Source organism: Diceros bicornis, chromosome 2 (genome assembly GCF_020826845.1).
Source record: "Diceros bicornis minor isolate mBicDic1 chromosome 2, mDicBic1.mat.cur, whole genome shotgun sequence".
In the NCBI taxonomy this organism is placed as follows: Eukaryota; Metazoa; Chordata; class Mammalia; order Perissodactyla; family Rhinocerotidae; genus Diceros; species Diceros bicornis.
This window is the reverse complement of record NC_080741.1, coordinates 26,551,718-26,695,896: the sequence shown is the minus strand read 5'-3', so window position 1 is coordinate 26,695,896 and position 144,179 is coordinate 26,551,718. Positions and strand designations below refer to the sequence as shown.

Here is a 144,179-nt window from a genome sequence, read left to right as displayed (position 1 = left end):
ACTCGATGGCATTAACAAACAAAAAAATGTCCATAGCTATCTGTTGTCTGTTTTTGTTTATTTTTACACACACACACATAAATGTATATTCCTTTGTATATTCCACAGGGAATATACAAAACATGCTGTTTATGGTATCTCAAATACAGATGAGATAGTTATAGCTCAGAGATGTCAAGTTCTTTGCCCTATGTGAAATATTGGAATACAGGACTGTCAGACACCAAAACCCTATCTTAACCATTATGCTACATTATCTTCCTCCTAGCAACTTGTTTAGTAAGATGGCTCATTAAGAAAAGTTGTTCTGTGATTTAATATGTTTGGGAAATGATACATATTATAATCCCTATGCCTTTGGATAATCAGAAATAACATTTACGTTTTAAAGGTTATGAGAAATTCCATTGTGTATGAAGAACTAAAACCCTTTTGGGTTCTGTGAATTTTTTAAAGCTATGTTTAACCTTCCAAAGTAGACATACTCGCAAAATTAAATAACACCCTTAACAACTCATTCTCTCTTTGTTTACAAATAACATGCATTAGATTTAAAATTTTATATTTGTCAGCAAATGTCTTCTGTTGTTTGAATGGTACAATAAATTTAGAAGAGGAGTAGGTTGAACAAAATATAGCTTATTCACATTTGGCACTATCAGACAGTGGAGCAACAATAATAAAAGAAAAATGTAAATTTTCTTTTTTAATGTGTTTTGATAAGACCTTACAAAGGCAAGAGATTTTATCAGGTAAATTCTGGAAATAACTTATTTAGATTGTGTTTTTTCTGCCACACAAATGTGGATCAGAAATCAGAACCTTGGTGTAAGTTTTCTTCTTTTACTTTATTTATTTTTTTAAATATTGTCATTTAGACGCTTGGTAAAATCACAAAAATTGGGAGAAATCAATCAACTGCAAAAGGTCCATTTAGTTTCTGACAATATTTCTCACACTTGTGGTAAACTATGCAGAAAGAGAGATTTGATTAGCATGTACCATTAATCATTTAGGTAAAAGAACAGAGGCCTTTCATTTTCAATGAGCAGAAACAGTGCAAATGAATGCAAAATCAGTGGGTGATGAGTAGTTTACTTATCTCCTGGAATAAAGCCTGATTTGTAAAAAATATTGTGATTCCAAAAGCATTCAGTTATGATTATTGAAGTCATTTATTCTCTGTGGCACATGAATATATCATTTGTCAAAATATATAGGCTTTTTAAAATTTATCTTTTACTATTTATTTTCACTGTTCAAAGAGAACATGAAGCTTTCTGATCTACAAGCATATTCAATGGAAATTGTGGATATTTTGCCTCTCTGAAGGATCCTTCAGAGGTAATTTGCCTGCCACCAAAGATCAGAGAATATCATCAAAGTCATTGTGTGAAAGGTACAAAACCTGATCATTTAAAGGTAAAGGAAAACAAATACTATTCAACCAAAATTCTAGGTTAGACTTTGATTGGAAGGGATTAGAATACAAATGAATACAGAAGTGGAGATAGGTCAGGCAGTTCTAGAAAAATTATAAGGCATTCATTGCAAAAAAGATTTGATCTTTGTATCAGTCAGGGTCTAGTCAGGACATAGAAATCACACAGTAAATTGAATAGGGAAAGTTTAATACAAAGAATTGTTAAATGACAACAAGAGGTTAACTACTAAGGAATAAAGAGAACTCTGAAGAATTGAAGAACAAGAGACTTAAGAAACAGGCACTACCTGTAGGAGTAAGACAGAGTACTCAAAGAAGGAATACATTTGGAAGATGTTCCCCAACCCCACCAAGGTTGAGATTCAGATTTTGTTGGGAAAAGATGGCTTTAGCATACTGAGTGGCAGAGAAATTTGCTGAGATGCTGCAGGATGGGGCTGGAAGGCAGGAAACTGCCAGGTAGGGTGCTGGTGAGGGCCACTGAAAAGCTGCTTTTAGGGGCACCACTAAAAGTCTCCAGGAAATCAGCCTCTGGGGACCATTGAAATTCATTTGCAGGTGAGTGCCAGTGTGTGTCCTGCACATTAGCCAGCTGCTGCAGTGGCAGGAAGAGAGAAGCGTCTTAGAACGAGGAACTATACTCACTTCCGCCTGTAGTGTCCTTCCAGTGCCATCTACAAACACAGCTTAACATTGTTCCGGCTACAAAGAAGAAATGTCCAGCTATGGTATCACAAAGCAGACAAAAAAGGGTGGATTTGGAGTTGAAAGGAAATGAATTAAAAACTGGCACAAACTTCAGGTCTGAGAGTATATTTCCATATGTTTGTTAGAACACACATGCACACAAGTATACTCTGTAAACTCTATATGAGAGTATTTCAATCTATTAAAATTATTAGGATTGGCAATTCTAACTACAGATGAGTAAGATTATACCTGCTCAAAAACTATAATCTTATTTCTTTAGCAAATCTTCACTGAGCTAAAGATACATTTAGTCCAAGTTATCTGAGCTATATGAGCAAAAAAAAAATTTCCTAAACCAACTTCACTATTTCCTATTTCTATGACTCCAACATCCACTAAGTTGGACAAGGTAATAAACGGGGAATCATTCTTGAAAACTAGTCTCACTCAATCACAACATTAAAGCAACAAACACACACCGTCGATTCAAAAAAAACACGCTTTATATATCTCTCTAGTCATTCATTCTTTTCTGTCTCCACTAGAGCAAGACACCATTATCTTTTTCCTAGAAAATTCCAATAACTTCCCAAGTGATATTTTTAATCCAAATATCACTCTACTTCTTGCATTTTTAAAGGCATTCTAAAATTGTGAAATGTCTTACAAAATGTGTGTATAATGTATATACGTACTACAAAGAATAATAAATAAACATCATCGTATCCTCTATATGTTAGACCATTACCAACACCGCTGAAAATCTCTGAGCAAACTTATCAACCTTGTCCTCTTCCTCTCCTCCCATCCCTACCAGAAATGACCACTTTTCTGACTGTTGTGTTAATAATGAACTGTTTTAATAGTTTTCTACATGTACAGATGGTCCCCGACTTATGATTTTTCGACTTTACAATGGTGTGAAGGCAATACGCATTCAGTAGAAACTATACTTCAAATTTGAATTTTGATCTTTTCCTGGGCTAGTGATATGCAGTAGATACTCTCTTGTGACGCTGGGCAGCAGCAGCGAGCCACAACCCCCAGACAGCCATGCGATCACGAGGGTAAACAACCGATATACTTAGAACCGTTCTGTACCCAGACAACCTTTCTGTTTTTCACTTTCAGTACAGTATTTAATAAATTATCTGAGATATTCAAGACTTTATTATAAAATATGCTTTGTGTTAGATGATTTTGCCCAATTGTAGGCTAATTTAATTGTTCTGAGCACATGTAAAGTAGGCTAGGCTAAGCTTTGATGTTCAGTTGGTTGGGTGTACTAAATGAAAAATTTTTTTTTTTTGGTGAGGAAGATTAGCCCTGAGCTAACATCTGTTGCCAATCTTCCTCTTTTTGCCGAGGAAGATTGGCCCTGGGCTAACATCTGTGCCCATCTTCCTCTACTTTATATGTGGGACGCCTGCCACAGCATGGCTTGATAAGCAGTGTGTAGGTCTGTGCCCAGGATCTGAACCTGCGAACCCCAGGCCACTGAAGTCCACTTACTTAACCACTACACAAACTTAACCACTACAGCACCAGGCTGACCCCACTAAATGCATTTTTGATTTACAATATTTTCAACTTACAATGGGTATATCAGGACCTAACTCCATTGTAAGTCGAGGAAGATCTGTATATGTATCATTGAACAGTAAATTGCTGACTAGCCTTTTTAAAAACTTTATATAAATAGAATCATAGAATCATGCTCTTTTTTTTTTTTTTTAAGATTTTATTTATTTATTTTTTCCCCCCAAAGCCCCAGTAGATAGTTGTATGTCATAGCTGCACATCCTTCTAGTTGCTGTATGTGGGACTCGGCCTCAGGATGGACGGAGAAGTGGTACCTCGGTGCGCGCCCGGGATCCGAACCCGGGCCACCAGCATCGGAGCGCGTGCACTTAACCACCAAGCCACGGGGCCGGCCCAGAATCATGCTCTTTTTTTAATTAAACTTTCGTTGATAAAGTAGCTATGATTAATTTTCATTGCCATATGGTATTCTTTCTTGTGACTATTTCATGCTTTGTATATCCATTTTACTGTTGAAGACCTTTAAGTTATTTCTAGTTTTTTTCCTCCTGTTAAAAAAAAAGCGATGTTACAAATATCTTATACGTATTTCCTGGTGTCTATGTGCAATAGCTTCTGTTTGACAAATGCTGGACTAGAGAGAGAGCACACTTTCAGTCAATAGTATATAGGACTTCCTGTTGTTTTACATGCTTGCCAACACTACATATTTCAAAATTTTTCGTTTTTGCTCATCTTGTGTCTGTGACATGGTAATTTATTGTGGATTTTTCTGCATTGTTCTGATTACAGTGAGGTACACCTTCTCATGTATTTAATGGTAATTTATATTTCTTCTTTTGTGAAGAGCTTATTCATGCCTTACGCCCATTTAAAAAACTGAATTACTATATCTTCTTATTGATTTTAGTAATCATTTATAAATTCTGAAAACAAATCTTTTGTTAGTTAAATGTGTTGCAAGTCTTCTCCCATTAAATGGCTTTTCTTTATATTCTCAAAATACTGCACTTTAGTGAGCAGACATTCATAATTTTATTGTAGTCAATTTTCTCAATTTTTCTCTTTGTGTCCTTTATGCCTTTTTGTGTATTTAGGAAATCCTATATTATTCGGAGTTGAACAAAAATTATTCTACATTTTTTTTCAACGTTTCAAAAATTTACCTTTTTAAATGTGTCTTTGATTAAGCTGAAAATATTTCTTGCGTATATTATAAGAAATATATTTTAATTTTTCTTCCATATAAATAACAAATTGTTCCAACACTATTTTTTGAATATTTAACATTTTCCTACTGATTTGCATTACCAGCCACATCATAAAATGTTTCCATCTTTGAGTCTGTTTCTGGGTTCTTTCTGTCCCTTTGACCTACTCTGTGCCAATACCATGCTATTGTAATTAGTATTAAAAATCTTACCTGGTCATTCTTCTTCAGTAGTGTCTTGGCTTCTCTTAGCTCTTTGCTATTCCATAAATCTTCTGGAATCAGCTTGTCAAGTTCTTTGAAATATACTAGTGAGAATTTGCTTTGGAATTTCATCAAATCTATAGATCAATTTGAGGAAAATTGAAAATTTTACTATATTGGATTTGCCTACCCAAAATCAGTATTTTTAAAATGTCTCAGTAAAGGTACATAAATTTTACCTAAAGGTCTTGCAGCTCTTTTGTTATATTCATTCCTACAATCTTTGATTTTTGTTATGCTGTTTTAAATGGCATTTTTGAGTTTCATTTCCTGGGTTTTGGTAATATATAGATAGGCAATTGGTTTTATATTGGTTTTGTATTTAGCAAACTTGCTAAATTCTCGTAGTAATTCAAATATTTTATCTGTAGATTCATGTGGGCTTTCTATATTGACAAGTACATCATTTACAAATAATGGGAGTTTTGCTTCTTCCTTTCCAGGTGTTATAGTTGTATATTTCTTTTTTTTTTTCTTATTCTATAGGCTAATACCTCCAGTACAATGTTGAATATAAATAGTTATAGTGGGCATGGGCATCTTTGTATTTTTTTTTATTTTAGAGGAAAGATTTTAAGTTTTCAACATTGCATGTATTAGTTTTACTAATTCTTTTTGTAGATACTTTTTTAGCAGATTAAGCAAGTTTCCTTCAAACTATTTTCTTGCCTAGGAGCCCTTGTTTCTACATTACTTTTAGTTCTATGTTTCAATTTTTTTAACAAATGAAACAAATATTTTATGTTCTGCATCTGATAATTTTAATATTTGCAATACTTATTTTTTGATGCCTCAGTTTATTGTTTTTGCTAACTCTCCTTCATGTGGCTTATTTTCCCATGCATTTACTAAACTTTTTTTCGTTATGAGTTCAAGGTCCATGGAATATTGCCTGCAGTAACATTTTTCAGCCTGAGTTTAAGTGTGATTTTTCAGAGAGGAGGTGTGAATGATCCTGGTGGGCTATGGGAGAATTACAATGCAATTACAACTTGGGTTTTTTAGGTAGTATGAATTTCAGTCACATACTTGTGTTATCTCAGGGATTCTTGGGGAGAATTTTTTTGGTACCCCTAGATCCAAAGCCAAGAAAGGTAAGTATACCTCAATTGTATCCCTGGGTAGTAATTATTTTTCCCAGTTCATCCTTCAAGGATCTTTGCTTTATGAAGGGGATTCCAGTGGTTCTCTAACCTGCTTGGATAAATTCACCTGTGCATGGACCTCTAAAACTCAACTTTAGGACTCCAACGCATTGGCCCATGTCTTTCAGGCCAAATGGGGTTCTTGGTTTCATTTTCTCTTATGGGTTTATATTTATTAAATTTTTTTTGTGTGTGTGTGAGGAAGATCAGCCCTGAGCTAACATCCGTGCTAATCCTCCTCTTTTTGCTAAGGAAGACTGGCTCTGAGCTAACATCTATTGCCAATCTCCCTCCTTTTTTTTCCCCAAAGCCCCAGTCAATAGCTATACGTCATAGTTGCACATCCTTCTAGTTGCTGTATGTGGGATGCAGCCTCAGCATGGCCGGAGAAGCGGTGTGTCATGCGTGCCCCTGATCCCAACCCGGGCCGCCAGTAGCGGAGCGCGCGCACTTAACCAGTAAGCCACCGGGCTGGCCCTGGATTTGTATTTATTGTTTTCAGCATTGGAGAAAATCTCTTTCTCATAAGCTCAGGCATGCTTTAAAAAATTTAAATAAGTTATCAAGCAATTTGTTTCCCTGAACCAGGAGGGACTTGGTATGGATAACTAGTTTGTCATATAACTAGACATGAAATTCCTTCACTCAGAGCAGTTAGAGTAAGACTACGAGGATGAAAATCTGGTACACCATGTGAGTCCCCTGCTTAAAATCCCTCGATGGTTTTACGTTGTTTATGTTCTCCATGCTCTCACATAATCTGCCTTGATGGACTCTTCTGTCCTTTGATCATGGTTCCTACATACTTTCTCTCTACCAGCCACCCTGGTCTTCTCTTGGTTCCTTGATTGTGATTTGCTTTTTCCTACATCAGGGCCTTTGCATACAATATTCCTCAATGTGATTCTTCTCTCCCTTATTAATCTAAATATTCTGTATTTACCCTTCAGAGCTCAATTAAATATTACTTCAAAGAGCTTCCTTGATTTCCCTCCCAACCCTAAACTAAAACAAGACTAGGTCACTGTTGCATGACTTCATTATTCTCTTTCTTCCTTACAGCAGTTATTACAAATACAGGGAACTGAGTACTCAAATAACTCATGACTGTGTTATCTTTTTTAGAAAATAAGCTCCAGAATGGTAGAGTCTATGTTTGCTTTCTTATGCTGTATTTCTACTGCCTTAAGCAATATTTTTTAGATGATAAGCAATGAATAAATATTTTTAAATGGATGAATGAATTAAACTATTGTGCAGGAAATGCTGAGTTACAAAGTTAAACATTTTTGTCGCTGAAGATCTTCTGTACACCTCAGCATGTTGTCAAATATTACTAGTTACTAAAAATAAGATTAAATATATATAAAAGTTTTAGGTAAAATTTATAAAAATTTACTGAGACATTTTAAAAAATTACTGTTTAAAATATTTTGCATTCCATACAGAATACATATGTAGTTGAGCATGGCCCAAGGATCACTAATTTTCAAATTTAAGATAAACCAATACCATATGTCATATGAGTGAGAGAAAATAGTAATAAAGAAAAAAGAAATTGGACCAAGAATAGAATTTGAAATTTCACAATGTGCAATTGAACAATATGAAGATAGAACTTGGCCCAGTGGTTGTCTTTGGTGATATGACTATGGGGTAATACATATAATTTTATATCATATTTAATGTAATATTATAAATAATGTTAATCATATTTAATCCATCATTTAAGTTACTATTACTTAAAAAGAAATCACTCTGTCATTTCATTTTATCCAGAAAATATTACACTGTGCCTGAACCATCTTTACATATGTGTGTGTACATGTATATGTTTATATGTATTTTTTTTAACTCTAAAAAAAGGTTCTCCAATCTCTTTAGTGGATGTGTTCTATTGTCTGACATATTTTGGTCAGGAAGTATTTACGTAATTTATGAAAGTCCTTCTTGGTGCAATGGTAAAGCAATTTATCCTGATTTAGTAGAATTGGAGAATAATCCTTCAATATTAATAGTTAAAATATTTCAATATGGTATAAAGTTGTGATAAAAAGGAATTGCCTATTTTAACATCACATTTTTCTTCTTTGGGTCAGAAAAATCTCAATTTCTATAGCCCGTCTTCCTGTCTTTAGCTCGGTTTAGCACATAATTCTTGAGGACATTTTCTGTACCAGGCAGGGTGCTACTAGCTGCAGAAAAACGTATTAATAAGTTACAGTCCCTGCCTTAATTGCAACAAATAATTTCAACAGTAGATATATGAACAATGCCCGAGATTCTGAGAAAGATAACTTAGTTTCCTGTGAGGGGGGGTGGTCCTACAAATTTCATAGTCATACTAGGAAACAATTTAATTATGTTACATGGCTTTGTATGTATTGATTCAGATTCAAGTTTTTAATGGCATTCAGATCCTAAGGATATGAGTCAATTCCGTTGCTATCTTTTCCGCTTATGACTTCTTTGCAGCAGCAAGTTGACCAAAGTAAAAGGAATCCATATCTGATTCTGCCTAGTTTGGAGGATGTATTTCTGAAAATGGGAACACCACCTGAATTAGGGCTGTGTAATATTATTATAATCCGGTCACAGTGGAGCTGTGTTCTCAGAATTATTTTGTTGTCTTGCATTCTCTTTAAGACTCTAAAGTCATGACTTGCCTCCAGTACTAGTTTCTTCCAGCTCCATTCATACAATTGTTGATCAGGTTCCTGGGGTGCAGCAAAGCTTATGATGCCTTCATGATGTCAAAAGATGTCCACTTATCCCTATGTGCTGGCTGATCTTCACCATCTGTTTCCTCAACAACCGCCTTACAGCTGCTCCATGTACCATAAAACTAGCATTTTAATAACCAGCATTATATGGTCCCCTTATTTATTTGGGTCAGGTCTACTACATCAGTTGCACAGCTTTTGTCAGCCATTATAGGTTCAAAACAGTTTGAGAGAACACAAAATAAAGAGGGGTTGCAGTGGAGTAAGTGACATGTTGCAGAAAAATCTTGATTCATGACAGAATCGTAGAATGTTTTTGATTGAATGAGAAAAAAATAAAGCACTCAGAACACGTGAAAAAATACACTATAGTGAAAATAAATATCTTTATATTTAAAGAAAAGTATTAAAAGAACAAATATAATTATAACAAATCAGCATTGCATGGAGGGCAGGGTAAATGGAGTGCATATATATATTTTATTTGGATCCAGAAATGAGAGAATGACAACTTACCATGCGGTGAGTCACTTCATGCGTATTTTTTCTTTTACTTCTCACCAAATTCTGCAATGGAGACGTTATTTCCAGAGGAGCAATACTAATGATCAGAGAGATTACAAAGCGTGACTAAGGTTATGTTCTTAGCAGATAAAAAAATCAAGATTCAAACCGAGGCCTGTCCAGTCCCCAAGGGCACACTCTCTCCTGTAGCCTGCAATGCTTCCCAGTTACGAGGACTGTAAAATAAAATTATCATGGGAATCATTTAGTGTAGGCCTGGAACATTGTGAGTGCTTAACAAATGCCAGATGCCATTTGTTGTTGTTTTTATATTGTGTTACCATACAATTAGAGTTTTCTAGGGAAAGAGAAATAACCAACAAAGAGCCAGCAGGATCACCAGCACTAGTTGGTTTGTATATCCAGTGTTTCTCACAGCGTGTAGAGTATGTAGTACAGTACTTTTCAAAACACAGAGGGCATAAGAAGCATCTGGGGATTTTCTTAAAATGTAGGTTCTGATTTGGTAGGTCTCAGGAGGGCCCAGAGATACTGCATTTCTAGCAAGGTTCACAGATGATGCTGATGCTGGTGGTCCAAGGACCACACTTTGAGCAGCAAAACCTTAGACACCTGCGTAAGAGTCACCTGGTGCATTTATTTAAGATGTGATTACTGAAATAGAATACTTGAACATGAGGCTTGAGAATCTGAATTTCCCACACAATCCCCAGGTTTTTTTGCACACTAACATTTGAGAACTATTTATGTGGTCTATGGCTTAGTCATTTCTGTTATACTGTGCCATTATGAGAAAACAGAAATGTGAACTTTTGTTCTCATATGCTGGAAAGTTTTGTATTTTAATTTGTTGGAAGATTTTCCCAGACTTGTGATTCTTTTATAATGTGATTTTGAGAATCAAATATATATGTTTTAGTGGCTAGTTTGGGGTACTACAGTGTCTTCTGATTTATACTGTTTTTGCTCAGTGTTAGGAGCAAGGCTCCTGAACTTTCCCTGCTCCTTCATATTTTACCCTTTTCCTTCAGGAGATAATTCCATAAAGAGATGAATCTGAATAAACAGAGTTATTCCAGCCTTCTTCCCTGAGGTAAGCCTTCAACCTAGAGGGTTGAAGGGGATTTGGCGGTTGTGTGTGTGTGTGTGTGTGTGTGTGTGTGGTGTGTGTATTACATCTTGGGATGAGGCTGATGAAGCAGTCACCCATCGTTAGTGGGTAACGACCACGTGAAGGTCCCTGTGTACTGTCACAAAGGAAATACAAACCAGGATTACTAAGGAGGGCAGGGGAGACATACAATTCCAGAGACCCTCAAACAAAAGTCCCTGAAAGGACAGAACACAGAACAATGTTCATGAGTGCTAGGAGGTTAGTTTTGGATCTCAAAACAGGGTTCTCTGAGGAGCTGTCTTAAGTAGAAATTTGACAAAGTTTAATCCAGCTAATACTTATGAACTGAGATCTTCCATGTGTCATGTGCTGGCCAGCAGAGGAGGATAGATAAAAGGATACAATCCTTTTCCTCATGATAATTGCAATCTAACAGAAGAGGATAGCTTAACAGACAGAAATTAAATATGTATTCCTGTTAGGAAGAAAGTAAGAGTAAAGTAACTTTTTCAGATCATTTTTAAAAATTCCATTAGGAAACTTACGCCCACAAAATTTTTTAATAACGTCCAATAATTGGAAACAATTCAAATATCCAACACCTGGGGAGTGATTAAAGAAATTGTGGTCTATTCACACAATGGACCACTCCCCAGCAATAAAAAGAATGAACAAATGATACACGTAAGACATGGGTGAATCTCAAAAGCATTATGTTAAGAGAAGGAAGCCAGATATAAATCAGTGTACATTGCATGTTTCAATCTATATAAAATTCAAGAGAAGGTAAAACTAATCTACAGTGTTAGAAATTAGAACATTGATCCTTATGTTGATGAGGATTGTCTGGAAGGAACATGTAGGAACTTTCTGGGGTGACGGAAATGCTTTATGTCTTGAACAGCGTGGTAGTTAACTGAGTATATACATTTCTAAAATTCACTTAAGATTTGTACGCTTCACTACGTGTAAATGTTATCTCAAAAAATGAAAAAAGTGTGGCTAAGGCTTGTTAGAGATTGGCAAGATTGCTTTTGAATTTGAATTTATTGGCAGAATTTTTTGAACCTATTTTTTCAAATAATGGAAAATATAGCAAGAAACAGCTTATGGACCTACTTCCCTTCTTATTAGTTATTTACAAGTCACATCTTTGGTTCTTTCCTTGTCATTTCTTCCTCATAGTTATTTTAATAATTACAGGACATAATGTCTATGAAGCACTTAATATAATATGTACTTAATAATTATTAGCTAATACTATCATTGAGGTTGACAGTAATAAGGATTTCAACACCATGAATGCCTGCATTGGAAATGATTATATCACATTATATTATAATGTATAACATATGCATATATGTACACACAGCATGTATGTATATGTTTGTGTGTATATACAGAAATATATGTAAAGTTTATGAAGAGAAGAGGCAGGTGGAATTTATCATATAGAAGATCAAACAACTCATGTATGGAGATATTAAGGCAGCAAGTATAGGGGAGTGCCGTTAATTTGTAAATTAGTGAAGAAATTGAAAGACCATCCCCTGGAATTTTCATTTAATTGGAGAAGTGGGTGAAACCATTATTTCAGAGACGTAGATTAAGGCAATAGTGCGTAACTATGGTTCTTACTGTGTAAGATATTTTTATTATTGTTTTTACAGGGTGAGATCTTGTGTGTTATAGATAGCAGGATTATTGATGTCAAGGAAAGACCCATGAGGAAAAGAAGGCATTTAGAAAACAATTTGAAATTAGAAGTTTTTCTTTTTTAGTGTGGGTCTGAAAAAGAAGCTATCTTTCTGTGCAATGTAGTGGGCCAGAAATGGCCGGAGTTGATAGTAAAAAAGAAAAACCAAAAAGGAGAGAGAATGCCAAGTTTATTATCATACGGTGGTTTTGTCAACAATGGAAATGTTTAAAAGGAATGACAGTTTGGCAGAGAGGAAAATAAAGTCAACATGCCACATATTCTGTTTCACATGTTAAAAAGACATGGAGGTGCAGTGCTCTGGAGCAGGAGGAATTGAAGTCCAGGCAGAAGAGAACGGCTAGAGGCACAGATCTGTTGGAATGTGTTTTAGAGGTAAGAATACCGGATTTGTATTTGATGAATTCTTTAAATTTCAACTCAGGGAAGTAAGATTGAATAATCTACTCAGAGAAACCCCTGAGCTTCTAATGGGATTTAGAATATTTTTAATTATACTTTATCAAAGTACTCCCATAGTGTGACTTCTTCCTAGAATATTCCATCTCAGGAAATCTCAATGGAAAGAATATAGGATTTGGAGTCAGATATTCCTGAGGGCAAAGCCAAATTTAAATAATTGCTTAACCTCTTTTAACCTCAACTTCCTCATAGAAAAAATGGGGTAATAATAGCATCCTCACAAGATTTGTTTTGAGGATTAAATGAGATGAAATGTGTGAGGTGCCGGACTAGGTATCTCCCACATAGTATCTTCTCAAATTATGATAATTGCAGAATTAATATCGCTGAGAATGTGAATGTGCTTTTAGTTTCAACATGCCCATTATTCTCAGTATGTAAAACAGGACATTTAACTCTTCTCTCCTTCGGCATTGGGAGGCATTCCCTCCTTTCAATTCTAGGTCTTATCACCCTGGCAGTTATTATAAAAAAAAAATGTGCCAAATTAGACGAGAGTGGGAATGCGTGGTAAGATAGCATTCACTGCAATTTGTTAAAAGATCCATGAAATGCAATCAACACCATCTAGTGATTCTTTTGTTTTTAATGAGAGAGCTGGATCTATAATGAAGTGTTTTTCTTTCTTGGACTCTGCCTGAAAATTTTCTCTGTTAACATAACTTGAAGTGACATTGCAATTTTTGTTTCAAGAATCCCTTTCTCTTAAAATGAAAATTAGCCAAGCAAAGTAAAAGGTATGATTTCCATTAACAGAAAGAAAAAAATTCTCTGGGATTTATTTGCTTTTAGCTTCAAAACAAAATCCCACTTCCTGTCAAAATATCTTGATGAATTATGAATGTAGTAGTCCTCAAATTTATATTTGAGTCAAATGTCTGAGTTTGCTAATCTCTTCACTGTTTTCTAAAGGTTGTCTCCCTTTCTGCTGAAATAATAAATGGGTAAATAGTCATGTGTGAGATGCTTGCGTCTTTAATATGCCAACACCTTCTGTCTTAGAGGCATATTGTGCCGGATGGAATGTTTCATAAACACTATAACAGACAAATTACATTAGATACCCTGGCTAGCGCAGTGACACACAGCACCTTGATATAACTCAATTTTGTCTTTGCTTACATCTCAACTATTGTGTTTTAAATCAGCAATGGGATAGTACAAACTGTTATCTCTGAATAGAAGATAAATCTGTCCACTATGTTTATAAAGCATTCAGCCTCTACTAATTTCTTCATAGCAATATTTATACTAATAGTCAAACCTTAGAATGGCAAAGCAAGATTTTTTTTCCCACAAAACTATTCTTAAAAGGCAGTACCCACTATGGAAAACAGTATGGAGATTCCTCAGAAAAGCAAGGATAGAACTACCATATGATCCAGCTATTCCACTGTTGGGTATTTATCCAAAGAACTTGAAAACACCAATTTGCAAAGGTACATGCACCCCTGTGTTCATTGCAGCGTTATTCACAATAGCCAAGACTTGGAAGCAACCTAAGTGCCCATCAAGGGACGAATGGATAAAGAAGATGTGGTATATATACACAATGGAATACTACTCAGCCATAAGAAACGATGAAATCCAGCCATTTGTGACAACGTGGATGGACATTGAGGGTATAATGCAAAGTGAAATAAGTCAGAGGGAGAAGGTCAAATACCGTATGATTTCCTTCATTAAGTAGTAGATAATAACAACAATAAACAAACACATAGGGACAGAGATTGGATTGGTGGTTACCAGAGGGGAAGGGGGGAGGGAGGAGGGTGAAAGGGATAATTTGGTACATGTGTGTGGTGATGGGTTGTAATTAGTATTTTGGTGGTGAACATGATGTAATCTATGCAGAAATAGAAGTACAATGATGTACACCTGAAATTTTTACAATGTTATAAACCAATGTTACTGCAATAAACAAAAAATTAAAAAAAAAAAAAAGGCAGTACCTCTTTTTATGAGTATTCTAAGGATTACAAGAGGAAACAATTGAAATAAATTTGAATCCTTATTTTGGTATTTGCATTTGAACAAATGAATTAATATAGACATTTTTTAAAAGAATTTTTTTAAAAGAAATTGGTAGCTTGAATGTTGAAGAAAAAATAAATAATTCCTATCACAAACTTTTATGACTCTTTGGTACTTAAAGAAGGAATATGTTTATTTTCAATATATAAATGGGGAGAGTAACAGAACACTTGGGAAAATAGCAACTAGAGCGATAGACAGACAGACAGACAGATGGGTGGATGGATTTCTAAAAAGACAGAGCTCACCTACTCCTGGGAAATCAAGAACAGTATTTATTTTTCCAGTTGGAATAATAAAATACCTTCTTGCATAGTCTAAGTGCTTAATTTAAACAAGCATTTCTAGTTTAAAAGCTTTACTGTAGATGTTTTAGAAAGGAATTAACATCAGAAGTTGCCAGCATTTAAAGATAGAATAAAATACTTTAAAATAAAGTGATTTACTACAAAGATGGTTTTGACAGCCCCATTTTGTCACAAAAACCTTCCTATCCACTGTTGTCTGCCCTATTAACTTCCAGGGCACTTCTTTGGAGGCCTGACTCTGAACGCCAAGGATTCACAGCAGGCCCTCCCCACTTCCCATTATGGGGAGCTTCTATATGAATATGTTTCCATTCCCAAGACAAGGCGAAAATTATTTTTCTTCAGATATGGCTTCCCTTTACAATCTAGTTTATTATGCAATTTAGTAGAAACCCAGGAAAGCTTAGGAAATGCCTCATGAATTCATGGATTAAAATCATTGTCTTAATTAGATACTCTTTAATCTCATGAAGGAGACAATGAAATTTATAGCTGCATGACTAAGCGCAGAAATTGACAACTTTTTTTTCAATTAGTGCACTAAAATACAATTTCAATATGCTAGTGATGGTGAGTCAATTAAAATATAAAGCACCAGTAAACTATGTAAATCATAAATTGCATAAATCATAATCAAAATTCCTAAAGTTCTCTCCCTTTTAAAAAAATACCTTTTCAGTGAGCATACAGTTGGAAATGTGTAATCAAAGAAAAGATATTATGCAAATGAATCCAGCCAACGATTTAGCAAAGTATCTCTTTTTAAACACTTTTGATAAATCATGACTGTTCTTTCTGCTGAATTAATTAGCTATTTGAGAAAGAAAAAATACATATATGATTAAATTTTAGTTATAATTTAATATGACCACCATTTAGAACAAAGAAGCTGATCTGATTTGATTGATAGTGGATCTCTTTTTAAAATCTTTTCTATTATAAAATTAACATAAAAAATTTTTAGAAATTACTGAAACATAAAAGAAAAACACCCACAATCTTTACGGCCTAACATACATTTGTTGTACTTTTTAGTCTTATTTCCTATTTAGCTTTTTTAACATCATGCAGTCAGCCAGTTTACATGCAGATGTTTTTCTTATTTTCTGTGATACAGTCAGCATTTTGAGCTTATTAGTCTTCATAATACTCCATTTTAAGGATTGAAGAATATTCCATTCTGTGGTTTCAAACCATTCCTTTATTACCGGGACAAGCACATTTTCTTATCTGTAGATTTTATTGTAATTTGAATAGAATTACCATTTTAAAAATGGTTATAAGAAGTGGAATTGCTAGCTTGAAGCGCATGAACTTGAAATTTTTCTTACTCTTCAGTTATGCTTATTTCTTGTTAGAACTTGAACAAGAGATACTTAGTACACATTTTTAAAATACATAGGTGAATGAATACTATTATTGTTAAGGTGTTCTTTCCATTCTCAGAATATTCTCAAAAAAGCTTATAAAAACTATGGAGTCACAGGGAAGTGAATTGGACACATTCTCTTACTTACTTGTGACCCATTGAAAACCGCTGAGGTTTTCTTGGCCTCGGTTTTTCCATGTGTACAAAGTATAGTATCAGTGTCTACCTATTCAGGGTTTTTGCTTGAATATTAAACAAGAAAATGCATAAAAAGTACTTAGCAAATTGTACAATACCTAGCAAATTGTAAGTCTTGATAGTACTATCAATTACTTAAAAGTCGATGTTGATATTGATGATAATATCGACTCAGTCGTTCAATAAATAGATTAATTAAATTGCATGTTTAAAAATATTTATCTAAAAACACATGATTGTTAAATTAATATAACTCAACTAAAATGTGCTGACTAAAAGGTCTCAGTGGGCTGGGTTTTTTTCCCCCTGGAATTGGCCAGTAGTTGGGTATCGAATAAACTCCCTGGATCAGACATCTGTACACTTGATCGAATTGGCCAGGTAGTCAATCTGAATTGGCTCTCGAGACAGTATTTATCAAATAGATGTGTCTCTAAGTGACGTGTATGGCTGTAGGCATTCGCATCTCACCCTCCCACCACGACATGAGGATGTAATGTGCTCCTCTCAAGCTTTCATTTGGCAAGGAATCTCTGCCTCTGAAAGCAAGGATGTGACAGCTATCTGAGAAGGCACACAATGTAAGGGAGGAATTATACAGCTGCAAAGACAGGGCTCTGCTCTGTCATTACCATCATCATCATTTAATATTTATCACAGTGTCCACAATGTGCCTAGCGCTTTACAGGCTGCAGGCATCACTATGCCTAAAAGAGAGAAGCAGATGAAATTCAGCACATGCCAAAGATGAAACAAACACCCAGGCTCCATCAAATGTACATGCAATATTTAGAAAGATGCTACTTATTTCTGAGTCTTGAGATGGTACACACTGGTGGGAAACTTCCTCGCCTGCAATAACAGGCCTTCAAAAGGAGAAGATGCAAAGGTGAGATTTAAGAATCTTTTTAAGCAATAATCCTGATATCAAAGTAATGTTGAATGCTATTTTGAGGGTATGCTCTCTTTCTCTCTTTTTTCCAGAGATGAAATGAAGAAAGTGGATGAGATGACTTAATTTTCAAGTGCCCCATTTCAGATGTTAAATCTCTCTGAGAACTCATTCATTTCTGGGAGGTTACTGTAGAGCAATGACAAAGAGTCTGTACTAAAGCTAAGATTTATATTTTGATGTGAGTCAATACTATCAGCAATTTTTAATTTAATTGTGTATTTTTGTTCTAACAATTTATTAATGTTTTTTATTGTAAAACTAATAGGAGAAATTTTGGAAATTACAAAAAATGTATAAAGAATATAATAAAAACGAATTCCTTAAATCTACCATGTTTTAACATTTTGTGTCCTGCATTTCCATTTAGTCATTTTTCCATTTAGGGGAGACATTCCTTCTGAAACTAAATTTTCTTTTCATCATTAAAATGTAACTACTTTGTCATTAAATATTCTAACAAATGATTTCTATTATTCTTTTTAATAGCTAATTAATAAGAAATTATTTAAGATAGATAACTAGAAATTATATTTCTGGGACAAAAAGGCATGTCCATTTAAAATTTTGATGGATACCAACCAATGCTTAAAAATCTACTCCCATAAGAAATATATGAGAATTTCCATCCGTTCATGCCTTTGCCAAGCCTGGATACTGGTTAATGTTAAGGTTTGATGTTTTATTGTTTTCATGATTTGTAATTCTCTGACAAAAATTGGTTAGTTTAAGAAGCTGTCATATGTTTATTGGCCATTTTAGATTTTTATTATGTGAATATACGGTTTCATTCACCACTTAAAATTTGGCTGTCTGTTTTTTTTCTGTCTGTGCTAACTCTGTATGCTTTCTGGTGTCAAAGTAAAAGTTGCACCAGACAAAATTAAACACACAAGGAAGACGTTATTCAAGGCTATTGCAATAAGGTAGAGAGACCAGAGCTCAATATGAACTCAAGTCTGTTGTACCAAAGGGCAGAGAAGTTTTAAGTACTGAGGTGAGAGGGATAACACAGGCCACCTGTGTTTGCTAATTAGTTTTGCCCAAGGAAAAGTAAACTTTCTCATATATTCATGACAGGAGGTAGTTTTATAACTTGGAGGGAGGCTCTTACATTTCCACAGATACTGGGAGATAGGGGTGCTAGCTCCCTTGAAGATTGCATTTCAAAGACACAGCTCACAGGCCTTTGAGAAAGACATTCCTGGGTTATAAAACTGGCAAGAGGCATTTTTAAAGATTTACAGAGAGGACTCTGGGAAGACGGCAGGGTAGGAAGCACCGGGAATCTATCTCCCCACTTAGACAACAATTGCACTGGCAGAATCTATCTGTTGTTAAGTATTTTCATCATCTGGAGTCTATTGAATGCTTGCAACTTCCAGGAGAAGACTTGATTGGTAAATGGCGGTTAGTTTTGCTCAATTTCACCTCTGATCACAGTAGCAGCCACCTATCCTCCACTCCCAGTCATGGCAGACAGCTCTGTACGTGTTCTATGCACACGGCTTGTGGGGACCAGAATAGAGCAAAAGTACCTTGTCCTCAAGATATTGGGAATCTGTGCTTTGATTGCTGACTGCTACTTCTGATCCCAGAGGGGCAGACAAAAAAGCTGTGGTCATTGTTGTTGACCTCCCCTCGTTGTTGCAAGTAACTGAAGTAACTTCCTCTCTGACTGAAGTCACTTCCAGGGGATTAAAAAGGTCCAGCGCCCTTCCTCCTCCTTCATTCTCGTCTTTTTTTCACTTTCAGGAGCCAGAAATTAAGGATTAGAACATTCAAAAACAACTGCATATATGGGGAAAATTAGAAGGTGACCGTGCATGCCTAGGGAAAGGGAGTATGGTGGTTCCTCAAAAAATTAAAAATAGAGGCTGGCCCAGTGGCCTAGCAGTTAAGTTTGTGCGTTCCTTCAGCAGCCCAGGGTTACTGGTTCAGATCCCAGGTGCGGACCTACTCACCACTCATCAAGTCATGCTGAGGCGGCGTCCCACATAGAAGAGCTAGCAAGAACTACAACTAGGATATACAACTGTGTACTGGGGCTTTGGGGAGAAAAAAGAAAAACAAGGTTGGCAATCTCAGGGCCAATCTCCCTCAAAAAAAAAAAAAGTTAAAAATAGAATTATCATATGATCCAGCCATTCCACATCCAGGTATATACTCGACAGATTTGAAAACAGGTTATCAAAGAGATATTTGTTCATCCATGTTCATAGGAGCATTATTCACAAAAGCTGAAACATGGAAGCAACCCAAGTATCCATCAATGGATGAATGGATAAGCAAAATGTGGTATATACATACAATGGAGTATTATTCAGCCTTAAAAAGGAAGCACGATCTGACAAATGGTACAACACATATGAACCTAGAGGACATTACGCTAAGTGAAACAAGCCAGTCACAAAAAGACAAATACTGTATGATCCACTCACATGAGGTACTCAGAGTAGTCAAACCACAGAGACAGAAGGTGGTTGTCAGGGGCTGTGGGGAGTCAGGAATGGGAAGTTATTGTTTAATGGGTATAGAGTTTCATTTTTATAAGAGGAAAAGTTATGAAGATGGATGATGATGATGATTGCAAAACATTATGGATGTATTTAATACCACAGAATTATACACTTAAAATGATTAAGATGGTAAATTTTATGTTACGTGTATTTTACCCCAATAAAAAAAAATGAGAAAAAAAGATTTATGTATATCTCAAAGGGGCAGAGAAAGAATTTACATTTACACATTTTCTAAAGAAAATTCTCTAAGAAAAGTTAGGTCAGGGCCTAGAGTCAGGAAGAAGGTGAGGGGAACATTAAGTGAGGCTGTCTTGGTCACAGGATATCATTCCCTTGCAATATATATTGCAAATATTTTCTCCAGGTCTGCCACTTACATTTAACTTTATTTCTGTGCTTTTTCCTGTAGAAGAATTCTCATTTTTATAGAGTAATTAAAGATTTTGTGATTTGTGTTGGTTTAAGAAGTCCCTTTCTACTCTAAGTTTAAGAACATATTTTCATCTATTTTCTAATGCCTTTTAAAAATATATTAGGCTTTAATTCATTTGAACTTATTTTTAGAAACTAATATTTTTCTCCAAATTTTATAGCTAAGTATCCTAATACCATTTATTTAGCGGTCCACTCTTTCTTCTCAAAGTGTTAACGCCAGCTTTATTTTGTACCTTGCTCTGTTTATATATTTGTGAGCCCACTACTGCTCTCACTCTAGTCCACCAATCTGTTTATAATTCATACATGAGGAGAAGCCAACCAGATGAAGAACAGAGAGGAGAATGTTCTAGGCTGAGAAAATAGAAAATATAGAAGTCCTGAGGTGGGAAAGATAACATTTTTTAAAGAATGAATAGGAGCTTGGCATGTCTAGAGTGTAGTAAGTCAAGAGGAGAATGGTTCAGGATGAAATTTAAAAGATGGACAGGGCCAGATCACGCAGGACACAGGGGTTGTGGCCAGTTGGTGGTGCCTCCGGCTGGTGAAACTCATAAGGAGTGTGGGTGGACAAAACTCTGGTCACATTCCTCTGGAGAAGATTGTAGATAGATAAGGTCCATCCCTTCTCCAGGCCACCCTGAACATTTCTTGTCCTCAGATCAAACAATCAGGTCTGCAAGGGGGTATAGGAGAAGCTGTTTGGGATGGTCAGGTAGATCTCAGAAAAGTACAGTGTGGAGAAAGGGAAGTGGAAGTTCTGTCCAAATTACTTGCTCACTTAGATTGTGCAGAGACTCTTTCAGACTCAGCTGTTGAAATGAGAGTGTTCCTGCAGCTACTCTCTCATTCCAGATCTCACTGCCCACCAGCTCCCATGTCCTCCCTGCAGCCCTCTCTTTTAAATTCCCCAGTTCAACATCTTCAGATGTTCCTGAACAAAACCCACTGCTCTCCCAGAAGAAAGGAACTTCGTCGTCTTGAGCCACTTTACAAAAATATGAGCCTTAGGATTTATTTAGGTGCTAAATGATTCCACCACACAAGGATGCCTGAGGAGAAGGCAGAGTTCATCAGCATCCATCAAAGTATTACATGTGGTTTCCTAAAGTTTCCATATCCAATGCTATCAACTCTCTCTATGTTATAGTATGTTCCTTATTTCAAATAGCTTTCAATATTAATATAATTTGTTATTATTTAAGGATTTATGTTTGTATCATGGATTGCTTGTAAATATCTAAAGAACCGTATAAAAACCTCAGAGCCTTTGGTGCAATTTGGGAGGAAAAACTGGTCATATTTACTCATAGGCAAATGCTTAAAAATTTTAAGATAATGGTAATAATACTTTACACAAGTGTATCCATGCATGGTCACATACACCATCACACTTGAGTCTCACAGCATCCTTAAAGGATAGGTTCAGTTGTTCTTGTTCCCATCATACAGTTAAGAAACAAGTTCAGAAAGAAGAAAGTACTTTCTTAATGACATATGCAGGCACAGAAGGTGAATCTCAAACCCAGTTTTTCTAACTCTGTGATTGTAGCTCTTTCAAGTACACTATTATATCCTTCTATTTAATGAGCCAAGGAACAATATTGTCACCACATTCTTTACATTTTCTTAAGGGCTAACATTAGGAAAACGAACAATTAACTCACTATTACCAAAAAACGTTGTTACTTTTTAGTCATGAAGGCAGAAAGATTGTGCTAACAGAACCTTGAACTAATGAATAACCTTTTATCATGAATTATAATGTAACACCTGTAACATTTAGCTATAACAATATGTTACTTTAGTGGAGCTTTCTATGGTAATGTTAGCACACATGTGAAAATTAAGCAGAAAGAAATATTGAAAGAATCTTAATGGAAACCATTACGCAGATGACCTACACTCTCAGAATATTTATAACTAAAATAAAAATTATTCTATTTCCCCATTTAAGAAATGAAAGAAATTAATACAACTTTGGCCTGAGGTAAACTTGAGAAGCCACTTGATGGCCCAATTGGACATATTTCTGGAATCTCTATGTTCATTCACCTCCTTCTTTTCTTGTGATTCTTCGTCCCCATTTCTCCTACCTCACTTAGGGTGTTTCCATGACAGAGTCTATCCAGACACATGAGGGTTATCTGGCAATATACATTTTGGTGTGGTCTTTACTGTGTTTTGAAGATGGTATTAGCTCTTTGGGAAAAACAAACAAACAAACAGAAAACTCTTTAATCATAAGCTGAATTTCCAGGCAACTGTGTCACTTGGCCATATACGTTCTATTTTGTAGGCATTGGTTAGTATATGTAGAATAGTGATAATTCCTTTTGAGTATTGCAATTATAAGAACTGCTTGAGAGCATTGGCGATGGAAACTCATTCCCTTTGTTATAGTTAGAAGCTAGACTTTATATTCTTAATTCATAGTTGCTTCCTTCCATCCAAAACTCTTCAGAAACATGGGTCATTTGATTTTCTTATAGCAATTTAGGGAGACTAATTCTTGGCGTATAGTTAATAATGCATAGGGATACCAAATATGTATTTATGAGAGAAAAATACTCTTCCTGAGTTGAATAGATAATTTTCAACATGCAAAAACACTCTGACAAACCGAGCTGGGTAAATTGGCCATTTCAGGTCAGCTTGGCTGCCCTTGAGGTTGTATTGAATGCAGAACAATGTCATAATAACACCGCATTTCATTTCAACAATCCCCATACACTACAAAGGAAGTCTCCTAGGTGCTAAGCAAGATTAATACCAGTGAAAAAGCTGGTGTACAATAAATTCACAAATAATTTAGCCATTCCAAGTGGATTCATAATATACCTTTTAGTGTGAAAATAGCACAACACAACTAACAAATCTCAAATAAGCATGTATATATAATATATACACATACACATTAATTTAATTTATATATAAATATATAAATTAAATTAATGTGTATGTGTATATATATATATGTACATAATTTAAAAGAGAAGAAAAGAAAGTTGACTGGGGTAGCGATTTGTTTCCTCATAGCCAGGAGGGGCCATTTCTCTTTAGCAAAAGAACAGACAGATTCCCCTTGATTCTTTATGTTTTCCTGGTCTGAGCTATCATTCTGAGGTTCTTTGTTGAGCATTCAGAGCCAGGTTAGGATTCCAGATAAGCTATGGTTCCTGTTTTAATTAAGAACAAGAGGCAGCCATAGGAGTTCTTAAAAAAAATTGCAGTCCATTTTCTACATGAAGAAAATCAGGAGGCTAGGGGACAATGAGAAAGAAAATGGAAACGTGAAGGAAATGGGAAAATGCATTGGACAGTGCCATTGATTGTTACCAAAAATTAACTTGTTCTTTGTTGTGATCCTTTTCATCAGGAGAATCTCCATCAAGCACAACATGATGTTTCTGATGAATGTCCTCAAGGCAACAGGAGGAAAAATTCATTCTGTGTCACAGAAAATGCTAACCCTGAAATTGAACAGGTGCAAGCAATTCAAGTCCAAACAATAACATTTAAACAAATAATAAGAAAGACTCCAGATCAAGGAATGATATAATTAAAAGGCAGCCTCCTGAGAACTAAGAAGGTTTTGGGTTAAAAAAATCCAGTTTCAATAAAAAGAAACCTGTTGAAAAATATAATCATATTTCAAAACATTCACTTTGAGTGAAAAATACTAGTACTTTTTTTTAACACATTCAATTCAGAGTGAAATATTGAACCTGTACAGAGGATAGCAAGAACTGCTTTTGGAGGATTTTCACTATAATTGTTTTGATTGTCTTTATTACAATTACTTTCAAGATCTCAGGAGGCAGATGATTGTTATCTCCATTTTTTTCAGAGAAGGAAATTGACACAGAGGCATCCAGTGATATATAACCTAGTGGTGAAAATAGAGAGAAGCACTGGTTTTGTGAGTCCTTGTGTAGTATAAGTCCTGACAGTTGGATTTTCTCTTTTTTGGAATGCAAGTGCCTGACTTAAGCTTTGATTGCTGAGGCATCCACTTCGGAGAAGCATCCACTTCAAAAATAGCCAGCACATGACTAGATAAAGAGCCAGGCCACCTCCTGCACTGAGGCTCCTTTGCTTTAGAAACCGTGGTTGATTTTGATAACTGATCATGTGGGCCATTTGTTTCCTCTCTTTCTATGCTTTAAATTCCCACTCTTGTGTCTTAAGTTCACCAATAAAGAGTGAGCTGGTGAAAACCTAGGCCTCCACCTTTCACCCCAACAAAAGCCGAATCCCAGGACCGTGTACTCTCTCTATCTCTACCCATGACCTCACTGTGTGGCCCCAGATGTGCCATGTAATTTCCAGGTCCTGTAAAGAATAAATTTTTTTTTAAAGTTTCCTGATGGTTATTGCTGAAGAGCATCTTGCAATCATAATAAGAACCACAAGGGCTGGTTCAGCCACAACATTGGTTATTGATAGGCTAAGAGTGGCACACAACACCTTGTCAAAGATGAATTCCTATAAAACACGTATTTTCAAAGAAGCAAATGATACATAACAGTATTTTCATGAAATAGTTTCTGATTTAATACCCAAGTTTAATTTAAACAGCATATGATTTCTAAACTTTGGTCTTTAGTTTTGAGGTTTGGGATTGGCATGTTTCTGACTAATGTATGGATGTCCTTGAGTAACTGTGTCTGTAATATTTTATATTTTTTCTTTTTAGTTGTAATTTGGAAATAATTTTAGATTTCAAAAGAATTGTAAAAATAGTACAAAGAATTTCTTATACCCTTTACCTAGATTCTCTAAATGTGAACATCTTACATAACTACAGTTTGATGATCAAAATCAGGAAATTAACCCTGACGCACTATCAATACTTAAATTTACAGACCAGTTTTGCCAGCTGACCCGCGAATGTTCTTGTACTGAGCGAGGATCCAACGTAGGATGAGGGTGCATTTGGTTGCCGTGGCTTCTTATTTTTCTTTGATCTGGAAAAGTTCATTGACCTTTGTCTTTCACAACCTTGAAACTTTTTAAGAATACTGGAGAGTTAATTCATAGGATGTTTCTTAGTTTGACTTAGTCTGATGTTTTCTCGTGATGGTGTATTTTTGGTAAAAATACCACAGAAGTGATGCCGTGCCTTCTCAGTGCCTCATGCTTATCTCAGGCTCATGATGCCTGTGCGTCTTATTACTGGTGAAGTTAGGGTGGTATCCGCCAGATTTCTCAATTGTAAAGTTCCTATTTTTCCCCTCATAACTGGTGTCATATGGGGAGATACATTGAAACTATGTAAATATTTTTTTCTCATCATACTTTTGCCTAGCATCCACAGATCTTTCCTGCGTGAAACAATTTATATTTCTTTTATTTCTTCTAAATTTATTAGCTGGAATTCTGCTTTAAGGAAAGACAATCCCCTCTTCATCATTTATTCATTTTTTCAATCAATATGAAATCAAGACTTCTTGTTTTGCTCTATGGGTAACAATCCAGTACTATCATTATTGGTTTTCTTTCTCAAATGTTTTTCTGGGACAATGAATCAATCTGTTAGAAGTGGCAGAAAAATTGTGAAGGTAACTTGGTGTGAGCTGGTAAGGTCCCTTTTAGGGCTAAAGTTACATGCTGTGGATATTCCTACACGTTGGACTGTTCCTCAGGTGCAATCTGCTACCATTCCTTTCTTTGTCTGAGTTATATTCGCGAGCCCAGAGACCATTACTGCGTTTGAAAAATGTTTTTTTCTGAGCTGAAGTCTGATGATCTGCCCTCAGGCCAAATCCTGGGGCTCAGCTAGACACTTGCCTTGCTCCATTTCTGACCCTACCTCAGGCTCTCACCCAGATCACTTCACATCTCCCTTCCTTCTATGCCCTGAAAAGTCCCAAACACAAAAAGTTTTTTTAGCTTTAGGTTTCTAATGTATCAAAATAATAACATCATCATCCCCCACTCAGGTGGCCCTTCACAATGTACAGGCTGTTATTTGGGTTCTCCTTGGTGCAGATCCTGAGACCTGGATCCATTTGTAAGTGGTATATTCGGGAGGTTCAGATAACACGGGTAGAGACATGATAAAAGGAATAGAAAGCAGCCAATGGAAGGTGTGCTATTAAGCTGGCTGTGATGGTGTGCAACTCGAGCTAAATCTTTACCTGCACTCTGGAAATTGATACGAAACAGACACATCATAAACATGCAAGCTGAAGTATTAGACAACTGGAATATTTATATACTAGCTCTGAAGAACCAATGGTTGAGAGTTACTCCTGGAGGTGTTCATTTCTCAGCACTCTACCTGTTGCCTATGTGCACACACACGTGAGCACACAGGCAGTGGGCTTTTCCACAGTTCCTCTGCTAAAAAAGGCAGTGTCTATAGAGCTCCAGATACTGGGAGTTTATTGGGTATTGGCCAGAGGACACTGAAAGATACTAGAGTTATGGGTGGGGCACCGACAAGTTCCGCTATCCATGCTTTTTGCATATTTTATTTAATGCTCAAAAAGAATTGTGCCAAGAAGGTAGAATGGACATCATTTTCATCTTGTGAATTAAGTAACTGAGGTTTAGAGAACCCAAGTGACAAACTTAAGGTCATATACTATAATGTATGTACATGAAAGATAGGGCTAGACAATTGCAGAGCATAGGGGAAAAATACAGTCTTCACTTCCCTTTCCTAGAGCTCAGAGTTGCTGGTGTCAGGTAGATCCTTACAGGGAAGAGACTTTTCTCCTTAGCTTTCTAAAGTAGCGCCCGGGACCTGTGAGCCACATGAAGTCCTCAGACTTACTTCAAAGTGCAAAGTGGCAGGAACCATCCCCATTTCTCAGTGATTTACATTTTGCTGCTCAGCTCAATTGATACCACTGAGGAATGACCTATATTTCATTTCTTGCTGACTTTACCTGTAGATTAGGCAGTTTCTATTAAAGTCCTAATGTACCAAAGCAAAGGTAAATGGCTGATCAAGAGATGGGCACATACAGACCAAAGTTTCCCTAGAGTCATTCACCATGAGACATAGTCAAGCTAATGCCTTGAATCTAAAAAAGAGGAAATTCCTAAGCTAATTCAGCACTGAAAATAAAGGAAATGTTCCATATTTTTAACATAGATAAGTGCAATTACAGATCTAAGAAACAAGAATAGAATTACTGAGCAGTCAAAATGTCCTGATAAGGACATTAATTCACTCATTTATTCACTCAGCTTGTCAGTTATAGTTCATCTATTGATACCTATTATGTCCCTGACTCTGTGCTAACCACCAATGCTACAAAAATAAATGTCACTGTCCTTGCTTTTATGGAACTCACACTTTTATAAAAGTGTGGAATGCAAGGAACTTCCTTGGAAGTTGGAAACATTTATGATGCAACATGATGTGGTCTACATAGAATACAGAGTGGTAGGAAATGAAGCTGGAATGACAGATTGGGTCCAGATTGTGAAGGCCTTGAATGTGATGACAGGGATTTGGGATTATCTTAGGTAATAAGGAATCACTGGATTTTACTTTAAAGCAGTGGGATGATTCAAATAGCGGTATCAAGAAAGTGAAGAAAATTATCCCTCCCCCCAAACAATTAAGCAACCTGGTTCTTGAGTACTATTCTCCACTTCAAAGAAATGCCATGTTATTAAAGATGACCTCATGACTATATGGGTCATTTGGTCATAATTTTTGAGTAACTTTGCCCTGTTTGTTTTCTTAGAGGGCACATCCTTTGCTTACTGATATTTCATCCATGAGTCTGGCCCACCTGCAGAGAGCATTCAAAAAATCTGTGGGTAAATGTGGGCAATATTATAGGTTATAGATATTTCCATTGGTTTGTCTCACAGAAATTTTTTTAAAGGAAACTTCTGAGTATGTATTAGAAGAATAATTCCCTTATTCTCTTGGCTTAGTGCAACAATGAAAAATAGGAGATGAGAATGGCTTAGAGGAATAAAAATATCAACAACACAATTACGGAGGTTTCGTTATGTTTCAGGCACTAGGGATGCAATAGTGAGCGCCGTGGGTAGATTCATTCCCATCTTAACCTGAGAATTGGGTAGATGGTGAAGCAGAGCTGCATCATGGAAAGAGCATGAGATTTGGAGACAAAGATGTAGATGCTACATTAACATTGGGAAGAGTGCCTAACTATTCTTGGTTTTAAAACCCTGCTTATAAAATGGAGATAAGATAGTCAACTTTTTTTTTTTTTAGTGAGGAAGGTCAGCCCTGAGCTAACATCCCATGCCAATCTTCCTCTTTTTTTTGGCTGAGGAAGATTGGCCCTGAGCTAACATCTGTGCCCATCTTCCTCTACTTTATATGGGACGCTGCCACAGCATGGTTTGATCAGCAGTGCGTCAGCACGTGCCTGGGATCCGAACCTGTGAACCCCTGGCCACTGAAGCGGAGTGTGCGCACTTAACCGCTGCACCACCGGGCTGGCCCCAAGATAGTCAACTTTTATAACTCCCAATCCCCATCAATCTCTTTCCACTTACCCTGCTCTATTCAAGTATTCATCTATTCTCAAAAATTTATGACACGTTTCTATGTTTGTTGACTTTCTCCCTCATTAAAATATAATTTCCATCAGGGCAGAGATATTATCAGCCTTGGCTACTGTGGTAGGCAGAATAATAGTCTCCCAAAGATGTCCTCTTGTCCTCAAGGAACAAGATGGTTATAGTTTGAAAATGTCTCCCCACAGGTTACTATTAACTACGAAGGCAAAAATAATAACATTACAGTGGAGAAATCTGGCAGAAACTATTTAAACAAGTAACCAAAGATATCATTCACTAGTTTTGGGATAAATCAACATCGTGTGCCTCCTAATGAGAGGCGCTGAGTACACAATATCATTTCTGGGGTATTCCTGCCAAAATGTATATAACATGAATACAATAGTGAAGAAAAATCAGATAAACCCAAATTGAAGAGCATTCTAGACAATAAGTGGCCTGTACAATTTCAAAATATCAGACTGAAGAGATTTTCTGGATGTAGTCTAATGAGAAATGACAAATAAATACAATATGTGATCCTGAATTGGATCATGAACAAAGGGAAAATAGTTATAAAGGATACTATTGGGACAACTGATGAAATTCATATAGTGATTGGAAATTATATGATAATATTGAATCAATATTAAATTCCATGATTTACATAAATGTATTGTGCTAAATAAGAGAATATCCTTGTTCTTAGGAAATACACACTGAAATGTTTAGAGATAAAGGGACATACTTTACCAACTTAGTCTCAAATGGGGCAAAATATATAGAATGTGTGAATGTAGGTAAGTGACATACAAGATTTCTTTTACTAGTCTTGCAACTTTTCTGTATGTTTAAAATTATATCAAAATGTAAAGTTGTAAGCAATAGCAGTAAGTTTAGATTTTATACCTTCCAGAGAGGCTGACAATGCAGGCATTGATGAAGACATGGAAACACTGGAGGCAGTATTCAAATTGCTATAACTGCGTTGGAGAGGAAATTGGTAGTATCTAATAACTACGATGATGTTTATACTTGTGGTAGGCTGAATAACGTCCCCACAAAGATGTCCGTATCCTAATCTCTGGAACATGTTACTTTACTCGGTAAAAGGGAATTTGCGGTGTGATTAAGTTAAAGATCTTGAGATGGTGAAATAATCCTGAGTTATCAGGGTAATCAGGGTAGGCCTAGTATAATCACAAGGGTCCTTTTAACAGGGAGGCAGGAGAGTCAGAGTCAGAGAAGGAGATGTGATGACAGAAGCAGAGAGTCAGAATCAGAGAGACATTTGAAGATACTGCATTGCTGGCTTTGAAGATGGAGGAAAGGGCCATAAGCCAAGGAGTGCAGGCAGCCTCCAGAAGCTAGAAAAGGCAAGCAAATGAATTCTCTCCTAGAGCCTCTGGAGGAAGAAAGTCTCTGCTGATACCTTGATATTAGTCCAGTGAAACCCATTTCAGACTCTGATCTCTAGAACTCGAAGATGATAAATTTGTGTTGTTTAAAGCTACTGAGTTGGTGGTAATTTGTTATAGCAGCAATAGGAAACTAATACCATACCCTATGATCAGTATTTCTATTTTCTATTTCTAGGCTTTAAAGAAAGCCTCATTCATGTGGCCAAGATATCTGGGCATCATTTTTAATAGGAATATTGGGAACAATCAGATGTCCATCAGTAGGAAAACAGATAAATAGTCTAGTCATCTGAAAGAATACCAAATAAATGAATCAGAAAATATGTCAACATGGATAAATCAAAAAAATACAATGTGGAGTGAAAAGAAAAAAAAGATTTGCTCCATGAAATGGAGGTACAATATGAGACCATATATGTAAATTATTAAAACATTAAAAATAGTACGCTGTATTAAAAATATTTATATATGCAAAAATGTATGTTTAAAGTATGAGATCATGTATGAAAAGTATACATATTCAGTTAAATGTCACATCTAGAGGAAAGAGGGGGACTGAGTTGAGGAAGGAATACCCAGATGATTCAACAGAATAAACACAAAAATTGATAAGACATGATTAACAGATATGAACAGTGAGGAGAGAACAGTTAGTAAGAGTGATATTTTTCAACTCAAACAAGTGAATATTTGTTGATAACTATAAGAAAGAGTGGTAATAAAGAAGGAAGAATAGTATGTTTGGGGGAAATATAATAATTTCTGATTTCTAATCTCCAGAGTTTGAGCACTTTCTCTAAGGTATGCACAGGGGGTAATGTAAATATATTTAAGATATTACCACTGTCCTCAAGATGATTATATTCTTGACCAGGAGTAGGCAAAATTATTCTGTAAATGGTCAGATAATAAATATTGTAGACTTTGTAGGTCATATGGTCTCTGTTGCAACCACTCAACTCTGCTATTATTACATGAGAGCAACAATAAACAATACATAAATGAATAGGTGTGGCTGTGTTCTAACAAAATTTTATTTACAAATACAGGCAGCAGGCTGGATTTGGCCCACAAGCTATAATTTGCTGTTTTCTGTTAGACTAAATATTTTATATTTCTTCACGCAACAATGGCTATAGTTTTACTACCCTATTGATTGAAAAAATACAGATGTACATATAAATTTATGGCCCCCTACAACAGTTCCATTCCTCCTCAGGGGCTGAAGATTTAGTTTTGGGGAACCACTGTTATGGTGAAAATAAATTAAGTGCACAAATAATTAAAACACAAAATTGAACATACTAGAAAAGAGGTCTGAACAAAGGTCTCTGGGAACTTACCCAGGAGAATAATCAATAGAGTTTCTGGGGATGCTTAGGATGCGGCTGGATGTGTAGACGCAGGTGAAAATTACATGAGCAAAGGCATGGAGTCCAGAAAACATGTGGTGTGTGAACAAGGAAGAAGAGAACAGGGTTTGTGTTATTGTTGTTGTCTGGTGATGGCAAAGGTTATATGAAGGAGGGTTAAAATGCTCTCAGAATGCAATTTGGAAATCAGGTATTTAAGGGCCTTAAGCTCTAATTCTAATTCTGTGGCTCTGGAACCAGGAATTTCTTACTACCACATAAATCTTAGGATACTCTATTAATTTGCACCATAAGATATTTCTAAATGTTCAACTTGCTGAGAAAATGGTTGAAATTGCTTTCAGGGTGCAGCTTTTTTTTTTTAAAGATCTTTTTTCCATTATTATATTTTCACTTAGAACACTGCAGAAAAATATGTTCATAAACTCCAAGACCTTTTAAGATATCAAATGCATTTTTAAAAACTGATGAATCATAATGAAAATGACCTGAGAGATTTCTCACTCTATCTTTCTGCCAGTTCATTGTTGTTCATATTAATATACTTTGCTGTATGTTATCTACTCTGGTTTAAAAATCCACTAGGGAGGAAACTATTGAATTAATTTGCAATTTCTTCCCTTGACAAGTCATCACTGTGGTCAGATCAGTTTCTGTTATGTTGAGAGTAAATTCTTCTTTCTCTTAACTTTAGCCTATAATTCTTTGCTTTGTTCCTAAGAAAAAAAGTGATTCCTTCCTCATGTTAAAGTTTATTTGATCTTTTTGTATACTTTCCACGTGTAGCTCCATAGTTCGTCATTAAATCATATGATATTATTCAAATCCAGCAATATAAGTATTGCTTTATAAATCAGTCCTCTGGGATTCCCTCCCATAATGCATTATGTTGCACAGGAAAAGCCCAAGGACATCACCAAAGCATTGCCTGCTGTGTTTCTTCTCATTTATTGGAATTTGGTACAAGAAATGGTGTTTGGTATCTGTCTATAAATAACAAATGATTTTAACAGAAATTTAAAATAAAAAAAATAGTTACAGGGGCGGGCCAGGTGGCACAAGCGGTTAAGTGAGCGCGCTCTGCTGCGGTGGCCTGGGGTTCGCAGGTTTGGATCCCAGGCGTGCTACGACACACCACTTGGTAAGCCACGCTGCAGTGGCGTCCCATATAAAGTAGAGGAAGATGGGCACAGATGTTAGCTCAGGGCCACTCTTCCTCAAGAAAAAAAAAGGGGAGGATTGGCATCGGATGTTAGCTCAGGGCTAGTCCTTCTCACACACACACAAAAAATAAATAATAGTTACAACCAAAAAATTATGACTTTTTCAATCTAAAGGCTTATTTGGCGTTGTGTATGCGTGTGTTTGTGTGTTTGTATGTTTGTGTGTGTGTGTGTGTGAATGTGGATGAATTATTGTTTGTCCCAGGACTCTAATTAACTGGAAGAAAACAGTGTTAGCAAGAAGCAATTATTATACGTATTGTGTTTAAGTAGCCAGTGCTTTTATTTAAAAAGAACTACTGAATTTAGGACGTACTTAGGGTTTAATAGTCCTTTGCAGAAGTCAATTAAAAAACAAAATGGGAGTCTTGTAGGAAGAAAGAGAATTGTGAAGGAGAAGGTCAAACTAGGGAACAAAAAGGAGGAAGAGGGATATTTGTGATAATCTTTAGAGCACTGCTTCTCTGAGATTTGCACACTTGATTCCAACTAAATCGCCACTGTCATAACAATTCAACTGTCTCTGAGTTGAATCCCAATTTGTCCATCCTTATTCATGCCTCTGATGTTTTTATGTCTAACATATAGCATCTTTCAATATATTATCATTCTGTGGATGTCTCTTTTATTTTCTCTTTCAGGTCATCACTGATAGAATGCTACTCATGTAAAACACAACCCCATTTGTCTCATGAAAGAATCTTTGTGTTGAGTTGTTTGCCCAAGTGAAACTATGAAAAAAAAAAGTTTAGCCCAATTTGCATCAATTCTTTCAAGTCAAAATGTTTTGAAACACATACTAAGAAATTTCATGGAATCCAAATTCAAAATATAACATACTTATTCCCCTTATTATGTGTTAATTCCATCAACAGAAACAATTAAATAGTTTTGGTTTACCTGTTCTTTATAAACCCAAGCACCTTTTCATTCATGACTCTTTATGAGGTGGATATTTGGAGGATTTCAGTATTTTCAGTATTAGAATTTTTTTCTAATATTTAATTCATAATTAAAAATAAGAAGTTAGCAAACATTGAAATTTCTATTCTAAGCAATTTAAGTAAACGTTCATTATCAACTTTAAGAAAAACATATTAATGGAGATGTAACAGCCAACATCATTTATTTCATTTTGAAGTACTCAAATAGTTGACGTGAACCATGCTATAACTTTACACTTTGTCTCTGTCCATTTTTGTAAGCATCATTCTATGAACTATATGGGCATAAGAAACTCTGTGCTGCGTTCCAAATTTGGGGAAACTGAGGTTAGAGCAATTATGATTTTTCGCTTACATTCATATTTCTACAGATGTACATAATAGATGCACAGCAAATTTTGTTGTCTTTTCCTATCTCTGTATGGCTTTTAATAAAATATGTTTTGTAAAACTGCTTATGTCTTTATTATACATGTTTACTATGAGAGACCATTAGGAAAAAAAAATCCCTACACAGTATCTGAAACTCCAGATACTACCAAGTATCAATATGTTTTTCTTATATGGAGCAATCCCATTTATAATTGCATCAAAAAGAAAACAATACTTAGGAATAAATTTAACCAAGATTGATGGTTGCCAAAGGGGAGGAGGGGGGCAAAATGGGTGAAGAGGGTCAAAAGGTACAAACTTTCAGCTATAAAATAAATGTCGTGGGGATGTAATGTACAGCATGGTGACTATAGTTAATAATACTGCATTGCATATTCGAAAGTTGCCAAGAAAGTATATCTTAAAAGTCCTCATCATATGAAAACAAAAGAAAAATATTTTTGTAACTATGTATGATGAAGGATGTTGACTAGACGTATGTTGTGATTATTTGGCAATGTATACAAATATAGATCATTATGTTGTACATCTGAAACTAATATAATGTTATATATCAATTATATCTCAATAAAACAAACAAAGATTAAATGGAGGAAGACCCACAGAGAGCTAAAGGACCAAATGAACTTTTGCCCAGGGAAGAGAGACAGCATCACTAAATTTTTAAGTATTATTTATATAATTTTGTTACAAAGGTAACACATATGTTAAATCAATAGACAAATATGTATTGAGGATCTATGATATAAAAGACTGTGTGATAGGCATTGTGGGATAGTCCATGTGGTAGACAGAATTCTGAGATGGCCCTCATGATTCCTGCCTGCTGGGGTAGATGCCTCACGTAGTCCCTTTCCCTGAATGTGAGCAGAATATGTAGATATGAGGATATATCAGTCCAGGGATTGTGCAAGTGTAATGATGCTACTAATCAGTTGACTTTGAGTTAATCAAAGTTAACTCACTAGGTCAATAGGAAAGGAGTAGATGAACAGAGAGAAATAGAAAGAAAATGACAGAAGGAATGTTCCTATTCTCATAGAGGTAGCACAAGGTATTTCAAACCTAGGAAATGGAAAGGGAGATAAAAGGGCAGCTGATTGAGAAGAAAACAGGTTGGTCTTCACTTGGGCTCCCAAGGGGCTTTGGAAACATCAGCAGCAGGTTTACTTTAGGAATTTTCTGAGAGTGATTCTAGAGGTAGAACAAATGTCTGCGCACTTTAATATTGATTAAAAAGCTCATTTAGTCCTGCCTTGTCCACTTTGCCATCTTCACCTGACTCCTCCATAGCCAATAGAATAAACAGGTATGTGTTGCTACTTGGCCCTGTCCCTACCATACCATGCTTGGTTTTACTTCCGTACCTTTGCAAACACTCTTTTAGCTCATGGTTAGTCTTCCCCAGCCAGTCTCATCTGCCTCTTAGTCTGTATTTACAAGGAGCTTTCAGTGAACGGAGTGAATATCTCTGTCATAGCATTGATCCCATTGTTTTGTGATTATCTATTACCTTATCTGTCTCCCTCACTCTACTATGGCCTCTTTGAGTTTATGTAACAGGTCTTTAGTCTCTGTACCTTTAGCTTATCAAACATCTGACACATATTAAGGGAATAAGATCTGCTTTTATGAGTGAATTGGCGTGGCCAAACATCCACTTTTAAAAATAGTACAAATCAGGGGCTGGCCCCGTGGTGTAGCGGTTAAGTGCACGCACTCCGCTGCTGGTGGCCCAGGTTCGGATCCAGGGGGCGCACCGATGCACCACTTGTCAGGCCATGCTGTGGCGGCGTCCCACATAACGTAGAGGAAGATGGGCATGGATGTTAGCCCAAGGCCAGTCTTTGTCAGCAAAAAGAGGAGGATTGGCATGGATGTTAGCTCAGGGCTGATCTTCCTCACAAAAAAAAACAAAAAACAAAAAACAAAGAGCACGAATCATTCCACAGTGTCTCCTTCCCTAGAGTTAAAAGACACAGATATTTTACAAAGACTAAAGAAGTAGGTGGGGCAATCCAACAGAGGTCTTGGGAATAAGGGAGTCAGAACTGTATAGAAGGGTCATAATTGGAAATAGGGTCAACTCGCTGTGACTAAAGAAAATCAGAATAGAGAAAAATGTTGCAAAGTCTACAGTAAAAGATTTGCCAAAAATGCTGCAAAGAAATTTTTTTTTTCTAATTTTTTACAGTTTCTCTAGTATATGAAGTGTCAGGCATAAAGTACTATGAATGGCACATGGAAATTTCAGCAGATATTTCTATTGAAATGAAATCCTGCTGTTAGAAAAGGCTCTATTTTGAAATATGACAATGTCTTCTGATCTCTTTTCCCTTGTTCTTCATTATGGAGTACATTTTCAGGATAATAGGACGTGTCTCTTTTAGTAGCACATCTGTTCCTGCTCCATTGTCTTCACTTGAAATCATCATTTCCTCTTTGGGAATGTACTATTGGCGGCAAGTAGAGATGATTATGATGTGATAAACAGAAACGATGACTTCAGGTGGGTAATAATAGTTAAGAAACCCAGGTTTTTGCTTTCAAGTAAATTCCTCTGCTGATTAAAATGAGGAAGAAGGAAACCAAAGTATGTGCAATGTCTGAGCAGAATGGCCTCAGAATTGAAAGGCTTCTCTTGGTCAGATCATCTCTGGTTTAAGGTTATCTGTTCCTTATGGTTTATGTCACAAGTCTTGTGGCTAAATACATTTGTTATTGTCACATATACGTATAATGTGTGTGTATTATTATACTATAATAATATAATATATGTTATATATAATCACATATAATATATATTTATATATATGAAATGACTTCCAGTTTATTATAGAGAATATAAGGAGTAGAAACTTTCTTTGGAACAGACTCGGATTGAATCCTGGCTGCAACACTGTTTTGTGACTTTGGGCATATTACTTAACCACTTTGAGCCTCAGTGCCTGCTTCAGTAAAACGTCAGATGAAAACATCAGCTTCTTTGTTCTGCAAACTTTACATAATATTTTTAAAATGTATTTTAAAATGCATTTCTGACCCATGAAAGTGTTCAATCTATGGCAGTTATTATTATTCTGTGAAAAATCATCCCCAAACCTCCTGCGACAGCTCTGTGTCTTTAGTTTCTGGTTTCTAGGGTTTAGTGTTGTCTTTGCCAGTGTTTGTCTCAGGTCTCTCAGTTCTGATGGCAGATTTTTCCTTTCAGCCTGGGTAATCCAGCCTCCATTTTCCTATCTGCTTATTCTTGTCTGCCCAAACATTGGATTCCACCTAATTTAGTTTCTAAAAAATAGCATTTTAAATGTTTGAAAAACTGATAGACTCTTCTTAAGTAAAAATGTTTATGGAACCCTAATTTTGACTAACTTTCTAAATATATATTATGAATATATAAATATTTAACAAATATCACTTAATATTTATTATTATGTTTCTTAAATATACATGCACATAAAATTAGGTATAGATTCTTTGTGCTTAAAGCTATTTATAATTATAAATAACTACAAAAATTAATAAATTAATGATAAAAATTCTACCAAATTAAAAAAAGGAAATATAAACATTATCCTGACTTTTAACACCCATACATTAATTTTGCCAATTGATTTTTAAATCTTAGGAAAATGGAATTATAAGATGTGTACTCTTTTACACCTGGTTTCCTTTGCCAAATATTATGTTTGTGAGATCTAGCCATTTGTCACTAGGATGAATGAATTCTGACCATTCTGTCTTCTCTCATTGTTATTAGTTCACAGTTGTTAATATCACAGAAAGGGATCTGTTATTGAGCATTGTGGTGGATGTTGTAATGTACCATGAACATTCTGCTTCAGGAGTGAAGGACTTACTCTCCCAGCTGCTGGCAGTGCTGTGAATAGAAAGCCCTAGCTGACAGCCCCCATGGGGATTGTTTAGCTGAGGAAAGCTGCACTTCCCCTAATTGGAGTGGTCTGTATTCAATGACCGACACGGAGCTTTCCCCTCATCCTAACTCAGCACAACACTGAAGGATTATTGGAGCTCCAGATCTCCCTGTGGCATAAGCTGAGGCCTCCATTGAGAATATGTTGCAGCCCAATTTCTTCTTCTGCACAATCCTGCTTCCTTCCCTTTCCTTCCAAGAGTATTCCCTATTCAGCCTCCTGCATGCCAATCTGACCCTTAGAGTTAGCTTCCTTCAGCTTCCAAGCTGCCATAGTCATGGTCAGGTAACCTGGGACAGTGAGAAAAAGGTTTTGCTCTTTTGGTTTCCAAGCACTTCGATGCTTCCGTGCCACCTGGTTACCTAGAGTAATTGGCCTATGTTAAATGAAGAGCAGTCATCCTTCAAAAAGGTAAGTAGAGTGTTGAGCTGACTGATCGCAAATATTGACAGAAATTCACTCTAGGCAGAGGTAGAGGAGGCAGGAACCCATGATAGTTTTTCTTCCTGGAAAGGGGAAAAAGTATACTTACTTGTATTCACTTTTGGTAGACATGGACTCACCTACTTACAGCTTTAATGTTACCCCCTTATTCTGGACTGAATTGTGTCCTCCCAAATCCATATGTTGAAGCTGTCAAAGATAAACATGGCAGACATTAGTTAAAGTGATGAAAACAGATTTTACTCAGTAACTACTGAGAGCAGGGAAGAGAGCTGAGCGCCAATGGAATTTGTGGAGAGGTGACTGGGTGCTTTAAAGGAAGAAGGAGGGAGAGGGAGAGCCAGGGCTCAGTAGAGTCAGAGAAGTGAAAAATTACAAACAGTTGGCCAGTGTAAATGAATGGTCAGCTGTGTTTGCAAGCTGGCGAGTATCGAAGTTAGGATTCTGTCCTCCCACAAAGACTGGAAGACATTGACTCTGTCCTTCCTGATGATTACCTTCCAAAGGAATGGCTCTCAGGTCCTTGAGAAAGACACATATTGTAAGAGCTACATATTCACAATTATAAGCACTTCTTAGTAAATGCTCTAAGAAAGAGAGGTCAGGGGTCTATCCTCCAGTGTTGCCTAGAACAAACAGTATATTCTCCAGACAGTGTTTTCTCAGGCAGGCATTTTAATGGGGGCTCTGGGGTCATCCCGGAGACATGGCTCCTGCCACTAGAAGCCATGCTAGAGTTTGGTCAAGTCTCTGAGTGCAAGGGTTTGGACAGAGCTGTTATGTGCTGAAAGTTCTGCAGTTTTCAAAGCACTGACACTTGACTATATTTGGAGATAATGGCTTTAGGAGGTAATTAAGGTAAAATGAGGTCATCTGGGTGGGCCCTTAATCCAATAGAGTTAGCATCCTTGTAAGAAGAGGAAGAGACTCCAGAGATCTCTCTCTCCACAAGCACAAAGCCTTTTCCAAGCCAGAAAGAGAGTCCTCACCAGAAACTGAGTCAGCTGGTACCTTGATCTTGGACTTCCAGCCTCCAGAACTGTGAAAAAATAAATTTCTGTTGTTTAAGCCACCCAGTCTGTGGTATTTTGGTATAGCAGCTCTAGCAGACTAATATACCTCTGTACACACAACATTTGAAATCATTTTAGATATCAGTTTTAATATACTGTGATAATACATTTGCATGAGTATATACACAGATATGTTTTTATCTAGAAACCACAAAAATAGTTTTTTTTTTTAAATTAAGGATGTTTACTAGATATGCTAATTTCAGTCTCCCTCTGGGACTAAAAATTTGTTTATAGTTAAGCAGCATTTATACTAACTTCAAAAACTAAAGGCATTGCCAAAAGATGAAATGCGAATCGCTTTTAATACCACCTAGTGGACCGAATTAGAATGTTTTTCATGACAAAATATTGCTGTATTTGGATGCATTAACCCCTCAAATATAATTGATTAAAAGTATGCAGAAACTAAAAGAATGAATGTAAGGTATCCACAATAGTGCCTGGAACACAGTAGACATCCAATCAACGGTAGTTTTCTTCCTCCACCCCCACTGTTTATCATATTGCTACACAAATACACATGTACACACACACATCTCTTTGCCTTTTGAGGCTTTCATTATCCTTGACCATAATTGCATAGAACTGTTTTATTTTATGTTTAATACAATAATTTACAAACAGAAGTGATATGTCTCATCATCTGATAGATATTATCAAATGATTAACAAACTGAAATAATGATATATCAACATCATTATTATAAAAAGTGTAGATCTGAGCATGATAATCTATAATAGAAAATGATAGTCCCACTTTATATTTTTTATTAAAATCCTGAATATATTTCCTAATCCAGGATAGTGTACAAAATTATATCAAATGAAGAACTGGGATTTACTGCTCTAGTTATTTGTGATCATGCTTGCCAACAGACTGTTTGTTCTTTAGAAAGTCTTTGTAAATTTCCATCACTTTTTATCAGTATCTAGACTCACCATTTCTACAATTTTGAAAGGAAAGTGACCAAGACTACATTAATTGATCCTCGGTGTTTTTCCTGATTTAAAAGCATTATATATATGAGATAAATGTTAGCATAAAATAATACAGAAAAGTTAGCTTACAGTGTGTGTTTGAATTGGCCTGTACAGCAATGAGCAATGGGTGGAAAATAAGACTAAAAACAATATTCCAATTGTACAATAAAATGATATATTTAGTCTGTGAAGACTCCTTCAGGAAGAAGGTTGCATTGTTTTGCTACATCCAGAAATAATTTAGGAAACAAAAAAATGAATGATTTCCCTTGGGATGACGTCTGACACAAATGCATAGATCACCCAAAACCCACACGATTTTACTGAATAATGTGTCATGATTCTTCTTTCTTTGAGCTTCTTGTATGTCACAGAGCTTCAGCCCTTCAGTACTTATGGGACTTAAGCATCTATCTCAATAGTTTCTGTCAATTTCTACTTAAATTTAGTTAGAGTCTCTCTTAGTCAGTTCTGGCTGCTATAACAAAATACCATAGACTGGGTAGCTTATAAACAACAAATTTATTTCTCACAATTCTGGGCTCTGAGATCAAGGTGCTAGCATGGTTGGGTTCTGGTGAGGGCACTCTTTTGGGTTGTAGACTGCCTTCTTCTCACTGCGCCCTCATGCGGCAGAAGGGGTGAGGGAACACTCTGGGTCTATTTTATAAGGACACTAATTCCATTCATGAGGACTCTGTGCGGTCATGACCTAATCACCTCTCAAGGGGCTCACCTCCAAATACCATCACATTGGAAATTAGGTTTCAACATATGACTTTTGGGAAGACACAATCATTCAGTCTATAGCAGAGTCCATATCAAATGGACATTTAAAAAATTTTTTTCCTCTGGTCAGTGAAAAACACTTCAAAAAGATACTTTTAGATAAACATGGTTGTTTAAGCAAAGTTAGGCACACCCTGTAATAGAATTAAATATAAAATCTGGCTAAGAGATCAAGAAGAGCCCGCTGTTGCTTGATGATCCCAAACGCAGTAGGAATTCATTCCCACCACCCCTACTGTCAGTTCCTACCAAACAAAGAAGCAGCTCATTTTATTGAGTTACATTTTGGAAATCTAATTAGACCATTTTACTAGTGGGAAAGATGATCGTACATTACAAGGTCATGCACATAGACATGGATGTAATTCTTTCCTCCGTATTCTCCCTCCATTCTCTGGTCCCCTAGATGCCAAAGCAGGAAGCTATTCTAGGGCCTGCTCTGAGAGAAGTTAGGGATCGCTCTGGAGCTCAGATTTTGCCTCTTCTGTTTATGCTGCACTATCAGTTAAGACAGTCTAGGCTGTCCTTGAAATATTTCTGTTTCTCACAGAATACTGTGGCTTGGTAATCAATCAGCCTCTGAAAGCTGGCTTATGGCAGAATTGAGACACAAGAGGAGGGAAATACTCTTGGAGGCTTTGGGTTAGCTCACAAATTCCACCTCACTTTTCCAGAATGCTTTGCATTGCAGTTGTGGGCACAAGCCCAGTAAACAATAAAATCAGCCTTTAATTTCCACTTGTAATTTTTTTTTGTTTACAAATTTCCCTTGGGATCTTCAAAGGCAGGCATGGACATGTTTTGGGCAGTATTTAGCAACCTGGGTCTCCCGATAACAGTAGAATATTAATATTATTAATACTTGAGCATTACTTTAGATTTGATTAAATATAAATGTGGTGTTCATATATATATTATATATATAATATATATGTATATATGTGTGTGTGTGTGTGTGTGTGTATGTATATATACTGCTCCTAGCACTAATTTTAGAAACATTTGTCATAGACTAGAGATGGAAATTTCTACATTGATATTTAGAAATAGTACTGCTTTCTCTATAATTCTACTTTGGAATATCCGTTAATGATATTACGGAATAAAAACTAGGCCTGGACAACTGGGCTCTCATTTGAAATTTGTTGGTGACTTATTGGATGACTCAACGTTTCCATCTGTAAAATGGAACAGATCTTGCTCAGATACTTCATGGGGTTGCAGTATCATTCATTGAATCATTCATTCACTCAATAACTGTATTTATTGAGTGTGTATTATGCGACATGATTATTTTAAACTAGTGGTTCCGTAATAAAATGTATAAAAAGACTCTGCTTGCAGAGGGTATAAATATTTGTGAAGGCATTTTGACAGATGTTCAGTTCTACTTAAATATAAATATCATGATTTTAAATGTTATGGCCTGGCCGTAAGGAAGTACACACTCTGACTCAGAAACCACACATCTAGGGATATTTTCTCAAGGACATTTTGAAGAAGGACAAGGTAAACGCACAACTACTTCTTGAACTCCTATTGTATTCTAGCCAGTGCTGTCCAATAAAATATTCTTTACCTGTACTGTTGAATATGGTAACCACTAGTCACATGGGGCTATTGAACACTTGAAATGTAGTGTGCAACTGAGGAACTAAATTTTTAATTTTATTTCATTTTAATTAATTTAAACTTAAATTTAAGTAGTTGTATATGGCTAGTGACTACCATCTTGTACTGCACAGTATAATCCATATTAAGCAATTTATAGGAAGTATCTTATTTAATTATTATTAACTTTAATTAAATAATAAAAATATACTTAATATACTTAATAATTAATTAACTTTACAATCTTACTATTAATTTTATTCTACAGAGGTGAAAACTGTAGTTCAGGGAAGTTAAATAACTTGCCAAGGTCACCTACTCCATAAGTGGTAGAACTGAAATTTCAGGCCAGGTAGGATTACGCTCTTGCTCGTGATCGGCTAGGTGGCTTCCTCCTATGCTATACCGACTTCCAATCGTAGGAAAATTGTTACATATACTTGGGGCCAGTGACAGATGAAAACTATGAAGCTATTAAGTGAAAATTATTAAAATAATGTAGAAAAAGGGAAAAAATTTATGACAAATGAAAATAGCAGAATGCAAAAGAATATAAACTTTAGAATTATAATTGTGTAAAAATATGAACAAGTTAATAGCAATATGTGAATTTGGACGCAGACTCCTTTTTTAGTGATAAAAGTATGGATACATTTTAAGTGTCTTTACTGTTGTTAACTTTTACTAGTTTTAATTTTGTTTTTGTTGGTCCTTTTATGCTGAACAAGTATCAACACTGGGGTATGTGGAGACAAGTGGTGATATTTGTTTGACTATCCTTCAAATTAGGAACATCATAGGATTGACTAGGAGTTTGCAAACACTGGTGCAAGGCTATCCTATAGCTCTTTCTATTTTCCTTGCTGACAAATCCTCAAATTTCTTCAAAAGGAAAACTGCATTCAACCCCATGTAATTAAACATGCTTTATTCAAGCCAGTTATGACTGTCTCATTCTTCTTTATCATATTCTCACTTTCCTAGCCGCCTCTGTACCCAGAGATGGCCATATTATCTGATTTTAGCTAATTGGACATAAAAAAAGATTACTTGGGAAATCAAAAAAAGATTTTACTTCTTAATAAAAGGGATGCCCCTTTTCTATTCCCTTTCTCCCTTTCTGTTTGGAATGTGCTGTGGTGATGTCCTGCTTCCTTGGAGCTGCAGCTGCCATTTTGTGCCCATGAGGGAAGGACTAGAGAAGAACAAAAAGACTCACATCCCTGATATAATTGAGATTCTGTTAAAAAAAAAAGAGAGATACACCTCCATAATTTGTATGTAATTTTTCTTTTTTAAGTCACTTTTTGTTGAGTGTTCTGTTACCTGCAGCTTAAAACTTTCCTAATAGATCCAAAGTCCTTGCCTCATAAGCTGTGCTTTCCATTGTATGGAAGATACATGAAGTCAGGAGGCTGAGAATTAGCTTACCTCTGTGGTAGGGGCTTTCCATAAATCTCCATAAAAGATAGAGTCTCCATATAAACCATCAGACCACAGCTGAAAAGACTTGCTAACCAGCACAGTTAAAATCTATAAAGCAGCAAGGACCTAAAAGATCCACGAATTTCTATTTTTAAATTCTGTTTCTCTAACATGAATATATTAAAGTTGCTGAAATCTTTCTACAGATGATGTTTGGGCTAGCATTTCTGTAAGTGGAAGAGATTATCTTTTGCTTACAATTTGTCACTTCTAACTGACTGTAGATCACAGCAGTTTAGAAGCTTAACCCTTTTAAGTTAGGCTTTCTTCCAGCATTACAAAAATCCTTTCAGCAGGCTGATAAAAATAGCAGCAGCAAAGCAATTAGGTGTAATCCCAAACATCTGCAGTCCAAGCCAGACCAATAAATGCTTTCTCCCATTTTAGTTACACACAACTCAAAATTCTCATTTAAGGTCCTGACAAAGTGAAAAGAATAGAAGTTCCCTCAAATAATACACATTGAAATTCAACTCTAAATCCTCCCATCCAATTCTCATGGCAAATATTGGCCATAAATGTCAGTGAAACTTAGTGCAATAAACTTATTTTGTGTCTGGATTTATAGGCACAAAATAACCAAAAATTGGATTTCAGTTCAATTTAAGACACATTTCACAAATGCCTACTAGTCCTAAGTGCTCTCAAAAGTTGGACGTAAAGATAGGCCCTCAACTATCCCACAGTCTAGAGGCAGGTTGCAATCTTTTTTCTCTGCTACCACACACACTGTTTTATCATGGATTCATTATATCATAGACATTACCATTTGAAGAAATCTATCGTAAGACATATTCTCATTGGAAATGAGTCTCTAAACAGTCAGTTAATTTCTGAGGTACTATTAAATAAACAGTCCATAGGAATTTGGTTAACTTCCAAGGCATAAAGTGGAGAATTTTCTGACCTGAGTCAGTGGAATACAATCTAAATTAACAGCAATAATAATGATGAGGCAGCTTAGGTTTTATTATATCCTACGATGTATTGGAATTTTACAAATATCTATAATGTCATTTTCTTTGGCTAAATATCCACATAATCTTATCCCTCTGCCCATTCAAACAAACAGTTTTTGATTGTCAGCTAACTTTCTGCTTACAAAAGTTAAACAAGTAGAGGCTGGCCCCATGGCATAGCGGTTAAGTTTGTGTGCTCTGCTTTGGTGGCCTGGGTTTGCAGATTTGCATCCTGGGCGCAGGCCTACACTACTCATCAGCCATGCTGTAGTGGCAATCCACATACAAATAGAGGAAGACTAGCACAGATGTTACCTCAGGATGAATTGTCCTCAGAAAAAAAAAAAAAAAAAGTTAAGCAAGTAAATTATCTTTGGGGCACTAATTGTGTTTTGTGAGATTTTTGAGGCTCTTCCTTGAGCTAGTTATAAAGAAACCCACACAGGTGCACGCTCTCTCTGTCCTCGCCACCAAAAAAAGGAAGAAGCTACAAGTTCTCTATTTCATAAAGGTCAATAATGACTCCCAAGTGACAGTTCTGTGTCTCTGGGAAACAGGTGCCAAAAGGGAAATAGAAGTGCAAGAGAGTGATTGGAGGTAATTCCTGTGAGAAAGAGAAAGAAAGCAAAAGTAGGCAGAGAAAGACTTCTCATCATGATGCTGGTCTCACACCTGTAAAGGAAGAGGAAGGAAGCAGGATTGGGTAGGAAGACCCTCATGCTGCAGTGGAGCTCTGAGAAAGTCTCAGCCAGCCCACCATGTAGTTTCAGTGCAAAGATTGCCCATAATGGAGAGCCAAAATGACCAGAAATGGGGAGCCCTTGAGTCCCCACCATGATCAGTCGCTGGCTAGAGACTGCCTAGAAAGTGTGTGGCCGACTTGAAAGCTGAGACAGACCTTAAAGTGCTGGGGTTTCAGCTAGTGCACTCCTTGCAGCGGATTCTCTTTTGAAAGGAGACAAAAGCAGCTCACCTCCATGGCTGTAATAATGAATTGGTAATAACTTTTTTGTTTTGTTTTGTTTTGTGAGGATGATCAGCCCTGAGCTAACATCCATGCCAATCCTCTTCTTTTTGCTGTGGAAGAACGGCCCTGAGCTAACACCTATTGCCAATCCTCATCCTTTTTTCCCCTTTTTCTCCCCAAAACCCCAGTAGATAGCTGTATGTCATAGTTGCACATCCTTCTAGTTGCTGTATGTGGGATACCGCCTCAGCATGGCCCGACAAGGGGTGCTTTGTTGCCCGCCTGGGATCCAAACCCGGGCCGCCAGTAGCGGAGCACGCACACTTAACCGCTAAACCACGGGGCCGGCCCCATAATAATGAATTTGTAATAATTTTTAACAGTTTTTCTTTAGATACTTGGCAGTTTTCCAATAGAGCTCTGTCCACATAATTTCATTTAGTGCAATATATTTCATTCAATGCAATTATCCAAATGATACCTTAATGAACTGGTACCACTGCTTTTTAGGACCACCTTCTATCACAATGAGCACCATGGAGAGATCTATCTGTCATTAACCAGCTGAGGCTGCCATTTTATTTCTGGAATACATTTGGGAATCAAAAATCTTACATACAAAATATAGAGCTGAGTTCCGACCATGTAACTCCAGACCTGAAGTGGAACCAGAGGGTCGAACAATATCGATGGGACATGGTGACATTGTTTACTTTTTCCCAATCTTTCTTTTGGATCTTTCATTCTCCATGTTGGTTCGAGGTTCTGCCAGTCACTTCACTAGGTTGGACATCATTCAAACTCTAAGGCCTGAGATGAGATGGAGGGTTGGATGTGGAACAGCCCAAAAATATAAAATTTCCTCTATACTGGGTCACAGGACCGTTTTTTAGATAGTATTCACCAAGTTTTATCTGCTCACTATAAGAATTATTCTTTTTATGATTGTCTTTATCTATTTGGTACTATCTTACTATAAAATTGAGTTGTTACATCTTTAATTTTTTTGATTACCTTCACTTTTAAATCAATCAATAGACTAAGAAAAAATTCAATTTCTTTTAATACAAACCTAAGCAGAAATGAACAAACTTGAAATTACAAACTAAACTTATAAATAGTAGGCTATAACCATATTTAAATTTAGTATTCAATACCACGTGATACTAAAATAATAATTAAATATCTATTTGAAAAGGCAGCTAATATTATGCCATTGAGTAGAAATAATAAAGATTATCAATTTTTATTATCTTAAGAAGTGAGATGTCAATAACTGTAGCCAAAAATAAAATATCTTCTGTAGGTTTGATAATTTTATAAAAAGTATATGCATGATGTCAGAAATAGTATTACAATGACCTCATTGGACAGGCTGCATTCTCATTGGGAGACTCGACTAGAGAAGAATCTACTTCCAAGCCCACGCAGATTGTTGGCAGAATTGATTTCCACCCAGTTGTAGGACTGAGGACCCCAGCTTTTTGCTGCCTGTCAGGGGGAGGTTGCCCTTAGGTCCCAGAGTACATCTGAAGTTCCTAATGGCTGCCTACAGTTCTTTGCTACATGGTCTTCTCTAACATGGCTGCTTATTTTATCAAGCCTGCAAGGAGAATCTCTAGCTCCCATTTGCTAGCAAAACTGAATCTTATATAACATAATGTCATCACAGGAGTGATACCCTATCACCTTTGCCACATAACCTAAATTAATTATAGGAGTGACATGCCATATTCAGTTGGTTAGAAGCAAGTCACCTCTGAATTTTTCAAAAATTGTTTATTTAATATTTTCAAACTTGATGTAGTTAATACGTGTTATGAATTATAGCAATTAATTGAACACTCATGAACCCACCACTAACTTGACAACTAAAATATTACCAAATACCAGTGAAAATCCAGTGTGCAACTATTGCCTAACGCTACCGCTACCCTTCTACATTACCCCAGAGGTAATCTCTATCTTAACTTTTATGTTTGTCATTCCATAATTTATTTAAGTAGTTTTACCCCATGTGTATTTCTAAATAGCATATTGTTTATGTTTACTTGTTTTTGACCTTTAGAAAAATTGTATCATACGCTATCATACCATATACTATATATATGGTATGATACAATTTTTGTGTATTTCTGTATATATATTGTTTAAATTGATTTTTTCAGGCAAACATTCCAAGCATTTTCAATTCTGGCTCTGTAACTTAGGCTGGGAGAAAATCTCGCTCATGAGCATCAAGAGTTGAACAAGAACGTTCACAGCAGAATTGTCTTGAACAGCAAAAAACAAAACAAAGCACGTGTGCATGCACGCAAACTCAAAACACAAAACAAACAAAAAACGACTGGAAGAGACTCAAGTGTCTGTTTTTCTCTTTCCTTTATTTTTAGCTTTGCTATTTCCTGTTTGGATTTCCATTTTTTTTTCCTTAAAATTCATGACATTATATCATGTTATATTAACATGAGTTTAGGCATAGTAATACAGATTTCAAAACATGTCAGATTTCATATGAATGATTGATAGATATATAAGATACAGGATCAGGAACAAATGAGAGAATTGGTTAAAGGTAATAAAGGTATAGTGGAAAAGTGAGACTTGGAATAAGAATTTATGGGCGAGCAGTCACAGCCAGGGGATTTGAGGAAGTCCCCTGAGTCTCATTTTCCTCATCTGGAATATGGGGATAAGGTATAAATAATAACATTCATGCCTGATTCCACAGAGTTAGTTTGAGAATCAAATACATTGCCATATGTGAATGAGCCCTTAAACTCTTGAGTTCTGTATTAAATATGTAAAATTGCTTTCTCTTTGAAGAAATGTACAGTAAGAAAAGAAGTGTTCTGATATTAAATTAGCAGAAGCAAAGAACACCAATGGGAAACACCAGCCCCGGAAATTTAAGTTAGAGATATTATTGTTCCAACAAGTTGGAGAGAACATTTCAAGTTATGAGACTGCAGCTAACAATCCACTAGACTGGGATTGCAAAACAGGGAAGGAAAAGTAATTTCTGGCTGAATGATAGGATAATAAATTCACTCATGTTTGGAAAATAGGCCACAGTCAGAGATATGTTACTTCACTTCAGAAAGCACACAGAGGGTAAGGCCAAATTAGCAAGCTTTTTGTTATACCAATTGTGGAAATGGAGCAGAGATTGAATAAAGGATTGAAAGATATAAAAGATGTAAATATCTCTCACAAGGGTGTTGTGATATTGGAGAAGAAATGAGGGATGCTAGTTATTTAGCCTTGCTATGTGCTTGCTCTTGCTAAGCACTTCCTCCCAGGAATCCATTCATTAAAGTGATTAACAGTTGTTGTTGCAATAAACAAATTTCTAGATTTCAGTGATTTAACACAGTCCTGTGCAGGTTAGGATATCTTCCTCCACCTTTCAGTTACACTGTATAAACCAGATGCACTTCAAACTGCATGGCAATGTAAGAAAGGGTTAGACGCATCAACTAGACCTTGTGTGTTATTATAGAAGTGACGCACATTAGTTCTGCTCACAGTCTATTGGCTGTATCTAATCATACAGACCCAACCTAATTGCAAACGTGTCTGGGAAATGAGTAGAGTGCATACAAATATTTGGTGATTGTAGGTCATATTTCTAGAATCAGTATATCCCTTTGTTCCTTTCTTCAAATACAGTACATATACTCAAACTCTCCCACAGAGAGACAACAAGAAGTCCCACACAGACACCGCATCCTCAACATCTAGAGTCCCTGGGTGTGGATCAGTAGTTTTTCCATCAGAATGGGTATAGAACATCACCTTCTTGAGATTGCTGAATAACAAGGCCAGTTATCTTACTCTCCACACCAATGCCGAAATAGGATAACTACAATACACTCTTTTTTTGGAAGGAGAAGAATGGGAGACATACAGTAGTTGCTGGAACATAACAAGTCTAAATCCCACTAGGAAAATATTATAAGGAACCCTACTCTGGGGATTGGGGAGGTAGTCCCTTGATTAGGTCCTGACTCTTCTCTCTTAAAAGTTATCTATTTTCCCTTGGCTCTGTCCTCTTCCTCATCCATTTTTTTCCTTAGCCATAATCTGCTCTGGGCTTTGTGGAGTATGACCATTTTGGGTTGTACAACCATCTCGGCTCACTTTCTGCTCTCAGGAGGTTAGAGTCCCACGGGCCTTTTTAAAAATCTTAAACAGCCAAAAGGAACCTGGGAAATCTAGGGGAGCACATGGATATTTGTTAAACAAATGCCTCAGGTACAAAGAATTTATGAACTAGGATAGAATGTGGAAAATGCAGTCAAATATCTATAATATAAAGTGTAACTAAACAAAGTATCCTGGGCATTCAAAGAAAGAGGGGAAATCAATCCAAATGGAAATATTGAGCTTAGTAGATTGGTCTGTAATACCACAACCTGCCCTCCTATCTCTTGCCTCCTTCCACAAATTGTGCACCAGAACTACCCTAATTGCAGTTTCTCATAGTTACTGCTCATTGCTATTTTGTCTCTTTCTGTGATTTTGCATAGGTTACTTCTTCTGCTTAGACTTTTCTCTTCCATTGACCACCTGACTAATTCCTACTCATCCTGCAAAACTCATCTCAAGTGAAAACTCCTCAATGAAGCCCATTTCTGATTGACCAAGAAAGATCTAACTATTCCCTCCTTTGTTCCTCTGTAGGATTTTGATGAGTGGTGTAGGTCCGCACCAGGGATCTGAACCCGTGAACCAGGGCTGCCAAAGCTGAGTGTGCCGAACTTAACCACTAAGCCATGGGGCCAGCCCCTCTCCATACCTTTTTAGCTGAACATAGTTGCTTCCTGTTTTTCCTTTATAAATAACATACCAATATGTGCTTGGGATCCCCTAGTGCAGCTAATCACAAATCTCATCAAATTCTATTAATTCATAAATGGGATACTGACCCATTCCTTATTTTCTCACTAGTGTCACCTGACAGGAGTTTTCTTCAGTGTTACTAAAGTCCTCTAAAAGAATTGAGAACGTACTTGTCCCCAAGAATAAGCCATGTTACCTGTTTCATCTGCTGCATATAAACCACATCAAAACTAAATGGCTAAAACAACCATTTTGTTATTTCTCATGATTCTATATGTTGACCAAGGTTAGCTGGGTAGTTCCTCTCTGTGTGATGTAAGCTAGGGCTACATCATCTGGGGACTGGTTTGGGCTGGAACATCCAAAATGGCTTCCTCCCATGCCTGGTAGATGATGCTGTCTTTTGGCTGGGATCTCAACTGAGACTGTTGAACTGAACTCACACTTGTGGTCTCTCCATGTGACTTTGGCTTCTGAGCAGCAGACGGAATTTGAGAGGGAATACCTAGCAGTGATTGTTCCAAAAGTGAGTAAACAGAAGCTGCTAGATATTTTAAAGGCTCAACTTCCAACTGGCACAGTGTGATTTTTTTACCACATTCTATTAAGTAGTCACATAGCAAAAATAAATAAATAAACCCAAGGGAAGGGCGTATTAACACCCTTTCTTCATGGGGCTGTGACAAAGATTTGATAGTCATCTCCAATGCATCATATGTCCAGTCACCAGTTATTTTGGCTGTCACGAGAAAATATTAAATTCTCTTAATTTCATTTGACTTCAAAATTCTGAGATGTACTGTAAAAATATCTTCTTGTTGAGTTTTTTCTTGCCAAGTGTAACATAATGTCAGACATTCAGCATAACTGCCCCAAATAAAATTAAACTTAAGTAAATCTTGGGAGAGAAAATTCTATAACGTGTGTTCTCCTGGCAAATATGCTCTATATAATCTTGTATATATGCTCTACATATGCTTCACTGTTTTCTCTTCCCTGTTTCATCACTTCCTGCTTGCTTTTGTTTCTGTGTCAAAGGTTTAAGCATGTCCACTGGTCATTACCTGAATACATAGCAAGAAAATGTGGGAGGATCAGTGATCCCAATGTCTATAGCTGGGCTCCACAAGTTGACTGAGATGATGGCAGACTTGGCAGTTTTGCTCTGCAGTTTCTCCATATCATGTCATGTCTAGAGCACAGTAGACGGGTAAGAGAGAAGAGAGTTCAGATATACATGTTCACACGAAGTGTTAGAAGGATAAACACACAAACTACCTTCAGGAAGGAGAGAGAGTGTTTAATGAGTGGTCTTTGTGAATCACCGTGTTCTAGAGTCCACAAAATGGTGCCCATGTTTCTCCACCTAAAAACATCAACATTTGAAGCTTTTGGCCTCTTTAAAAATATAAACTTAGTCGGGTTCATAGGGCTTTGTAGCTCAGAGAGCTCATAATGGACACTCCAGTTTTTCCATCTCAAGAAGTCCTGCTTCACGTTCAGCTGAAGTTAATAACAGAAACCCTTGCACTCAAGACTAAGATAGACCTGAGAAATTCTGTCATTGCCCAGAGTTCACACATCACAGGTATTACTGGAGGTTAACACTCATTATCCACTTCTAAACTCTAAGGAGTGAATCCGTACTTTTCAAAGGAGCCTTTTTCAATGGAGAAAGGCGATATAAGATGAAGAGCTATGTTAAAAATGTGCAGCCTGCACCAACCCTACATCTCCCCATCTCAGACAATTCACTGGCAACTACTGTCAAATTCTATTTGCAAAGGATGTTCTCCAGGCCTCAAATGCCCTTAATTAGACAGAAAGAAAGCTCAATCAAAGTCTATACTAAAGAATTTAATACAGAATAATTTCTTCTACTCATAAGACTTTAATCACTACCCACATGTCTAGGAAAAACATTGTTGAGCTTCAGATGCATACTCACATAGTTACCAGAAATTTTCCCACTTGGATGCCCCACAAGCAACTCAAAATTCAGGACGTCTAAGAATGAATTTACTATCTTCCCACAAAAGTTTCTCTCACAATTAATGGTACCACTATTCATCTCACCACTCAAAACAGAAACTGAGGCATTTTATCTTATATTTAGTCCTCAGATTTTGGGGATTCTATCAGATAAATATAACTCAAGTCTAGAATTTCCTACAATGTGTTTTGTGAAACACTAGCTCCACAAAATGCTTCAGTGAAAAGAAAAATTCTTTTACATACAGAAAATCCTGTTACTTGATTCTCCAGATAAGAGTTTACACTGCATTTTAGCAAATCAGAGTTTACTTATTTTGACTTAATTTAGTGTTTTTCCAAATTAGTATTTGATCCCCCAATTTTTCTATTTACTACCTGCTAAAATCCTTCAAAGCCAACATCCTATGGAGCATGCTTAAGGAAACGGTGCTCTAACACATCTCTTGCCGCTGACTTTATTTTCCCATCACCATTTACCCACCTTAACATTAAAGCCTTATAACTAATCTTACATCCATTCTTCTCCCCTGCTATGTATTGTAAAATATAAATCTGATTCTGTTACTTTTCTGCTTTGCCCCATTCTATGTCCTCATAGTATTTGTAGGATTGTACCAATTAGGAAAATTTAGCTGCAAGTAACAGACTCCCAATTTGTAGTACCTCAAGCAACACAGATAAGAATTTTATCATATAGCAAGTTCAGGGGTAGAGAGTTTCAAGGCTGGTTAAATCAGTAAAACAAGAATATTATCAAGGATTTGTGTATTTCCAACTTTCTGCTTTGCTCTGCAAGGATACAGGAGGGAAAAGTTAGAGGTGCAGGATTCATTGCTCCAGGCATCACAATATTACACAACAAGAATCAAAGTCAGTATCTCCTGACTTTTCCTTCGTGTTAGGGGAAAAAAACTTCCCCATAAGCCCTATAGAAAATTTCTTCTCACAAAATATTGTTCAGTACAGAATCAAATTCCCTGTTATGGCTTCAAGGGAGGGTGGGAAAGGGGAGTTCTGATACTTTCAGCTTTAATAGTTGAAGGTAGTCTTGCAAGCATGGTAAAAGGATCATGGAGTGTTGCTGTTGGGTGGGAAACAATTAGAGTTATTCTTGACATTTGAGACCACTCAAAAGCTGAACTCAGCCTATCTTTCTAGTATTATTACTGGTCATTCTGACATTACAACACGTATTCTAGTATCTACATCATTTTCCATAATATTCCTTTTACTAAAATTCCCTCTTCACAACTTCATGCTCAGGTTTTAAGGTATAGGTTAAACAGAATAAACTTGGACACCTCAACCACCAATAGAGTTAATTACTTCCCTGTGAATTAAATTTGGGTGGGGGGAGAATTTGACTCGTGTATGGTATTTATTTTTTTATGGCTTTATTGAGGTATAATTAATAGATAAAATACCACAAACTTAATGTATACAATTTGATGTGTTTAGACATATACATGTAACTCTGATACCATCGCCATAATTAAGATAATAAACATATCCATCACCTCCAAAAGTTTCCTTGTGTCTCCTCACTTTTTTTTTGCGATAAGAACACTTATGATGAGATCTACCCTCTTAACAAATTTTTAGGTGCACAGTACAATATCGTTAACTATAAGCACTATGTTTTACAGTCGATCTCTAGAACTTATTCATCTTGTATAACTGTAACTTTACACCCATTGAAAAACAACTTCCCATTTTCCCCTACCCTATTCATTGGCAAACACCATTCTATTTTCCGCTTCTACAAGTTTGACAATTTTAGATACATCATGTAAGTGGAATCATGCAATATTTGTCCTACTGTGACTGAGTTGCTTCACTTAGCATGTTTTCCAGGTCAATACATATTGTTGAAAGTGGTGAGATTTCCTTCTTTATTTTTTTTTTTTTGGTGAGCAAGTTTAGCCCTGAGCTATCATCTATTGCCAATCCTCCTCTTTTTGCTGAGGAAGATTGGCCCTGGGCTACACCCGTGCCCATCTTCCTCTACTTTATGTGGGACACCACCACAGCATGGCTTCATAAGCTGTGTGTAAAGTCCATGCCCTCAATCCAAACCTGCGAACCCCAGGCCTCCGAAGCAGAGCGTGAACTTCACCGCCATGCAACCGGGCCACCCCCAAGATTTCCTTCATTTTAAAGGCTGAATAATATTGCATTGTATGTATATACCACATTTTCTTTATCCACTTGCCTGTCAATAGATATTTGGGTTGTTTCCATACTTGGCTATTGTAAATAATGCTGTAATGTAATGAACATGGAAGCGCAGATATCGCTTTGAGATCCTGTTTTCATTATTTTTGGATATATACCTGCAAGTGGAATTACTGGATTATAGTAGTTCTATTTTTAATTTTTTGAGAAACTTTCATACTGTTTTCCACAGTGGCTGCGCCATTTTGTATTTCCACCAACAGTGTACAAGTGTTGCGATTTCTCCACAACTTTGCCAACATTTGTTATCTTTTCAGTTTTTTTGATAATAGCCATTATAATAGGTTTAAGGTGATATTTCATTGTGGTTTTCATTTGAATTTCCCTGATGATTAGTGATTTTGAGCATGTTTTCATATACCTGTTGGCCATTTTTATGTCTTCTCTGGAATAATGTCTATTGAGGTCCTTCGTTCATTTTTCAGTCTGGTTATTTATTTAATTTATTCATTCATTCATTCATTTATTTATTGCTACTGAGTTGTAGAAGTTACTTTATATTTTTGAAATTAACCTCTTTTCAGATATATGGTTTACAAATATTTTCTCCATTCCCATAGGTTGCCTTTTCACTTTGTTGACTTCTTTACTGTGCAGAAGCTTTTTAGTTTGATGTAGTCAGAATTGACTATTTTTGCTTTTGTTGCCTGTGCTTTTAGTGTCATATTCATGAAATCACTGCCAGGACCAAAGTCATGAAGCTTTCTCCATATGTTTACTTCTAGGAGTTTTACAGTTTTAGGTCTTACATTTAAGTCTTTACTCTATTTTGAGTTGCTTTTTTTGTATGGTGTAAGATAAGGGTCCAACTTCATTCTTTTGCACGTGGATATCCAGTTTTCCCAGTACCATTTGTTGAAGAGACTGTCCTTTCTCCATGGTGTATTCTTGATGCCCTTGTTGAAAATCAACTGACCATATATGTATGAGTTTATTTCTGAGCTCTCTATTCTGTTCCATTGGTCTATACATCTGTCTTTATGGAAGTACCATACTGTTTTAATTACTGTAGCTTTGCAATATATTTTAAAATCAGGAAGTATGATGATTCTAGCTTTGTTCCTCTTTCTCAAGATTCTGGATCTTTCGTTATACCATATGAATTCTAGGATTGTTTCTTCCTATTTATATAAAAAATATCATTTTGATGGGAATAACATTGGATCTGTAGATCAATTTGGGTAGTATGGACATTTTAGCAGTATTAAGTCTACCAATCCATAAACATGGGTGGAATGACTTTCCATTTATTTGTGTCTTTAATTTCTTTCATCAATGTATTGCAGTTTTCATTGTACAAGTTTTTCACTTCCTTGGGTAAATTCCTAAATAGTAAAAGAAATTTTTGATGCCGTAGTAAATGAGATTGTATTCTTAATTTCTTTTTCAGATTGTTGCTAGTGTATAGAAACATAACTGGTTTTTGTATGTTGATTTTGTATCCTGCAACTTTACTAAATTCATTAGTTAGTTCTAACAGTTTTTTGTAGAGTCTTTAAGATTTTCTGTATATAAGATCATGTCATCTGCAAATAGAGACAATTTTACTTCTTTCTTTCTGATTAGGGTGACTTTATTTCTCTTTATTGCCTAGTTAGACTGGCAACGACTTCCAATACTGTGTTGAATAGAGGTGGTGAGAGTGGGCATCCTTGTCTTGTTCCTGATCTTACAGGAAATCTTTTCAGTTTTTACCACTGAATATACTGTTAACAATGGGATTGTCATATATGGTCTTTATTACGTTGAGGTACATTTTTTCGATACATCTTTTATTGAGCATTTTTATCATGATAGGGTGTCAAATTTTGTAAAATGCTTTTACTGCATCCATTGAGATGATTATTATTTTTACCCTTCATTCTGTTAGTGTGGTGTATCACATTGATTGATTTGCAAATGTTCAGCCATCCTTGCATCCCACAGATGAAGCCCACTTGATCATGGTGTGTAATCCTTTTAATGTACTGTTAAATTTGGTTTGCTAGTATTTTGGCGAGGATTTTTACATCTCTGTTCATCAGGGATATTGGCCTGTAATTTTTATTTTTTTTCCTTTTACTTTCTTTGTCTGGCTTTAGCATCATGGTGATGCTAGCCTCATTGAATGGGTTTGACAGTGTTTCCTCCTCTTCAATTTTTTGGAAGAATTTGAGAAAGATTGGCATTAATTCTTTTTTAAATATTGGTAGAATTCTCCACTGAGGCCATCTGATCCTGGACTTTTCTTTGTTGGGAGATTTCTGATTCTGATCCAATCTCTTTGTTTTGATTCTGTTCAAGTTTTCTATTTCTTCCTGATTAAGTTTTGTTAGGTTGTATGTTTCTAAGAATTTCTCCATTTTTTCTAGCTTATCCTATTTGTTAGTGCACAATTGTTTATAGTAGTCTCTTATGATGGGTTTTATTTCTGTGGCATCAGTTGTATTGTCTCCTCTTTCATTTCTAATTATATTCATTTGAGTCTTCTCTCTTATTTTCTTACTTAGGTTAGCAAACAATATTTCAATTTGTTTATCTTTTCAAAAAACGAACTCAATTTTGTTGATTTTTTTTCTTTTATTCTTATAGTCTCTATTTCATTTGTTTCTACTCTCGTATTATTTCCTTCCTTTTGCTACCTTTATGCTTAGTTTGTTCTTTTTTTCCTAGTTCTTTAAAATGCAGAGTTAGGTTGTTTATTTGTGATCATCCTTTTTAATGTAGTCATTTATTACTATAAACTTTCCTCTTTGTATTGCTTTTTCCTGCATCTCATAAGTTTTAGTGTGTTATTTTTTCATTTTCATTTGTCTCAAAATATTCTCTGATTTCCCTTTTGATTACTATTTGTCCCATTTCTTGTTCAGGAATGTTTTTTAATTTCCACGTATTTGTGAATTTTCTGATTTTCTTCCTATCACTAACTTCTAGTTTCATGCCATTGTTGTCATTAAAGATACTTAATATGACTTCATACTTCTTAAATTTGTTAAGACTTATTTTGTGGCTTAACATGTGATCTATCATGGAGAATGTTCTGTGTGTACTTGAGAAGAATGTGTATTCTGCTGTTGTTGAGTGGAATATTGTATCTATGTCTGTTAGGTCCATGTTGTTTACAGTGTTATTCAAGTTCACTATTTCCTTATTGATTTTCTGTCTGGATGGTCTATGCATTGTTGAAAGTGGGGTATTCAAGTTTCCTATTTTTATTGTATTACTGTCCATTCTTCCTTCAATTCTGTTAATATATGCTTTATTTATTTAAGTGCTTTGATGCTGGGAGCATCTATATTTATAATTGTTGTATCTTTCTGATGAATTTATCCTTTTATCATTATTTATTGTCCTTTCTTTGTCTCTTGTGACTGTTTTTGACTTAAAATCTATTTTATCTAAGTGCAGCCTCTTGTGCTCTCTTTTGTTTACTATTTGCCTGCAATATCTTTTTCCATCCCTTCACTTTCAGCCCACGTGTGCCGTTAAATCTAAAATGAGTTGTTTGTAGATCACATATAGTTGAATATTTTCTTTTTAATCTAGTCATCCACTTTATGTCTTTTGACTGGGGAATATAATCCATGTACTTTAAAGTAATTATTGGTAGGGAAGGACTTACTATTTTCATTTTGTTAATTGTTTTCTGTCATGTAATTTTTTTTCCTCTTTTACTCTCTTGCTGTCTTCCTTTGTGTTTCACTGTTTGTAGTGTACTTTTCCTTTCTTTCTTTTTTCTTTTGTGTATCTTCTAAAGGTATTTTGTGTATGTATGGTTACCATGAGGCTTACATAAAACATTTTATAATTATAACAGCCTATTTCAAGCTGATAACAACTTCAATCACATCTATACTTTTCCTTCTCCCCTCACACATTTTATGTTATTGGTGTCACAATTTACATCTTTTTATATTATGTGTCACTAACAGATTTTTGTAGTTATGGTTATTCTTAATACTCTCTTCTTTTAACTTTTATACTAAAATTAAGAGTGATTTACACACCACTGTTACAGTAATACAGTATTCTGCACTTGTATTTACTTTTATAAAGTGAGTTTTCTATTTTCATATGCTTCATGTTGCTGTTTAGGGTCCCTTCATTTCAACTTGAAGAGCTCCCTTTAACATTTGTCGCAAGGCAATTCTGGTGGCGAAGAACTCCCTCAGCTTTTGTTTGTCTGGGAACATCTTTCTCTCTCCTTCACTTTTAAAAGACAGATTTGCCATGTATAAAATTTTTGATTAGCAATATTTTTTCTTTCAGCTATTTGAATATATCTTCCCATTCCCTTCTGGCCTGCAACGTTTCTGCTGAGAAATCCACTGACGGTCTTTTGGGGGCTCCCTTGTATGTGATGAGTCACTTCTCTTGCTGCTTTCAAAATTCTCTGTCTTTTGGTTTTCAAATCTTGATTATAATGTGCCTCAGTGTAAACTTCTTTTGAACCATTCTGTTTGGAGTCTTTTGGGCTTCTTGAATTTGGATGTCTTTTTCCCTCCACAAATTTAGGAAGTTTTTGGACATTATTTATCTAATAAGCTTTCTGCCCCTTTCTCTTTCTTCTCCTTCTGAGATTCCCATAATGCATATACTGCTTATTTTGATGATATTTCATAAATCTCTTAAGCTTTCTTCACTCTTTTTCTTTTTATTCCTCTGACTGAATAATTTCAAATGACTCATCTTTGAGTTCTCTGATTCTTTCTCCTGTTTGATCAACTGTGCTATTGAAGCTCTCTGTTGAATTTTTCAGTTCAGTTGTATTCTTCAGCTCCAGAAGTTCTTTTTGGCTTTTTATGTTTTCTATCTCTTTGTTGTTATTCTCATTTTGTACATGTGTCGTTTTCCTGATTTCATTGAGTCGACTATCTCTGTTCTGTTGTAGCTCACTGAGCTTCTTTAAGACAATTATTTTGAATTCTTTGTCAGGCAATTCATAGATTTCTTTAGTGTTTGCTACTTTTTGTTCCTTTGATAGTGTTATATTTCCCTAATTTGTTGTGTCTCTTGTAGCATTGCATGGGTGTCTGTACATTTTAAGAAGCAGCCACTTTTTCCAGTCTTTATAGACTGGCCTCGGCAGAGAAACACCTTCACCAATCTGCCCAGTAGGAGATTCTGAGAGTATCTCAAAACTTTTTTATGGATGTACATATTCTTCTCCTACTGGGGTGGAAGTCTCAGGGTTGTGTGCATTTTCCCAGTCCCATAGAGCCGTGGCAGGTGCTGAGAGTCATCTGCCCCTTTCCCTAAAGCAGTGCACCAAAATGCTGGGACACTGGGTACAAGCTCACTTCCCTCCCTCCCTTCCTCCTTTCTGAAGAAGAAAACTCGGGATTGTGCATGTTGTCCCAATCCCACTGAACTGTGCCAGGTACTAAGAGCTGCCCTCCTGTTTTCCCTAGGGGGGTACACTGAGATGCTGGTACGTTGAGTGTAAGCTCTACTTCTCTCCCTCCCTCCTGAAGAATAAGTCTCAGAATTGTGTGCCATCTCTCAATCCTGCAGACCCAAACTGGCTGCTGAGACCCTCACCATCTGCTGAGAGTCACTCATCCATTTTGTTGTTTTAGCTGCTCTAAGGCATTTCAACTATGCTGGATTTCTCAGCACTCTGGGTGAGGTGAGACAAGAGTGTATCTGTCAGGCAGTGCCCTGAAAGGCTGGGGTCATTGAATGCACCCTTGCTCTCTCTTCTCCTCATGGAAGAAATCACCAAGGAGATCTTTCTCGGCTGAGCTGTGCTGATTTGGAGGAAAGAGAGACATGGATAAAGTGAAGCTGTTCCTTTGACCCCTTTCAATGCAATTGTTCTTGCTCCTGTGCTTTCCTGGGGTGCTACAATTTCTTAACTAGATTTTTGGGGTTCTTATAAAGGCATTATGCTCTATATATGGTTATTAAATTAGTGTTTCTGTGGAAGGATGAGGACTGGGACTTCCTATTCCACCATCTTGTAGCAGAATCTCCCCAAATTACATATTTTATATTTCTGTGCCTCATTCATATTTTCATTTTAAACTCTTAGCCCCACATCAAGTATATACTATGTGGCTAATAATTACTTGTCGAATAAGTGATCTAAATTCAATTTTAACAAATATCTACCTCTCTTGTGTTCAGCATCTTGGTAGTTGTGAAGGCAGTGCAAAGGAAAATAAACAGTCTCCACTATGTAATGTAGTAGTTTATAATTTAATAGTGCAGTTTGATAGAAACACCTCTGATAGGCAAAACATAAATATATAAATGTGGCAATAAAAATGAATAAAATGCTCTGGATGGGGCTGTGGAAAAAAATATTCCTGCTTGGGTGGGTAGGTTGGTTGCTCGGTGGAACTACTGGCAGATCTGTAAAAATATCTCAGTGTTTTGACGAGTGGATATTTCAGGAAAGGACATTCTAGTAAGATATAGAGATATAGATAGATTATATATATATATAATCTATATATATATTAACAAGGACCCTCAAGTGGAGCAATATATGTTATTTGGGAGAATAATGTTTAATTGAGTGGTATTGAGGTGTTGGAGACGGATAGGAAAAAGGAAGAGAATGGATTATGGCAAGGGATAAGCCCAGAAAACTTATCTTACTGACAAGACATTCTACATAGCTCTATAGTAGAGAATCTCTAACAGCTAAGTGAATTATTTAGACTTGCTTCTCCATCTGAGCCTTACAAAGATGACTCTTGACCCCAAACCCACACAAGATGTGTGGGGAAATAGCATAATAAGATGATAAGATCAGGGTCTTAATTATGTTCTCTTGAAGCTGTATTTAAATTTTACAAGGAAGAGTAAATGGGTGAGGGCTGGGAGCAGAGCACAGGTGGCAGAAAGACCAGCTCATTTTTGAAAATGTCTAAATAATTTAATTAGTATTTGGAGTGGAAAGGGACAATGGGAAAAGAATTGTGGTAAACTCTGGTTCTACAAAAATCAGAACCATGTATTTATAAAAGAGTTTCTTCTTTATGCTTTCTTTCCCTGTGTTCTTTGCATTTATATTTAGATATTTTTGTTTTTATGTTTATCAATGGATGTCAGTGTAGGGGTGCTTTTGATACAACATTGGACAATGCAATCAAAGGCCTTTAAAGTCACTTGCTTTGTAGAACAAGGTTTATTCCTGGTTTCAGTGGGAGTTATATTCACCATCACAAACAGGGTAGAGCCTAACAAGTCCTTCTAAAATCCTACATGAATTTCCGTGTAAATAAAATGCAGTTTCAAAGAACTTATTTCTTTACATTTGCTAAAGCAGGTACCCGTATTCCTGAGCATATCGCTCACAGCTATTTTATAGTGGGAGGTAAAACCAAAAGAGAAAAACAGTGTTATTTACACTCTTTTGATTCATGGGGAAAATTGCTTCTCTTTGGAGCTTAAGAAGGATAATCTCCGGTTATTGAAAAATGCTGTGCAATGAGCACACACATACACACTCATACAGAAATGAAGAGATGCATTTTAATTCATCCATAGGTTTCACTGCAAGACATTTCATAAAACCTGGGTCAAATTCACCAATGTGGATGCCTTAGTTATTTCTGCTAGATAAAATCAAGTCAAACTGTCATTTTGCATTATAAACAGACAATCGAAGATGCACAATTTAACATCTGCATGCATAGTAAGCAGTTGGGCCAGTACAAACAGTTGTTGTGATGTGGACAAATGAGTTTGAATCCACACACATTCTTCATGCATTATTCAGATGACTTCATTTGTAAATTGGGGTCTTTATTAAAAAAAGAAAGAAAATAGTTTGATGGAGTCCAGGTATTTTAAGTTAGAATGTTCCTCAAAATGAAGCAGATTTGTTAATAAAATGTAACATAATGGAAATTTGGACATAGGGAACACCTGGCACACAATTTTGGCAAATAATTAGATAATTGAATACCTATGACAGCTAGTTAATTGTCATAATTAGTGGATAATTTATTTGAGACATAATCTTATTCACGCCTTTCTTAGGTACAAATGGACGTGTTGCCAGATGTGCATGAAATATACTTTCAGTTCTGCTTTTACAGTGGGATTTGACTTCCATTAGTCTACCTGGGCAAGATGTCACCCTTTAACTGGTGGCTTTCAGAAAACAGTGATTTGGAGACAGCTTTCGAAGAGAGGCCTTTACGAGAGAATCATGTTTAGTTAACTACAACAGAGTTGGTGGTAAAGTGGATGAATAATTGCACTCAATGTATTATGAAACGAAAGCTACTTATTCATAATCATTTAAAGCTTTCCAAAGCAGATTTTTTAGACCTCATCACATATTAAGAAATTGGAACAGAGTACTTAAAATTGGAGGGTACAAGAGATATAGTTACACATGTAAACATTCTTTCATTGTCTTGTCAGTAAGATTTTAATGTCTGCATCCTTTAGACACAGACCAACTTATTGCAGGTCTCTATGCTGCTCTCCTGGCAATCTCTGAATTTGAGGGAAAGTAAGTACATCTTTAGCCCCGTTACTGATCTATTGCATGGAGAATAGTTGTCATAAAGAATCGCCTAGGTTTGCAGCAGAATTTGCGTGAGTCATAAAAAAATTTTTGTTGAGTTAAGCCATTGAAATTTTGGATTGTTTGTTACTGTAGCACAACATAGCTTATCCTACCTTATACACAACTTTTTGATCCCTCAGAAATTCTGTATACATTTACCTACTTCCTACGAGATAGTGCTCCTAAGAAAGGACCTGAATCTCTAAAACTTTTTTGTACTTTCATGTGGAAACATCAGTAAACAATCAACAACTAAACCAAAAATAATGAATGACCAGTTTTTTCATTGGCCAAAAATGAATTATATGTTCAACCCTAACTGGGAAATGTGGCTTTTAGCTTGATGAATTTCCTAACCCAACAAAGCTACAGTTTATTTTATTAATAAGAAGGGGATAATGATCCTGGAAAAATGATTTCCATCTCCGCCACAATTCCTAATCGTATTGATAGAAATGGGAAAAACTAGATTCAAGGAACGTGATTAATTTTTTCAAGTGCTAGAACCAGAATTTGAATCCAGGTCTCTACATCTCTAGTATTTCACTGCTGATTTCTCAGTTTGGGATCCTCCACAAGATTTATGATTAAAAGAGATCAGCATTTATGACAGAGAAGGCTTGGTGTCCACCGAAGATTTATGCCCTATTTCCATTTAGGAGAGCTGGTGCTAAGAAGCATAGATCAGCCAGGCAATACGTTTCTCACACTGTTTTACATTTAGTGTGAGTGTGTGACTAGCTCTTGCCAGTGGAGTATAATTAAAAATGATGTGTGTTGCTTATAGATTGAGGCAGCTAGGGAATGTACGTACCTTCTTTATCCTTGCTCCTTGACTTTTGAATGGCAGTGCTTAAAAGAACTATCTTGGAAACTATATGTTCAAGAAGGCAGGGCCTTAGTCTGCTTGGCACCTGAATGACTTTGTGGATTGGAAGTACCGCCACCTTTTCCCCGGGGCCCTTGCTGAAAAGGAGCCTGTATTTGGCCTAATATCTGAAAGAGAAGTAAATTTGGGGTTTAGCAACTGAAATTTTGGAGTTTATCTATTATAGAGGCTAGTAGACTAATAAAATAATAAATAAAAGGAACTAAATGACTTCTGTGGAAATCAGGCATCAATAAGGAAAATGGGATTCTTTTGGAAGAGGAAACATTCTTTGCTCTCAAGATACGTGATTTACTGCTCCTATCCTAAGGCTGGTTCTTGTGGAGATGGGAAAGATCTTACTGAAAAGAGGAAGAAGAAGATCAGAATAAGTGAGGAGCTAAGAAAGCACAAAGAATCGTTAAAAGAAGCTTACAATCCAATTCATTAATTATGCACAGATTATGAGAACAAAAGTTAACTAGCAGAGCTTCAATGGTAAATCTGCAAGCAGACATATTTCCCAGAGTCCATTTAAAGTCTAGAAATATTTCAAATTTTATTTAACAAAGAGTCAAAATAGACAATCAGAGGTTCCAATTGCTCTCAGACTGTACTGTCCAATCATTTAGCTATTGAGCACTCAAAATTTTGGTTCAAATTGAGATGTGCTGTAAGTCTAAAATATACAAGAAATATCAAAGACTTAATACAAAAAAAAGGAAAATATCTCATTAATAATTTCTATATTGAGTAAAAGTTCAAATTATATTTTGGACATACTGGGTTTGTTAAAAAAGAGACAACAGGCCCCAAATTGAGTCACTTGTGCTAAGCCCACATCACCAAACCAAGACTTAATACCTAACTTAACTATAGTTTCAACCTCTCCCAAGAATGGTATCATAAACCAGTCAATCTAGAATTACCTGGTCAACACTAGTGAGCTAATTTGCCAGATAGACCCCTGCCATCCCCCAAAGGAAGGTGATCTTGCCACAAACAATCCACTCTTTCCTAGCAACTTCCTTGTCCCACCCTCTGCAGCTTGTAAAAGTCTTCCATTTTGTACAGCTTTTTGGAGCTCATTTCTATTTGCTAGCTGGAATGCTGCCTGATTCATGAATCATTGAATAAATCGACTAAGATCTTTAAAATTTACACAGTTGAATTTTGGTTTTTGGTGACAGCAACAGGATCTGAAGGAAACTTCTGATGGCTTCATGAACAACAAGAAATATAGACGTGGTACCTGCAAACCCTTGGAGTTCTCTGTCTTTCTTGCTGTTTCTGAGGGTTGTAGGTAAGTTTCTCTCAGTTCTGAGCTCTGCTATTTTTGCATTGGGCTCCTGATATAATTGACTTTCCAGGCTATGGCTTAGCAGGTCAGCTTGAACTGGAAGACAGTTCCACTCAGAACTGGAGTCCCTAGCCCTTGGTTAAGTCTGCAGTCCTCATTTGATGTGGTCTGCTGGTTCAGTCTGTAATTCCACATTGGGAGCTGCTGGTGGTGTGCACTTAAGGTCTGTTCTCTTTTTTTGTCCAGTCTGTAGTAACATCTGTTTGGTTACTGCTGGTGCGTTAATGTGCACATGCTAGTTTGTCTTGTTTTGTGTAGGTAAATGCTGTTGCTAATGGAAATTTCAGAAGGCAAAAAGCCACAAAATTGGTGGGCACAGGTCGAGCACTTCAAAGCTATTAGAGTGCTCACCGCCTAGCTCCCTTTTGTCACAAGTTCCACCACACACAAAATGATTCACAGTTGTGGCCCTATGTTCAGCCTTTTTCAGCATCTCCTGAGATCCAAATAGCCAATATTTATTTGCCTTTGCTTGGAACAATCAACAATATACCTGCACAATTATGACTCTAGGGTTCAATTAGGCCCTTTCTTATTTCTCCCAAGTGCTCCACCAAGATTTATGTACCCTCCAGTTCCTCAGGAAATTAACCCTTTTACAGTATGTAGACGACTTCTTGCTATGCTTAGTTACCAAAGAGGTATCCATAAAGTATTCCATTTATTTGCTGCAACAGTTAGCTGAAAAACAACATAAAGTCTCTAAGGAAAAATTACAATTATCGCTAGACACTCTTCGTTATGTACATCATAATCTAAGTCCTGAAGGAATCCTGCTATCTCCAAAAAGAATTAAGCTAATCCAAGGATTCCTTAGGCCCACAATTAAGCAACAGCTTCTTGGATTCCTAGGCCTAGCTAGCTATTGTAGACTGTGGGTTTCTAATTTTTCTCTATTGGCTTCCCTACTCTAAGAACGTACTAAAATTTCAGTCTCTGAACCCCTTCCTTGGGAAGATAAACATAAGCAGGCCTTTATAAGACTAAAACAAGCACTGCAAGAACCACCTGCCCTAGGGCTACCTAACTATTCAAAACCTTTCCCCTTATTTGTACATGAAAGAGATAACCAAGCCCTGGGAACACTCGTGCAAGAACATGGCAATAAACACAGGCCTATTGCCTATTATAGCATATACGTTGATTGTGCCTATCCCACTGCCTGAAGGCTACAGCTGCAGCTGCAAAGTTAGTAGAAGCCTCAGCGGATTTAACCCTAGGAAGTGACATTTATTTACAGACTCCACACACTGTCCAAAGTCTTCTTAAATTCTCAATTGACTCAACATTTCTCTGCAAGCAGACTAACCTCCTATGAGACCCTTCTGGTTTGACCATGTAATATGCATCTTAAACATTGCAACATGCTTAATCCTGCTACATTACTATCCCTGCCTGACAAAGGTGAGCCCCACTACCATGAGGTAATAAAGTCTCATTTCATGATACGGTGTCCTGATTTACAAGACACTCCTTTGACTAATCCTGATCTAATTTTGTTTGTTGATGGGTCATACTGTAAAATTGAAAAAGGGAATTTCCAAGCTGGTTATGCTGTTACTACCCAATATGAACCACTTGAGAGGGGAATCCCCCACGAGCTAAATCAGCCCAACAAGCAGAGCTCCATGCCTTTACCAGAGCATGCCTGTTATCAAAAGGACAAATGGTTAATATTTATACTGATAGCCAGTATGCCTTTGGGGCCATCCATGATTTGAGAATTTTATAGAAACAAATGGAATTTCTTGCATCCACTGGGACCTCAATCAAAAATGGACAAGTAGGTCCAGCCCCTTGGCGTAGCAGTTAAAGTTCGACATGCTCTGCTTCAGCGGCCCAGGTTTGTGGATTTGGATCCTGGGCGCAGACCTACACCACTTGTCAGCCATGCTATGGCAGTGACCCACATACAAAAGTAGAGGAGGATTGGCACGGATGTTAGTACAGGGCTAATCTTCCTCAAGTAAAAAAAGACAAAGATCGGCAACAGAAGTAAGTTCAGGGCAAATCTTCTTCAGAAAAAAAAAAAATGGACAAGTTAATGAGCTTCTTACTGCTATTCTCTTACCTTCTGAAATTGCTGTCATCAAAATCACGCTGAAAAGACTGAACTTGAGTATCAGGAGAATGCCCTAGTTAATTTTATGCAAAGGCAACAGCAACAGAATCTATAAAGGTTTTGGCACATGTGGATGAAATCCACTCTGCTTCTGCAAAAAATGACCCCTTGCTGCCATACTTTTGCCATCCTCATGTCCTTGCAACATGGCAACAGTCTGTTCCTGAATCAGTGAAATTAAAAGGGGCAAACAATGGCTGTAAATTCAATGAATAGTTGGGGCTATGGGAAACCCAAGATGGCTGCTTGGTTCTTCCTGGCTCCCTGACTGACTCCATTTTTCAGTTATTACATTGCTTCATCCACTATGGTGCAATTAAGATGACTCAAATTATGAAGAAATACTGATGAGGAGACTTCTATAAAATTGCAGAAACCGTTTACCACCAATGTCTGACCTGTCAGGTCCATAATCCTGGAGAAAATATTTTTGTTTCCAGAGGCCTCAAACCTTCTCCCTCTGGACCCTTTGAGCACCTGCATTGGACTTCATTCAACTGCCACTTAGTGTGGGTTACCAATATGTTCTTGTTATTGTATGTTCTTGTTATGTTTTCTGGGTGGGTTGAAGCCTTCTCCTGCTGCAAGGCTAATGCCCTCACAGTGACAAAGAAATTGTTAGAAAATGTGTTTCCACTTGGGGTATACCTTCTACAATCTCCAGTGATCGAGGCACCCACATCACTGAGCAAATAATACAAGCTTTAATGAAAATCTTGCAAACTTCTTGGAATTATCACTGTCCCTATCACCTGCAATCATCAGGCCAAGTTGATAGAACTAATGAGATTCTCAAACTTAAAATCTCTAAACTTGCTGAAACTACTGGACTCCCTTGGCCTAAGGTATTGCCTTTGGTCTTGCTGACTGTTCACAGTACCCCCTTTGGGAAACATAAAGTCACTCCACATGAGATAGTCATTGGTAGACCGATGTCTGTTGGTATACAACATTCTGCTGATCATTTGTTATCTCACACTAATATGCCCAGCTATTGTAAGTCTTGAATGTCTTATGCTAAAGCTTACCATCAACAGGTTAAAGATGCTTTTCTTTAAAGCATCCCAATTCATCCCAATTTTGAATTGGATCCCAATTCAAAAGATCTCGGTGGTCACAGTCTGGAACCTGGTGAGTGGGTATTCTGGAAACACCATCAGGAGAAGACAACTCTTGAACCCCATTGGAAGGGATCTTGCCAAGTGCTCCAGACCACTGGCACTGCTGTGAAACTAGAAGGCATTGAGCCTTGGGTACACATCCCACAACTGAAGAAGTCTCCACCTGACATCCGGTCCTGTGCAGATGCTAGAGACCTCTGAATCAAATTGTCAAGGAAGAGAAGTAGCTGACGTTGATGTAGACTGCTTCCACCCAAGACGCCAGATCAAGAGTTCATACTTTAACTAAACATGAAACCCTCTAACTAAACATGAAATCCTCTGTTCTTCTCTTTCTTTCCTTTACTCTGGCATTGGCCTGGAAAGATAACGCCGTCATCCATATCTCCCAGGACATTTCCAAGGGGATTTGTCATCAAAAACTCTGTTGTGTCCATGATTCTAGAGACCCCCTCGTCCTCCCTGTGGCTAATTTTTCTTCTATTCCCAATGTCACCATAAACTACAATTGATTCACGCCCCCCTTAGAAGTCACTTACAGAGTCTGACTTTTATGGCCAGAACATCTAGTGCGACCTTAGCAGGAGTGGTTTGTGCCTCAACAGGATTTACCTTTGTCTGTGGTGGTGATCACTCTCCTTGGGCCTGTGAATGCCTAGATGGCTAGTGCATAATTGAGCAATGCCTCCTAGATTATCTAATGTGCCCCTAACTGTTCACAAACAAACTGAGATACTTCATTGGTCAACTCCCCTGAATTTATATCGTCGAGTTAGAAAGGACCTACCAGGATGCTTTCATGATTTAGGATTTGCTTCCTTTGGCAGGTCCCTACTTCTCTGGTTAGGAGCGAGTACAAATGAGGCTATGATCAGGAATCTCTTCTTAACTCTTGAAAATATTGCAGAGTCTGCTACAAAAGTGATAGCTGCCCAACAAAAATCCTTAGACTCTCTAGCCAGGGTTGTTCTCGATAATAGGATAACCTTTGATTTTCTTTCAGCCGAACAAAGAGGTGTCTGTGCTGTGGCCAATACCACCTGCTGCACCTGGATTAATACTTCTGGGGAAGTTGAAACTCAGCTACATAAGATCACCGAACAAGCCACTTGGCTTATGAAAGTGACTCCTTCCATGAGGTCTTTCTTTGAATTATTTGATTTGGATTCGTTTGGGTGTTAGGCTCCAAAGTGCACTCCAGACACTGAGAATTATCTTGCTTATAATAATCATAGTAGTTTCACTGATGTGCTGTATTCTCTCAAAGGCTTTAAATGCATGTTTGCAGCCACTAACAACCAAGCAAATGATCTCCCTAAGACTGGAACGTCAGAAAAGGAACAAAGAGAATGATCAACCTAAAAAATGTGAACCTGAAGTCATGACCTGTGACTATCACAGAAATTCAGCAAAAAAATGTCATGACCTGTGAATACCACACAGAGGACAGCAAAAACTGTGAGAACTTCAGAGTGGTAGCTGGGAGTGGCACTGATCCCTTAAATTTTGGTCACATTTCTCAGGCAGAGAGTCTGATGAAAAGAGAGAAATTGTCAATAAAAGAGACAATGGGACCAAAATGGGGTCACTTGTGCTAAGCCTATGTCACCAGACCAGGACTTAATATCTAACTTACTTACAGTTTCCATCTTTCCCAGGAGTGGTATCATAAACCAGTCAATCTGGAATTACATGGTCAGCACTAGTGAGGGGATCTGCCTGATAGACTCCTGCCACCCCGCCAGGGGAAGATGACCTTGCCACAAACAATCCACTCTTTGCTAGTAACTTCCTTTTCTTACCCCCTTCTCTTTATAAAAGGCTTTCATTTTGTACAGCTCTTTGGAGGCTGCCCAATTCAAAAATCATCAAATAAAGCCAACATGATCTTTAAAATTTACTCAGTTGAATTTTTGTTTTTAACAGGTTAAATAAAATATAATAAAATTAGTTTTACCTATTTCTTTTAATTTTTTAAAATGTGGCTACTAGAAAATTTAAATTACATAGGGGGTTCACATTACATTCCTATTGAACAATGCTGTGCTAAAAGATATACAGTAAGTTTTATTTTTTCCTCCAAATTCAGGGCTGGGGGAAGATATGTAATGACAAACACTTATCCAGAGAAGCAACTTTGTCAAGAAAGTATAAAAGGAAATGAGAGGTTAAGTTGGTTCAATAGAATTTTAAATGTGTTACTTATGAAATCAATGTACAAATGAATAAAGAGTGCCTTCCCCAACCTGTGCTTCAACGACCCTTGAAGAAAAAGCAAACAAGACAATCAGACCAGAAAAAAAAAAGAAACAACAGAACAGTTTGTGATATTCTGTCACCAACATCCTATGAGACTTATATACAGACTTTAAAATCACTATGCCTCAGTTTCCTGGTATTTAAAATAGGGGTGATTACATTTGCTTTCTTTACATAATTCTGACAGTCAAATGGGAAAACATGCATTAAAGCACTTTAGGAAAGTATATAAGTGCTCTACTCCTGTGACAAAAAAAATACCTGCAAATTAGGGGATTTAATATCTGCACAGAGAAAATATTATAGCTCTTTCTAAATAACGTTTGCACCTGCAGGTAGTACATTTGAATGATTTCATGTACATTTAAGAAGTTTCTTTTCCTTCTAAATCATATTAAGGATTCAATTAGGCTTTCATCTTAAAATAGAAATGTAATTACTGCTTCTATCATAAAATAACATTTAAAAAAATGTGACAACATACACTTTTTAGCTTCAAAATTTTTCTATGTCCCTTCACTCTCATTCTGTATAACTAACCAGTGTAATATAGAACCAGTCTCAGGAGCCAGGTTACTTACATTTCATGTAAACCTGACATTTTAAAACTTATAGGATAGAGTGCCACATTTCATGAAAAAATTTTATACGCATGAATTTTTGAGTTGGAAACATGCAGTCATTAAAAGCACACCTAAGGTCTTAGAGAATATATTCCATAAGTCTTTGGGGGAAGAATCTATGTATCTTCAAGGCTTGCTTCAGACTCTTGGTTGCAATCATATATCTACTTTTGTAATTTGTTTTAATTATATCCTTAGTCATGTTGACATTATATATTTTCATTTAATGTAGACAATTTTATTTCTGCTTGTCACATTTTTGTTTCCTGTGTCATTCTTTGCAAAAGCTTATTAAAACTATTGTATATGTGTGAACATGTCATTTTCCCCATGTACTCTCTAAAATTGCAAATCATTTTTTAGAAATTTTAACCTTTGCTAACTGTGTAGGTTAAACTGGCATTTTATTGAGACTTTGAGTTGCATTCTTTTAGCTACCAGAGGATCTAAACCTATTGCCTTGAGCTAATTGGCCACTTACAACTTTTCTTTTGTTTCTTATCTAAGTCTATTTTAATATGTAATGTGTCTATCATTTTATTATTGATTTTAAATAACTTTCATGTTAAAGATATCAATTTTTTTCCATCACATAGGTTTCAAATACTTTTCCAAGTATGTCCCATTTTGTAACTTATTTTAATTATGTCCTTGAACATATTGGAGTTATACTTTGTTGATGCTAAATGCACCATCATTTAATTGAACAATGCATATTTCCCCCATTGGCTTTGTCTGTCAGTCTACACAATGCAGTGGTACAAAGAGGGCCCTGGTGCTAAAATTCTCGAGTTCAAATCCCATCCCTAATGTCCATGTGCTGTATGATCTTATGTATGTTGCTTAACTCATTCTGGCTTTAATTTTCTAATTTAAAAAGCAAGGATATTGCTGATACCTCCATAGCAGGAGGTGGTAATACAGGTAAAACTAAGATAGCGTCTTACACACAGTAAGTACCCATTAAATGGTAGCTATCATTATGATAATACACTGAATTCTCATGAACCCATGGATCAGTTTTTCATCTCTCCATTCTGTTGCATAAATATAGCTGAGATTTAAAGCCATGGGTGTGGCTCATTGGAGAAAAGCGAAGGAAAACTACCAGCCTATCCTTTTCTCCATAACGAGAATTTGTGACTCTGTTTTACAGCAATGATGCAATGTTTTATGTATATGGATAAATAATGGGAACTCCTTGAGGTTGGGGACTGGATTTTCCATTCTGTATCCCAAAAACCTAGCAGAATATTAGAGCGAAGGCATTATAATAGAACACATTATTGAGAACCAGTTTCATTTTTGAGGATTGGCATTGTACCGGCAGATCCATGAAGAAAATGTTTTTTTAATTCTGCTTTTCTTTAGGTTCTAAAAGAGAAGAATTGATTGGTACATTTTGGATATATCTGAGTACTTTTCATTGTCTGAGAGAAGTATTCTCAGTGGGATATACATTTCCATTTGTGTTAAGTTTGAACTTCATGTAGAGCTTCCAAAACAGAGAGCAATTATTCTCAAAAAATTGGATGGCCATTCAATTAAGTCTTAACAGGAGTATGGTGCCTTGCCATTGTATGCGACTGATGCCCATTTATCACCCACAATATCTTCCAAGTACTTTTTGTACAAAGTACTAAGCAGCTGTGCACAATGGGAAAAGCTTGCGCTCTGGAATCAGATAAGCCTGCAATTGATTTTCAGCTCAGCCGTTTACTAACTGTGTGATTTTGGCAATACTTATATTTTCTCAACTTTAGTTTTTATATAAAAAGAGGAATCAAGATACCTACCTTACTGGATTGAAATGAAGATTAAAGATAATGCATGGCGAGAATGTGGTATGCAGTGGATGCTAAATGAATGTTAATATTAATATAAGATCAAAATTTTCATACATTCTTTTCCATCAGTTGTTTCCAGGAAAGTAATGGGTTACTATGTGAGAGAATAAGCTAATAGTTTTCAGCTCCCAAATACATCACTAAGGCCAGTGATTTGAGATGAAGAGAATGAGATTTTTTAGTTAATCAGTTCTGGATTAAATTTCTTCTATGGCACTGATTTTGGACAAGTTATTTAAACTTTCTAAGTGTCATCTTTCCCATTAGAAAAATATGAATACTAGAAATATCTCATAAAGTTGTTTTGAGGTCTAAAATGACATTATTTGTAAGGTGTTTTGCATAGTACATGCTCAAGATCTTCCGAACCTACTGTTCATGTGATGCAAAAATGCTCCCAACAACAATCATAACAGGAAGTTATTTATCCTGTTAAGGACCTTCAGTCATCACAAACTTGAATTTCTTAGAGATAACCTGACATCATATTTAATATCAGCAATAGATCTTGAGTTAGTCTGCTAGGTTTGTCTCCTCAGCAAATTAATTCACCATCTGTTTCTCTGTCTCTCAGTTTTCTCATCTGTAAAACGGGAGTGAGTAATGGTACCAACCAGTTTCAGGTATTAAAAAGATTAAATCCAATAACACATTTAATCCCCTAGCACATTACCCATTACATAAGTGTTCGATAAAGATATAATTATTTTAAGTTGGAGACTGAGTTATTAAAACCTCCTTTTATATGTCTACCTGAGCTCTATATCAATATAATTTAAAAAAAATCATTCATGGTGACTTCAGTGAAAATGGCAGATTAAAGACCTTTGCAAGTCTGTCCCTCCGCAAAATCAATAAAAATAAAACTGGAAGAAATGGTCAGAATCAACTTTTTAAAAATTCTTCAAATTAATCACAGGCATGCAGCAACCTGGGGAACATTTAATCAAGAAAAATGCCTATCACTAAGAAGCGCAAGCTCTGTAGTGTTTTAACTTACTCTAGTCCATCTCCCATTCCCCAGATCAGTGGAAGATTTGAAAATAACAACTTGTGTTGCCAGTACTATAGGGAAAAGAATGGATCTCATTCCCAAAGAACTACCACTATTTGATCTGTCTGATGGTTACTTGCAAGACCCCACTCTAAAAGTTTGTCTTTATTTGAGCTCACACAGACTCACCTAGTGCTAAACACTTCTCCCTGGTGGGTGGAATAAGGCAGAGGGGAACCTGGTCAAGTGTTTTAACATTGTGGCTACCTGAGGTGATGGATGAGTTGAGGCAAAAAATAGACTGATCAAAGCTTAGAAAAAAAAGCTAAGAGATAAGGTATCTGTAGGGGCTTGCAAAAGCTCTTTCTTATTCCTGGGAATGTCGAAAGCCATGTGCATTCCCAGAGCTCTGCACAGTGGTGTATTTGCTCAGGAAAGAACTGAGAAGGCCCTCTCGCCTCCTTGAGGTGCTGAAAACAGAAAGCAAAGGCTAAGGCAAAGTTGTAAACTGCCTGCCTCAGTGTTAAAGGCATGTCCCAACACACACGTAGCTCTGCAGCAAAGACTTTGAGAATTACTGGTTCCAAGAATTTAAAAAAATATCTATTAAATCATCAGCTGACGGACAAGCAGACTGAGTGAAGACTTCGGTAGCCATATATGACAAAGATACAGACTACAGACTTTAATTTGTTTAGAAAAGTCACTAAACAAATAAGAACAACTATAATAAACAATAACTATGACAACCCTGAGGAAGGGGGAGGATCTACTTTCCAGAGTTGCCACATTATATTATTTGAAATATCTAGTTTTCAATAAAAAATTATGAGATATGCAAAAAAATAAAAAAGTATGGCCCATTCCCAGAAAAATAATCAAAATAGAAACTGTCTCCAAGAAAGCACAGATATTGGACTTAGACAAAGTCTTTAGATCAGCTATTTTAAATATGTTCAAAAAGCTAAAGGAAATCATGTCTAAATAACTAAAGACAATATGAGAATATAAAGATATAGAAATTATAAAGGGGAACCAAATAGAAATTATGGGGCTGAAAAGTATTAATCAGATATATGGAGCTGAAATAAAAAATTCACTAGAGCATTTCAACATCAAATTTGAGCAGGCAGAAGAAAGAACCAGTGAACTTGAAGACAGGTCAGTTGAGGAACAAAAAGAAAAAAGAAGTAAGAAAAATCAACCAAGCCTCAGAGACCTGTAGGACATCATAAAACATAGAAGCATATGCATATGGAAGTCTCAGCAGGAGAGGTGAGAGAAAGGGAAGAGAATATTTGAAGAAATAACAATCAAAATTTTCCCAAATTTGTTGAAAGTTATGAACTCCACGTCGAAGAAGCATAACACTTCCAAGTAGGATAAACTCAAAGATACACACTAAAACACATCATAATCAAATTGCTAAATTCAAAGAGAGAATCTTGAAAGCAACAAAAAAGAAGTGACTCATTACATACAAGGGATCCTCAATGAGAATAACAGCTGATTTCACATAAGAAACCATGAAGGCTAGAAGGCAGTGGGGTGATTCAAAGTGCTGAAATAAACTGTCAACTGAGAATTCTATTTCTGGCAAAACTATCCTTCAAAAATGTAGGTGAAATTAAGAAATTCCCAGATAAATAAAAACTAATATTTTTGTCACTAGTAGACTTGCCTTACAAGAAATTCTGAAGGAAGTCCGTCAGGCTGAAATGAATGACAATAGACGGTAACTTGAATCCACATGAGGAAATAAAGAGCATTGGTAAAGATAATCACATAGGTAAATATGTATAAATTTACCAGTTTAAATTTGGACAGAATAAATGTATTTTTTTATTTTTAACTCCTGTTCTTTTTGTTTTGTTTTTTACTATCTAATTTAAAAGACAATGGAATAATGTGATATTTATCAATCTAAGTTGATGGACACATCATGTATAAAGATAGAATTTATGACAATAACAGTATAAAGGAGGGAGGGAAATGAAACTATATGGAAGCATGTTTTTGTATGTTGTTGAAATTATAGAATGCAGTGAAAGCAGTGCTTAGAGGGAAACCTATAACTTTAAATACCTACCTTAGGAAAAAAAAAGATTAGAGTAAATCACCTAAATTTTCACTTAAGAGACTAAAAAAAGAAGAGCAAACTAAATTGAAAGCAAGAAGAAAGAAAGAAAATAATAGAAATGAGAGTGGGAAAAAATCATGCAACTTGGTGAAGAAAAAATTTTAAATGGCATGTTTATTTTTGGCACAGTGTGGACAAGCAAGTGGTTGGTTGAAAATGATTTAATCTTTCACTTTTCACCTGTCGTTTTTGGCACTGTTCAGAGACATCCATAATAAATGTAAAGCAATAGGATTAAATGGGTCATGAAAGACAACAAAAGTCTTGCCTTTTTTTCCTAGTTGGAATATGTTTTGTCTCTAAATACGTATGATTTGTATTTTAGACTTAAGAACATCTGTATCATAGCCTTGGATAAATGGTTTATGATAGATATATACCTGGGATAGTTCCCTTGTACAAGATCAGAGTAATAATATTAGCAAGGTTACTTCATTCAAATTATTTAAAATAATTTCATTCAAAGTAACTGCTACTATAATATTTTCATAGATATTATGTAAATTCTAAATTCACGCTAATGTATTATAAAGTTTCTTTCATGTGTACAGTATTTTTCACTTAAGTACTCATAACTGCATTTCACTAAAAGATATCACACAATTGGACTTCTGCAAAGTACTCTAACTGCTATAAGCCTCACCACAACTGCAGAGAACAAATATGCCATCACTTTATTCTTTAATTAATCATTCAAATTCCCCTTGACTTACTAGAAGGAATCTCACCAGTACCCATCAAGGCTTATTTTCCCTTGACCTTTAATTGTCCAGGAATTCTAGGGGCTAATCCGGTCCAAAGGTAGGTCAGCTATCTCCTGACATCAAGAATAGAAGGATCTGGAGATTGGTGAAGGTACTATTGCTGTTATTGTTGGAGCAGAATCCTATAAAGTTCTTTGGAAACTTGTCCAGAGGATAATACCAGTCCCATACGCCTCCTAATGTGGTGCAACTCGTGGGCTCCAAATTATAGCTGTTTTAGTTCAGAGTCACATATACAGCTAGTATTCCCCAAAGCAAATTTCTTGCCAAGTATTTGGATTTAGAGACACTAGCAGAATCACACACAGCGAAACCTATACTTGCCCTTAGTAACTCAGGTGACTCAAGCTTAGATTTCTTGCCTCCCTAAGATGAAGTTATTCCAGGAACCTTATTAAACATGCCTCTATCAATCTTGGTTGGAGCTCTGTAGTTCACTAAGTAAATCTCCCTAACACTGAAATGAAAAACTTATCCTTGATAGCTCTCAAGTTCTTGGATTACACATTTCTAGAAGGTAGAGAGTAGCACTTGGGCCAATACCATACTTTTTAATAAAAGATCTGGTGATTACAATATTTTTTACACAGTGCCTGCCAAGGCAAGAATTTTAAATAAAAGGATTCTTATATAGTAAATGAAAGAAAGGGAAGGTAGTGTTCGTTTGCTTCCAAGCAGAAACTAGGATTCATGGGCAAAATCCTTCTTCTCCTCCTTCCTTAGCAATTTTACATACCAGAGACCACAGGAGCTGTGGCCTTGCTCAAGTCACAAAAGGGTCCACCAAGAGCTAATCACACATCAGGCTATTTAAAAGCTCCTAAACAAGAAGCTCTGTTCAAGATAAACTGAAATCTCAATCTGCAGATGTAAGAAACTCTGATACTTTAAAAGACTTCTGTTAAGAGAAACCCTTTATTAAAAATTCTTGCCATGGCAAGTGCAGTCTACCCTCTAGAAATACATAATCCAAGAAACTTGAGAGCCATAAAGAATATATTTTTTATTGATGAGTCTTCAACATGCCTCTCACTCTTTTTTTCTTCCAAATTTATTCATTCAAAGTAAACGAGTTTAGACTAAACTATATATCCAGGGATATGAAGATGAACTGGATTTATCCACAAGAAATTCATATTTCAGTAGACATGTCAACAAATGACTAGAAAACTATGTATATGTGTTTTAATGGAACTATGAACAGAGTGCTAAGGAAACACAGAATGTTTCTGACTGCTTGCAAGAAAGCATCAGAACAGAAATAGAACTTGAGCTGCTGAGTTGCTTTTAAGCTAGGTCTGACCCTGGCCAGACTCCACACTTGCCATTCTACTAAGTAGCAGGACTGACTTGCTTGATCATGTGTGGTTTAGCACTGTCCCCTTCCTCCCATACATCTCCCCCCTGAAAGCTAGAGGCTTTGCAGAAGAGAATAACTTTTTCAAATAAAGGAAGATAGTTTTTCAAATATGTTAAAATCTACAGATATCCTCCGAATATCCACTTGAAAGTGACATTGAATGATTCCTCAGGTGAAGATGAGGCAGAAAGGTATTCCAGGAAGAGGTAAATATATATATGTCTTTAAAAAATATACAGAAATGCCTTAAAGGGGGTAGCTCGTTCAGGAATAGATAAAATAATTCCACTGCGTTTGTTAATAGAGAGCCCACCAGTGCTCACTATAGAAGGAGGAGGAAAGAGTTAAGGGTGGAGGACTGGAGTTAAAAAATAAGTCTAGAAAGATAGGTTGTGAGGTCCTTCTGTGTGTAGATAACAGGAGCCAAAAAAAAAAAAAAGGTTTTATTCAAGGGAGATATAGAGTCGAGTTTGATTTTTAAAAAGATAATTTTCTAAGCAGTGTGAGAATATGGGAGTTGACTAAAATGGGAGAGAAAGATCAATTAGGACAGTGTTACAATGAGAAAAGGAAAAAGAGGGATATTGATCAGATAGTAGTATTTAACCTAAAAGGCAACTGGATTTGAAATTGGACAACATAGGATTTAGTGACTGATTCAATAATACGGGAAGATGAAGGGAGAGTCTATTTTGGACAGGTAGGTGGATAGTGATTCTATAATCTAGTACACAAGAGGAAATTGAAAATATGAATTTTGAGCTTTATGTAAAAGTTAGAACTAGAGATGCAAACATAAGTAGTCACCAGTATAAACACAGTAGCCACAGTCACGGCTGTTTAAGAGAAAACAGAAGGGGAGTTTGGAGTGAGATGAACAGAAGGCCCAGAATGAAACCTGGAGAACAACATTTAACTAGTGACAGAGATAGAAAATCCAAAAAAGGAAATTGAAGATATCTAGTTAGAGACCTAAGAAAACAAAATTTCCCTTTAAAATGGGATTAAATCCAACCGTTTGGTGGCTGAAAAGCATTTAAATGAGTAATAATGATTGAGATGACTGAAAATAATTGAAACCAAATGGGATTAAGTCTCATTGATTAAGTCATTCTACAACATTTATTATATGCTTACCACATGCCAGGCACTTACTAAGATTGGGAATAAAATTATGCACAAGGAAAGCATATTTCCCTTTTCTATAGAGTTTACATAAAAGAAGGAATATGTGTCTGTGAGAAAATAATGAATTCAAGTGTGGATAGTCTTAAATTGAGAGAAACATAAAAAGATCTCCATAAAAATATAAAAAGACTAGACAAGAAAATAGAGGCTTCTTGAGAGACAAATAGAAGAGGAGGAAAGAATGATGAAAAATTAAAGAAAACTAAGAATACAGAAATAGAAGAACCAGGAGAACGTCATCTCTAAAACATGAGGGGATAAAGTCTTATATGAAATATTGTGGTAACGAAAACTGTCAGTGGGATTTGCTAAAGTGGAGGTTATTGGTAACTTTAAAGAGAGTATTTATGATAGAGAGGAGGCCAAAATGCAGATTATATTGAGTTGAAAGAGAAAATGGAAACATAGCAATTGGATACAAGCATTTATTTCTACACTTTCCTGAATTGATATTAAAAAAGCATAAACCCACTAGGAGTAGGAGAATATGGGAGAACGATAGCACCAACAGTCTGGTATCTGGAAAGCATTTAAATGAGTAATAATGGCTGAGATGATTGAAAAGAATTGAAACGAAAGCTGATGGTTGCAGAGAAGGCCAAAAAGCTGACCTAGTCTCTAGATTTGATCACTATTTTACAGAAAATGCAGGAGATAGATGGATATGTTGAATGTCACCATAGAGATATCCCCCAAAAAATAAAGAATGTGGATAATTCTGCAAGAAAATTGGTCCTTTTTCTTCAAAAACATCAAGAAATATCAAGAAATAAAATGGATGTAAAAGACACTGTTATAGATTAAAAGAGAACTAACTGATGTGTGTAGGATTTGCCTAGTTTCAGATTTGAACAAACTAGCTGTATAACTCCCTTATGAGACAATTTAGGAAATTTGAGCATTGACTAGGGATTTTATGATATTATTTTTTTATTTTGTAGATATAAAATTGGTACTGTGTTTATGTTTCAACAAAGTGTGTCTTTCAGAGTAACATACTGAAGTATTTCTGAAGGATACATGAGTGAGTTAGTGATTTCCTTTAAAGTAATCCAGTGGTGGTGGTTGTGGGGTTGGGAGAGTTTGGGGGATACAGATTGGCTATATGTTGGTAAGTTAAATCTGATGATTTAGGGAAGAGATTTTGATATTTTTCTCTCTACTCTTGTGATTGTTTGAAATATTCATAATAAGAGATTTTAAGAAAGAATCAAGTAAAGTTATCTAAATCATACTGATACTAAATGAGAGATAATGAAGAATTAAATGAATTATTCTTCTTTCTTCAAAAAGGTTGCTCTAAATACATTGGAAAAGTTTATCATTGGAAGGAATATAAAACAATGCCAAAATGTAGGTTTACTGATTTATTCATTCATATAATATTTACTGAGGCCTAGTCAATGTGCTTGGTAGGAAGAAAACATAAAAGACAATATTTATGACAAAGTACACAGTCCAGAGAAATATATTCTTTTAAAAGATATTGTAATTAAGAAAGGTAAGAAATCACTGAGTATTAAACATTAAGAAATGTCAATGTAGCACTTAGAACTGTCCTATCCAATACTGTAGCCACTAGCCACATGTGACTGTTCAATATTTGAATGTGGCTAGTGAGACTGGGAACTTAACCTTTAATTTAATTTAATATAAATTTATTTACATTTAAAACCTTAAGAAGTGTAAAATCTTTTTTTTTTTTTTGGTTAGGAAGATTGGCTCTGAGCTAACATCTGTTGCCAATCCTCCTTTTTTTGCTGAGGAAGATTAGCCCTGAGCTAACAACCATGCCCATATTCCTCTACTTTATCTGTGGGAGGGTGCCACACATGGCTTGTTGAGCCGTGTGTATATCTGTGTCTGGGATCTGAACCTGCGAACCCCGGGCCATGGAAGTGGAGCATGCAAACTTAACCATTGCACCACTGGGCTGGCCCTTAAGCAGTGTAAAATATTTTTGTGTGACACAACTTTATTATTTTGGTAGAGCTACATTTCACTTTAACTGTTGGATCGTGTAGGATGTTATTGTTATATTATAGTGCACATGTTAGGAACATTCATCATTTCTAGTATTATACATAAACCTATCATCAGTCTAGGCGATGTCTATAGATTGATTTAGTTTGAATGACTTTTTTCTATGAACCAATGTAACATTGCAAAGTGTTTATTTGAATATTTTATGCAGACGGCAAGAATATTTTATGCAGACAGCAGCGATACCTGTATAAATTGTAACTGGCAATTAAATTAAAATGTTTATTATTATTTTAATTATAATTAATTTATTTCTTAAATAAAAATATAAATATGACAATTAAAATTAGCTGCAGCAGAGCAAAATAAAAAAGTTACTTGATTCATTGTTCACAATAGCCAAGAGATGGAAGCAACCCAAGTGTCCATCAATGGCTGAAAGGATAAAGATGTGGTGTATGTGTATATATATATATATACACACACACACACACACAGACACACACACACACAATGGAATACTAGTCAGCCATAAAAAAGACAAAATCATGCCATTTGTGACAACATGGATGGACTTTGAGGGTATTATGCTAAGTGAAATAAGTCAGACAGAGAAAGACAAATACCACATGATTTCACTCATGTGTGTAACATAAATAAACAAACACATAGATAAGGAGAACAGATTGGTAGTTACCAGAGGTGATGGGGGTAGAGGGTGGGTGAAAGGGGTAAAGGAATACATATGTATGGTGATGGATAAAAACTAATCTATCAGTAGTGAACATGATGCAGTCTATATAGAAACTGAAATACAATAATGTACACCTGAAATGTACACAATGTTGTAAGCCAATATGACCTCAATAAAATAAAAAATAAGAGAATAAATAAAATAAATTAGAAAATAAAAAAGTTGCTTGATTTGCAGAAACAGTCTTAGGGATAATAAAGAGAACAATGTTAAGTGGACATAATAAATATGATGAGAAATTTTATGTTAATAGCCAAAAAAGAACTGAAGAAATTAATCATCTAAAATAAATACTACATGTCCAAAAAATTTATAAATTATTTTTAACAAGATCTAAGAGTGTATTATTGGACAGCTGTAAAACAGCTAAGATTCTTACACACACCCAAAAAACCATTTTTAGATCAAGAGATGGTAAAATAAATTATTTCAGATATAAAAATTCAGTGAGTCACAAGGAAAAGATTTTAATTTTTAAAAATTGAAAGATCTTTAGTTAAGCCAGCAAACAATTTCCCATAGTATACCTTTCCAAAAATATCAAAGATCAGTTGATTCAAAATTTGAAAAATTTCCAGTAGTTTTTTTGCTTTAGATGAGTCATGTAATATAAAACACACTACCTAATTAAATATTTGGGTGTGTTTTGTCTCAATGGTCTTTCAAATTTATGAGGCAATGTTGTCAATTTGCAGTCTAAAATAGCAACCTCAGGGCATACATGCCTTTGAATACTTTACAGCTTTCAAAGAAAGATTTCAGCTGGATAAGAAAAAAAAAAACTTTTATCATTATAAATAGTACTCTATATTAAGTCAAAAATCCTGATTTATTGAGATTTCAAAACAAGAGATTGAGATTCCCTTATTGCTTCATTCCACTGTATGATACATGTTGAAAATATTTATGCTTCAGTTTTTGAAGTAGACTATGACAAGTGTCATAAATATGTGAATCATAGCCAGTTTTGGGAATTTTTCAAAGAAATAGAAGGCAGTATACTTAATGATCTTAAGTTCTTTGCCAACGCTCATTGGTTGAGCAATAGAATAGTTTTAAAAAGATTTACTGTACTGTTAACTCAAATTCAAACTTTTCTTGAAAGAAAGGAAGTGCTCGTCAAATGTTCAAAAGTCAAAGATAAAAATGGCAATATAAATTAGGATTGTTCTCTACTGCATATGAACAAACTAAATTTAAACCTTCAAAGAAAGAAGAGTTTATCTGTGAGCTGATTAGAGAGGTTCTAGAATATATTTTGAAATTAAGACTTTTTAAAATATAAATCAATAATATTGATTTTACACATTTTTTCTAATATGAATCAATACGCAGAATGGACTGTGCTAATGTAAATTAGCTGTGAAACTACAGAAGAAAATTTTTTTTTTTTTTTGGTGAGGATGATCAGCCCTGAGCTAACATCTGTTTCCAATCTTCCTCTTTTTGCATGAGGAAGATTGTCACTGAGCTAACATCCATGCCAGTCCTCCTCCACTTTGTATATGGAATGCCGCCACAGCATGGCTTGATGAGCAGTGCATAGGTCCATGCCAGGAGATCCAAACCTGTGAACCATGGGCCGTGGGAAGCAGAGCATGCAAACTTAACCACTATGCCACAAGGCAGGCCCCAAGAAAAATTTTAAAAGGCTTTGTTCATATTGTCAGATTTAGAATTGCCCCTCAATTTTGGAGTGCCTCTTTGCATTCAATGTTAATAATCCTCAATTGACACAAGAGTTGTGAATTTACTTAACTTGGACAGTTAAAGTCCCAACACTGATATGTTTTTGCTTCAAAGTCAAATCAACTTTCCTATAAAGGATGAACAAGTTTTATCAAGGCAGATGTCAATATTTAAGGAAAATTATATTTTGGCGTTCAGTTCAATTATTGGAAAACTTATTTATGTTGAGAATGACTTAAGTATATAAATCTAATCTTTCAACTACAAATGTTATGAAATCTAAATAGAGATCAAGCATATCCAGTGAAAATTTAGCATCTAAATTGAGATTTGCTAGAGGTTTAAATACCCACCAGATTTTAAAGACTTTGTATAAAAAATAAGATTAAATATCTCAATAATTTTTATACTCATTACATCTTGAAATTATATTACTTTAGATTTATTTGGTTAAATAAAATATACTAGTCATATTAATTATAAATGTTTATTTTTACTTTGTTAGTGTAGATATTAGAAAATGTTAAAGTAAATATATGGCTCACACTATATTTTTAGTAGATGGTTCAGATCCAGGAAATGTATATAGTTAGATCACATATAGAAAGAAAAAAACACCAATATTTAATATCTGGTACCAAAAATTAGCTGAAAACCATCTATGCTTAAAAGAATACTTTCATATGAGCAGAGCTGAAAGGAAAATAAGAAATAGGAAAAAGCTAAATTGTTCTAGATAGGAAATAAATAGGAATTTAGAAGAGGGATAAAGAGCAGAGAAGAGAAGGGAAAGAAAAGAGAGAGGGCAGGCTTGAGACTAAGCTGGCAGAAATTTTAAAGAGACATTTTAAGAAACAAACTAATAATAAATATTTTGTTGTCTTCAATATGGATGGATAACATGAACACACACGCCCAGCATTACAAAAGAAAATCTTCCATAAATTCTACAATCCACATTAATGCTTTGTGTGAGTGATGACTTTGGGAGAAATCAAAGAAGATTGACTGTTTTGCAACTAGATTTCAGCAATGGTAAACAAGGTGCCATAAGTGAGATAGGAGATGGTTCTTTCCCTAATTCAGTGGATGCCACAGATAGGAGCAAGAATTAACTAGGAAAAATACAAGCCACTCAGAATGCATAGAGGAAACAAAAAGAATGTGGAGCTTCTAGCACACGTAGTCTATATTCACAAAATTTTGTTTGCATCAAGAAAAACACAACTCAGTTGACTTCTGTTTCTAGCTAATTGTTTAGTTAGAATGAGTTAGCTAGCTAACTCACTAACTAGCTAGCTAACTCATTCCTAGCTAATTATTTTTTTCCATTTAAGAATTTCCACTCATTCTGATGTTGACTTTAGTTACCAATATTTTTACTTACCATTGCCTTCTTTAAGCAAAAGCAGAAAGTATTCCAAAAAGTATTTTCCCTGGAAACCAACTCCAGCAAAAAAGTTGATTGAGAAGTTTGTAAAAAATCGATGAGATTAGAATTACTTACTATAGTAGAGATTGTTAGTTTTCCCACAAAATCTGTTCTTCCTTGTCTCTCATAGTAATAGTATCCCCCATTTTAAGCAAGCACATGGTCATTCATCATAATGAGTGCATTTCTCATCCTCCCTTGGAGCCAGCTATGGGTACCACTAAGTTTTGACCAATGGGATGTGAGCAGAAGTGATGTGTGTACTTTCTAGGGCATGCTTTCCCCTCCTCCTTGTGTCCTTCTCAAGGAGCTATAATATGGGTTATAAGTAGTAGTGGATTACAGCAGCACCTGGAGACAGAAGAGCAGGAACTAGATCTGGGTCCCAACACTATGAAAGATCTAATCTACCTCTGAGCCACTAATACACATATTGTTACATTTTTTAAAAATTGTTTAATCATTTAAGCCGTTAGTATTTTGATTCTCTGTTAGAAGAGCTAATCTTATCCTGCCATTACTAATAGGCCTGAATTTCAGAAACAAGCATAACATTTTGTTGACTAACACATATATCCACAATCTTTTTAGAAATTTCATATACTCAAATTTGTACATTTATGTTAGGAATACAAATTGGATGGTAGGAACAACCAGAAATAAGGCACTTATCCTAATACGGCTGGCAAGATAAGTATACTGATGACTGAAGCTTTTACAAGACAGTCTGCAAGGCTCTCTCCAAGAGAGTTGGATCAATTTGCCTAGTGTTTCCTACCTGAGTAGAAATTTTCTCTTGTGCAATTCACCTTCTAATATTTGCTTTCATCTGCACTTGTAGTTCTGATAACTACCCCAATCAGCACTTGATGTCTTCCATTAAAACACTCTATAATCACCCTAATTTCACCCAAGGACACTTTCCCTCACCTAAAGCCTCTCAAGTGAGAGGCTGTCCCAGGCTTTTAGTTTCTTGATATCCTGGCTTCCTATCAGCGCTACACTAAGAGTTGAAAGCATGCAGAGGTTTATTATTTTACATACGTATGAACATTTGAAAATTAATTATCAATTAACTTGTAACTATGCTTGCTAAGGGAAGAAAAGTAATTCTTTATCACTACTGAAAAAACATGTCATAGATGTGATGCTCAAGAAGTAACTATCCTGCAGTTAGGAGGACTTGCATCAATATACTATAAGGAGAAAGAAGAGAGAGGAAGGACAAGCCCAGGGAGGTGTCAACCAGAATTTAATCTTCACTCACTTACTCATTCATCCATTTATTCATTCATAAATATTAGTGAACGCCTAAAATGTGCAATGAATTGCACTATGGTCTCAATGTTTGTGTTTCCCCAAAATTCATATGTTGAAGTCCTAACGCCCAATGTGATAGTATTAGGAGATGAGACCTTTGGGATGTGCTTAGGTTATGAGGGTGGAGCCCTCATGAATGGGATTAGTACTCCTATAAAAGAGAATCCAAAGAGCTCACTAGCCCCTTCCACCATGTGAGGACACAGCTAAAACCTGGTAGTCTGCAGCCCGGAAGAGGGCCTCCACCAGAATACAACTATGCTGGCACTCTAATCTTGGACTTCCAGCTTCAGAAACTGTGAGAAATAAATTTCTGTTGTTTATAAGCTACCAGTCTCTGGTACTTCGTTGTAGCAACCTAAACAGACTAAGACAAACTGTTTAAATTCTTGAGAAACAGCAGTGAAAGGTCTATGAAAAGAAATGAATGATTTTATGAGAGCCTATCCAGTGACACTGATCAGGTCTGAAGAGTCATAAAAGGTTTTCTAGAGGGATCAGTGTTTGAGCTGAGCTCTGAAGCAGGTAGTAATTAGGAAAAGGTGGAAAGGAAGAACATTTCAGACAGAAGGAAAGCATGTGTAAAAGCCTCAAGCCAGAAAGGGCATAAAGCTTTTAAGGAACTCAAGCTGACTTCCATGGCTAGAATTAGGAGAACTGGGGGGAGGTTACCACCAGAGGAAGTCTGTGAAGTAGGCAAAGGCCAGATCATGGCAGGCCTTGGAGGCCATATTGATGATTTAGTATTTACTCTAAAGACAATAACAATTATTTAAATGTTTTAGCATGGTGATGATGGTATGTGTGTATTCACAAGGTGACATAATTATATTTTTGTGTTTTAGCTTGGCTGCAGGGTAGCAGAGAGGAGAGAAGATAAAAAGATCAGTTAAGGGCCACCCCGTGGTTTAACGGTTAAGTGCGCACACTCAGCTGCTGGCGGCCTGGGTTTGGATCCTGAGCGCGCACCGACGCACCACTTCTCCAGCCATGCTGAGGCCGTGTCCCACATACAGCAACTAGAAGGATGTGCAACTATGACATAGAACTATCTACTGGGGCTTTGGGGAAAAAAAGGAGGAGGATTGGCAATAGATGTTAGCTCTGAGATGGTCTTCCTCAGCAAAAAGAGGAGGATTAGCATGGATGTTAGCTCAGGGCTGATCTTCCTCACCAAAAAAAAAAAAAAAAAAAAAAAAGATCAGTTAAGGACATTTTCCAGCAGAGAAATGATAGAAATGTGGGCATGGATATTGATAGTATAGGTGGAGTAAAATGAAGAGATTCCGTTTATTCAGAAGTAACACAATTTTAGTTATGGTAGATCATAGAGAAAGAGATGTCGTAGATAACTCTCAAGTCCCTAGCTTGCATAATCAGATATAAAATATGGTCATTCACTAAGACAGAGCACACTGGAGGAGGTGTGGCTTTAATAGGAAGATAATGAATTAAACTTTGAATAAATTGAGTCTGAAATTCCAGTAGGACACTCTAGTGGTTATAGTTACAAAGGCAGAAATATATACAGGTCTAAACTGTTAAGAGAGGTCTAGGTGAGAGAGAGAGAGAGAGAGAGAAATAGAGAGAGAAACAGAGAAAGAGGAAGAGAGAGAACACTCCATGTGTAGATGGTAAGTGAAGCCATTCATTTATTCATCTCACAAATACGTATTGAGAACATACTATGGGCCAGAAACTGTTCTAATCACTGGGGATATATCAGTAAACAAAAAAGACAAAGATTCCTACCCTCATTAGCTTACATTCTATTGTTGACACATAATAAACATAATTGATAGGTAAATTATATATGTTAGAATGTGTTAAATATAATGAAGGATAAAAAGCATGGAAATTAAGATTCAGAGTAATGAGAGTGGGCACTGTAATATTAAATAAGATGGTCAGGGTGGGAATAATTGAAAAGGTGATGCTTGAGCAAAGACCTGAAATAAGTGAAGGTGTGATTCATGTTTGTATCCAGAGGGTGAGTATCCCAGAGGGAGAACCCAGTGCAAAGATCCTAAGGGAGGAGGACACCAGGAGGCTCAAGGAGCATAAAAGAAGTCACTGTAGCTGTTGCAAAATAAATGGGAACGGGAGTTATAGCAAAAGGCAGAAAACAGAGGAAGCAGTGGGATACAGCGCATAGGGTCCCGTAGGCCATTGTAAGTGTATTAGCTTTTACTCTGAGTGAAGTAGGCAGTCAATGAAGGACTTGAGTAGAAGATTGATATGATCTGATTTATATTTTTAAAAGTAAACTCTGGAAGTTGTTTTGAGAGTATATAATAGATAGAGTGACCACCCATCCCAGTTTTCCTGGGACTGAGGTGTGTCCTGAGACACATGACTTTCAGTGCTAAAAGCAGGAAATCCTGGGAAAACTAGGCTGGTCGCTCAACTTTACAGTAGATGAGAAGATCAAAAGTAAAAGTATGATTTCACTTATATACGGAATCTAAAATAAAACAAATGAACAAACCAAACCAAACCCATAGGTACAGAGAACAGATGGGTAGTTGCCAGAGGGGTGGGGTTTGGGGATGGGCAAAATGGGTGAAGGGGATCAAGAAGTACAAACTTCCATTACAAAATAAATAAGTCGTAGGGATGTAATGTACAGCATGGTGGCTATGGTCAGTACTGTTGTATTATAAATTTGAAAGATGCTAAGAAAGTAAATCTTGAAAGTCCCCATCACACACGCTCAAAAAAACTGTAACTTTGTATGGTGACAGATGATAACTAGACTTATTGTGGTGATCATTTACGAATGTATACAAATGTCGAATCACTATGTTGTACACCTGGAACTAATATAATGTTGTATGTCAATTATACTTCAACTAAAAAAATAAAAGAGTAGAAGTAGGAAACAAGTTCAGAGGCTATTGCAATAACCTTCTCAAGTAATCATGGTGCTGAGGACCAAGGTGGTAGCCATGGAGATGGCAAGAAGTGATCATGTTACAGATTTATTCTGAAGTTAGAGACAACTAGATTGTTGACAGGTTGGATAGTGTGGTGTGAGAAGAGTCAAGAATTACTCCAACTGAGAAGATTGAGGCCAGAAGTGGGGAGTGACACCAGCATCATGGCATTAAGACGTTCCACCTTTTTGTCCTTCTCTTTTAAAGATGAATTAAATATCCATCCACAAACAAAAGCACATTTGTGTGAGTTGTGAGATCCAACACCATATGCCAGGGGCCTGGAAGGAGTCTTGCCCACCTATGCATCCAATAATAGGCAGATACACCTCTGGGCTGCAGAACCAGAAGAGCCAGTGAACCTGCCCCAACGTCTCTCACCAAAGCGTTGGAAAAACCTGGAGAGGGTTGACTGGGTAGATAACCATGGACGAGAGAGAATTTGCAGAAGTCCAGCCTTCCCAAGGGGAGATTCCAGCACATTACTGGAGCAAAAAAAAAAAAGTTTATTCACAGTGGAGATGGTAAGAGGAACTTTCCCAGTGCCACACGGTCTCTCAAGGCAACACTGGATGGGGCTGAATTATCCCAAGGCTGAGCATCTTTTCATGTACCTGTTGGCCATTTGGATGTCTTCTTTGGAAAAATGTCAATTTAGATCATCTGCCCACTTTTTAAATCATATTATTTTTTGTTATTGAGTTGTGAGTTGTTTATATATTTTGGATATTAACCCCTTTTCCAATATACGGTTTGCAAATATTTTCTCCCATTCCATAGGTTGCCTCTTTGTTTTTTTGACTGTTTCTTTTTCCGTGTAGAAGCTTTTTAGTTTGATATAGTCCTACTTGTTTATTTTTGCTTTTGTTGCTTGTGCTTTTGATGTCATATCCAAAAAAATCATTGCCCAGATCAATGTCAAGGAGCTTCTTCCGTATGTTTTCTTCTAGGAGTTTTACGGTATCAGGCTTTATGTTTAAGTCTTTAGTCCATTTAGTGTTAATTTTTATGAGTGGTGTAAGATAAGGATGCAATTTCATTTTTCTGCATGTAGTTGTTCAGTTTTCCCAAGACCATTTGTTGAAGAAACTATGTTTTCCCCATTGAGTGTTCAAAATATATAAGGAACTCATACAACTCAATAACAAAAAAAACAAACAACGTGATTAAAATACGGACAGAGGAACTAAATAGAAATTTTTCCAAAGAAGATATCCTAGTGGTCAACAGGTGCATGCAAAGGTGCTTAGCATCACTAATCAGAAGGGAAATGCAAATCAAAACCACAGTAGATATCACCTCACACCTGTTAGAATGGCTATCATCAAGAAAACAAGAGATATGTGTTGACAAGCATGTGAAGATAAGTGAACACTTGTACACTATTCGTGGAAATGTAAATTGGTTCAGCTACTAGGGAAGAGAGTAGGGAGGTTTCTGATAAAATTAGAAATAGAGCTACCATATTTCCAACAATCCCACTTAGAGGCATATATCCAAAGGAAATGAAAGCAGGATATTGCCAAGATACTTGCATTCCCATGTTTATTGCAGCATTATTCACAATAGCCAAGATATGGAAACAACCTAAGTGTCCATCAATGGATGCATGGATATATAGATATATACACACACACAATGGAATATTATTCAGCTGTGAGAAAGTAGGATATATTGCCATTTGTGATAACATGGATAGATCTCCAAGTGAGATAAGTCAGTCAGAGTAAGACAAATACTGTAAGATATCAATTTTATGTGAGTCTAAAAAAGCTGAACTCATTAAAAATAGAGAATATAATGGTGGTTAAGAGGTTAGGGGATGGGAGAATTGGGGAGATGTGGTTTAAGGGTACAAACTTGGAACTAGTAGGTAAATAAGTACTGCAGATCTAATGCATAGCATAGTGATTATAAACAACCATACTGTATTACAAACTTCAAAGTTTCTAAGAGACTAAATCTATGTGTTCCCACCACAAAAAAGAAATAATTATGTGACTTTATAGAGGTGTTAGCCAACTCTATAGGGGTAACTAGATTGCAATATATAAATATATAAAATCAACACGTTGTACATCTTAAGTTTACACAATGTCATATGCCAATTATATCTCAATAAAAATAAATTTAAAAAGTGATTGAATTGCCATTAGCTGAGATGAGAAAAGCTATGGACTGAGGTGAATTTTAGCAGGAAAGATTCATTTGGGCCATGTTGAGCTTGAAATGTGCGTTAGGCAACCAAGTGAAGATATTCATCAGGCAGTTAGATATATACGGGGTAGTGGGGTAAGGTGTCAGCTTGAAATCTACTTTGAGCAGATATAGACAAGGAAATTGTGTTTAAAGCCGTAAGATTAGATGAAATCATCAAGGGATTGATGAGGAGAGAAGAGGTCCAAAGGCTGGGTGAAATTGCATAGTCATAAAGTGTATGGAATGTAGGGATTCTAACACATAAATGTCTAGCATTTTAAAAGGGAAGATGATGTGGGAAGTAAAACTTGAAAGGGGTGAGTTAACGACATAGGAGGAAAGTTAGGAGAGGAACAGAGGCCAAGGGAGAAATTAAAAAGATGATTCACTCCAATAATCCAAGAAAAAGACTGATTGTTCTTTGGTCATAGTGCAAGATATGAAAAATAGTTTCCAGAGCTGATTTTAAGTTCATCTCAATTGGTCAGTGATGATCTGCATGGCTACTGGCTCTGGTAACCATACATTTAAAAGTCAGTCAATCAGCAACAGCTTCCTTCCAATAAACCAATCTTCCAAAGCTGAAGTTTAACCTATCCCTAAATATGCTCACTTCTGAAAATCTGTCAATCTTTACACTCGAAACCTCCCCAGACTCTACTGATTGTTAAAAAATGACCGTGCTCTTCAAATACAGTTCTCCCTTACTTAGCACACAACACTTTCAGCTTTCTGTTTCAGATAAACAGCAGAAGTCTCTTCCTTCAAAAATGTTTCAAAAAGGAGGGAGTGATCAGAAGTGTTCAATATGACTGAGAAGTTAAAGGAGATAAGGACTAACAGTGATCACTAGATTTATCAACATGGAGATTATTGGTAACTTTGTAGAATCATTTCAGTTCAGTGCTTAGTGAACCAGACTACAGTAGTTTGAGTAGTGAGTGGGAGTTGATGAAAATGGAAGCAGTGAAGAGAGAACATTGGTTTTTTTTTTTTTTAAATAGACTTTTTACTTTAGAATGGTTTTAGATTTACAGCAAAATTGCAAAGATAGCACAGAGAGTTCCCATGTACTCCACAACCAGTTTCTCCTATTGTTAACATCTTATATTAGACAACACTTTTTTTTTCAGATATTTCACTCTAAACAGAAGAGACAATGGGTAGCTATGATTAAATAGCTAGAGAGGAAACTGAGGTTAAAGAGTTTTTGCTGTTTGAATAATCATTGGTGCCTTTCACTGTTTTTGTTTATTAGATTGTCTAAGATGAGACAGACCTGATGTTTATATGATGATCAGAATAATCCTGAAGACAGAGAATGAAGGAAGCTTTAAGAGGTGACTTCCCAGAGAGTTTATAATTGACATTATTTATGGTTTTAGACAAAATTGTTGTGCTTTAGTTTCATTTGGTTTAATGCACACCACACTTTTGAGAATATTCTAGAGAAGCTCTAATGTGCCTATCCCATTCTAAAAAATGGATGTCGGTATTATAGCTGAAGTTATTATTTCCAGCTTATGTCTACTATGGCTCTGATAGTACCTCTGGCTGTTGATATAATCTCACTTCAAATCTTTTATTTCATCTCTAAATGCTATAATTTGACTGATAAGCTCCTGTCGCTCCCCATCAAAAGGTGACAGAACTTGAAGCTGAGGGACTTGACAACTTTCTCTGATGGCATTATGTCAGGTCATTTTACTATAGCACATTAGGAGGGGACAAAGTGAAATTCACTATTTATTGTCAAACTAAATGGTGACCAGGACACTTTGGCTTCTTCTAAAGATGGGAAATGCACCATTCAGTAATATTTGTGATTACAAATAAGTGAAATGAATGGATGTATTAAAGAATGCAATTTAAACCAATATGACACTTTAAGAAATTTCCTCAAAGAGATTTAAGAGTTGAAAGTGAAGCTTTTAAGAGAGAAGTACCTGAGATGAGGAATGAACATTTCTGATGCAACAGGGTACATCAGAGAAAGTTCAGACAAATCTAGGAAGGTAGTTCATAGTCCAATCTTCCAAGAACAGTTGTCAAGGACAAAGGCAGAATGGTAAGCAGAACTACTTCCTCTTCCTTCCCGCCTTACGCCATTTCTTTCAACTTGGGTGCTAGGAGCATTCTCTCCTCTAAATTGATGGTCCAAATGCATATTTTCACTTCCTTTCTTTAAAATCAAAGTTTATATAGAACACAGCAAGGTTTCCTAAAATATCAGAAACATAGTATTAGAAAAGCCACACTTAGGTAGATCAGGAAGCCTCGCATTGTAATAAACAGCTTGTAAAGTACATGAAATTGGGACCAAACAACCTGACGATGTCCTTATTTTCTGCTTCACTGCTCTTCTTTGATCAGAACTCCTTTCCACGTGCCTTGCCTCTTTTCTTACTCACCTTGTACTTGTATTGCTGAACGCTGACGAGGTCTGACTTGGGTCAGCTCCAGCCCCTCATTTTCAGGTGATCTGCCTGGGCACTAAATGCTGGCTGAAATTGCAAGAAAATTTGGTAGGCTAAACGTCACCCCCACAGATAGGGAAAAAAGATACTACTCACGGGTACAGAGTCGTTCTGCAAACCCTCTCAGTTGGAATGAGTGTAACTGAAATACTCAGAGGATAGGAATATAATCTGAGAATGACAAACACTTGAGTTAGACATCATGGCTTCTGTCTTTCACCATTGGAGTAAACTAAATTTAGAGAATAGCGTTTATACCCCAGAAAAAGGCTTGTGCCAACCGTTGGTTTAAAAAAGCTAGGTAAGAGCATTGCATGGAATCCTGCCAAGTCTGTTCCACGTGATTCCACTTTAGGAGCACAAATCATTCTATGTGGAGGAAAAAAAAATCTCATGACACATGAAGCATGGAAATATTATTCATTATTATTCATGCAATTCCAAATACTCCAAGGACATCTGTACACTGGGGATATTTTCTCAGATTGCATTCCCACAGGATAGTCTCTCTATCCTGGGAGAGCCCTGGAGCAGTAGTCCACAGGACATGGATGCTGTGGTTGGCTCCTCCACTTAGCAAACACGTAAATCTGTGCAAGGTACACAATCTTAGATCCTAATCTGGGATGAAACATTAGAGAGGTAAATTATTTTTATCTCCATTGTATTGAAAAGGAAGCGAAATCCCACAGAGATTATAATTTGCTGAAGGCTACACAGGGAAGAAGTCACTGGAAAGAGTCTGGAAATTTCTGTTTCTTTTTCTTTAAAATGGGGATAATCTTTGCTTCACTGGCTTCAAAAAGTGTCATGGAGGAGGGACATATGTGATAATGTCTGTGAAATATAAAGCATTATGCAAAAGTAAGGGTTTTTTACATGCAGAGATCTGGGTAGTTTTGGAAGGGGGAACGTCTGTACCAAGAAAAAGCATAAAATCTATCATTCGTCCAGCTTCTCTACCCCGTGCTCCCCATCCCAAATTGCTCTGGCCTAGAGAGAGTTGCCCTTTGAAGGTTACGCCCCCCTTCTTACAGGAAGCCCACAACCAATGATTAGTTAATATGGGGTATAAAGGCCTGACCCTCACCCTAATGTGTAGGAAAACTCTGAACAGCTATCCTAGCCATTTTTATCCATGCGATTGGCTAAAAATTTTATTGAGATTGCATCACAGCCCAACCTTTCCTTCTGCCCAATCCTGCTTCCTTCCTTTTTGTTCTAGGAGTACTGATTTCAAGAGCATTTCCTAATTAACTTCACATACACAAACCTGTACCTCAGAGGGCATGTCCTGGGGAAACTGACCTGTGACACCAATATCTTTTTCGAAGACGATGAGTGTGTTTTATAAATGTTGCTTTGGTTGAGGTGCTGGTTTGGCATGTGAATGAAACTAGTTTTACTCCCCCACCATTGCAATTGCTTCTTATAAGGGAGCTGTGCACTCAAGGACAGTGATCAAATGAGTAAGTAGGCAAGCACCCTCTGATAAATTGGAGAATGTGGCTTACTCCAGAAAGTCTCAGTGGGACCTCTTATGTACTTCTCCCACCCAAGTCTAGGGTCACAAAGTCTGACAAGCACACTGAAGCCTGGATTACCTGACTTGTCCCACGCTCAGAGTGCACCCAGAAATCTATTGCATTTTAATGCTGTGAAGGTACCCAGAAAACAGGGTTTACTGTTCTCTCTTTCTATGATGGCCATTTTGAGAAAGAAGAAACTAAAACTAAGGAGAGTTAGTCAAATTATACAAGGGCCTCCCCTTTTAATAAATAGCAGAGATGAAGCATGACTGAAGCTCTGTTTAAAATTCTTGCTGGGTATTTTACTAAATATTCATGATGAGATCATGGTGTTTGAGGGCAGTAGCCTAACGTAGGTGCAAGAAAGTGATCCCTCATGGTACAATCTGTGAGTGACATCATAGACCAGTTGAATGAGGAGAACTGGCTTTGAGAAAAAGGAGATTCTGGAGGAAGTAGGTTTATCATGGACTATTCAAAAAGGAGAAGAGGAGAATTGATACTTTAAAAAGAATGAAAAAGTGCTACCCCCACTACTGTCTCACCCCAGTGATCCCCTAAGCACCAGAGTGGAAGAAGAATTAAAGGAGAAAAAGAAAAAAACTCATTCAGAAATAAATAAAAGAATCCCTTGTACCTTGCTGAAGCAGAGGTGAAAGGACTCAGAAAAAGCAAAATGACTAGTGTCCCCAGAACTGCATTTCTCTTCAATCTGAGCTTGTGGTAGAAAGAGCTAGCTTTCTAGCTGCTACCAATTGTTCACACAATGCTTAAGCATGGCATTTATCCATGTATCTTCAGTGAGCTGTGCCACATCAGTATGCAGTCAAAGTCCAATACAAGGTCAGCTATGATAATGAATTGTTTTGCATAACGATGTTGCATGTCCATGCCCCCCATGATAGGACAACATATCACTGCTTTGTTAATCTGACTGCAAAGATTTTGTCAGACTCTGCCAGGTGTGGAGAGCTGCTTCCTGAGCCCTCAGCCCCAAGCCCTGATTAATCATATCCTGAGCAGGAGACATGAATTTCTTATGACAGCTTACAAACTCAAATGGCCAGCCAATTGTCCTTATATAGTAACACTGGCCTAGAGGTTCTAGATCTTTCAGTGTTTCAAGGAAATCCGTATTGCCTGTAGCCCACAGGCTGGATGCCACGTGTTGACCAAACAAAATACTTCTGCATGCAGGATCCAACCCATAGGTTACTTTTACCTTATAATATACATAGTATTTGACTGTTGATCAAATGCTTTACTACTGTTTATATCATTACAGTCTTGGAAGAAAGGTAAGACAAATACCATTCCCATTTTATAGGTGAGGAAACTGCAATTTACAGACTCATGTCTTTTCAGCAACCTTCCTTCTATGTTAAATACACTTTGTTTCTCTTTCAATGTTTTCTTTCTCCTGGTGACTGCTTCTGCTCTTTTGACCACTGCCCAATTATGATATTCTGCTCTGCTCAAGTTAGTGGTGTCAATCTGTTACATGGTTCTAGACTTAGTGTTTAGCTTCACCTTACATTTTATTCTTAAAATATCAAATCGTCTGTGTTTTGTCTTCTAGGCCAGTTCACTACTGCTCAAGCCTAGCATAGCGGATGCCCAACTAAAAATAATATAGTGTGGCACATGGTTTATTACACTACTCAGTATTTAAGTCAATGCCAACAGAAAAGTGAAGTTTGAATGTGGACTAGACAACTCACTATTAGACAATTAAGTCTGGAAAACCTCAACAAAATATTAGCAAATTGAATACAACGATACATTAAAAGGATCAAATACCACAATCAAGTGGGATTAATCTCAGGGATACAAGGATGATTCAACAACAACAAATCAATCAATGTAATACGCTTCATTAACAAAATGAATAAAAATCACATGATCATCTCAATAGATGCAGAGAAAGCATTCCACAAGATTCAGCATTTACTTATGATAAAAACTCTGAATAAAATGTGTATAGAAGGAAAGTACTTCAACATAATAAAGGCCATATATGACAAACCCACAGCTAACATCATGTTCAATGGTGAAAAACTGAAAGCTATCCCTAAAAGAACAGGAACAAGACAAGGATGACCATTTTGTCACTCTTATTCAACATAGTATTGGAAGTCCTAGCCAGAGCAATTAGGCAAGAAAAAGAAATAAAAGGGATCCGAATTGGAAAGGAAGAAGTAAAACTATCACTATTTGCAGATGATGTGATTCTTCATATAGAAAACCCTAAAGAATCCACAAAAAAACTATTAGAAACAATTAACAAATGTTAATTATGAAGTTGCAGAGTACAAAATCAACATAACAAGAATCAGTTGCATTTCTATACACTAACAACAAAATAGCAGAAAGAGAAATCAAGAATACAATCCCATTTATGTTCTCAAAAAAAAGAATAAAAAACCTAGGAATAACTTTAACCAAGGAGGTGAAAGACCTGTACGCTGAAAACTGTAAAACATTATTAAAAGAAATCAAAGAAGACACAAAGAAATGGAAAGATATTCCATGTTCATGGATTGGAAGAATTGGCATAGTTAAAATGTCTATACTATCTAAAGCAATTGAGAGATTCAATGCAATCCCTATCAAAGTCCCAATGACATTTTTCATGGAAATAGAACAAAGAATCCTAAAATTTATATGAATCAAAAGACTCCAAATAGACAAAACAATCCTGAGGGGGTGGAAAAAAAAACACCAAGCTGGAGGCATCACACTCCTTGATTTCAAAGCATACTACGAAGCTGTAGTAATCAAAACAGCATGGTACTGGTACAGATGCACAGATCAGTGGAACAGAATTGAGAGGCCAGAAATAAACCCACACATTTATGGACAGTTAATTTTTGACAGAGAAGCCAAGAACATACAATAGAGCAAGGAAAGTCTTTTCAATTAATGGTGCTAGGAAAACTGGACAGCTGCATGCAAAATAATGAAAGTAGATCACTATCTTATACCATACACAAAAACTAACTCAAAATGGATTAAAGACTTGAAAGTAACACCCCAAACTATAAAAACCTAGAAGAAAACATAGTCAGTATGCTCTTTGATATAGGTCTTAGCAGTATCTTTTTGAATACGCCTTTTCAGACAAGGGAAACCAAAGCAAAAACAAACAAATGGGACTACATCTAACTAAAAAGTTTCTGCATGGCAAAAGAAACCATCAACAAAACGAAAAGACAATCTACCAAACTGGGAAAAGATATTTGCAAATCATGTATTTGATAAGGGGTTAATAACCAAAATATATAAAGAACTCATGTAACTCAACAACAAAAAAAAGAAACAACATAATTAAAAAATAGGCAAAGCATCTGAACAGATATTTTTCCAAAGAAGATATACAGATGGCAAACAGGCACATGAAAAGATGTTCAACATCACTAATTATTTGGGAAATGCAAATCAAAACCACAACAAACTATCACTTCATGTCTGTCCGAATGGCCATTATTAAAAAGACAAGAAATAACAAGTGTTGGAAAAAAGGGAACACTTGTACACTGATGGTGGGAATGTAAACTTGTTCGGCCACTATGGAAGACAGTATGGAGATTCCTCAAAAAATTAAAAATGAAACTATCATATGATCCGGTTATTCTACTTCTGGGTATCTATCCAAAGAACACAAAAATGCTAATTTGAAAAGACATATGCTAGCCTATGTTCTTATTCACAATATTCACAGCATTATTCACAATAGCCAAGACTTGGAAAAAACCTAAGGGCTCATCCATAGATGAATGGATAAAGAAGATGTGGTATATATATATACAATGGAATACTACTCAGCCATAAAAAATAAAATCTTGCCATTTGCAATGTGGACGGACCTTGAAGTATTACGCTAAGTGAAATAAGTCAGAATGAGAAAGCCAAATACAGTATGATTTCACTTTTTATGTGGAAGATAAAACAACAACAACAAACACATAGATACAGAGAGTAGATTGGTGGTTAGCAGGGGGGATAGGGGTAGCAGGAGGGTGAAAGGGGTAAAGGGGCACACTCACATGGTGACAGATGGCAACTAGATTTTTGGTGGTAGACACGATGTAGTCTATACAGAAGTTGAAATATAATGATGTACACCCGAAGTTTTATATAATGTTATAAACCAATGTTACCTCAAGAAAATAAATAAACAAATAAATAAATAAACCTGGAAGAGGGGAGTAGAATTTACATATACTTTGACTCATCACATGTTTGTTTTCCTTTCCAGTTCTGATAAGCAGCCACATTCTCCTAAAAATAAAAGCTGCTCTAGCATCTCTGAGATGGGAAACAGTGAACATTGCTGTTAGAGAAGGAAAGAATTAAGTGCCTGTTTTATACCTCACTCTGTGGATGGAACTTTATAGATGTTGTTTCATGGAGTACCGAAAGCAACAGGAAGTACTATAATTAGACGTGATATATGATAAACAGCAATGATATAGAAGTGATTCATAATAATTTGTCAGTCACCTATGCTTTGAAAACTGGAAGCTAGGAACTTAGAACACTCCAATAGATGGCAAAGGTCAGCCACAGGAAGAGACAGATGTTTCCAGTTAGCCATGGTATTAATAAAAATACCTACCATTTTGCTTAGCTCCTACATTGTGCTAGACCCTCTGCTAATAACTATGAAGATGATATAAATAACACCTACAACAGCCCTCCAGGGTAGATTTTAGAATTTCAGCGTATTATAGTTGACACCATTGAGACCTAGAAAGAGCACACAATTAGAATGTAGTGAATCCAGGATTTAAGCAAGGCCGAATAAAAAGGCTCACGTATAGCATAGAGGCTCCAAGGATGATAACATCTACTATTCGGGTCATGTGTCTTCAAAAGGAACTGAACTAGGCAAATAGTTCATAGGGAGCCCTTATAAAAGCCCAGGGCAAACATAGGTTTGAGATAAGTACAGATGTTTCAGGTAAACAGAGAGAAGAAGCAAAGGGTTGTGTCCCTGCTAAGGCATGGCCACCAAGCCAATCTATAGCTATGTTGAGAATGATGAACCTATCTCTATGGCCTCTATTTCCTCCATGTTTTTATATTTTCTCTATTCTTTCAGGGGAGGGATTAGTTTTCTTTAGTTTAGTTTTGTTTTAGTTCCCCTCTTTTCCTTCCCCTAAAACATTCCTTTTGAAAAACTACAAGTTTATCTTCGCTGAACAAAAAGATTTATCCCCATTCTGCCCAGGGAGTGTAGTGAGCCCAAAGAACAGACAAGGTAGAGACAGCATCAGTCCCAGAAGGAGATATGGCGGCTCACAGGAAGACAGGAGCTGAAGAGGTGAAATTAGAGACAGCTGTGATCATCTGAGACCTTCCCTCCTACAATTTCAATCTCTCTCCTTCATTCATTATCCTTACAAAATTTCATTTTCACTCCCATGTTTACTCAAGGAATATCTACCTAACCTCTCCAATTGCTTAGATTCAGGAGTTCAGAGGACAGGGCAGAACTGAATCATCTTTTCCCTACTATATTTTAAAAAGGTCCCATTTTATGTTTTATTATGTATCCAAAAAATGTTCAGGGAAAAGACAAGCTTTCAATAAACTGTAATTTATTCCTAAAAGACAACTCTGGACTTTCCTTGTCTTAAATCAAAGGAGCCTACAACCTAAAACTCAAACGAACATACACACCCACAGGAACTTAAGAGCAACAAAAATACAGAGATTTTACCCCAGGCTCCCCACTGCTCAGAAATTAACAGTTTCAAACAGCAGGGGATCAGCATTTTTTTCAGGCTGGCTCTGTGTTCTACCAGTGGGTATGGAAAGAACATATGGCTTTACTTCAGCAGTTTTCTCGGCCAGAGAATTATTGCTTCCTTCTCTTTGTGAATTTGCTGAGTCCCCAGGAAGAGCAGCTGAAAAAAAAAATCAATGCAGGGTGGTTTTAGAGGAAATGCTTCCAAGGATTCTGATGTTATCATCTCATCAAGGGAGGGAGGGCAGGGGATGTGATATCATCACTCTTTCTCGACATAGAAATGAAATATCATGATATCTGCTCTCTTCCCTGAGATGACAATGAGAGGTTCAAGACAGAATTTGACACATCTTCCCATTAGCAGTAACTATTGTCATTGAGAAAGACTTTCTCCAGTTGCTTCCCCAAATGACTCAAACAAAATGGATAACTGTTGCGAAGTCAAGGGTTCATAAGGTGAAAAATACAATGTAGAGTCCCCCTGACTTAGGAAGCTCCTTAATTCACCTTTTCCTTCCTTAAACAAATATTTGGGGGGCAATTAATATGCAATCAGCACTATGCTACATATTAGGATTCAAGTGTGAATAATAATAAACAATAAAGATAATAATAATATTAATAATGGCAATTCATATTTATTAAGTGCTTAGTGGCATTCAGTTCGCCAGAAACTATGCCTGAAATTCACATATATTTTCTCATTAAATTGTCTCCCAAAGAAGCTCTATGATGCAGATATAATTATTATCTTATTTCACAAATGAAAAAATTGAAGCTTAGAATAAGTAAATATCTTGCCAAAGGTACCAAAGGTAGAAAACAATGAAATCAGCATTCAAAGCTAAGTCAATGGACTCTAGAAAACACAGACTTGATCACTTTACTATTTTACGTGGAGGTTTTCAAGAGATTTGGCACATCAGATAGAGTTCTGGATACTGTATTTTGTTAAGAAGGAAGACTTGATGGGGAACAGTCATCTTTAACTTGAAAATACTACTAAATATGATCACGTACTAACTCACCTTCTCTTTAGTTCTATTATAAATAGAGGAAGTTGGGATCACTTGCTCACTGCGAATAGTTAGTGTAACCTCTAGTTACAGAAAAGATGAATTATAGGCCCAAAGAATACCAGATTTGCAGCAGAATTAGAGGCTGTCACATTGCTAGTATTCAAATTACTATTTTTAGTATAGAACAAATATATTTATTTATATTTAGTATAGTTTAAAGATATGTGTTTATTTCAAATAAAAATTTATTTGTAACCATATTTCTAAAAAAAGACACTTAATAATGGAATAATTTTCAGCCACAAAAAGGGATGAAGCACAGATACATGTTACAACATGCAAAAACATCATGCTAAGTGAAAGAAGCCAGTCACAAAAGACCACATATTATGTGATTCCATTCATATTAAATTTCCGAAAGAAGGAAATCTGTTGAGACACAAAGTAGATTAGTGGTTGCCTAGATGGGGTGGAAGGTGGGATGTTAGGAGTGATAGCTATAGGACGTGAGTTTCTTTTTGAGGTGACAAAAATATTCTAAAATTAACTGTGGTAACGTTTCCACATATCTGTGAGTATCCTAAAAAACAAGGAATTGTGCACTTAAATGGGTGACTTGTATTGTATGTGAACCATATCTCAACAAAGCTGTTTTTAAAAAAGAAAGGCAGGAGTAGGAAGTATGGAGCCTCAACCCTATCACCTCTACTCTCAGTGAGATGCCTAAGTCAATTCCACACAGCTTAAATTTTCAAAAAAAAGAAAAAAAATATACTCACAACACTATTTTAAGCCATTTTATGAATGACAAAATAGAACCCACTGCTAAAGTTAATGAGTTAGAGCAGAATAAACACTTGACTTCTCTTCCTCATTCACTCTAGCCCCAAAGAAGATCATTGATGAGTCAGTCAAGTCAAATTAGCAATTAACGTTAGACCATGTTAGACTAAGGTTTGGAGCTTTTCTTTTGATGATGAAAGGGATTATAGTTTGGAGCCCACAAAAAGTGTCCTCTTTATCCACTCTTCTCTCCAGTCATTCAGAACAGGAAAACAGGCTTGGAATTGTCTCCACCCGGAAGATAACCCTCTTCTAGAAAGACCTGAAATAAATCAATTTACCCCTTTCAAAGACCTAAGGAAAAGTGTTCTCTCTCCCCATTTTCTTGGCTTGGTATTTCATGGAATTATCTTCCTCTTCACTGAAGTGGTATTATATCATGTTATCTCCTCTCCCTTCTCAAAGCCTTCTAAAGATGGAACTACGTCAATTTCTTTTAGTAGCCTATTTCAATGTTTTGTGTCTAAGATGACTAAGATAGCCTTTATAATGCTCAGTCGAAATCATCCCTGTTGCTGTTAAGCCAAGTTGCTGTCTTTTTGTCATCCCCAGAAATAGAGAAACGCATCTTGCCTGCACTTAGAGATCTTTATTTTCTATACTTCAAGTTAGCATGAAAGAGAAAAATAGAATCTTGCTAATATGCCATGCAGCTTCCAACCTCCAATTGCATTCTTTTTTTTTCTAATTTATTTAAACTAAGAAAAAAAAAAAAGCCATTCTAATGAAAACATGAGCTGAAAAAAAAAGATTTTGGTACACTGAAAAATAGAACTTCCACTTAACCTAATGTCAGAATTTGGGCTGCATCACCATTACTTTAACTCTAATAAACCATTGGGGTGTTTGGAGGGTTGCTTCATGTAAAATCAAGGTTTCATCTCTTGAAATAATTATTGTTGTATAAAGGAGGGATGATAATGAGATACTTCTTGCTTTCACTACTGTCCATATTTGACCCAAGTCTGCATCAATAAGAACATTAGGTAGTTGCTGCTCTTCTCTGGAGTGTTGATTTTTGGAAAGAGGAGAACCTACTTGCAGGTGTAGAGAGCTATTGAACCTGTAGGAAGCTGTTTGAGTCCAGTCCTTCCAGATGGAAGAAGGGGGTTACACTTTCTCAGACAACTGGCTCTCACAAAATGAGAAGAGCTCCGAGATTCTATTCAGAATACTTTTTCATTGCCCACACTCTGCAAGGTGTAGTCATACCTTCTCTTCCTTTTTAGATTGGGTTTTCTGGGGAAAGTGATGTCTGTAAAATGGCAGTATAAGAATTCCTAGTGCCATTCCCTCCCAAACTTATCAATGTGAACAACTATCTGCACACAAAAATACCATCACAAGAACTAAGGATTCCAGGTAAGAGATTATAGCACCTGAGTGAAGCAAAGAAATAAGAAAAGACAAATTGAAGACAATAGGAAAGATAGATTCACATTACCTCCATCACCCCTCCACCAAACCTGAGCAGCCCAGTATGGAGACACTCTCCCCATGAGAGAAAGAGAGTGCAGTGAGTGCCCAATTTTGCCATGGACCCTCCACGGGCGCCCCAGCACTAGGCCAACTTCTGTGGCCTTAGGTAGCTCACATTGGACTCTTGTGAACCCAGGCCCCTAGCTCACTCAGCTGCTTGCCAGCTACAGTGGCCCCAGGTGGCTCCCATGTCTTCCGGAGACTTCTGCAACACCAGGCTCCTGGTGGGCCACCATGAACCCAGTCCCCTGGCCCATCCTGGTATATTCCAGCTCCCAAAGCTCCAGGTAGTTCCTGTGACAGCAGGCTACCAGTAGACTCCAGCAAATCCAGGCTCCCAGCCCATCCTAGCACCAGCCAGCTCCTGCAGCTCTGAGTGGTTCCAGCAGCACCAGGCTTAAATCAGCCCCTGCAAAACCCAGGCTCCCAGCTGGGTCTAGTACCAGGATGACTATTGTGGGCCCAGGCTTTTGACCCACTCCAGCTGGTTGTTATCAGCTTAAAATAGACTGTTATATCTACGAGATATTTTATGAAAGAGTCCTGGTAACCACAAAGCAAAAACCTATAATAGATACTTAAAAGATAAAGAGAAAGGAATCAAAGGATACCACTATGGAAAATCATCAGTTCACAAAGAAAGACAGCAAAAGAAGAAGAAAGGAACAATGGAACTACAAAACAGCCAGAAAATAACTAATAAGATGGCATTAGTAAGTCCTTATCTATCAATAATTACTTTAAATGTGATTGGAATAAATTTTCCAATCAAAAATCATAGAGTGGAGTGACGTCAGCATCATGGCGGAGTGAGCTTTCCCATGAACTCTTCCCCCAACTAGATACAACAAAAGGAACAGTCACAGACCAACAATGGAATCCCAGACAGTGAAAAGCTACAGCAGAAAGATCCACACTGCCGCACATCTGAGAGCAGAACGTGCTGGGCCCCCGGAGGAAGTGGGGAGAGGTAAGGAGAACTCCTCTCCCTCCCCATCAGATCAGCGATCCTGGTCCAGGCGGCTCCCAGAGAGGGAGGAGGGGCGGCCCTCAGGGGGGAAACCGTAGCTCTTCAGACTCTCTCAGCCAGTGGGAAACTCCCGCACAGAGGACTCAGAAGAGCCACAGGGCTACCATCAACATCTCAGTGACCCAGAGAGCAGATAAAGAGGGGCAAACGAGAAGCCTCCCACGTCAGAGAACCAGAGGGCAAAACAGAGAGCTCCCCCGTCCCGGCCAACCAGACCCTGCAGCTCAACCGACCAGACCAGACCTAGCGATCCACGGCAGACCAGACCAAGAGATCCGCGACAGACCAGACCAAGCGATCTGCGGCAGACCTGATCAAATGACTGGACCTGTGGATCGCAGCATGAAAAACAAAAAACAAAAAACAAAACTGCAGATCGCAGCAGAAAAACTGGGGCAGAGCGCAGGGGGCTTAGACTACACAGCCCTTTACCACCAGACAGTGGTGGCAGGTGGAAATTGCAACCAGAGATTTCCAGGATGAGGAAAAACAAAACCAACACAGGAACCACAATGCAAAAATATATGAAATCACCAGACCAGAAACAAAATGACAAGCACCCAGAAATCAACCCTGAAAACACAGAAATCCATAATCTAAATGACAGAGATTTCAAAATAGCTATCATAAAAACACTCAACGAAATACAAGACAACACAGACAAACAATTCAATGAGATTAGGAGTTTCTTCACAAAAGAGATTGAAATCATAAAGAAAAACTAATCAGTGCTGATGGAGATGAAGAACACAATGGAGGAGATAAAGGAGAATCTGGAATCTTTAAAGAACAGAGCTGACAATATGGAGGAAAGAATTAGCACTTTAAAGGATAGGAATACAGATATACTCCAGATGGAAGAGGAGAGAGAACTAAGACGAAAAAGAAATGAAGAAAGACTCCGAGAAATATCTGACTCTATTAGAAAATGTAACGTAAGAATTATAGGTATTCCTGAGGGAGAAGAGAGGGAAAGAGGAACAGAGAGCCTATTCAAGGAAATAATAGCAGAGAATTTCCCAAATCTGGGGAAGGAGCAGGAAATACCAGTAAGCGAAGCCAACAGGACACCTATATATATTAACAGACAAAGGCCTTCACCACGACACCTAGTGGTAAGGCTAGCCAGGATCAATGACAAAGAAACAATATTAAGGGCAGCTAGACAAAAGCAAAAAATAACGTACAAAGGAACTCCCATCAGGCTCTCAGCAGATTTCTCAACAGAAACTTTACAGGCTAGAAGAGACTGGAATGATATATTCAAAATACTGAAAGACAAAAACTTTCAGCCAAGAATACTCTATCCAGCAAAAATATCCTTCAAATATGATGGAGAAATAGTAACTCTCCCAGATAAACAAAAGCTAAGGGAGTTCATGGCCATGAGACCCCCACTACAAGAAATACTCAAGAAGGCCCTCAGGCCTGAAAAAAAGAAGAGAAAGGGAATACAAAGCTTGGAGCAAGGAGAAAAGTAGGTAGACAAACTCAGAAAAATAGTAGATCTTTACCAGAATAGGTTAGCAACCACTTAAATACTAAACTCAAAGATCAAAGGAAGAAACTCACCAAAAATAAATTTAACCTCATCACTGTAAACACACAGCCACAACACAAGATAGAATAAGGTATAACAAGAACAACTTAGAAGGGGAAGAGGAAAGTGATTGAATTGACTTAGTATAAGGAAATAGGAGGCCATCAGATAATGGACTATCTCATACACAAGATTTTTTGCCCAAACCTCAAGGTAACCACTAAACAAATAATCAAAACAAAACCACATATGATAAACAAAGAGAAAACTAGAAGAGTCGTAAGACAGAACAACCAAACTGAATTGGCAGTCCAAAACAAATGGGACAAGAAACAAAGGAAATACAAAAGAACTGGAAAATAAGTGACAAAACAGCAACATTAAGCCCTCATATATCAATAATTACCCTAAATGTAAATGGATTGAACTCTCCAATCAAAAGATACAGAGTGGCAGGATGGATTAAAAAGCAAGACCCAACAATATGCTGCCATCAGGAAACACATCTTAGCACTAAAGACAAGCACAGGCTCAGAGTGAAAGGATGGAAGATAATACTCCAAGGTAATGGCAAACAAAAGAAAGCAGGTGTTGCCATACTCATATCAGACAAAGTAGACTTCAAGATAAAACAGGTGAAGAAAGACAAAGAAGGGAATTATATAATGATAAAAGGGACACTCCATCAAGAAGACATATCACTTATAAATATATATGCACCCAACATAGGAGCACCAATGTACATAAAGCAACTATTAACAAACCTAAAAGGAGACATCAACAACAACACAATAATAGTAGGGGATCTTAACACCCCACTTACAACAATGGATAGATCATCTAGAGAAAAAGTCAATACAGAAATAGTAGACTTAAATGAAAAACTGGACGAGATGGACCTAGTAGACATATACAGAGCACTCCATCCAAAAACAGCTGACTACACATTCTTCTCAAGCACGCATGGAACATTCTCTAGGATAGACCATATGTTGGGAAACAAAGCAAGCCTCAATAAATTTAAGAAGATTAAAATCATAACAAGCATCTTTTCAGACCATAAGGCTATGAAACTGGAAATGAACCATGAAAAAAAAAACTGGGAAAGTGACAAAAATGTGGAGATTAAACAACATGCTACTGAACAACCAATGGATCATTGATGAAATTAAAGGAGAAATCAAAAACTATCTGGAAGCAAACGAAAATGATAATATGCCATATCAAACCATATGGGATGCAGCAAAAGCGGTCCTGAGAGGGAAACTCATAGCGATACTAGCCCACCTTAACAAACAAGAAAAAGCCCAAATGGGCAACCTTAAATTACACCTAACAGAACTAGAAAAAGAAGAACAAACAAAGCCCAAAGCCAGCAGAAGGAGAGAAATAATAAAAATCAGAGCAGAAATAAATGAAATTGAGACCAAAAAAACAGTAGAAAGGATTAATGAAACAAAGAGTTGGTTCTTCGAGAAGATAAACAAAGTCGACAAACCCTTAGCCAGGCTTACTAAGAAAAAAAGAGAAAAGGCTCAAGTAAATAAAATTAGAAATGAGAGAGGAGAAATTACAATGGATACCACGGAAATACAGAGGATTATAAGAGAATACTATGAGAAATTATATGCCAACAAATTGGACAATCTAGAAGAAATGGATAAATTCTTAGACTTATACAACCTCCCAAAATTGAACCAAGAAGAAATGGAGAATCTGAATAGACCAATAACAAGTAAAGAGATTGAAATAGTAATCAAAAACCTCCCAAAAAATAAAAGTCCAGGACCAGATGGCTTCTCCGGTGAATTTTACCAAACATTCAAAGAAGATTTAATACCCATCCTTCTCAAACTATTCCAAAAAATAGAGGAAGATGTAACACTTCCTAAATCATTCTACGAGGCCAACATCACCCTGATACCAAAACCAGACAAAGACAACACAAAGAAAGAAAATTACAGGCCAATATCACTGATGAACATTGATGCAAAAATCCTCAACAAAATATTGGCAAACCGAATACAACAATATATTAAAAAGATCATACACCATGATCAAGTGGGATTTATACCAAGGACACAGGGATGGTTCAACATCTGCAAATCAATCAACGTGATACATCACATCAACAAAACAAAGAATAAAAACCACATGATCATCTCAATAGACGCAGAGAAGGCATTTGACACGATACAACATTCATTTATGATAAAAACTCTCAATAAAATGGGAATAGAAGGAACGTACTTCAACATAATAAAGGCCATATATGACAAACCCACAGCCAACATCATACTCAATGGGGAAAGACTGAAAGCCATTCCTCTGAGAACAGGAACGAGGCAGGGCTGCCCACTCTCACCACTCCTGTTCAACATAGTACTGGAGGTTTTGGCCAGAGCAATTAGGCAAGAAAAAGGAATAAAAGGAATCCAAATAGGTAACGAAGAAGTGAAACTCTCACTATTCGCAGATGACATGATTGTATATATAGAAAACCCTAAAGAATCTGTTGGAAAACTATTAGAAACAATCAACAACTACAGCAAAGTTGCAGGGTACAAAATCAATCTACAAAAATCAGTTGCATTTCTGTATGCTAATAATGAACTAACAGAAAGAGAGCTCAAAAAGATAATACCACTTACAATTGCATCAAAAAGAATAAAATACCTAGGAACAAATCTTACCAAGGAAGTGAAGGACCTATACAATGAGAACTACAAGACATTATTGAAAGAAATCCATGATGACATAAAGAAATGGAAAGATATCCTATGCATGTGGATTGGAAGAATAAACATAGTTAAAATGTCTATATTATCTAAAGCAATCTACAGATTCAATGCAATCCCAATCAGAATCCCAATGACATTCTTCACAGAAATAGAAAAAAGAATACTAAAATTTATATGGGGCAACAAAAGACCCCGAATAGCTAAAGAAATCCTAAGAAAAAAGAACAAAGCTGGAGGCATCACAATCCCTGACTTCAAAACATACTACAAAGCAATAGTAATCAAAACAGCATGGTACTGGTACAAAAACAGGCACACAGATCAATGGAACAGAATTGAAAGCCCAGAAATAAAACCACACATATACGAACAGCTAATTTTCAACAAAGGTGCTAAGAATATGCAGTGGAGAAAGGAAAGTCTCTTCAATAAATGGTGTTGGGAAAAGTGGACAGCCACATGCAAAAGAATGAAAGTGGACCATGTGCTATCGCCATTCACAAAAATTAACTCAAAATGGATCAAAGACCTGAAGGTGAGACCTGAAACTATAAAACTCATAGAAGAAAATATAGGCAACACACTATTTGACATTGGTTTTAAAGGAATCTTTTCAGATGACATGCCTACCCAGACTAGGGAAACTAAAGAAAAAATAAGCAAGTGGGACTTTATCAAATTAAAGAGCTTCTACAAGACAAATGAAACCAGAATCAAGATGAACAGACAACCCACCAGCTGGGAGAGAATATTTGCAAAACATACATCTGACAAGGGGTTGATCTCCATAATACATAAAGAACTCACACAACTGAATAACAAAAAAACAAAAAACCCGATCAAAAAATGGGCAGAGGAAATGAAGAGACACTTCTCCAAGGAAGATATACAGATGGCCAATAGGCAGATGAAAAGATGCTCAACATCACTAATCATCAGGGAAATGCAAATCAAAACAACACTAAGATATCACCTCACGCCCGTTAGAATGGCTATAATCACCAAGACAAAAAACAACAAATGTTGGAGAGGATGTGGAGAAACAGGAACCCTCATACACAGCTGGTGGGAATGCAAATTGGTGCAGCCTCTATGGAAAACGGTATGGAGATTCCTCAAAGAATTAAAAATAGAGATGCCCTATGATCCAGCCATCCCACTACTGGGAATCTATCCAACGCACCTGAAATCAACAATCCAAAGAGGCTTATGCACCCCTATGTTCATTGCAGCATTATTCACCATAGCCAAGAAGTGGAAGCAACCTAAGTGTCCTTTGACTGACGATTGGATTAAGAAATCATGGTATATATATACAATGGAATACTACTCAGCCATAAAAAAAGACAAAATCGTCCCATTTGCAACAACATGGATGGGCCTGGAGCGTATTATGTTAAGTGAAATAAGCCAGAAAGAGAAAGACAAACACTGTATGATTTCACTCATATGTGGAATATAAACCAACACATGGACAGAGAAAACTGGACTGTGGTTACCAGGGGCAGTGGGGGTGGGGGGTGGGCACAAGGGGTGAAGGGAGTCATATATATGGTGATGGACAAACAAAAATGTACAACCCAAAATTTCACAATGTTAGAAACCATTAAAACATCAATAAAAAAAAATGTAGAATAAAAAAAAAAGTATAGAGTGGCTGAATGGATTAAAAAACAATACCCAATTATATACTGTCAACAAGAGACTCACTTCAGCTTTCAGGGCACACACAGACTGAAAGTGAAGGGATAGAAAAAGATATTCTGTGCAAACGGAAACTTAAAAAAAGCATGAGTAGCCATACTTATATCAAACGAAATAGAAGTAAAAAACTGCCACCAGAGTCAAAGAAGGTCATTAATTTAATGATTTGTATATGTTGAGCTATCCTTGCATCCCAGGAATAAATCTCACTTGATGATGGTGTATGATCCTTTTAAAGTGCTGTTCAATTTGGTTTACCAGTATTTAGTTGAGAATTTTTGCATCTATAATCATTAGGCCACATTAATAGATTGAAGATAAAAATCATATTGTAATCTCAATGGATGCAGAGAAAACATTTAACAAAAGTCAACATTCTTTCGTGATGAAAATGCTCAGCAATTTGGGTACAGAAGGAACATACCTCAACATATAAAGGCCATATATAACAAATCCACAGCTAACTTCATATTCAATGGTGAAAAGTTGAAAACTTTTCAGGAACAAGACAAGAATACTCACTCTTACTGCTCTTATTCAATGTAGTACTAGTAGTCTTAGCTAGAGCAGTCAGGCAAGATAAAGAAATAAAAGGCATCAGAATTAGAAAGGAAGAAGTAAAATTGTCTGTTTTCAGGTGATATGATCTTTTACATAGAAAATTCTGAAGACTCCACCAAAAAACTATTAGAACTAATAAATGAATTCAGTAAAGTTGCAGGATACAAAACCAACAAACAAAAATCAGTTCTGTACACTAACAATGATCTGAAAAAGAAATGAAGAAAATCCCATTTATAATAACATAAAATATAATAAAATATTTAAGAATAAATTTAACCAAGGAGGTGAAAGATCTATACACTGAAAATAACAAGACATTGACAAAAGAAATTTAAGAAGACGCAAATAATGGGAAGAATCTTGTGTTCATGGATCAGAAGAATTAATATTTTTAGTGTCCATACTACTCAAAGTGATCTACAGATTCAATGCAATCTCTATCAAAATTCCAGTGTCATTTTTCACAGAAATAGAACAAACAATCCTAAAATTCTTATGGAACACAAAAGAACCTGAATAGCCAAAGCAATCATAAAAAAGAAAAACAAAGCTGGAAGCATTACAATTCCTGATTTTAAACTTTATTACAAAGTTATAGTAATCAAAACAGTACGGTACTGACGTAAAAACCAACACTTAGATCAATGGAATGTAATTCAGAGCCTAGAAATAAACGCACACATATACGATCAATTAATATTTGATAAGGGTGCCAAGAATTCTCAATGTGCAGAAGATAGTCTCTTCAATAAATGGAAGTGGGAAAACTGAATATTCACATGCAAAAGAATGAAATTAGATCCCTGTCTTACACCACTCACAAAAATTAACTCAAAATGGATTAAAATAAATATAAGGCCTAATACCATAAAACTCCTAGAAGAAACATAGGGAAGAAGCTCCTTGACATTGGTCTGGGCAATGACTTTTTGGATATGATATCAAAAACAGAAGCAACAAAAGCAAAAATTGGCAAGTGGCACTATATCAAACTAAAAAGCTTCTGTACAGCAAAAGAAACAATCAGCAAAATGAAAAATCAACATATGGAATGGAGTAAATAATTGCAAAGCACATATCTGATAAGGGGCTAAGATCCAAAATATATAAGGAACTCATACAACTCAATAGCAAAAAACCAAACAATCTGATTAAAAAATCCTCAGAAAACTTGAAAAGACATTTTTCCAAAGAAGACATTCAAATGGTCAACAGGCACATGAAAAGATGCTCAACATCACTAACCGTAAGAGAAATCATAAAAGAAAATCAAAACCACAATGAGGGCCAGCCCCGGTGGCCTAGTGGTTAAGTTCAGCACGCTCCGCCTCAGCGGCCCAGGTTTGGTTCCTGGGTGCAGACCTACACCACTCATTAGTGACCATGTGGCGGCAGCCCACACACAAAATAGGGGAAGACTGGCAACAGATGTTAGCTCAGGGTGACTCTTCCTCTTCCTCAGCAAAAAAAGAGGAAGACTGGCATCAGATGTTAGCTTAGTGCAAATCTTCCTTAGTGAAAACCAAAACCAAAACCAAAACCAAAACAAAAGAAACACAATATGTCACCTCAGGCCTGTTAGAATGGCTATTATCAAAAAGACAAGCGATAACAAATGTTGGAGAGGATGTGGAGAAAAGCGAACCTTGTGCACTGTTGGAGGGAATATAAACTGGTACAGCCATTATAGAAAACAATATAGAGTCTCCTCAGAAAATTAAAAATGGAACCACTATATGATCCAGCAATCCCACTTCTGGGTATATATCCGAAGTAAATGAAATCACTATCTCCAAGAGATATATGCACTGCCATGTTCATTGCAGCATTATTCACATTAGCCAAGATATAGAAACCACCTAAGTGTCCATTGAAGGATGAATAAATAAAGAAAATGTGGCTTACGTGAGCACACACACACACACACACACACACACACACACACACACACAGAGGAATACTATTCAGCCATAAAAAAGAAGGAAATCCTGCCTTTGTGACAACATGGACGAACTTTGAGGGCATTATGCTATATGAAATAAGTCAGATAGAGAAAAGACACATATTGTATATTCTCACTTATATGTGGAATCTGAAAAAGCTCAACTCAGAAAAAGAAAGTAGAATAGTGGCTGTCAGGGGATAGAGAGTGGGGCAAATAGGGAGCTGTTAGTCAAAGGGTACAAACTTCCAGATATAAGATGAATAAGTTCTGGGGATCTAATGTACAGCGTGGTGACTATAATTAAAAATAAAGTATTATATACTTGAAAGTTGCTAAGAGAGTAGATCTTACATGTTATTACTACAAAGAAAGTTATAATTATGTGAAGGAATGGAGGTGTTAACTAACTTTATTGTGGTAATCATTTTACAATATATATGTATCAAATCATCACATTGTATACCTTAAACTTACATATGTTATGTGTCAATAATATCTCCATAAAGCTGGAAAAATAAATAAATAAATAGAGCTTTGTTTCCTTATCAATTTACAGAAGTTCTTAAATATTTAGATCTAAGTAATTATTTGCCTCATCTATATCTTTTCATTGTTATACTTGCAACCTTTCTGTGTGTTTTACATGTGCCTCTTCTTTAAAGCATAAACCTTGACTTTTTTTGTCTTTACTTTCATATCCAACCTACCAGCAATTCCTGTAAATCCCCTTCATAAATATTCTTTGACTCAATCCAGTTGCTTCCATATCCATTGCTACCATACTTGTCCACTTTACTCTCTTGTCTCATCTGGACCACTCTGTGTGGACAGGTCTTCCCTATCCAAATATGCTCTCTTCCAATGCAGTCTCCACTCCCAAGCACACCTGAGATTTTTTAAATGTAAATCTGGTCACGTCACTCCTTAACTTAAAAACTCTTTAATTACTGCTCTCTAATATGATCTCCAAATCTTAGCATGGATTACAGGACCCTTCATGATCTGTATTCCCCTCATTAATCTTGATGCTTCAGCCATTCTTTAGTTCTGTTCCTCAAATATGCCATACTCCTTCTTACCTCTGAGCTTTCACACGTGCTGTTTCCTATGTCTCTGATATTTTTGCCTAACATGTGCTAATTCTTTGCACCTTAACTTAAAATTCACTTATTCAACGAGACCTCAACTGCCCCCATCCATAAACACACATGTCCCAGATAAAGTTAACTATAACAAGCTCCAAAAATTTGCCAATAAATCTCACTTTTGTTAATACTTTTATTTTGGTGCTTTATAAAATGTAAATATATACTGTTTAAATATATACACAAATATATATATAAATAATAATTGATAAATAATGTATAACCACATTCTCAATATAAAAAAGTAAACCAATCACAAATACACAGAGTAAAAATGTAATGATTTCTTACATAATTATTCTATTTGTCTTTTCCCAAATCCCATTTCTTGTCACAGAGATTATGACAGTAATTGGTTTGGTGTAGAGCCTCGTAGACTTTCTTTTATATGCATTTAAATATAGAAAGTTTTGCTGTTCTTCTTTATTCCATTTTCATTAAAAACATCATGTTATACCTATTACTTGATGATTTTTTTTTTTCCACTGGAAAATATGTCCTGAAAACCCTGTCTTTTAAATTGAATATATCATCATTTACTTACCTGGTCACCTACTGAAAAACATTTGAGTGATTTTTTTAATTTGAATTATTAGAAGTAAAGCCTCAGTGAGTTTTCCTATACAAATGTTATTTTGCAGAAGTACTAATATTTCTATAACATATATCTTAAAAATGGCATTGCTAGGGTTAAAATATATGCACATTTTTATTGTTATTTTTTGCTTTTTCCGATTATTCTTAGATATTTTTAGACTTTATCTCTTCCATTGAACTTTAGAATCAATTTTTCAGCTCCACGAAGAAGCTGTGCATAATATGATTGAGAATATCACACAGAAGAATTCATTAAAAACGGTATGCTAGAAGAATGACATTGAAAGACATTTAGCATATATATTATTATATTTAAATAAGTATATAATAAAACTTTTTAAAGTATGGTCCCCATTGGGAGACAAATAAATCTATTTACATAGACAGTCCCAGAACGAATATATTAATACATTACTAGTGATTATCACTGGTTGATAGGAACACTGATGATTATTTCCTTATATTTTTAACTGACTCTTCTACATTTTACATAATGAATATTATGACATATAATATACAAAGTTATTTCTTCTCAAAATATAAAATGAAAGTCTGTTAACATGCATATCTCTAGAAGAAGGAATGTATCTGAAAAACTCTTCAATTGAAGCAAAGAAATTAGCTTAAGTACAGAGTCTATTTGCTTCTAGAAGAGTGGATGAGGGCTGCCTAATTTTATCATCCAATTTTCATGTAAATAAAATCCTCTTCTCATTGCCTGAAGATATTATGTTTGATGGTAGTAAACAAGAAAAGATGAAGTGTGATTTCAATAAAAAAATTTATTTCAACAGAAAACCCTAATATCATACTACATATAAATGTGTTGGCTGGTCTCACTTTAAATTTATGACCTCAGACCTCACGCAGGCCCTCAGGGCTGCCTAGCAATCGTCCTCCGTTTGCCCACTCAATTCACTCTCCCTTCTTTGCAGTTCTTGCTTCTCATTTCACTGAGGAAATTGCAATCAGGATACAGTTTCCATATCCTCATATTTCTTCCAAGCTTACAAACTTGCCTCTATTTGTCTTCATATACTCCACCTTCCTTTCTGTTAGAATGGATGGATTGTCACTAATCCTAAAGTCAGTCCATCCACTTGTGCCCTGGAGCCTACACCCAGCCTGTACTCCAGCAATTATACCTTCTCCTTTATCCACTTCCATTGCCGAATGCTATGAATACACAAAGCATAAACATCCTGTAAATAGGGAATGTTTAATTATATTTACATTTTATTCTAGATACATATATTTTGAGTATTTATGGTGAAAATTGAAAACAAAAGCAGCACTTGTCCTCTTGGGGATCAATGAATTTGCAAGTGTAACGTACAAGGAGGCAATAGCCTCATTCTCCTACTCCCTTGGACCTTGTCTATTGACGAGACCTCAACTTCAAGCATTGCGCTTTCTTATCTCTTATATTTCCTACTCAATCCTTCCAGTAACACAAATCCAATTGATTTTTAAACCCACAAGAATTTCTAATCCATTGGTTCTATAAATTTTCACTGCCTATCACCCCCATCAATTCCTCGTCCCTTTGCCCGGCAAGCCTTTCTTTGCTACATTATTCCAATAAGCGTTCAAACATGAAGTACTATCTCCTACGTTAAAAAAAGAAGTTATTTCTTTGCCTGACATCACCATCCAGTTACTGCCCAATTTCTTTGATATTTTCTTTAGAACATCTCAAAAGGAAATTTTTTTGGTCTTTTTTCCAATATTTTTCTTCCAATTCTCTCTTGAATGCTCTCTGACAAAGTTTTCATTCCTACTTTTCCACTAAAACCATTTCTGTCAAGTCATCAAGGACTTTGTTACCAAAGTCCACGTTACCGAATTCAACAGTCAGTTATCAGTCCTCTTCTAATTCAGTTTCTCAACAGCATTTGACACAGGCAAACATGCCCTCTTTTTTCTTACTTTTGGTGAGGAAGATTAGCCCTGAGCTAACATCTGTTACCAATCCTCCTATTTTGCTGAGAAAGATTGGCCCTGGGCTAACATCCGTGCCCATCTTCCTCTACTTTATATGTGGGATGCCTGCCACAGCATGCCTTGGTAAGCAGTGCATAGTCCGTGCCTGGGATCCGAACCTGTGAACCCTGGGGCACCAAAGCGGAGCACGCGAACTTAACCACTATGCCACTGGGCCAGCCCCCAAACATGCCTCTTTTGAAATATGCTTCACCTGTCCTGTGGGATCCCATAGTCTCCTGGCTTTTCCTCTTCTCAGTTTACAATATGGATCTTCCTTCACTTTTTTCAATCTAAACATTGCAATGCCCCAGGGCTCAATCTTTAATTACTTTCTTGATGAGATCTTGACCAGTTCTATGGTCAGGGATTCTATGGTCTAAATTAGACCAGTTCTACGGTCTAAATTGCATCTACACACTAATAACTTCAAAAATATGTTTAATTCCAACTTCTCTGAACTACAGACTCACGAGTCCTACTACCTAGTGAACAGCTTCACTCAGATTTCAAATAAACATCTCAAATTTAACTTGTCCCATACTGACATCTTGCATACTCCCCCAATTTTTCCTCATCTGTGTTCTCTAGCTCAGTCAATATACCAACAGTCTCTAGGGGTGCTTAGGCCAAAAACTTGGATTCTTTCTTTCACATTCTACACCCAATCCATTAGAACGTAAGTTGGCTTTATCTTCAAAGTATATCCCATCTCCAAAATTTATCCACCACTTCCACAATAACCACTCCATAATTTCTCACCCCAGCTATGCAATGACCTCTGAATTCTCTCTTCTCTTACTCTATACTCACTATGGTCCATTCTCCATGGCACTACTGGAATGGCAATGTAAAATATAAATTAGAGCATGTTACGTCTCTCCCTCGAACCCTCCAATGCTTTCTCTTCTCACTTAGAATAAAACTCAAAGTCTTTACCATGGCCTATAAGCCTGCTCAGCTTTCTCTCCAACATGATTTTCTGACGTTCTCCCCCTTACTCACCGTGCTCCATCCCTACTGGCCTACTTGGGGCTAATTCCATGAACACACTAAGCATGTGATATCTTGAGGCCTTGGAGAACATCAAATCCTCCAGCTACTTTTTTCCAGCATCACCTCCTAACTTTATTTAGTTTTCTTCTCAAATGTTATCTCCCTAGAAAGGCTCTTCCTAACAATTGTATATAAACAGCAAACTCCCTAAACTCTGCCTATTCTCTTTTCTTAAACTTATTTTATGATTTTCCATTGCGTTTGTTAGTACTAACCTTATATTATATATTTGCTCACTTATTTTCCATATCTCACTAGATTGTAAAGCCCATCAGGAGAGGAACTTTGGTTAACGGCTGTATTCCTAATGTCTAGATCAGTGCCTGGCAGGTAGTAGGCATTCAATAAATATTTGTTGGGTAAGTGAATGAAATAAATAATGGTTCATGTGTCACCTACTTTCTTAATTACCAATACCTTAAATTCACTAACTTCATTGCTGGCTCATGTCTTTAAGCCTAGACATTTCACCCAAGAATTAGAAACCCATGTTAACAAGGTATCTAGAATCACAAGGACACTTTTCATATAGAGATCATCACAAGAATTGAGAAAATATATTAATGTGTGAGAAATAAATGGCTTCCCAGGAGCCCACTCTGCTCAGAGCTTTTGGCTGGCAGTATAAAGCCTCTGGTCTTTTCAGATGGTTGTCTTTCCCTAAGGCTCCTAGTCCCTTGGCAGACTGTGGTTATAATTTTGTTTGAACAAAATCCCAGGACATGGGATGCTGAATTCTATTCCCAGCTCTGCTAATTACTAACTGTGTGACTTTAGCCATGTGGCTCCACCTTTTCTGGGCTTCAGATTTCTCACCTGTAAAACCGAGGCAATTATACTGACATTGCTTCCCAGGGATATTATGAGGAACAGTTAATGATAATAATCATTAAAGAATTATCTCTGTCTTCACTGGGTATTAATTAAGTGTCAGTGTGCACAGAACTCAACTCTATAAGAAGCAGAGTGGATGGATAACAAAGACTGTATCAGACACTATCTTCTGCCTAAAGGAATACCTGTTAGAAAATATAAGAAGAAAGCAATAGCATTATGCTGAAAAAAGAATTGCTCTTTATATGGCTTCTATTTCCCGTCATCTTTTCTCTTTACCCAAAACTTGACTCTCAGCTATGAAAGGATAGGAGAAAGAGGTTATTGTGGCATCATTTCACAGATTTTCAGGGCCTTGAAGGACTCCAACAGTTCTCTACTTCTAGCTCAACACTTTCACTTTAGAGATAAAGTAATTGACAACCAGAGAGATTTGAGAGTTCTCCAAGTTCACCAGGCTGGGTCTCTAATCGCCTAATCTCCAATTTATTGTGCTCGCTGATACACTAGGCTGCTCTTTATTGTCCCAAAGAATAGTATGGTGGCCAGATCTATTGCAGGCAGCGTGAATGGCCAACTCTCTTTTGATGAGAAGCCCAGTAATTTTAGGCTGTTAACTTATAGGTAGTTTTGGCTCTAAGGATGAATTCTGATAGAAGATGATGAATAGAAATTAACATTTTTTTGAACCCCCTACCACTTTCTATCTAAAAATTCTATTAGACTCTTTATATCTACTATTTTAGTTCATCTTTATGATAACCATAAAAGAGAGGTATTATCATAATTATTTAATAAAAAATAATGTTTTAATACTTGTTTAATAGCTAAATATCTAGAAGTTTATGTAACTTGCCTAAAATGATACACTTAAGTATATATACTTAAACTTAAGTAATAAAGTTAAGATTTGAATCTAGATTTATCTAGTTCCCAAATTCTTTTTTTTACTACTACATGATATAGGGGGAAATCTGTGCTTCAGTGGAAACCTATGCATTATCTATAGCAAGGGCCAGCACATTTTTCCTTAAAGGGCCCAATGGTAAATATTTTAGGTTTACAGGCCATAAGGTTACATCTATTCAACTCTGCCATTTAGTATGATACACAATACATAAACAAGTGGGCATAGTTGTGTTCCAATAAACCTTTATTTACAAAAACAGATGGCTTGCCCTCAGCTGTAGTTTGTCAGCTCCTAGCCTAGAGCTTATCCTTGAGATATCTGATTCAGACTCTATGGGAGCTACATTACAACCAGCATGGGTGGTTGTAGATAACTGATAGCAATGCAAAATAATTTATGTCTAGAGACATGCAAATTCTGCTTGTCAGAAGTTCAATTGACTTTCCTCTCCCATTCTGGAAGAAGCTAGTTTAGCCTTCCATTCACACATTCATTTCAGTAGTCCTGATCTGCAATATGCTGGTTCTTTGGATTCTCCTTTGAAATGGTTTGACATCTGCTATTTCCCTTATTTCCTTAATGAATTAAATAACATTTTTAACACATGTTCAATATATACATGGCTGAGAGTCATTTTATTACCTTTTTTGAAAATTATTCTTTAACAACAGTATAGAAAAATCATTAATATACTCCCTCAACTACATCCTATCTTGTAAAAATGTGACTTCATTTTTTTTTCTTCTTAGCTTGAAGAGAAATAATAGTATAAATGTTTCTGGGCAACTGCAGAGACTCAGAGAGATCCTCTGTGCCTGACACTCTCCATTGGCTGCAAGGTGCCATTATTTTCTCTTCTCTTATGCAACATGAAGGTTGGCTCATATCAATCATGTCAGTGCATGACATAACAGAGAACATCAACACAATTTACTCATCTTTTACGATACAAAGTTGATAGGAAGAAAGGAAGTTGCCACTGTGATAAAGTGGTCTTCTCCACAGATTTGACAGAGGTATTCTCCATTTTATGCTTAGCTGGTGCGCTGAAGACAAAGCACATTGATTCTGGGAATAAAACATATTTCTTCACACTTACCATGCACAGGTTTTTCTCTCAGCTCCCTCCTGAGCTGGATCATTTAGTAGTGGAATCACCAGGGCTGGCAAATGACAGCTATGTGTCAGCAAATCTTAGAACCTTAAGGATGAGAAGAAACCTTAAGGGTCATCTCTTTCATGAAAAGAACTAAAAAACAATAGTAATATCACAACAATAATAAGAGTTAACATCTACTCATCATTTGTTTGTGCCAGGCAGTGTTTAAAATGTGTTCTATGTAGAATGTCCAGGATAGAACACCTGTTGTCTTGACATAATTATTAATAATCTCCTCTTCAATCTCAAAGGTAACTCGATTTGGATGATAAATTATATGATTACCTCATTTATGTATGGTAGCTGATTTGATCTTCACACAATTTTATGAAGTAAATATGATGATGATAAACACACAAAAGTAATGTGCCTATATGCATGAAGCTAGTAAAGTAGAGAAGTTGTGATTTGAGCTTTGGGAGTCTGACCATGCATTAACTCTATGCTGTTTTTCCATTTGCATGTCTATCACATCTGAAACAGTACTGCCAAGTGGTTGTCCAATGAAAGTAAACCCACCACCTGTGATAAGAGCCAATTCCATCTTTGGATAATTCTCTTCAAAGTTCCCTTGCTTATTAGGCTGTAATCTATTCTCCTATAGTTTCAGAAACCTGGACAAAAAATAATTAGAACTAAATTATAAAAGGCCTTTTTATTCCATGGCAAGAAGTTCATATTGTATTTGAGCCTGAAAGCAAGAGGAGAGGCAAGCAAGTTGCCTTTTTTGGGGATGTTAAGGTCAGAGGACATTGGTTGTGAATTATGCAGGAAGAGAAGGAGAGTTCCACTAATCCTGAGGACAATCATTAGCTTTTTTCTCTCTTTCACAGCAATTTATATCATTATATTTGATTTTACTCTTAGAGCTAAAGTTTACAGAAAATGTGGATGAACAGCTATTTAGTAGCATGACTGTTGTGTTCACAGTTGTATGGATTTTGTCTTCACTAATACACAGGCACCATTTAGCAGAATAGGAGGTAGACATGAATTGTCTCCTGAACTTGACCAGCAAGCAGAAGTTTGGATTATCATGATGATAATGAAAACTCTAAAAAAAAACGTGTTATTTCTCCCCCTTTTCAGAGGTTTATGTGGCAGATCTGTCAGATTCATCACATTAGACACTAGGTTTTGAAGATACTTTTGTTTTAGTCAGGTTTAGCCAATTACAGAAAACCATGATGTTGAGATTTGAACAACAGAAGATACACACAGTATGAACATGTGCAGGAAATGGGAAAACTCATTGACCAATAGGGGAGTTTTTTGGAAATATCTGAAAAAGCTGTAGCTTTTTGTGATGAAACTAAAGGAAATATGTGCGAGGAGATCCAAGTTCTCACTTTCAAAAACATTTCCCAGATGCATTTTCCTTTCTTTTTCCTGGGGTTTGTGATCAGATTATCCTGCTCTAAAGTAACCAAACATCCAATCAAGTATATTTATTTTTAAGAGCATTACATTAAATTCACTGTTTTTCATCTAAGAATGGGAGAATTTTGATTGCCAACTTTAGAACCCTCCTAAAAATAATAGCTTCGGAGTTTAGTGTAGCATGGAAGCTTTCAAACTTCATGTTCCATTTGCCTGTGGCAACTTTGACCTCTCTCGTCCAGCCTGCCATTTAAATTTCTACTTTATTCCCCTCATAGCCTTGAAAACAAATCAACAACTACTTTTAAATAAGAATCTTTATAGTTTAAATATCACAGTCTCTAATTTGGTTACAGAAACATTTTACCTTTAATTAAGTTTGTTTCAAAAATCCATGTTTTCAATCAAAGAGAAAATGTGCTGTGAAGTTAAAAAATGATTCACCTTTGGAGAAGGTGGTGTGTTTAGAATGTTTCCTAGAGATTTTGTGGAACTTGGAACAATAACTTGTTCCATTTTAGAGGAGCTGTTTTAGCCTATTTGGGCTGCTCTAGCTGAATACCACGGACTAGGTGGCTTATAAGCAACAGAAATTTATGTTTCATATTTCTGGAAGTCCAAGATCAAGGTGTTGGCAGATTTGGTCTCTGATGAGGACCTGCTTACTGGTTCACAGGCTGCCGTCTTCTCACTGTGTCCTCATATGATGAAGCGGAGAACTTTGGTCTCTTCAGCCCCTTTAAAAGGGCACTGATCCCATTCATGAGGGTTCCTCCCTCATGCCTTAATCACCTTCCTAAGGCCCCACCTCCAAAAACTGTCACACTGGGGGTTAGGACTTCAACATACAAATTTTGGAGGGACACAAAAATTCAGTCTACTGCAGGAGCAATTTGCTTCTGTACATTCTAAATATCAGTGCCACCACTTTGCCCAACTCCAAGGAGCACTATTCTCATTGTATTCTATGCACTCCAGGAGATACAATATAATGTTACCCCCTTGGACTTAGCAACTCCATGTAAAAATTTTGATGACCTTGGCTATGATCAAAATTGCCAAGGTCATCAGAGAAGAACAACATGTGGTAAAATTATTAAAGGGATCAATTACAAGGAAATGCACATCTCAAATTAGAGCATAACGATTAAGCTCATGGTTTGATATAACTGGAAATCTAATTATCTAATTTTTTTGGATTCTGAAGTTGAGTCATCTTGGCAAAAAAATGATTTTAATACAGCAAAATTGAATAAAATCCTTGCTGTTAAAGAATCAAATTGATTCCGAAACCTAAAGAAAAACATACCACTAACTTTGTTTAAAAACTTCATAAATTATGGCACTATCCTCTCGATTTTCTAGCATTTAATTATTTTCTTGCTCACCAGTCCACATGGCCTAGTAGAACTGAGCTAATATTCAAAATAGACTACTTCACGATTCCAGGTTATTGCCGAATAAGTCAACTTTTCCTTTTACATTCTTGGAGGCTTCATGATTACAAATGACTGTCATTTATAGCTTAGCAACCGGTGTCATCTATCAGAAACACCTGGCAGTTGTATCTGGAGTTTGAATGGGATGACTGCTCTAAAGCAGGTGTTTACCAGAACAGGGCAATAAGTAGTACTGCAGTTAGGGATGTCAAGGGTATATTTAAAACCCAGTGCATGTCTAGTGCCAATTAAAATACACTGATCTAACCAAAAGCCCATAGCAAATTGATCTCACAATGTTCAAATAAATAAATTTGACAGAACTTGGCCATGAAATAGATGTCTATTTTAGCCTAGGAGCATGCTCACAACCACTTCAGGGCTAGTAGGTGTTGAAAGAAATGTTATTAAGGAGCAGAACTCCAGATGGCCCCAGGAACGGGGTTTGTTTTATTATTATAAACACAATGAAAGGCTGACAAGCTCTATGAATGACAGACAAAAATAACAAGCAATAAATAAAATGCTAAGACTGATGCCTCATGAGAAGAGGCTGAGTGGCTCTAAGCAAATACGGCATATAGCAAGGAAAGAATCTTCCTGGAGAAAGAGGAATAAAAATATCACCAGTGAAGGCCCAGGGAGAAAAGGGAGATAAGTTGTTTTCTCTGTATGTCATTTATGCTCTCTGCTGTCCCCAAGATAAGCATGTGTAACTTACTATTATTATTATTTTAATTTTGGATTATGAAACACTTCAAGCATATGCAAAACTATATAAAATGGTAAAATGAACCTTCCTGTACCACCAACCAGCTGTTATCAATTCATGGGCAAACTTGTTTCATTCTAATTCCCACCCACTTTCCACATCTCCTTTTATAATCAAATATCAAATATGATATAATTTCATCTGTAAAAATAGTTATGTCTCTAAAATATGAGAGCTCTTTTTTTAACATAGCCACATTATCATAAGAACATCTAAAAATTTAACAATAGTTTCTTAGTATCATCAAATATGCAGATAGTTCAAGTTTTCAGGTGCACCATAAATATCAAAGATCTTTTATTTTATGTTTATATTTTGTTTCTTTGAACCAGGATCTAAATAAAGTTTACATAGTACAACTGTTTGATATTTTTAAGTCTCTTTCTTTCTCTCTAGGTTCTCTCTCTCTCTCTCTTTTTTCTTGAGATGTATTTGTTCAAGAAATGTGGTCCTATAGAATTGCCATGGTTTAATTTTTGCTGACTGTGTCCTCATGGTGTTTAACTTGGTCTGCTGTGCTCTGCATGTCCTATAACTCGATAGCTGGATTTAGAATCTCACCAAATTCAAGATTGCTTTGGTTTTGGTTTGATTTTTGGCATTGTTACCTGAGAAATAATGTTGAGTTCTTTCATCAAATGTCTAGTTGCCTCTCATTTTGTGATATCAGCAGCTTTTGATCCTCAGGGCCTAGGTCCATTAAGTCCTTAAAGATTGCAAAATGGCATATAAAGTGCATATACGTTGGCATACACATTGCAAAATTGCAATATCCTATTTCTATTATTTCTTTTTCATTTATTAGCTGGAATAGTTTTTTAAAGAGACACTTACCCTCTTTACCCTATTTGTTTACCCCACGGTGCAGTTCATATTGAAAAAGAAGAATATATGTGTGATTCTTTACCTTTATTTAACAGTCTTATAAATAATGAGCTGATTAATTATCATTCTTCAATGGTGATCAAACTTTTTTGAATGATTTTAAAATCATGGATTAAATGTTCTTGGAGTTCTAAATCTCTTGTAGTTATCTTTTTTATTGCTTTACAAATTATCTCCCTTTTGGCCATGAGAGCCTCTTCAAATTTGTCTTTTGAAGTCTTTCGACCCCACTCTGGTGGTCATTGATAATTTCCTTGCTGTTAGATCTGTAAAGTTGTTCCAGCCACATATATTTATTGCCCCCGTTCTGAACTCAGCAATTTCTCCAAATCCCCTGGTTCCTCTTGGTGTGACCACAATATGAGAATTAAGTGTACTCATTGCTTCTGAATTATTTGTTGTTTTTAGTCCTCTTAGTTGGGTAGACCAAGAAATATTTTTTGTAATATGATAAGTAATGGCATCATGCGGATACTTTAAAGGCAAAGTCAGGATTTCAAAATTTTTACATAACTTCTCTCTTACATTTTCATCTACTCTCTTCAATGGTGAAAAATTCCGGTTGTCAAGGACACTGGAGATGTTAGAATTAAAACATCCCATAATTACTCATTAATTTTATCCCACATTACCCACAGTGAAACAAAATTATAGTACTGACAACTACCACTAATAATATGGTTACTAAAAATTTTATAAATTTTTATTTTTCATTTCTTCTTGTAATTCAATGTACCGCATTAGTATTATCAAATTAATGTGTTCCACATGAGTTCGAACAATCTCTTTCTATGCCTCCAAGTACATGTTGATTTACTCCAGTTAATATTTGTAATTTTAGAAATTAATAAATATGTAATATTATTTAACTTTTACATAAAACATTTGCATATTTCCAAGTCAAATCCACAAAATTAGTCACATTTAAAGAAGTGTAAACTCTATCTCTATTCTCTCCCTTATAGGTTAATTAATTAATTAATTATTTTATGGTTTACCCTTCCATCATTATTTAGGAAAAGTAAATACCTATACAATATGACCTTTAGAGAGAGGATAGCATATCATTTTAATATATGGTTTATTTTAGGGAAGTTTGCATTTCTGTTCCTATGTTTCCTTTAGTATTAATACCATTTTATGATATCCTTTCAGAATCATTTTCTATTGGCGCTTTACTAAGAAGACTGAAATTAGCTAATAAACTTTTATTCCCTTACTCCAACCTCTCCCATAGGATGTAACTTGAAGTAATATTATTTTACCTCCAGGTAATAACTGGTATTTTATATTTTGACATACTCTTCCCATTGTCCTCCTATTTTTTAAAATAATTGAGCTGTGTCTTTTGTCAGAGCATACAACTATGATATACTATAATTTCTCCCTTATAAGCATAATTTATTCTTAGTTCTAAATGCAATGTACTTATATACTCGTAGTCTTTTAATCTATATCTTCCCAATTACTTTGGTAATCAAAGCTCATTCTGTAGCAGATTCCTGAGGAAGGTTTCGTGGGAAAAAAATTCTCCAGGATCTTATATTTTGATAACTGTTAATGCTGCTTTTATTTTGAAAATCAGTTTAGCAAGATATACTATTCTTGATTCACATAGTCTTTCCTTGAATATGTTTCCTTAGGCAAGCATTGCCATCTGACATAAAGGGTTGCTATTAGAAAGTTCTGATGACACAATGATCTTTCCCTTATGAGTAATTTGCTCTTTTTGTTTAGAAGTCTAGAGAGTATTTTTAAAGTTTATTGTTATATTTTACTAGACCAAGTCTCAGTGTTGGCCATGCTAGTGACTTTTCAATTTCTTAAATATTTATTATTAATATTTGTGTTTGATTTTTCTCCATTGGGAATTCCTACTATACATATGTTGGATCTTTCTTGAATATCTTCTACATTTATCATTTTCCTTCAAATCCTATCTGAGATGTGTCATTTCTTTTTCACTTTGAATGTTCTTCCTCTTAAACTTTGATTTATCTTGAGGAATTACCTGTTGTTTTAATTCTTTTATGTTTTTTATAGTTTAATATTAATTTTTGAAATACATTTCTTTTATTCCAATTCTTTCTTAATTTCTGTAATTTCATTTCAGATTTTTTCTTAATTGTAATTTATGTTGTTCTCTCATGTCTTCTGTTATTTTCTTAGTCTATTCCAGGCCACTTTGAAATAGTGGGTTGTAATTTCTTCTGTTTCACATGCTACTTTTTTGTCTATAGGTTTGTTATGTGGTATCCTTCCCACCACATTATTCCTTGTAATGCCTTTGTATGGGATTCAAACACAAGATTTTTCTATTCCTAATTTTTATGTAATTTTAATTTTCCTGAACTTTAAGAAGGAGGGTTGGATTAGGAGAGTTTTTCAGCTTCATACTGTAGAGTACCAGCTTCTCTTGTTTTTGTGAAGAGGTCAAAAATATGGTCTCATACTTGTGGAGATCTCCAGGCACTGGTTCCCTTCCCCACTTCTGTTTGGGCCTTCTCTTTGCTTTGTCCTGTCCAATTTAATATAGATCCAAATCTCAGTAGTGTCTTCTTTTTTTTTCTTTGAGGAAGATTGGCCCTGCGCTAACATCTGTTGCCAATTTTCCTCTTTTTCTTTTTTTCTCCTCAAAGCCCTGGTACCTAGTTGTATATCATAGTTATAGAGTTGTAGCTCTTCTATATGGGACGCCACCTCTGCATGGCTTGATGAGAGCGGTGTAGGTCCATGCCCAGGAGCCAAACAGGCAAACACAGGGCTGCCGAAGCGTAACGTATGAACTTAACTGCTACGCCCCTGTGGTCACCTGATTTTTGACAAAGGTGATTGTTTGTAATGCAGTAGTCAGTCATGTGAAAATACATTTTTTTATTGATGTTTTAATACTTTATAACATTGTGAAATTTTGGGTTGTACATTTTTGTTGTCCATTACCATATATATGTCTCCCTTCACCCCTTGTGCCCACCCCCTACCCCCATTGCCCCTGGTAACCACAATACAGTTTTCTCTGTCCATGTGTTGGCTTATATTCCACATATAAGTGAGATCATACGGTGTTTGTCTTTCTCCTTCTGGCTTATTTCACTTAACATAATACCCTCTAGGCCCATTCATGTTGTCGCAAATGGGACAATTTTGTCTTTTTCATGGCTGAGTAGTATTCTGTTGTATATATATACCACATCTTCTTGATCCAATCGTCAGTCGAGGGACACTTATGTTGCTTCCATTCTTGGCTATAGTGAACAATGCTGCAATGAACATAGGGGTGAATAAGCCTCTTTGGATTGTTGATTTCAGGTTCATTGGATAGATTCCCAGTAGTGGGATGGCTGGATCATAGAGCATTTCTATGTTTAATTCTTTGAGGACTCTCCATACCGTTTTCCTTGGAGGCTGCACCAGTTTGCATTCCCACCAGCTGTGTATGAAGGTTCCTGTTTCTCCACATCCTCTCAAACATTTGTTGTTTTTTGTCTGGGTGCTTATAGCCATTCTAATGGGCACGAGGTGATATCTTCATGTTGTTTTGATTTGCATTTCCCTGATGATTAGTGATGTTGAACATCTTTTCATGTGCCTATTGGCCATCTGTATATCTTCTTTGGAGAAGTGTCTCTTCATTTCCTCTGCCCACTTTTTGACCAGGTTGTTTGTTTTTTGTTGTTCAGTTGTGTGAGTTCTTTATACATTATGGAGATTAACCCCTTGTCAGATGTATGTTTTGCAAATATTCTCTCCCAGCTGGTGGGTTGTCTGTTCATCTTGATTCTGGTTTCGTTTGTCTTGTAGAAGCTCTTTAATTTGATAAAGTCCCACTTGCTTATTTTTTCTTTAGTTTCCCTAGTATGGGTGGGCATGTCATCAGAAAAGATTCCCTTCCGACCAATGTCAAATAGTGTGTTGCCTATGTTTTCTTCTATGAGTTTTATAGTTTCAGGTCTCACCTTCAGGTCTTTGATCCATTTTGAGTTAATTCTTGTGAATGGCAACAGCAGATGGTCCACTTTCATTCTTTTGCATGTGGCTGTCCAGTTTTCCCAACACCATTTATTGAAGAGACTTTCCTTTCTCCATTGTATGTTCGTAGCTCCTTTGTCTAAAATTAGCTGTCTGTATATGTGTGGTTTTATTTCTGGGCTTTCAATTCCGTTCCTTTGATCTGTGTGTCTGTTTTTGTACCAGTACCATGCTGTTTTGATTACCATTGCTTTGTAGTATGTTTTGAAGTCAGGGATTGTGATGCCTCCAGCTTTGTTCTTTTTTCTTAGGATTGCTTTAGCTATTTGGGGTCTTTTGTTGCCCATATGAATTTTAGCATTCATTTTTCTATTTCCATGAAGAATGTCATTGAGATTCTGATTGGGATTGCGTTGAATCTGTAGATTGCTTTAGATAATATAGACATTTTAACTATGTTTCTTCTTCCAATCCATGTGCATGGGATGTCTTTCCGTTTCTTTATGTCATCATCGATTTCTTTCAATAATGTCTTGTAGTTCTCATTGTATAGGTCTTTCACCTCCTTGGTAAGTTTTATTCCTGGATATTTTATTCTTTTTGATGCAATTGTGAATGGTATTATCTTTTTGAGCTCTCTTTCTGTTAGTTCATTATTAGCATACAGAAATGCAACTGATTTTTGTAGATTGATTTTGTACCCTGCAACTTTGCTGTAGCTGTTGATTATTTCTAATTGTTTTCCAATGGATTCTTTAGGGTTTTATATATATAAAGTCAGGTCATCTGCAAATAGTGAGAGTTTCACTTCTTCATTGCCTATTTGGATTCCTTTTATTCCCTTTTCTTGCCTAATTGCTCTGGCCAAAACCTCCAGATGTTGAATAAGAGTGGTGAGAGTGGGCAGCCCTGCCTTGTTCCTGTTCTTAGAGGAATGGCTTTCAGTCTTTCCCCGTTGGGTATGATGTTGACTTTTGGTTTGTCATAAATAGCCTTTCTTATATTGAGGTACTTTCCTTTTATACCCATTTTGTTGAGAGTTTTTAATCATAAATGGATGTTGTATCTTGTCTAATTCCTTCTTTGTGTCTATTGAGAGGACCATGTAGTTTTTATTCTTTGTTTTGTTGATGTGGTGTATCACGTTGATTGACTTGCAGGTGTTGAACCATCCCTGTGTCCCTGGTATAAATCCCACTTGATCATGGTGTATGATCTTTTTAAGGTATTGCTGTATTCGGTTTGCCAATTTTGTTGAGGATTTTTACATCTATGTTCATCAGCAATATTGGCCTGTAATTTTCCTTCTTTGTATTGTCTTTGTCTGACTTTGGTATTGGGGTGATGTTGGCTTTGTAGAATGAGTTAGGAAGTATTCCCGCTTCCGCTATTTTTTGGAATAGTTTGAGAAGGATGGGTATTAAATCTTCTTTGAATGTTTGGTAAAATTCGCTGGAGAAGCCATCTGGTCCTGGACTTTTATTTTTTGGGAGGTTTTTGATTACTATTTCAATCTCTTTACTTGTGATTGGTCTATTCAGATTCCCCATTTCCTCTTGGCTCAGTTTTGGGAGGTTGTATGAGTCTAAGAATTTACCCATTTCTTCTAGATTGTCCATTTGTTGGCATATAATTTCTCATAGTATTCTCTTATAATCCTTTGTATTTCCATGGTATCCATTGTAATTTCTCCTCTTTCATTTCTAATTTTATTTACTTGAGCCTTTTCTCCTTTTTTCTTAGTAAGTCTGGCTAAGGGTTTGTCAATTTTGTTTATCTTCTCAAAGAACCAACTCTTTGTTTCATTAATCTTTTCTACTGTTTTTTGGTCTCAATTTCATTTATTTCTTCTTTGGTTTTTATTATTTCTCTCCTTCTGCTGACTTTGGGCTTTGTTTGTTCTTCTTTTTCTAGTTATGTTAGGAGTAATTTAAGGTTGCTTATTTGGGCTTTGTCTTGTTTGTTAACGTGGGCTTGTATCACTATGAGTTTCCCTCTCGGGACCACTTTTGCAGCATCCCATATGATTTGGTATGTCATATTTTCATTTTCATTTGTTTCCAGATAGTTTTTGACTTCTCTTTTAATTTCATCAATGATCCACTGGTTGTTCTGTAGCATGTTGTTTAATCTCCACATTTTTGTCACTTTCCCAGGTTATTTTGTGGTTGATTTCCAGTTTCATAGCATTATGGTCTGAAAAGATGCTTGTTATGATTTCAATCTTCTCAAATTTATTGGAGCTTGCCTTGTTTCCCAACATATGGTCTATCATTGAGAATGTTCCATGCATGCTTGAGAAAAATGTGTAGTCAGCTATTTTTGGATGGCGTGCTCTGTATATGTCTACCAGGTCCATCTCGTCCAGTTTTTCATTTTAGTCCACCCTTTCTTTATTGACCTTTTGTCTGGATGATCTATCCATTGATGTAAGTGGGGTATTAAGATCCCCTACTATTGTTGTGCTGTTGTTAATATCTCCTTTGAGGTTTGTTAATAGTTGCTTTATGTACTTTGGTGTTCCTATGTTGGGTGCATACATATTTATAATTGATAGGTTTTCTTGGTGGAGTGTCCCTTTTATCATTATATACTTCTCTTCTTTGTCTCTCTTAACCTGTTTTATCTTGAAGTCTACTTTGTCTGATATGAGTATGGCAACACCTGCTTTCTTTTGTTTGCCATTACCTTGGAGTATTGTCTTCCATCCTTTCACTCTGAGCCTGTGCTTGTCTTTAGAGCTGAGATGTGTTTCCTGGAGGCAGCATATTGTTGGGTCTTGCTTTTTAATCCATCCTGCCACTCTGTATCTTTTGATTGGAGAGTTCAATCCATTTACATTTAGGGTAATTATTGATATATGAGGGCTTAATTTTGCGGTTTTGTCATTTATTTTCCAGTTCTTTTGCATTTCCTTTGTTTCTTGTCCCATTTGTTTCGGACTGCCAATTCAGTTTGGTTGTTCTGTCTTATGAATCTTCTAATTTTCTCTTTGTTTATCATATGTGATTTTGTTTTGATTTTTTGTTTAGTGGTTACCTTGAGGTTTGTATAAAAAATCTTGTGTATGAGATAGTCCATTATCTGATGGCCTCTTATTTCCTTATACTAAGTCAACTCAATCTCTTTCCTCTTCTGCTACTAAGTCGTACTTGTTATACCTTATTCTATCTTGTGCTGTGGATGTGTGTTTACAGTGATGAGGTTATATTTATTTTTGGTGAATTCTTTGCTTTGATCTTTGATTTTGGTATTTAAGTGGTTACTAACCTATTCTGGTAAAGATCTACTATTTTTCTGATTTTGTCTACCTATTTTTCTCCTTGCTCCAAGCTTTGTATTCCCTTTATCCTCTTTTTTTTTTCTGATTTTGTCTACCTATTTTTCTCCTTGCTCCAAGCTTTGTATTCCCTTTATCCTGTTTTTTTTTCAGGCCTGAAGGCCTTTGTGTGTATTTCTTGTAGTGGGGGTCTCGTGGCCATGAACTCCCTTAGCTTTTGTTTATTTGGGAAAGTTACTATTTCTCCATCATATTTGAAGGATATTTTTGCTGGATAGAGTATTTTTGGCTGAAAGTTTTTGTCTTTCAGTATTTTGAATATATCATTCCAGTCTCTGCTAGCCTGTAAAGTTTCTGTTGAGAAATCTGCTGAGATCCTGATGGGAGTTCCTCTGTACATTATTTTTTGTTTTTGTCTAGCTGCCCTTGATATTGTTTCTTTGTCATTGACTTTTGCCATCCTTACCACTAGATATCGTGGAGTGGGCCTTTGCCTGTTGACTTATTTAGGTGACCTGTTGGCTTCACTTACTGGTATTTCCTGCTCCTTTTCCAAATTTGGGAAGTTCTTAGCTCTTACTTCCTTGAATAGGCTCTCTGTTCCTCTTTCTTCCTCTTCTCCCTCAGGAATATCTATCATTCTTATGTTACATTTCCTAATAGAGTCAGATATTTCTTGGAGACATTCTTCATTTCTTTTTAGTCTTACTTGTCTCTCCTCTTCCATCTGGAGCATATCTGTATTCCTATCCTCTATAATGCTAATTTTTTCCTCCATATTGTCAGCTCTGTTCTTTAAAGGTTCCAGATTCTCCTTTATCTCCTCCATTGTGTTCTTCATCTCCATCAGTACTGATTGGTTTTTCATTATGATTTCAATCTCTTTTGTGAAGAAACTCCTAATCTCATTGAAGTGTTTGTCTGTGTTATCTCGTATTTCATTGAGTTTTTTTATGATAGCTATTTTGAAATCTCTGTCGTTTAGTTTATGGATTTCTGTGTCTTCAGGGTTGGTTTCTGGGTGCTTGTCATTTTCCTTCTGGTCTGGTGATTTCATGTATCTTTGCATTGTGGTTCTTGTATTCGCTTTGTTTTTCCTCATCCTGGAAATATCTGGTTGCAATTTCCACCCGCCACCACTGTGTGGGCATTAAGGGCTGTGTAATCTGAGCCCCCTATGCTCTGCCCCAGCTGCTCGCTGCGATTGGCCAGCCACTTGGTCTTGTCTGGTCAGCTGAGCTGCACTGTCCGGCATCCGGGGGGGGAGGCTCTCTCTTTTGCTTTCTGGGTCCCTGGCATGGGGGGCTTCTTGCTTGCCCCTCATTATCCACTCTCCTGGGGTGCTCAGATGTTGATGGTACCCCTGTAGCAGTTCTGAGTTCTCTGTGTGGGAGTTTCCCACTGGCTGAGAGAGCCTGAAGAGCTACAGTTGCCCCACAGAGGGCCAACCCTCCGCCCTCTCTGGGAGCCATGCAGACCAGTATCACTGATCTGATGGGGAGGGACAGGAGTTCTCCTTACCTCTCCTCACTTCCTGCAGGGGCCCAGCACTTTCCACTCTCAGATGTGCGGCAGTGTGGATCTTTCTGATCTTCCTTTTCACTGTCTAGGAGTCCATTATTGGTCTGTGACTGGTTCCTTTTGTTGTATCTTATTGGGGGAAGTGACCCTGACATCACTCCCCAAAAATACATTTTTTGACTTATTCACACCAAAAAAAAAAAATCAGTTCTAGATGGATCAAACCTTAAATGTGACCTGTAAAACAATAAACCATTTGGAGAAATACAGAAGAAAATCTTTATTCCCTGAGTGTGGGCAAAGATTTCTTAACAGGGCCCCAAAAGTGTTATCTATATTAAAAAATGAAATAAAATAAATGGCTACATTATAAGAAAGAACTTATATTTATCAAAAGACACTAATAGAATGAAAAGGCAACACATGAAATTGGAGAATATATTCACTATTACATTTAACAAAAGACCCATACTCAAAATAAAGAACTCTTACAAATCAATAAGAAAAAGTCTGACAACACAATAGATAATGGGCACTGAAACACTATATCCATTAAACAACAACTCCCTATTCCTTCCTTCTCTCTCCCCTGGCAACCGCCATTCTACTTTCTATCTCATTGAATTTGGCTACTCTAGGTAAATTATGTAAGCAGAATCATACAGTATTTGTCTTTTTGTGATTGCCTTATTTCACTTAGCATAATGTCCTCAAGGTTCTTCTATAATGTAGCATGTGTCAGAATTTCCTTCCTTTTTAAGGCTGAATAATATTCCATTATATGTGTATACCACATTTTGTTTATCCATTCATTCATCGATGGACACTTGGATTGCTTCCATCTTTTGGCTATTGTGAACAATGTTGCTATGAACATATATACATCTCTTCAAGATCCTGCTTCCAATTCTTTTGGGTATATACCCAGAAGTGGGATTGCTGGATCATATGGTAATTCTATTTTGAATTTTGGGGGGAACCATCATACTGTTTTCCATAGAGTTTGCACATTTTCATTTCCACCAACAATTGGAACAAGGGTTTCAATTACTCCACATCCTTGCCAACACTTGTTGTTTTCTGTTTTTTGATAGTAGCCATCCCAGTGGTATGCGATGGTACCTCATTGTGGTTTTGATTTAAATTTCCCTAATGATTAGTGATGTTCAGTATCTTCTCATGTGCTTATTGGACACTTGTATATCCTCTTTGGAGAAATAGCTATTCAAGTCCTTTGCCAATTTTTAAATGGCGTTGTTTTTTGTGGATGTTGGCACAAAACATTTTTAAGAGAAATTAAAGAAAACAAATATCAATCAATAAATAAAGCACTATGTTCATATATTGAAAGATAACATTTTAAAGATGTATACTCTCCAGAAACTGATCTTTAGATTCAATGTAATCTCAATAAAAATGTCAGCAATTTTTTTGTGGCTATTTACTAGCTAGTTCTTAAATCCGTATGGAAGTTGCTATAAACTGAATGTCTATGATCTCCCCCAAATTCATATGTTGAAACCTAATTCCTAATGCGATGGTATTTGGAGCTAGGGCCTTAAGGAGGGGATTAGGTCATGAGGGTAGAACCTTCATGTGTGGGATTAGTGCCCTTAGAAAAGATGCCCCAGAGAGCTCCCTTGCAAATTCTAGCATGTGAGGACACAAGGAGAAGATGGCTGTCCAGGAAGTGGATCCTCACTAGATGTTGAATCCGCTGGTGCCTTGATCTTGGACTTCCCAGCCTCCAGAATTGTGAGAAATCAATTTCTGTTGTTTATAAGCCACTCAGTCTATGGTAGTTTGCTATAGCAGCCCAAAGAGACTAAGACAGAAGAGAAAGGTACCAAGGATATCCAAGGTAATTTTAAAGAAAAACAAAGCTGAAGACCTTACACCACCACATACCAAGACTATAACATACAACTATAGGTATTAAGAATGTGACTTACTTGTGAAGGGGTAGACAAAGAGATCAAGGCAACAGAATAGAATCCAGAAACAGAACCACCTGATTTATAAACAAGGTGATATGGTAATGCCTTGAATTAAGTAGGGTCTTTTCAATAAATAGTGGTAGATCAATGGGAGCACTTCACCCCCAATCTTAGAGTAAACATAACAAACAATTCTAGATTGACAGTAGTTATCAATGTGAAAGGTAAAACAATAGCACTTTCAGAAACAAATGTTTTTTAAACTAGACTCTTAAAGCCCTATCTTTAGAGGAAAAACTAAGTCTGACTACCTTAAAGTAGTAATTTTGTTCATCCAAAGTTACCATTTCACAGGGTGAATAATGAAGCTACAATGTTAGAGATAATATTTATTACACCTATATCCAACAAATGATTCATATTTTTAATATATAAATAACTACTATAACTCAATAACAAAAGGCAAAACAACCCAACAAAAATGGGCAGAATACTTGAACAGCCATTTCACAAAAGATAAAATTCAAATATCCAATAAACATACAGAAAGTGCTCAACATCATTAGACATCAGGGAATGGCAATTAAAAAGAACAATGAGATACCTCTACACACCCACTAGAATGAACAAACGGAAAAGAAACAAACAATACTGTTGATAAGGATGTGGAGCGACCAGGACTCATACACTAATGATGTGAGTAGAAATTGATATAACCACTTTGGAAAACTCTCTGGTAATATCTGTAAAAAATTAACAAACTCATACTATATGACTCCGATTACACCACCAGGTTTGAATCTATTAAACATGTATATATAAAAATACACGTTCACTAAAGGTCATCTACCAGTATTTTTATTGCAACACTATTCGTAATATGTTAAAGCCACACAAAGGTACATCTGCAGTAGAACAGATAAACAAATCATGCAGCAAATTTGTAGGAGTTTATCACAGCAAATGAGTTATTTCAGGCAACAGGATCAACAGTTCATGTGAGTTAACAGTAAATGATGTGGAGGCTGAGTTATGGGAGATGAAGATAGAGGTAGGCAGGGGTTGGGCTGAAAGGCCAGTTAATTCAAACTTGACAATGAAAGCAGTTTGTCGGAGAGCCCCATTTCAGGGGCTGCGTATCTAGGAGCTAGGAGAGAAAGGGACTGGGAAACACAAAAGCTCATAGAAACAACAGGTGCTACTTACTGGGTGTTCATATGCTAGAAACTGTCACTGAATCGTCTAAACTCTATGAGGCAATGCGAATGAACAACTATAGCTACACACAAATCCACCTGTAAATCTCACAAATGGTGCTGGGAAACAAACAATAAACAAAAACATGCTATTTTATTCTACTTAGATTCCTTAGAAACTTATTCTGTAGAGATAGAAATCTGAGTAATTGCTACACTTGGAGAGGACAGTAACTAACGGGTGAGTTGTGGAGGCTTCTGTCTGTTTTTGAGGTGTTGGCTACACAAGCATGTTCAATTTATTATGTGATTGAGCTCTACACTCTTACAATCTGTTCCCTGCTCTTCACATATGTTACACTGAAATAAAAAGCATTAAAAAACACGTAAATTAAAAACCACATGATATCCATGAGATTGGCAAAAATTATAAAACCAGATAATGTTCAGTGTTTGCAAGGATAAGGGTCTGTGAGAACTTTTATGTTCCGTGGCAGAGGGGATTGCAAACTTGTGCTGCCTGTCTAGAGTGAACTGTGGCAGTAGTTAACGAAAATTAAGGATGTGTGGACTATTTTATCCAGTAATCTTGGTCCTAGGTATATACTCCAGAAAAATACCATGCTTGTTACAAAGGAATATGCATGAGGTTGTTCATAACAGCTGTGTTTGTGGTAGGAAGTGTTGGCAACCTACTTGTCTGTCAATAAAGGAATGGGTAAGTAAAATGTGGTGAACGTACAAGAAGGTACACTAGACAGCAGTCAGAAGTAATAAACTAAATTAACACACACCAAAATGTAACGGTCTTAAAAATATGTCAACTGAAAGAGAGAGAGAGAGACAGAGAAAAGAAAGAAAGCTGGAGAGCTATTTCACAATATTTTCCCTCAAAAATATCCACATCATAATCCTCGAAACCATAATGTAAATATATTACCTTACATGGCAAACGGAGCTTTGCAAATACGATTAAGTTAAGAATCTTGATATTGGGAGATTATCCTGAACTATCTGGGTGGGACAAGGTAAAAGAAGAAGGCCCTTAAAAGCAGAGCAAGAAAGCAAAAGCAGAAGTCAGAGTGATGCTGTGTGAGGAGGAATCCACTCACCTTTGCTGGCTTTGAAGATGAAGGAAGGGGGCCACGAGCCAAGGAATATGGACAGCCTCTAAAACCTGGAAAAGGCAAGAAAACCAGTTCTTTTCTTGCCCCTAGAGCCTCCAGAATAGAACACAGCCCTGAAAACACCTTTAGTTTAGTCCAGCAAGACCTGCATCTGACTTCTAACCTACAAAAATGTAAGATAATAAATTGGTATTGTTTTATGTCACCAAGTCTGTGGTAATCTGTTACAGCAACAATAGAAAACTAGTATACCTATCAAAGATTGTGAAGATACAGATTAAATGGGAAAATACAATGCAATAAATTCAAGAAAAGATTGACCTGGCATTGATCGATGTTTAGAGAATTTGAAAATTTTTTTAGAAGGATTATATTATTAACTAACCTAATTAATTAATTAAAAGATTAGAATAGAGAAACCTCCCTCACCTAAAAATTCTGAAATTCATTTTTCTTTATGTTATATAAAAGACGCTTCTTTCTCAAATCATGAAAGCTAAAAGAAATACATTAATCACATTTTTTACCTTTTAAATAGCAATCATATTTCATGAGACAAATGTCAAGGAATACACAGTTAGTAATTGAATGGAACACCAGAGTTCTTCCACAATGCAGAGTTCCTGAAAGTCAGGCGAGGCACAGCTGATGGGTGGTCATTTCCACTTCACATATGACTTGAGGGGCTCTCATTCTCACTCCCACTCCTGTGCCCCCATTATAAGGGAATACCTAATATGTGGTTCCACATTATTCTTATTCTCCTTTCCAGTGATGTGGGGCTGCTCTCCCATCTACTTGCCCTTGAACCTTATGATTCTTTTTCCTTCCATCCCTTTCTTAGAAACAATATAAAAAGTAAAAATAAATTTATATTAATCAGTTATTACTATGAGCCAGATCTTTACTTCTGTTCTTCTGATTTAATCCTTCCAAATTCTAGTAAGCTTTTTGTTTTCTAATCCTCACTTTGTTGATGCGGAAACAGAAAGTTGGTCAAGTAAAGTAACATACTCAAGCCATGCAGTTATTAAGTGAGGGATCCTAGATTCGAAGTTATGTTTGTTCTGATTCTAAAGCTGTTTTCATATCAAATTACATTGATTTTAATTTGCATAGTGTGACTTTTTTCCTACCAAGGTAGTGATTAAAATCCCTATTGACTATCAAGAGTGCTTTGCAAAGATATGACACCTAGATACACATACTCTGAATTACTTTGAACAAAAATAGGTGGAAATAAAAATTTTAAGTGCAAATAAAAAAAAGTCCAAGGCTCTTGTTTAAACATTATTTCTCTCAAATTCTTATAAAAAACATTTAGAGATAAAGACAGCTTTAGAGTGTTTTTAGAGTGAAACTAAATAAAAATTTGGCTAACCCATGATATCATAATTTAACTATTGCTCATGCCCTTTAGTGGAACAGAGAGGCCAGTTCAAACTGAGATTCCACTTTTGAACTTAAAATTCCACTTTTGAACTTAAAATTCATGTAAATATTATTTAAGAAGTAAACCTAACACCATTTTCTTAATATGGTTCCTAACCCCTATACTAATGGACATTTCTTTTGATTTGCTGTGTTCATTAACACTGATTCTCCCGTTTATAGGACCCTGGTCTCAATGAACCAAAATCACATGTACGAAATTAATAAAGCCTTCTTATATGTTATGTAGATTAGTGTGGAATAAAGTTCCATAATATCTCACCGCATTACCCGTGGTCTCTTAGACAGCAGTGCCTGGGATAAGCTACCTTCCTCTACCTAGCTATTACAGTCCATAAATTGTTGCTCAGATAGAACTTCCAACCAATGTTAGAAGAAATGTTCATTACAGTAACAAATCTCTCTGTATTCTGGTGGTCATCCAGGGGAGTGTAGGTGAATACTATTGTGCAATGACACTGTGCAGTACTCACAGTAGCCCTGGAAATGTTTCCTAAAGTCATTCACAGCTGTTCTTTCTATCAAATTCTTCTAACACAGTACCTGTCCTAAAACTAAATTACCAAACCAGAGCCTCTTCCTTTGAAAAATGCTCTTCCAGAATGTTCTCATTATGATTCATAATTACACTTTCTGGAAAGCACCATGGATCCATCTCCTGGTAAGCGCAGTTCAGCTGTGTAGCGTTTATTAACATCATGCCTGGTACTGCAATGTTATTAAAGCACAAATGTAGAATGTTAATATTGCCGTTATTGATTTTTCTTTATTCTCTTGTTATTTTTAATTTATTTATTAATTAATTGAAAAACTGAATGTATACAAGAAGAGTGAGTACTGATAATCAAGACGTGGTGACTGTCTTCAAGTAACGCTCAATCACTAAGAGGTGAAAGAAAGGTATGCAAGTATTTAATTGTGTGTGGTAAGTGCTGTGGTGGGAATGGTGAAGAATGCTATGAGAATATAAAGCAAAGAAGAGAAAAAAAATTACTCTTTGGAAAGAAGTGGATGGTCACTGGGGAAGGCTTTATGTAGGACAGAGTCTGGTTATGAATATATACCTGGGCTGTACAGAGTATACCTAACCATTTATGGGCAATATTCTGGTGCCGAGAGAGAGTAAATCCAGAGAAATAGTCTTCTAATAAAAGCTTGTCCTAATTAGGCTTGTGCCTAAGAGTGCTAGATATTATACCTTACGTCTCTCTAAACATCATCTCATACTGCTCATAGTTTAATTTCCACAACCACTCTGGGAGCTACTTAGGGTAAAAATTACCTTATTTTATACATGAAGACTCTGACACCTACAGAGACTAATGACGTGTCCAGGGTGAACAGCTACTTAGAGGTACCTCTAATTTCCAGTCTTGATAAAAGAACAAAGAAAAAATATGAGAGAACAAGATGCAATACTGTTTTCAGGGTATAAGAGCCTGTGAAATAAATTAAGAAAATGTACCATTTAGACTGTTTGGTCCCAAGTGTTAAAAACAAACTTGGGTTAACTTAAGCAGAGAGACGATTGATTGAAAGCCTATTGGGAAGCTTACGAATTCCCAGGAGGCGTTTAACTACTATAAGACCTCAGCAAGAACAGAAAGCT

General features: G+C 36.3%; 1 long non-coding RNA gene across 2 annotated transcripts; it reads right to left on the bottom strand.

The window, feature by feature from the left end:
* Positions 1 to 39,027: 39,027 nt before the first annotated feature.
* LOC131413215 (uncharacterized) lies at positions 39,028 to 141,154 on the bottom strand. Of its 2 annotated transcripts, none has more exons than XR_009221901.1 (3): positions 141,104 to 141,154; positions 123,553 to 123,654; positions 39,028 to 39,078 (listed from the first exon to the last, which is right to left on the bottom strand). It is a non-coding gene; the product is annotated as an uncharacterized LOC131413215 (long non-coding RNA). The 2 variants fall into 2 exon arrangements; XR_009221903.1 differs by lacking the exon at positions 141,104 to 141,154 and adding an exon at positions 136,859 to 137,034.
* Positions 141,155 to 144,179: the final 3,025 nt, after the last annotated feature.